At 65.8% G+C, this 101003-nt stretch overlaps 1 protein-coding gene across 4 annotated transcripts; it reads left to right on the forward strand.

The window, feature by feature from the left end:
• Positions 1-14678: 14678 nt before the first annotated feature.
• Positions 14679-100017, forward strand: PARVB (parvin beta). 4 transcript variants are annotated; one of them, XM_051840923.2, is made up of 13 exons: positions 14679-14861; positions 53749-53835; positions 55200-55270; positions 64722-64824; positions 74267-74407; positions 75653-75768; positions 77857-77915; positions 79743-79762; positions 85025-85086; positions 86372-86440; positions 89619-89720; positions 95165-95237; positions 97585-100017. In XM_051840923.2, exons 1-13 carry the CDS (start codon positions 14750-14752, stop codon positions 97659-97661), a joined length of 1092 nt encoding a protein of 363 aa, XP_051696883.1. In that variant the 5' UTR covers positions 14679-14749; the 3' UTR covers positions 97662-100017. The 4 variants fall into 4 exon arrangements, with proteins under 4 accessions (XP_051696883.1, XP_051696885.1, XP_051696887.2 ...); XM_051840925.2 differs by lacking the exon at positions 14679-14861 and adding an exon at positions 15058-15176; XM_051840927.2 differs by lacking the exon at positions 14679-14861 and adding an exon at positions 36447-36536.
• The last annotated feature ends 986 nt before the right edge of the window (positions 100018-101003 follow it).

The following is a 101003-nucleotide window of genomic DNA, read 5'->3' on the forward strand; positions in this document are numbered from 1 at the left end:
TGGTCCTGCATGGATCTGACCTGCCCTCCCTGGTCCTGCGTGTGTCTGACCCGCCCTCCCCTCCCCGGTCCCGCGTGGGTCTGACCTGCCCTCCCCTCCCAGGTCCTGCGTGTGTCTGACCCGCTCTCCCCTCCCTGGTCCCACGTGGATCTGATCCACCCTCCCCTCCCTGGTCCCACGTGGGTCTGACCCACCCTCCCCTCCCCGGTCCTGCGTGGGTCTGACCTGCCCTCCCCTCCCCGGTCTTGGGTTTGTCTGACCCACCCTCCCCTCCCCGGTCCTGCGTGGGTCTGACCCGCCCTCCCCTCCCCGGTCCCGCGTGGGTCTGACCTGCTCTCCCCTCCCTGGTCCTGCGTGGGTCTGACCTGCTCTCCCCTCCCTGGTCCTGCGAGGGTCTGACCTGCTCTCCCCTCCCCGGTCCTGCGTGGGTCTGACCCGCCCTCCCCTCCCTGGTGCTGTGTGGATCTGACCCATTCTCCCCGGTCCTGCGAGGGTCTGACCCGCCCTCCCCGGTCCTGCGTGGGTCTGACCCGTTCTCCCTGGTCCTGCGTCGCACGCTGGCCTGCACGCTCCCCTGCCCAAGGCCCCACAATCTGACTCCTTCCCAGCCCCGACTGCCTGGCTCAGGGTTCGGTTCCCACGCTCCTGAGTATTGAGCAGGGCCAGAGAGCTGGAGGCCGCGGTACTGGGTGTGGGTGGGGGGAGAATCACGCCATGTGCCAGCCGTGACCCCGGGGAAGGGGCTGCCCCTGCGGACTGGTAGCAGGAGCCGGAGAGCAGTGTCCATTCCCGTGCTGGCTCTCACGCGTCTCCGCACGCCTAGGGCCCTGACCAGCACCTGGGGAATCATCCGAGGTCCAGAGTCCAGGGGAGGTCTGCTGCCGGCCCAGGTCAAGGTGCGGGCGGGGCTGAGCCCCCAAGGGCTCCGGGGGGTCCTCTTCCTGGCCGCCCCCTCCCTCCCCCCGCAGAGCCGCAGGTGCAGCTGCTCTCTGCCTCGCTCTGATGACCTCTAGGCTCCCTGGGGCGGCGTTCAGTGTAGCAGTGAAGTCGCTGCTTGGGGGCCTGCGTCCCGCGTCGGGGGCCTGGGTTCGAGTCCTCATCCCAGCTCCCTGCTAGCGCGCACCCTCGGGTGCCCGGGTCCCTGCCCCTCAGAGGAGACCTGGGTGGAGTTCCTGGCTCCTGGCGTCCACACAACGCCTCAGCCTGGGCTGCCAGACATCTGGGGAGTGAGCTACTGGACAGGAGCCGAGAGGAGCTCTCTCGCTCGCTCGTCTGCTTCTGTCTCTTTCTCTGTCTCTGCCTTACAAGGAAAATGAAAACAAATCAATTAAAATGTTTTTCCAAGAACGCTTGTGATCTTGGGGCCCAGGTGGTCAGAGCTGGCTCAGCTTGGTCTGCGGGGCAGCGGTCAGCGCCCCCTGCCGTGTCACGGCGCACCTGCAGCCCCGGGAGGCCTCTTCTCTGTGGGGCAGATGACTGGCATCTGTCCAAGTCGTATTTTGGAATCTTTTAGGGTCAGCCTCCTTTGGAGTCTTCCAGAAACAGTGCCACAGAGGAGCCCTGAGTGGGCAGTGCAGGCGGCCAGAGTGCAGCAGGGGACGGCAGAGAGGCCTGCGGAGCCAGACTCAAGCCAGCACCCCTCACCTAGGTATCTCGATAATGAATTTTTTTTAAGACTTATTTATTTGAAAGTTGGAGTTACACAGAGAGGAGAGGCAGAGTGAGAAAGAGAGAGAGAGGTCTTCCATCCGCTGGTTCACTCCCTAGATGGCCACAACAGCCGGAGCTGTGCCGATCAGAAGCCAGGAGCTTCCTCCAAGTCTCCCATGCGGGTGCAGGGGCCCAAGCACTTATGCCATCTTCTACTGCTTTCCCAGGCCATAGCAGAGAGCTGGATCAGAAGAGGAGCAGCTGGGACTAGAACCAGCACCCATATGGGATGCCAGCGCTTCAGGCCAGGGTGTTAACCTGCTGCGCCACAGCGCCAGCCCCTTGATAATGAATTTTTTTAAGGATTTATTTTTTCTAAGAGCGAAATGGCAGCAGAGGAGAGACCCCTTCCACCTGCTGGTTTGTTTCCTGCTGCCCGCCAGTGGCTGCAACAGCCGGGGCGGGGCCGGGCCAGAGCGAGGAGCCCGGAACACAGCGTCCAGGTCTCACGGTGGCAGAGGCCCCGGTACTTGGGCCATCTTTGGCTGCCTTCCCAGGTGCACTAGCAGGGAGCTGGATCGGACTCGGACCGAGGCTCCAGGAGGGGGTCTGGTGTCAGGATGGTGGCTGAGCCCCCTGCGCTGAGACGCCAGCCCCTTTGCAGTTTGTGCGGCTGTGGGCGTTGGCAGAGAGCTCGTGGGGTGGGGGGCGGCCTGGCAGGGGCGCGGGAGCCGAGCCGAGCAGCACACGGAGTATTCTCGGTGTTATTTCTGAGCACAGAACACAGTGCCGTAGGTCAAGGGTACCTTAGTTCCTCTGACCCAGTGTCGTGCCTGGAAAGTAGGAAAACTGAGATAATTTCTCAGATTCAACAAGGGGAAGTGCAGGGTCGCGAGGGTGCCCCGGGCGGGGTCAGTGCGGCTGCCTTCCTGGTTCTCCCTGTAGCTTGTGTTCTGCCTTTGACCTTGGTTTTTGGCAACAGCCTGCGTCCCGGGAGCCGCACCTTCCCCAGGCCCCCGGGACCGTCTCGCCCTCCCTGCCTGGCACAGGGATTTGGCAGAGTGTGTAAGAAGGAGCACAGCGCTGCCTTTTTTCGAGTTTCTAACGTACTTCAAAGGCAGACATCTGCTGATTCACTCCCCAAATGTCCACACGGGTGGCGCGCGACAGGGATAGGAACGCGGGGCTCCCAGGGGGCTGGCGGGAGCGCGAGAGCATGGCCGCAGGGGCTGCCTCCCGGGTCCGCGTCGGCGGGCAGCTGGAGCCGGCGCGTACCGAGCCCGGGTGCTCCGCGGGGCATGCCCGCGTCCTAACCGCGGGGCCAGAAACCCACCCCGCATCTGTCTTAGGAACGCGGGAAGAAACACTCCCCTCCCCCGTTGTCTACCACGTGTGCGCTCTGTGTGACCGCAGTGTCCTGGCCTCACGGTTGGTTCACAGCAGGAACGGCCAAGTGCCCAAACCCTGAGACGCCGGCCTCTGGGGACGGAGCTGTTGGGCAGGGCTGTGTGTGGTGGAGCGCAGCAGGGGCCAGCTGTGCCGGGCGGGGATGAGGCGGGTTTGGTTTGCAGGCCGACCCCCGGGGAGAGATGCGAATTCTGTTTGTGCGTAGGTGCTGCGAAGCCCCAAGCCGGAAGCCATTCAGGTGAAACGAGGCCAGTTGTCTCAAGGAGTTTCTGGTGTGGACGTTGGACTCGCACTCTCTGCTCGGAATCCCTCCGTGCCCTGGGTGGGAGCGGAGCTGGCCTAGGTGTCTCGCGTCTCGCTGCACGCTGCCAGGGCCCCGCCAGGAAGCCCGCTCCCGTGTTCTGATGGAGAGCGCCGTCTCTCCCTCGCTGGGACCCTGCAGGGCTGTGGCCTTGCCTTGCACCAGGGAGACTGGTTCCCCGAGCCCCTGAGCACCTGCCGTGGGCTCCGTCCTCCGTCACTGCCAGCCTGGTGCCCTCTGTACACACACTGTGACCTTTGCCGGCCACGCGCACCCCAGCAGCGCCACAGCCACCCGTGAGCCGTCTGTTCGCCACGTCAGAGGACAGCAGCCACCCGGCCCTCAGTTCCCCACTTAGGGCTGTGGTCATTCAGAATCAGACCCCACTGACCAACAGCCCTGGCTGCAGCAGGGAGAGCAGGGCTTCCGGGTGGGCCCAGTGTCCCCTTTCTGGCGCCTGAGGTCCTGCCAGTCACTGCTAGAGGCCCCGCCCACCGCCTTCGAGGAAATGGGTGCGGAGCCCGGAGTCCGAGTGACCGCAGCCTCCAGGCGAGGGTGGCGGTGCCCCCAGCTGTCATGGAACAGGGCTGGGCTGGGGCCAGGCGAAGGGCTGGCTTCGGTGGCCTTGTTCCTGCCGTCTGTGAAGGGAACCGGTGTCTCCGTGGCCTGGTGTGCCGGGGCACAGAGGCAGCTCGGTGCCTTCCCACTCACGGCTGCTCAGACGCCGCCCAGGGAACCGTGGGACCGGGCGGCGGGCGCAGCCTCGAGGTCTCAGGACCCCCGGGGGTCCCTGGGCCATACTTTGAGAACCCCACGCAGACAGGACTGTCACTCACGGCAGAGAGGGAGTGCCTGGCGATGCGGGTGGGCGGGGCCTGTATGAGGAGGGACCCCTGGTGTCACTGTCCCCTCCCCCCTCCTCTGTCACGTGGGCACAGCCACCCTGCCCACAGCAGAGGCCACACAGTGGATGGTGCTGGCACTCATGTGAGGGCTGGGTGCTGGCAGAGGGCAAAGGTCGGGGCCCAAGGGCAGCGGTGTTACCGGGGACAGCTGCATGCCGAGGGTGGGCGCCAGCTCAAGCCCAGCCTCTGACCCAGTTTCCTGCTAACGCGCCGGGGGAGTCCTTGAGGTGCTGTTACCCGTGTGGGAGACCCCGATGGAGTTCCTGGCCCAGCCCCAGCCGGGGCGGCCATTCGGGGTGTGCGTCCGCCGGTGGAAGATCCCCGTGTCTGTTTCTCTCCGGTGCTGTCTTTGAAATCAGTCTTTAGTAAAAACCGCAGACAGTTAGGGCCTGGCCGGTGCCCATGGTGTGGCGGGAGGCGGGCTCAGGGCCACCCAGCCTCTGCCGCGTGCGTGTGACCCTGACGGCCTGAAGACTGGCAACATTTGAAACTGTTATTTGAAAGAGAGACAGGTCTCCCATCTGCTGGTTCACTTCCCGGATGCCTGCAGCTGGTGGGGCCGGGCCAGGCTGGCACCAGGAGCTCCACCCAGGTCTCCCACAAGGGTGCAGGGGCCCAAGCACTCGGGCCATCATGGCTGCCTCGCGGGTGCTTAGCAGGGAGCTGCAATGGGTGCAGAGCCGGGATTCAGCCCAGGCCCTTGGGTATGGGATGTGGTGTCCCTGGGGGTGTCCTCACCCCGCGCCAGGCCCCGGCTGTGAGTTTTGAATTGGACGGACGGCACACGCGCTTACACGCACAGAATTCGGTTCCGAGGTGTGGATGAGGGAGGCCGTCCACCCCGCTCTGCGGGGTCAGAGCAGCCGTCTTGTGAAGAGGGGGCGCGCCAGCGAGCAGGGCCGACACCAGAGCCGGGGCCTGATGGAGGGTGCGCTGGGCGCTTACCCCTGCAGGCGCTGGTCAGTTAGCATCTCTCCACTGCACGGCCGCGGTGATGGTGGGTGGTTGCCATCCGTCACTGGGAGCGACTGCGCAGGCGCCGGGGCGGGGGCACCACACGGCACCGCCAGGAGCCTGGCCCAGCCCTTACTCTGCGTGGACACGGCCCAGCCCAGCCCTGTGCTTCCTGTGTGGGCGGGGCCAGGGGCCAGAGAGGGCTTTTGGTTCTTCCTCTGCGCATTGGTGCCGTGCACAGCCCGGCTCAGCGCTGTGAGGGTGCGTGGCTCCCTCGCCCGCCCTCCGAGTGACCTGCGGGCCGTGCCCTTGCTGCCCCCCACCCCCCAGCCCTGGTTCTGCCTGGAGACCTCGATGGGGCTTGTCACTGTCCACCTCCTGGGTGACGTGTGTTTGTCAGGCTTCTGAGAAGGGGGGGTTTAAAAAGCTTGATGCCGTGGGAAAGACGGGTTTACCCTGTCCGTTAGCAGCTACAGGTTGTGTCTTCTTTAAACAATTGTATTTACTTTTCTTTGGAAGGCAGCGGTACCTTCCATCCGCTGGGCTATCCCCCTGAGTGCCCTTGGAAGCCGGGCTGCAGTTGGGAGCTGGGAACTGATCCCAGGTCTCCCCTGTGCACGGCAGGGAGCCAAGCACTTGAGCCACGGTGCGCTAGCAGGGAGCTGGAAGTGGAGGTGTAGCCAGGGCTCGAACCCGGGCTCTCCGGTGTGCGTCTTCACGGCAGCCCGACAGCTGCCCGCCCGCCCGCGTTGTCCACGAGTGAGGGAACCGCAAGGGAGCCTGGGAGCAGTGCCCCTGTTGGAGCCGCAGGCAGAGCTGACATGGCCGCTGCTCCAGTCGAGGTGTCACTGTGATCTGACAGCTCCCCAACGGCGCTGCTGCGGTCTGCCGGAGCCGGGAAGATTCTGGAAGGCCGTGGTGACGGGAGCCGAGGGTAGGCATTCCCTTGCTAGTGTCTGGCAGCTTCCCGGGCCGTGGACAATGTGGCTCTGATGTCATAAGGTGCAGCTCGACACGCGGGGCGAACGCCTCTGGGTGAAGAAGCTGCCGAGTGACCTGCGCGTCCCCGAGCTGAACTCTGTGTGCCCCGTGCCGGCTCCACGTCCCCGAGGCCCTGCGGCACACGTGGTCTCAGACGGCCCGGCTCTGCGCTCCCGGCTGACCTGCAGCGGCACGAAGGGTCCAGCGTTGAGACGCGTTTCTCCAGCAAGGAGAGCGGCTGTTAGGCTCCGACCTGCGCGGTGGCAGGGGTCGGCTGGTGAGAGCAGCAGGTTCCGGGGAGGTTATCCCCGTGGAGTTGTTTAAGGGCGACTGAGAGGGAGGAAGACGAGCTGTCACTTGCTGGTTCGCTCCCCAGATGCTGCGACGGGGACGCCGGAACGGGGCTAGGGTGGAGCAGGCAGCTGGAACGCAACGCGGGTTCCCGTGGGGGTGACCAGTTCCTCGAGCCGTCACCGCTGCCTCCCTGTGCGTGTTGGCAGGAAGCTGGAAGTGGGAGCGGGGGCAGGATCCAAACCCGGGCGCCGTGTGGGGTGCAGGTGCCCGCGTCGCGCGCAGCAGCTGCCCGGCCAGCAGATGCAGTGTTGGGGGTGGGGGAGCTCAGCAGGGCCGCAGCTCGCGGTCAGTGCTCTGTCAGGATCCCTGCGAGAGAGGACTTTGTCCCCGCCGCGGGGCAGCGCCCTGCCATGTCCCCACACCCTGCTGCCCCGGTCATGACCTCGTGCACGCGGCAGTGAAGTCACACGTACGCACCTGTCGCCCACACCGGCGAGTGCCAGGCACACGCGTGACGTGAGGCTCCGGAAGTCCCCGTGGTCAGGGCCCGCAGGCCTCCGTTCACGGGGCTCCGTCTGCTAGAACCACACAGCTGGACAAGTTCTAAAGCGGCAAGCTGCGTCCTTGGCCGGCAGCGCTTTCCCAGAAGCCCACGGGGCGCTTTTGAACGGGGCCCTGTGGTGCGGTGGGTGAACCTGCTGCTTGGGACTCCGCATCCCACACGGGGGAGTCTAGGATGGAGTCCGGCTGCCCACCCCTTCCAGCTCCTGGGACAGCAGGGGAGGACGGCCCAAGCGCGTGGGCCCCTGCACCCACGTGGGAGACCCGGATGGGGCTCCTGGCTCCTGGCTTCAACCTGGCCCAGCCCGGGCTGCTGTGGGCATTTGGGGAGTGGCCAGAGATCGATCTACCTCCCTCCCTTGCTGCCACTCTATTTTTCAAGTAAATCTAAATAAATAGATGTGCCCCCCCGGCTGCTCCAGGGCACAGCCCACCCTCGTCACCAGCTGTGCCTGGACCGAGTGGGTGGCACCGCAGGTGAGCCGCACCAGTGAGCTTTTCTGAGGCCAATGGCAGCATCGTAATCCTGAGCGGCCTCCAACCCTGTGGTCTCACGCGGGAGCCCCGCCGGCCTGCTGCCACCCATCCCTTGCCACCCACCCACCCACCCATCTGTCCATCCCTCCATCCGTCCGTCCATCCATGCACCCATCTACCCGTCTGTCCACCTATCCATCCGTCTGTCCATCTGTCCATCCCTCCCCACCCATCCATCCATCCACCTATCCATCCATCCATCTGTCCTTCTGTCCATCCGTCCATCCATCCACCCCCCACCCATCCGTCCACCCATCCATCCACCCATCCCTCCATCCACCCGTCTGTCCATCTATCCACCCGTCTGTCCATCCATCCACCTATCCATCCGTCCGTCCGTCCATCCATGCACCCATCTACCTGTCTGTCCATCTATCCATCCGTCTGTACGTCCATCCCTCCCCACCCATCCATCCATCCACCTATCCATCCGTCCATCTATCTGTCCATCCCTCCCCACCCATCCGTCCATCCGTCCTTCTGTCCATCCGTCCATCCATCCATGCATTCAGCGAACACTGCCCTCCTGGACGTGCCAGGCTGTGTGGAGCACGAGGTGGAGATGCCATTGCCTGTTAGTGGGGAGCGCGGACAGTCAGCCGGGAGAGGAGTCGTGGTGGGGAGACGGGAGGGAGGATGCTGCACTGGGCCTAGGGGCGGGCGGGGAGCCAGGAGGGACCTGCAGTTTCCCACGCCCCGCCCTGTGCGCCGGCAGCGGCTGTGTGTGGCTCGAGGCTGCCTCTGGCTCCCCGTGGGTGCCCGGCTGGGGCCCGTGCCGCGGTGGACATCCTGCCCCCAAGAGCTGACGGCCCCCAGGGTCTCCCTTGTTTGCCCAGCGGCTCTTTCTGCATCTCCCGCCTGCTCCCGGCCCCTCCTCTGCGGGGTCTCCGGCACCCACGGGCAGAATGTCTGAGGTTGCCTTCAGTCTCAGGGCCCGATTTGTTCGTGGTCTTGGACACAGGCTGTGGTTGGATGTGGTGAGGGTGCCCCGACCTCCACCGTGACCAGAGGCTTGGTCCCGGCGTGCTGGTGTCGGGAGGTGGTGGGGCCTGGGTGAGGGTGTGAGGACGTCTCCTGAGCAAGCCAGACAGAGGGAGCAGAGAGAGACAGACAGAGCTCTGCCATCTGCCATCCCAAAATGCCAGCGCCCGCCAGGGGAGGGCCGCATCAAAGCCGGGAGCCAGAAACTCAGTGCCGGTCTCCCACGCGAGTGGCAGAGACCCGGCGACTCCAGCCGTCGCTGCCGCTTCCGGAGTGCACGTGAGCAGGAAGCTGGACTTGGCAGTGCAGCTGGGAGTCCACCTGCTCTGATAGGAGCTGCACAGACCCCACCCCCACTGGAAGAGTCCTACCCCCAAGCACCTACTGTGTGCAGCCAATCTGCGTCTAAGACTAAAGGCTCGCGCCTCGCATGTTCCCAGCAGAGGATGCGAGAGCCGAGGCCATCACAGCCTGGCCCGCGGGTGCTGGCGTCGCACGGCTCAGCCTGGCCACTGCCGGTGGTTCTTAAAGACAGAAAACGAGCCGCACGTTTTCCCAGCTCCCGGTCGCACGTGTCTGAGAGCGCTGGTATTTGAATCGCTCTTCAAGCCTTGCGTGTTACTGATTGCCTTGCAAACCTGAGATCACAGAGCGCTGGGCTCATTTCCGCGGAGAGCCGGGCTCCCTGCGGGGTCCTGATTGGAGAGCGCACCTCGCCGGCGGCTGCCCAGCCGTCTGACCTGTGAGGACGAGCGGCGGGCGTGCTCCGCGGGAGCCGTGGACCTGTTCTGTCACCTCCACACCAGCCTGGCCCTCCGCCGGCCGCCGTGCTGGTCCAGCGAGCATCGCTCTCTCTGTCAACCTGGATTCCAGTTAGTTTTGGAATCCGTTCTGTTTGCTCTGCATAAACATCGACTTGTTATTTATTTCTTGGTGCTGAGAGATAAAAAGGCGGAGTCCAAAGCCGCCATTTCCTCTGGTTCAGTCCCCGAATGCCTGCAAAAAACGGCCAGGGCTGGGCCAGGCTGAAGCCAGGAGCCAGGAGCTCCATCCAGGTCTCCCACGTGGGCGCCAGGGGCCGTCTTCCTCTGCCTTCCCAGGCGTCCTCGCAGGGAGCTGGATGGGGAGCGGAGGCGCCGGAGTGCAGCCAGCGCGCTGGTACAGTGTCGTCCCCAGAGGCAGCCTAACCCGCGGCTCCTGGACGTGCACCTGATGCAGCGTTGTGGTCGGCCTGCCTGTCAAGAACGCGTTGCTGACACCGCAAAGAGTCAGCGTAGCCCCTCAGCGTCCAGACGGCGGGTCCCGGGTCCTGGCGCTTTGCAAAGTCCGGTGTGGGTGGTGCCGGCTGGTGCTGCGCGGTGGAAGACGTCGGACGGAGGCGTGGGCGCCCAGGAGGCACAAGGAGCCGGCGCCCCCTTCTCTCCAAAGCCAGGCGGGGTGGCCTCTTTTGAGGGGGATGCAGTCTTTCGGGGCGTTCCCGACTGTTCCCCACAGATGACTGGGGGTGAACACTTGGCATCCAGTCGTCCACTGCCCCCTCGGTTAGGAAGAAAGGGGTGAAGGGCCCCTGCGGCTTTGCTTGCCTCCTGCGTAGGGAACACCCGGAGTGCTGCTGGCGGACGAGGGCCCACGTTCGCCGAGTCAAAGCCTCACGCGCAGGCTGGCGGGAAGCGTCACCGCCTCACTTCTGAAAGTCCAGGCGGGCTTGGTCAGCATTTCCGGCTCTTGGCTTCCTGCCTCGCCGCAGCGCGGAATGAGAGGACGGATCACACAGCACTGCTCGTGCAGGTGCCAGGACCCCCGGGGCAGTGAGAGAGACCGCGGGAGGCCCAGCACCCCCGCCCCTGGGGCGGTGGGGCGGCGGCTCCTCCTGGGAATCGGGTTCGTCCCCCCCAGCGTACACTTCTGACTCCTTGACTTGCTCGGAGGTTAGACAATGAGCCACACGGGGACACAGCTCACAGCCTGGGCCTTCCCTCCAGGGAGAGAGGGGCCAGGGTTGCCTCTTTGGAAGGCTGTGACCTTGTTTTCAGCTAAGGAAACGGAAGTCCGGAGCCGGGGCCGCCTCTAAGCTGACAGTGGTACATGACGAACCCGGCGGCAAGGCACAAACACGGCCACCAGGGGTCCCTCCTCGGCTTGCGCCCGCAGGGCTCTGTCCAGGTCTGATCCGTGTCCAGCGAATCGCACAGGTCTGCAGTGCCCGGTGTGCTGGCTTCTCAGGGGTGTGCACGCCTGTGTGGCTTCCCCCAAGAGCAGGACACCCACGTCCAGGCAGGGCCCTCTGTCCCCCGGGAGTCCACTCTCAACACACAGCCCAAGGGCCTGCTCTCGAACTTGCAATAAGTGGATGCCCACGGTCCATGCTCTGTGTCTGTAGCCGGCTTCTTTCCTCCACCCACACACCTTGATTTGAGTATTTTAGTTGCATGGTAGTGCATAGACCAACTGGTCGACCTGTTCTCCTGCCCCTCGACTTCTAAGGCTATTAGGTTGGCTTATGCGGAAGTTATTAGGACAAGTTGGTTCCATAAGGAGTCAGCGCTGGCATCCGAGGGCTGGTTTGAGTCCTGGCTGCCCCACTTCTGATCCAGCGTCCTGCAAATGCACCTGGGAAAGCAGTGAGGTGGGCCCCTGGCTTGGATGGAGTTTGTGGCCCCGGCTTTGGCTCCGTGTGGAGGCCCCAGGTCTTCCACTGGCTTTGCCCCGCGGCTCACCGTCCACGGATGCGATGACGGAGGGGGCCCAGCCCAGGCATGGCGCAGACGTTGGCTCCCTGGTGCTCGTGGGAACTGGGCCCTGCAAAGCCACGCGGATGGTTTCGGTGGTAGGTGTGGCTGCAGCGGCCTGGCTGTGATGCTCGTCCCCCGGGACGGTGCACGCCGCGGGCGCAGGGAGCGGAAGCCCCGGCACCCCATGCCCGCGTCTCATCTCGTCGAGTTCTCGCTCTTTCACTGGAAACGAGCCCTCCCGCCACTCCGCAGGGCGATGACGCCGGGTTTTGGCTGGGCTGCCCTGGGGGGAGCGCCAGCCTCGGGAATTCCTCGAGGCTCAGGCCAGCAGGGAGGGAGAAGCGGGGGCATTGGGTCCTTGCTTCTCTCCTCACTCAGAAAAAATGCAAATTAGCTCACAGCCCTGGGGTCAGCGCAGAGGGAGGCAGCTACAGGGCCCAGGGAGTGAGCAGTCGCCTGGGGCAAACATCCGGCCGAGCCCAGGCTGTCGACTCCCCCTGGGAGGAACCAGAAAAAAACCCCGATCCAGAGGCCGGCGCCTCGCCTGGGGGTCCTAGTAATAAACACCTTGCTTGCATTTGAAGATAATTCCATTTTTTAATAAAATACAGAGCAGGTCTACATGTTTCCTGCCAGGAATCCCTGGGGGTGGGGGGCAGGGACAGCGCTGTGGCGCAGCCTCTGCTCCTGATGCCAGCAAACCCAAGGAGCTGCGTCCCATCCGGGTCCCTGCTCAGGCACCCGGGAGAGTGGCGGAGACGGCCCAAGCGCTTGAGCCCCTGCACCCACGTGGGAGACCCGGATGGAGCTGCAGGCTCCTGGCTCGCCCTGGCCCAGTCCCAGCTGTTGCGGCCACCAGAGACCAGTGGATGGAAGACCCCTCGCGTGTGTCCCTCTCTGTCAGCCTGCCTTTCAGATACACACACGTGCATGTTTTAGAACGAGTCGGTGTCCGAGCTCTGCTTGAAATGAGCGGATAGACTTGGTCTGCTTTAGGGATGTTCTTGCGGGGAGGAAAGCTTAAAGCACGTTAACCGGCCGGCGCCGCGGCTCGCCGGGCTGATCCTCCACCTGCGGCGCCGGCACACCGGGTTCTAGTCCCGGTCGGGGTGCCGGATTCTGTCCCGGTTGCCCCTCTTCCAGGCCAGCTCTCTGCTGTGGCCCGGGAGTGCAGTGGAGGATGGCCCAGGTGCTTGGGCCCTGCACCCCATGGGAGACCAGGGGGCTGGGCCAACGGAAGGAAGACCTTTCTCTCTCTCTCTGTCTCTCTCTCTCACTGTCTAACTCTGCCTGTCAAAAACAAAACAACAACAACAACAAAAAACCATTAAACAATATTGGAGAGGCGGAGAAACAGAGGCAGAGAAAGGCACCCAGGGCGCTCCCCTCCTCGGCTCACTCCCCAAATGCCTGCCAAGGCCAGGGCTGGGCCTGGCTGACACCAGGAGCCAGAGCTCCAGCCGGGGTCCCAGGGGGAGGCAGAGCCCACCTGCCCGAGCCGCCATGCTGCCTCCCACTGCCTGCGGCCCCTCCCAGTGGGCCAGTGCGGACGCCACCCCGTGAGTGTGAGCGGACGTGGGGTCTTTGTGGACAGCCAAGGTGGGCCCCAGTCCCGGCCGACGACGTCTTCATAAAGAGGGGAACTCCGGACGCCGATGTGCACATGGCGGGGACGTCGGGACACCACGTGAGGACAGAGGCGGGGCTCGGGGTGGTGCCGCCACCAGCCACGGCTCGCAGGCCGGCACCGGCAGGACTCTGGATCTGAGCACGAGGCCTGCGAGGTTCTGCTGCCGCTGACCCCGAGGAGGAGCTTCTGTGCCCGGGGCTGCCCGCGTGTGCCGCCCTGCGTGTGCCGCCTGTGTGCATGGTTCCCACCCGTGTGTGCCGCCCTGCGTGTGCCGCCCGTGTGGTGGTTCCCACCCGCGTGTGCCGCCCTGCGTGTGCCGCCCTGCGTGTGCCGCCCGTGTGGTGGTTCCCACCCGCGTGTGCTGCCCTGTGTGTGCCGCCCTGCGTGTGCCGCCCGTGTGGTGGTTCCCACCCGCGTGTGCTGCCCTGCGTGTGCCTCCCGGCTGCCTGCGTGTGCTGCCCGTGTGGTGGTTCCCACCTGTGTGTGCCGCCCGGCCGCCCGTGTGGTGGTTCCCACCCGCGTGTGCTGTCCTGCGTGTGCTGCCCTGTGTGTGCCTCCCGGCTGCCTGCGTGTGCCGCCCTGCGTGTACCGCCCATGTGGTGATTCCCACTCGCGTGTGCTGTCCTGCGTGTGCCTCCCGGCTGCCCGCGTGTGCTGCCCTGTGTGTGCCACTCGGCTGCCTGTGTGTGCCGCCCTGCGTGTGCTGCCCTGCATGTGCCGCCCGTGTGGTGGTTCCCACCTGTGTGTGCTGTCCTGCATGTGCTGCCCGTGTGGTGGTTCCCACCTGTGTGTGCCGCCCTGCGTGTGCCGCCCTGCCGCCCGCGTGTGCTGCCCTGCGTGTGCTGCCCGGCTGCCCGTGTGGTGGTTCCCACCTGCGTGTGCTGCCCTGCGTGTGCTGCCCGGCCGCCCGCGTGTGGCCCCCGCACCCCTGCCCCAGGACCCCGGTACACCAGCGCTCTCCCGCACCCCTGCCTGGAGATTTCTCTTCCTCTGCCAAGGGAGGGAAGGGAAGCGGTCACTTCACCCTGAGCCAGGTCGGTGTCCTCAAGCCCCGCCCCCAGCTCTGTCCCCTTCCTTCCCCTCCGAAGGTCCCTGTGGCTCTGGCCCTCCCCACATGACCGCGCTGACACCTGGCCTCTGGCTCAAACTCCTGGAGGCAACGCTGAATCCTCGAGCCCCGCCCCCCAGGAGCCCCGACACCCACCTGCCAGTTCCCTGTGCGGAACTGGAGGCCCCGCCCCGCACAACCTCAGCCCACACCCTGGGCCTTCGTGGAGGGGCTTCGGACAGCGCCTGGGGTGGGGGCGGGGCCTCCACAGGCTCGAGTCCCGCTGTCGGCCTCCTGCTCCCTGCCTTGGCCCCCCTCCGCCCCACGGGACGCGCATCACCACCAGGGTCCGCCTGCGGAGCCCCCAGACCCCCTCGCGGCCATCAGGACAAGGCCCGGGCCCGGCCCCTGCCCCTGCGCCCACGCTCTGCTGGGGCCCCGGATTCGCCCACGGGGGCGGCCCCGCGGGAGTCCCAGTCCCCGAGGAGCCTCCTGGCCCACTCGGATCCTGCAGGGAGTTCGCGACGAGATCACACACCCACTCGGTTCCCGGCCGCCCCCCACCCCCCCGCGGAGGCACTGGGCGGGGCGGAGCCGGGCCGGGGGGGGGGCGGGGGTCCCAGCCCCACTCCGACTCCTCTCTGGCCGAGGGCGGCTCCGTGGCGCAGGGGGCGGGCGCGGGGCGGGCGGGGCGGCGCCCTCGGCCACTCCCCGGCGGGCGGCGACCTGTGACCGGCGACCGGCGACCGGGACCGGCGAGCGGGGCCCATGTCCGCCGCGCCGCCGCGCTCGCCCCCGACGCGGGCCCGCGGGATGAAGGCGGACGACTCGTTCCTGGGCCGGCTGGGCACGCTGGGGAGGAAGAGGAAGGCCAGGGCGGGTGAGTGCGGCCCGCGGGGCCTCCCCGGGGCCGTGACCTTGGGGACAGGCCCTGCCTCCTTGCGGGCCGAGACCGCGCGCGGAGCAGCCGCGTGCGCGCCGGCAGCTGGGCGGGGGAGGGGGGCAGGGGGCGGGACGTGGCGCAGGCCTGGGGCCCCGCACCCACCCTGCCAGAGTCGCCGCGCGGTGGGGCCGCCGGGCAGCCAGTGGACGGCCAAGCCGGCCGCTGCTGGTGACTCTGCGGTCGCCCGGAGCCGGCCGTGGCCCCGCGCAGGGTGTCGGCCCTCGGGGTACACTCCGATGCAGTGCAACCTGGGTAAGGCACCTGTGTGCGCCTGTGTCCGAAGCCAAGGAAGCCCCCCCCCCCCCCCGCCCCAGGTGGCTTTCTGTCCCCGGACCCACAGGCCCAGTACCCCTTGTGAGTGGGCAGTGATGCGGGCTCCAAGGCCCTGCCCCTCCGCCAGGGGCTGCCTCTTCCCCCTGCAATGCCGATGCCAGGACCCCTGCTCCCCCCCACCCCGCTTGGTGATGTGTGATTTCGCCTCTGAGCCCTGAGCGGCCCCAGGATGGGCGTCCTCACTGGCCTTGCCCTGCCCATCCGCCCGGGGCTCCCGTCTGTGGGCTGGGCAGTGAATCTCCCCCCAGGGGGCTTCTCCCTCGTGGGAGCGGCCCCTCCCTGAGGGCAGTGTCTCAGTATGTCCCAGCAGGCCGGCCACGCCCCGTGGCGTCCCCTGTGCCTTGTCATCCCGTCATCACCCTTAGCGGGAATCCTTTGCTTCCTCTCTCTGCCCTGGGGCAGCTAGAGAGCGGCTGACGTGCTGTCCTCTGGAGCCTGCCCTGGGAGCCCCGGGGGAGAAACGGACAGCCTGTGGCTTTCCTGGGACTGGGAGTGAGGGGCGCAGTGAGGCGCTAGGACCCTGCGTGCTGTGAGGAAGAGGGGGTGGCGGGCTGGGCGCCCAGGCGAGGCCTCAGAGGGGTCCAGGGAAGAAGCCCTTACTACTCACGATGGTGATGGCAGTAATAATAATAATAATATAAAGACTTATCTATTTGACAGGCAGAGAGACAGACAGACACACACACAGAAAGAACTCTCCCATCCTCTGCTACACGCCCCAAATGGCCACAATGCCCAGGGCTGGGCCAGGCTGAAGCCAGGAGCCAGGAGCTTCTTCCGGGTCTCCCACACGGGTGCAGGGGCCCAAGCACCTGGGCCGTCTTCTGTTGCCTTCCCAGGCGCGTTGGCAGGGAGCTGGATGGGAAGTGGAGCCGCCGGGACTCGAACCAGCTCTCTGCTACGGGATGTGGGTGTCCCCGGGGAGCATCTTACCTCCCGGTGCCACACGCCCACGCCCAGAGAAAGAAGTTTTGATGCCGTGAGAATGAGGCCCTGGCTGCCCGCCGCTGGCCCGCAGACAAGAGAGCAGGTTCTGTGCGGCGCTGGCAGTGATGGGGGAAGGGGCTGGAGCGCTTTCGCAGTTTGCAGCAGCAGAGGGCTTCCGAAGGGAGCCAGGGGCCGCCGGGGTTCCGTGGCCACTCCTCCTCCCGCACGCCCTGGTCCGGTGCTGCGGCCATGCCAGGTGGCGGCAGCTCCAGCCGCCTCTCTCTTCAGCTCTGGGGTCAGGTGGAGCCCCTGGGGAGTTGCCAGAGTGGCAGGTGGCTTTTGTGAAACCGGAGGTGAGAAGGGCAGGTGTTCAAGGCGGCTACAGAGCAGCGGGGGAGGGGACCCCGGGCACGGTGACAGCTTTGCACACGGGGCTTGCACGCCCTGGCGCACCTGACCGGGCCAAGTCCCAGAGCAAAGCACTTCCCTGCTGGTCTGGACAGATGCGAACCTGGAAGCTGGGCGTTCGGCCAGACGGCCAGGCTGCTCCTTGGGACGCCGCGTGCGCACGCGGATGCCTGGTTCCTATCCTGTCTTCCCCACAGTGCTCACCCCGGGAGGCAGCAGGCCATGGCGCCCGTGCTTGGCCCCCACCACCCTCGTGGGAGACCCACAGGGAGCTCCAGGCTCCTGGCTTTGGCCTGGCCCAGCCCTGGCTGTTTGTGGGGATTTGGGGAGTGAAGCAGTGGATGGAAGGTCTCTCTCTCTCTGGCTTTCAAATTAGATGAAGAGAACCAGATAACCAGAACTAAACAAGAGAAAACGAGGGCCAGTCTGGTTTAACCAGAATCACAAATGCCAGTGGGGAGTGCAGCGGGCCTGGAGCCGCCGCCGCCCTCCGGCAGGGTCTGCGCCTGGTCCTCGAGGCTGAGGGGCACGTGGGGGTCCCCCGCTCAGACGGCCACAGACCCTCCCTGGAGTCTGGCAGGAGACAAGCCAGGTGCTGGACTGGGAGGGGCCTGGGATTCAGGGAGGTAGGAGAGGCCTGTGGGGGAGACCCAGGGCTCGGAGGCTGGCCATCGAGGCCTTGAGTCACCGAGCCCCGCCCGGGTAACCCGGCAGCTCCTGGTCTTGACCTTGGCCATCAGCGTGCACACCCTGGCGCTTGTCGAGCAGGACAGGGCCCTGGGGGAGGGGGCTCCCCGGCCTTGGGGGGCTCAGTCTGCTTCGTCTGCTTCTTCCTTAGGGGGTGCAGGCTTGGGTGTGGGGGCACCTGTGCCTGGGGAGGAGGCAGGGGGCGCTGTCGGCGGGCAGGAAGTGTCCGGGAGGGCCTGGGCCCGGCTCTGACTCCAGCTTCCTGCTAACGAGGACTCTGGGAGGCAGCGGCCGGCAGCTGTGTCCAGGTTCCTGCAGTCCCTGCTTTGTCCTGGCCCAGCCCAGCCCCGTGGGCATCTGGACAGCGAATCAGTATTGGCAACTCAGCCTCTCTGTCTCTCCAACAATATTTTTTTAAACAACAACAAAAAAAATGAAATACACACCGAGACAGGTACTTCCGAAATTTTACGCAAAATGGAATTAAAAGACAAACTTGCTGTGGGGGCAGAACGTTTGAGAGCCACGCGTGTTTATTCCCCCGCACGCATCTTCCGGGACTCAGGAGGAACTCAGTGCCGCAGGAACAGAGCCGCCACCGCCTAACCCTAACCCTAACCCTAACCCTAACCCTAACCCTAACCCTAACCCTAACCCTGTTCTGGCCAGTGGCCGCTGATGTCCACGTGTGGGCGTGGCCACGGGGCAGGACGGGGCTCTGGTGGAGCTGACTCTGTTGGCCCCTCTGGCCCAGCCCCCGCCCCCGGACCCCCTCGCCTGTAGGGAGCCTGCTCTCCCCACCTGCTCCCCTGCCCTGAGCTGGGGCCCCTGAAGCCTCCAGACCTCCCGCGGCGACCCCGGAGCTTCCCAGGGACCTTTCCGCCCCGGTCAGTGCCCACAGTCAGCCACGGGTCCCCTTCCAGAGCGGGGCCACCACCTGCCCCGCCCTCACACGACAGCCTGTTCTTTCCTTCCTGCCCCCTCCCCGGCTCACCTCGGAGCCCCGGCCTCACCCGGCTGCCGCTTTGCCCCTGGGGGCTTAGGTCTGCAGTAGCTGTGGTGGCTCCCAGCCGGCTGTGCTAGGAATTCCGGGACAGGGGTGAGTGAGTGGCAGGGAAGGGGTGCCAGGGTCTGGGCATGCCCCCAGAGCCCACCCTGATGTGCCCGCCCTGGGGGTCTCAGTTCAGGCCCCGAGAGGGAGACTGTGTGTGGCCCCCCAGGCCAGGCAGGCAGGCAGGGCCAGGCCAGCCGGTGTGGTTCAAACCCGGGAGCCAGCTGTGAGGGGCCCCGGGGGGCAGGTCCCAGAGGTGGGAGGCCTTGCCCCCATCCCCCACTCCCTGGATGGGCAGAGCTGCCGTGGGAGGGGACGGGGCGAACCGGGGGATTCCGTGTTTGTGAAGCTAAAAGGAAATGCAGTCAGATTCTCCATCCCGCCTGGTGGGGAGGGGAAGGGAGGGGAGGGGAGGGGAGGGGACGAGGAAGGCTAGCTCCTCCCCTTCGTCCTGGGATGCCACAGAGCCCAGGGACAGGGCGTGTGGCTGTGACAGCCGGCTTTGCACCCAGCAGGTCTGGTGTGGCCGGACGGGGTGGCCCCTGGAGGGGGTGAGGCTTGCTGGAAACTCCCCAGGGGCTGGGGCAGGGGCAGGGACAGGGGCTGGGGCAGGGGCTGGGGCAGGGGCAGGGGCAGGGGCAGGGGCAGGGGCTGGGGCAGGGGCAGGGGCAGGGGCAGGGCTGGGGCAGGGGCTGGGGCTGGGGCAGGGCTGGGGCTGGGGCAGGGGCAGGGGCAGGGGCAGGGGCAGGGCTGGGGCTGGGGCTGGGGCTGGGGCAGGGGCTGGGGCTGGGGCTGGGGCTGGGGCAGGGCTGGGGCAGGGGCAGGGGCAGGGGCAGGGGCAGGGGCAGGGCTGGGGCTGGGGCTGGGGCTGGGGCAGGGGCTGGGGCAGGGGCAGGGCTGGGGCAGGGCTGGGGCAGGGGCTGGGGCTGGGGCTGGGGCTGGGGCAGGGCTGGGGCAGGGGCAGGGGCAGGGGCAGGGGCAGGGGCTGGGGCAGGGGCAGGGGCTGGGGCAGGGGCTGGGGCTGGGGCTGGGGCTGGGGCTGGGGCAGGGCTGGGGCAGGGGCAGGGGCAGGGGCAGGGGCTGGGGCAGGTGCTGGGGCAGGGGCAGGGGCAGGGGCAGGGGCAGGGGCAGGGCTGGGGCTGGAGCAGGGCCAGGGGCAGGGCCAGGGGCAGGGCCAGGGGCAGGGGCTGGGCCTGGGTGGGGAAGTGGCTGGGCTGTGGTGGGGCCCGCGGGCCGCGGTCAGCTGCAGCGGGAGGCTGGCGAGGACAGGGTCAGGCAAGATGACCCTGCTTGGTGACATGAATGTTCTAGAATGTTCTGGAGCTCGCTGTGGAGTGGACCTACGGGGAAGTGGGCACAGATGCCGTGCAGGCTGAGTTTGCTTAACGGAGGCCGAGCTTGAGGGGCCAGGAAGCAGCGCAGGAAGGAAGCAGCGGCAGGAGCAGGCCGCTCTCGCTTCGGTGTCCAGAATGTTCTGTGGGAAGGCGCCGCCGGCAGAGGCCCTGCTCGGGGAGCAGCAGTGCTATGGCCCGTTCTTCTCCAACCCCCCCCCCCCCCAGAAGAGGCCTGGGAGAGAGGGGGAGGTCCCGTTAGGGGACGGGGGGCGTGGCCCTGCTCTGTGTCATGGGCGCTCCTGGAAGTCACCGGCAGACAGGAAGTGAGCGGCTTTCGAGGGTGGCCTGGTGTGGCTTAGCGAGAGTCCCTGTGCTCCTGTTCTGGTTACAACCTGTGAGTCCAGCGTCTCTCCCGCATGTGGCCACGCCGCCTTCTCCCGTCCACGGGCAGCGTGGCCAGCTTGGGCTTGTTTTTGCCTTCTCAGAAGACACGACAGGCCGTTCTGGGCCCCGAGAGTGGCCCCCACCCCCGCCATGCCACTCACCTCCCTGGGGCGGCCGTGACCCTCTGGAGTCTGGGGGAGCCCACCGCCGCGCCAGCCGCGCCCACACGGGCTCTCCGTTCACACTCCTGCCTGGCCTCGTGCAGTGGGTATTCACCGCTTTGCCTGTCCGGTCGTCAGAGCGATGAGGGGCTGGTTCTCTGACGTCAGCCGTGTGCACCTGCCAAGAGTGGTTTGAAAGCCCTCCTCTGATGGCTGCCTTCCTGCCGTGGCTGGCGAAGGGCCGCCTCTGCTCACGTTCCATGTGCCCCTTGGAAAAGCTGGACTTGTCTCTCTCTGCATTAGCTGTGTGCATTCCTGTTTAGGTCTCAGATGAGCAATCGGTTTATCTCCTAATGAGCATCGTTGCTGGAAAACCTGCCAGTCAGCGCGGGCGCGCGCCGGCGGCAGGAGCCAGCCCAGCGGCGTTAATTGGTTTATCCGCATTCATTGCTGCGGGAGTGAGGGATCGCAGGCGCCGTGCAGTCACGGGGGAGATTCTCTCTGGTCGCAGGACAGAGTGGGACGAGCCGGGTTCTGGAGTGGCCTGGGGCCCCGAGGGCGCGGTTTGACTCTACTGTGACAGGCAGAGGGAGCCCCATATCCTGGCTCACTCCCCAGATGCCTGCAAGGGACGGAGCCAGAAGCCTGGAGCTCACGCCCAGTCCCCGGTGTGGGTGGCAGGGGCCCAACCCCGGGAGCCCTCGCCACTGCCTCCCAGGTGCCCGGCGGCAGGGAGCCGGGGGCCAAGTGCCCGCCCCGCCCGTCCTGGGTTGGGAAGGGGGTCCTGAGCTGGCAGAGCCCAGGTGTTTCTGAGCCGCCTGCCGTGCGCTGCGGGGCTGGGGCGGCGAGGCGGGCGTCGGGGGCCGTCTCTCCTGCCGTGGTCTCTGTGGACCCTGCCCACGGAATCGGGAGCACTGGGCGGACTGAGCTGCTTCTAACGCTTGTGTGTTAGTGGTGGCGGGATGCTCCTCTATGCTGGGACTTTAAAACAAAAAGATTTATTTTATTTATTTGAAAGAGTTACAGAAAGACGGACATCGAGATCTTCTATCCGCTGGCTCACTTCCCAGGTGACCGCACGAATTAGGGCAGAGCCAGGCTGAAGCCAGGAGCTTCCTCTGGGTCTCCCACGTGGGTGCAGGGGCCCAAGACTTGGGTTTCCTTCCCAGGTGCGTTAACAGAGAGCTGGATCGGAAGTCCTGGAGGCCACGCCCACCCTGGGAGTGGGGGCAAGCGTGGCCCTGCAACCAGGCTGCGGCCGTGCTGAGGTGTGGACTGCGAGTGTTTGCTCGCAGGTTAGCCCAGTGGTTAGGGCACTGTCTAAGGCCGCACCGTGCAGCTTTGAGCTGGCCCTGCTGGACGCTGGGGCTTCGGGTGTGGGGAAGGTGCCTCGGTTTCCTCTTCTGTAGAGGTCTTAGCTCATGAGGTGATTGGAGAGCAGGTGGGAGGCTGAACACGCCCTCCTCCCCGAGCGAGAATCGCACGGCCCAGACACCTGGAGCAGGACTCGCTTCAACGGTGCAACACACAGGAGAAGCCCGGAGACACCCGCCAGGGCCGCGGGAGAGGAGGGGGAGAGGGGGGGCCTGGGGCACTGCCAGGGCCGCGGGAGAGGAGGGGGAGAGGGGGGCCGGGGGCACTGCCAGGGCCGCAGGAGAGGAGGGGGCCGGGGGCACTGCCAGGGCCGTGGGAGAGGAGGGGGAGAGGGGGACCCAGGGCACTGCCAGGGCCGCGGGAGAGGAGGGGGGGGCACTGCCAGGGCTGCGGGAGAGGGGGGTGGGGGGGGCCTGGGGCACTGCCAGGGCTGGGGGAGAGGAGGGGCCGGGGGCACTGCCAGGGCTGTGGGAGAGGAGGGGGAGAGGGGGGCCGGGGGCACTGCCAGGGCTGTGGGAGAGGAGGGGGAGGGGGGGCCCAGGGGCACTGCCAGGGCTGTGGGAGAGGAGGGGGAGAGGGGGGCCCAGGGGCACTCGCAGGGCTGTGGGAGAGGAGGGGGAGAGGGGGGCCGGGGCACTGCCAGGGCTGTGGGAGAGGGGGGGGCCCGGGCACACCAAGGCTCGGCCGGGCCGCAGAGGCAGGGCCGCAGCCAGCGAGGGTGTCAGTTCGGTAGATTCTTTTTCATTTTTTTCTAAGAGATTTCTTTATGTGTTTGAAAGGCAGGTGTCAGAGAGAGAGAGAGAGAGAGAGAGAGAGAGAAGGAGCACTCCATCTCCCACCTGCTGGTTCACTTCCCAAATGCCTGCACAGCCAGGAGCCAGGAGCTCCATCCCCGTCTCCCGTGGGCGTGGCAGGGCCCACGCACGCGGGCTGTCCCCTGCTGCTTCCCAGGTGCGGCAGTGGGCACGGACTCTGAACTCCGAACAGCATGAACGTGGGTGTGGACTGCGCGGTGTCTGCGTCCCGATCCCTGGTGCCTGGGAGCAGAGGTGGGGACGTTGACCAGGGTTATCCGGGGCCGGGGCGGGTACAGGGATGGAGGTGAGTGGCGGCCCCCGGGCGGGGGGCGGGCAGCTGTGCACTTGCCTGTCCTCGTGTGGAATGCTGGGGAAGCGGCTGGCCCTGCGTGTGAGCTCTCCTGCCCCCACCCTCCCTCCATCCAGTGGCTCTGGGAGAGGAGACCAGGCTTGGCCAGTGCTCAGTGGGCAGAGTTGGTTCCTTTAGGAAGAGCGGAGGGAGGGGGTGGGGAGGGGTGGGAGGCGCAGGCAGAGGTGCCCCCAGCCCGCCCCACGTCCCGGAACGCCGCCGGCTGCGGCCAGCACCTGCTCTGGGCGGTGGTGGGAGTTTCCGGTGCGTCTAGCGGCCGCCTGATCAGGGAGAGACTCGCGGTTCGGAGTTCAGCTGGAGCCGCTCCCGGCGTGTTTCCGTCTGGCTGCTCGCGGCCGGGGGTGGTTTTCATTACTTGGTTTCTTGGCTTGGGTCTCATCACCAGGACATGTTTCCACACAGTTGCTTGATTTTTCCTCCTCAGAGGGCTGCTTGCATGTGCTCTTAATTCTCCTGTTAAGATGATCCCGCGGGGGTGAGGGGGGTGAGCGCGGTGCCCCCCATGAGGGTGGAGGGGGGTGAGCGCGGTGCCCCCCATGAGGGTGGAGGGGGGTGAGCGTGGTGCCCCCCATGAGGGTGGAGGGGGGTGAGCGCGGTGCGCCCCCCGTGGGGGTGGAGGGGTGAGCCCTGTGCCCCCCATGAGGGTGGAGGGGTGAGCCCTGTGCCCCCCATGAGGGTGAAGGGGTGAGCCCTGTGCCCCCCGTGGAGAGTGGAGGCGGGTGAACGTGGTGCCCCCCATGAGGGGTGAGCCCTGTGCCCCCCATGAGGGTGGAGGGGTGAGCCCTGTGCCCCCCATGAGGGTGGAGGCGGTGAGCCCTGTGCCCCCCATGAGGGTGGAGGCGGTGAGCCCTGTGCCCCCCATGAGGGTGGAGGGGTGAGCCCTGTGCCCCCATGAGGGGTGAGCGCCGTGCCTGCGGCCCTGTGTGCAAGGTTTGCGGCGGCTGCAGCCCATCGGTGCTGAGGCCCTCACTGGTGGTGGGGAGCAGGGTGTGGTCCGCCTTGCGGGAGAGGAGCCGCAGGTGCGCGGAGCAGAGGCTCAGGGTCGAGGCCGGGTGGTGTGAAGTTTCTGGAATATGCAAATCCTGGAGGCCGAAGCAGACGATGGCTGGGGCGGAGGATGGTGGCAAACGGTGCAGGGTTTCTTTTCGGGTGGTGACGATGGTAAAGCTCTTAGTGCGGAGTCGCACTGCGCACTTTCAGTTCTGCTTACTTATTTACTGCCGTCCTCCGGCGCCCTCCCCAGGTGCCCGCAGCGTCAGGACTGGGCTGGCCGAAGCTGGGAGCCAGGAACTGCACAAGGTCTCCCGCGTGGGAGCCAGGAGCCTGTGTACTTGTGCCGTGAGCAGGAAGCTGGAGGCCGGCCGGAGCCAGGTGGGCCCCAGGCACGCGGTGTGGCAGCGGTGTCCTAACTGCTTGGGGCGCCCCCCCCCCCGCCCCGTCCTGTGAGCGGGCCTGGGCTGGCGTCTCCGCTCCTCTTCTGCTTCCAGTTTCCTGCCAAAGCACCCCTGGGAGGCGGCAGGTGCCGGCTCGGGGCTCGTGGGATATGCGCCAGCCACGTGGGTGCCTGGGTTGAGCCCTGCGTTCCGGCTAAATGCCCACCCTGGAACTGCACGCTTTAGAAGGGCGGGTTGTATGCAGTGTGAACTTTGTCTCACTAAAGCTGGGAAAACAGAAACGAGTGGCCGGCGCCGTGGCTCACTTGGCTAATCCTCGCCTGCGGCGCCGGCATCCCATATGGGCGCCGGGTTCTAGTTCCGGTTGCCCCTCTTCCAGGCCAGCTCTCTGCTGTGGCCCGGGAGGGCAGTGGAGGATGGCCCAAGTGCTTGGGCTCCTGCACCCCATGGGAGACCAGGAGGAGGCACCTGGCTCTTGGCTTTGGATCGGCGCAGCACCAGCCGTGGCGGCCATTTGGGGAGTGAACCAACGGAAGGAAGACCTTTCTCTCTGTCTCTCTCTCACTGTCTATAACTCCACGTGTCAAAACAAACAAACAAACAAACAAAACACAACAGAAACAGGAAACTAGGAGCCCGAGCTGCAGCCACTTCTCCCCCTGTGCGTCGGCTCCCTGCGTGTCTGCAGGGTGGGGTCCCTAACCGAGACCGGCAGAGCTGGGCCTGTGCAGCCTCCCTCCTGTCCTCGGCCTGCACGGTGGCTCCTGCTGGCCCAGGCTGGGCACGTGGCTGTGGGCCCTGTCTCCTCCGACCAGCGCTGGCTCTGAGGCCGCTCTGGTCTTGTCCTCGTGGGCACACGCGGATGGCCAGTGCTGTCTTGCTCATCTTCTGGTCTCTGGGAGGAGGTCTGCTTCATTTCCATGGACCCAACACGTGGTCTGGAGCCACGGAGCTGGCGGCTGTTAAACTGACCGCGGTAAGAAGGACGTTTTCCTGAACAGCCTGGCTCACGGGGGCCTTTCCCCGCTTCCCCGCAGGTGCCCACAACACGTGCGTGTGTGGCCCAATCCCGGGCAGCGCCTGGGAACTGCGTGTGGGCGTTTCTGTCGCGCCAGCCCTGCGGAGGGTGGGACACAGACCTGGAGCCAGGGGTCAGCCACTCAGCATGGCTGCTTCTGCAAAGCAGGCTAGTTTTGAATTATCTGAAAAGCAGAGGAAAAGAGGGAGCTTCCGTCTGCTGGTTCACTCCACGGACTGAATCCAGGAACCGGGAGCTCCGTCCAGGGCTCCTAACTGGGTGCAGGGCCCCAAGTCCTTGAGCCCTCACCTGCTGCCTCCCAGGGTGCGCATGAGCAGGAAGCTGGGATCGGAAGCGGAGCTGGGACTCGAACCCAGGCTCCGTCCGGGGTGTGGACGGCGGGCGGCCGCGCAGCCGAGTGCCTGCTCCCGCCTGTGGTCTCTCGATGCTGTCAAGATGTGCATCAAGGGGACCAGTGCCGTGGCACAGCGGGTAAAGCCAGCGCCTGCAGGGCCGGCATCCCTTGTGGGCGCCGGTTCGAGTCCCGGCTGCTCCACTTCCCATCCAGCTCCCTGCCAGCGTCCCTGGGAAAGCGTCGGACGATGGCCCAAGTCCTCGGGAGACTTGGGCACCCACCTGGGAGATCTGGAAGGAGCTCCTGGCTCCTGACTTGGCTTGGCCCAGCCCTGGCTATCGCGGCCATTTGGGGAGTGAGCCGGCAGATGGAAGACCTCTCTCTCTCTTTCCCTCCCCTCTCTCTAACTCTGCCTTTCAAATAAATGAGGAACCTTGGGAAAAAAAGACACGGGCCGGCGCCGTGGCTCAATAGGCTAATCCTCCACGTTGCGGCGCCGGCACACCGGGTTCTAGTCCCGGTCGGGGCGCCGGATTCTATCCCGGTTGCCCCTCTTCCAGGCCAGCCCTCTGCTGTGGCCAGGGAGTGCAGTGGAGGATGCCCAAGTGCTTGGGCCCTGCACCCCATGGGAGACCAGGAAAAGCACCTGGCTCCTGGCTCCCGCCATCGGATCAGTGCGGTGCGCCGGCTGCAGCGGCGGCCATTGGAGGGTGAACCAACGGCAAAGGAAGACCTTTCTCTCTCTGTCTCTCTCTCTCACTGTCCACTCTGCCTGTCAAAAAAAAAAAAAAAAAAAAAAAAGACACGGCAAGCACGAGCAGGTGGTTTTGCAAAAAAAAAAAAAAAATCTTTAAAAAAATGTAAGCAGGAGCAGCAATGACCCAGTCTCGGGACATCACACAGGAGCGCACAGTCAGAACCTCACCCTCTCACAGGAGCACAGTCAGCCCTCACCCTCTCACAGGAGCACAGTCAGCCCTCATCTCATAGGAGCGCACAGTCAGCCCTCACCCTCACAGGAGCGCACAGTCAACCCTCACCCTCACAGGAGCACAGTCAGCCCTCACCTCACAGGAGCACACAGTCAGCCCTTATCTCCTCTCACAGGAGCACACAGTCAGCCCTCACCTCACAGGAGCACAGTCAGCCCTCATCTCCTCTCACAGGAGTGCACAGTCAGCCCTCACCCTCACAGGAGCGCATAGTCAGCCCTCACCCTCACAGGAGCACACAGTCAGCCCTCGCCCTCACAGGAGCACAGTCAGCCCTCACCTCACAGGAGCACAGTCAGCCCTCATCTCCTCTCACAGGAGCACAGTCAGCCCTCACCCTCACAGGAGCACAGTCAGCCCTCACCCTCTCACAGGAGCACAGTCAGCCCTCACCTCACAGGACCACAGTCAGCCCTCACCTCACAGGAGCACAGTCAGCCCTCATATCCTCTCACAGGAGTGCACAGTCAGCCCTCACCCTCACAGGAGCACACAGTCAGCCCTCACCTCACAGGAGCACAGTCAGCCCTCACCCTCACAGGAGCACACAGTCAGCCCTCACCTCACAGGAGCACACAGTCAGCCCTCACCCTCTCACAGGAGCACAGTCAGCCCTCACTCTCACAGGAGCACAGTCAGCCCTCACCCTCACAGGAGCACACAGTCAGCCCTCACCTCACAGGAGCACAGTCAGCCCTCACCTCACAGGAGCACACAGTCAGCCCTCACCCTCACAGGAGCACAGTCAGCCCTCACTTCTCAGGAGCGCACAGTCAGCCCTCACCTCTCAGGAGCACACAGTCAGCCCTCCTCTCACAGGAGCACAGTCAGCCCTCATCTCCTCTCACTGGAGCACACAGTCAGCCCTCATCTCCTCTCACTGGAGCACACAGTCAGCCCTCACTCTCACAGGAGCACAGTCAGCCCTCACCTCTCAGGAGCGCACAGTCAGCCCTCACCTCTCAGGAGCACACAGTCAGCCCTCACCTCACAGGAGCACAGTCAGCCCTCATCTCCTCTCACTGGAGCATACAGTCAGCCCTCATCTCCTCTCACAGGAGCACAGTCAGCCCTCACCTCACAGGAGCACACAGTCAGCCCTCATCTCCTCTCACAGGAGCACAGTCAGCCCTCACCTCACAGGAGCACACAGTCAGCCCTCATCTCCTCTCACAGGAGCACAGTCAGCCCTCACCCTCACAGGAGCACAGTCAGCCCTCACCTCATAGGAGTGCACAGTCAGCCCTCACCTCACAGGAGCACAGTCAGCCCTCACCCTCACAGGAGCACACAGTCAGCCCTCACCTCACAGGAGCACACAGTCAGCCCTTATCTCCTCTCACAGGAGCACACAGTCAGCCCTCACCTCACAGGAGCACAGTCAGCCCTCACCCTCACAGGAGCACACAGTCAGCCCTCACCTCACAGGAGCACACAGTCAGCCCTCACCCTCTCACAGGAGCACAGTCAGCCCTCATCTCTGTGGGGAGCAGCTCGGACTAGACTGTTACTGGAATTAAGACTTATTCTATGCATCTGCTCTCCCACAATATGGCGCTGGGAGAGGAGGAAACAGCTTCTACACAGCTGCCTCCAGTTCAACCAATAAACAGCAGGACCTGCTCCTGATTGGAGGAGAGCAGCGTACTCGGCGTGTGGGCAGCCGAGTTGGGATTGGCGGAGGAGGACTATAAAGGAGGAGAGAGACGGCATGCACCAGGAACATCTAAGGGGAACATCTAAGGGAACCCGTGCAGCCCCCGAGAGAGCCGGCCGGCGGTGTGCCGCTCCCCTGCGGAAGTGGGGAATGCGGCCAGGGGGAACTGCCCTTCCACGGAGGTGGAAGGGATAGTAGCCAACCCGGGAAGAACCAGCAGCAAACCCGGGGAGGGCCGAGCAGACGAAGGAACAGCGCAGGGTCCTGTGTCGTTCCTCCACGAAGAGGGGGAGCGACATAATGGTGCCGTGACTCGGATACGAAGCCTAGGCAGGGTTTAGTGTCGTTCCTCCACGAAGAGGGGGAGCGACATAATGGTGCCGTGACTCGGATAGGAAACCTAGGACGGATAGAAAACTTAGGAGGGAAGAAACGTGACTCGGATAGGAAACCTAGGACGGATAAAAAACTTAGGAGGGAAGAAACGGGAAGAACTAGGGAAAATATCGGAGAGAGAGACTAGCAAACAGCCTAGGGAAAAGCCGGACGAAAAAGGAGCCGGAAGAAGCTATTGAAAGCCTAGGCATAGACTCGGATACGGACTACGGGGGGAAGCTGGGAGAAATCTCTAAGGTCGAAAGCGAAAGTGAAAGCTAGAACAAACAGACTCGGACGCGGACTGTGGGGAGAGGCCAGGAGAAATGAGGGAGGAGTATTGTTGGAAGAAAACTTAAGGAAACATACCGGGTAGAGAAAAGTGTTAGGGAAATTGAAGCCGCGGGGGGCAGGCCGAGGCGGAAACGGAAGCCACTTTGGGGTTCTCAAGTTAGCCCGGGAATAGGGGGCGAAAAGTTGAAACCAGAAGCTGAGACGCAAGCCAGGTTGGGATCCGTCTGATTAGCCCGGGGAGCAAAGGACGGGAAGCCAAACCGTGGGGCGGAGACGTACGCTGGGTTGAATTCGCCAGGCTAGCCCGGGGAACTTAGATTGAATCCTAGTGGCGGAGACGCAAGCTACGCTGTGTTACTCGCGGAAGCCGCCGCGTGCAGAGAGAGCACAGGGCGTGAATAGATAGGGAACGCTGGCGTAGGCCGTGGTTCAGACGCAAAAGGGTTAAGCGTGGAGACCGCGGAGCGCGCGAAGCCGGGAAGCCGCGCAAAGCCGGGAAGCTGCGCAGATGAGAGAGGCGCGCGGGCTGAAGCGGCGCAGAGCCGGGAACCCGCCGGCGGGGCGAGGTGCCGGGAAGCTGCGGGGATAAGAGAAACAGAAGTTTTAGAAGTAAAGTGAGAGAAATAGGAATGCTGGAAGATAGAAGTAAAATGGGAGAAATAGGAATGCCCGGAGATAGAGAAATAGAGAGAAATAAGGCCTCCCCTCAACATGCCAATTAGAAGGCTTGGATTCGGTCTGCCCGATTAGTGAGGCGATGAGCACCTGGGCGGCTAGCCGCAGGTCACCGAAGACAGGCACGAATTAACATCAGTAAAGCTTCCCCACATTGCAACAATTAGGAGGCTTGGATTCGGTCTGCCTGATTTAAGGCGGTAAGCGCCAGCAAAGCTCGACCAGAGTATGAGCTGCAGGTCACCGAAGATAGGCACGAACCAACACTAATAAGTCTCCCCCACAATAAGGCAATGAGAAGGCTTGGATTCGGTTTGCCTGATAGGTCTTGTAAGTCCCCTGCAGGCAGAGCAGAGCATGCGCTGCAGGGCACCGAACACAGGCACGCATCAGCGCCTAAAAACCTCCTCACAACATGGCGAAGAGAGGACCCGGATTCGGTTTGCCTGATAGGACTTGTAAGAGCCTGTGGCAACTCTAGCAAGTAGAGCAGAGTATGTGCCGCGGGACACCGAAGACAGGCGCGTATCAACGCCAAAAAAATAAAAAGAAAGGGGGATCTGTGGGGAGCAGCTCGGACTAGACTGTTACTGGAATTAAGACTTATTCTATGCATCTGCTCTCCCACAATATGGCACTGGGAGAGAAGTAAACAGCTTCCGCACAGCTGCCTCCAGTTCAACCAATTAACTGTAGGACTTGCTCCTGATTGGAGGAGAGCAGCGTACTCGGCGTGTGGGCAGCCGAGTTGGGATTGGCGGAGGAGGACTATAAAGGAGGAGAGAGACGGCATGCACCAGGAACATCTATGGGGAACATCTAAGGGAACCCGTGCAGCCCCCGAAAGAGCCGGCCGGCGGTGTGCCGCTCCCCTGCGGAAGTGGGGAATGCGGCCAGGGGGAACTGCCCTTCCACGGAGGTGGAAGGGATAGTAGCCAACCCGGGAAGAACCAGCAGCAAACCCGGGGAGGGCCGAGCAGACGAAGGAACAGCGCAGGGTCCTGTGTCGTTCCTCCACGAAGAGGGGGAGCGACAATCTCCTCTCATAGGAGCACAGTCAGCCCTCACCCTCACAGGAGCACACAGTCAGCCCTCACCCTCTCACAGGAGCACAGTCAGCCCTCACCTCACAGGAGCACACAGTCAGCCCTCACCCTCACAGGAGCACACAGTCAGCCCTCACTTCTCAGTAGCGCACAGTCAGCCCTCACCTCTCAGGAGCACACAGTCAGCCCTCACCTCACAGGAGCACAGTCAGCCCTCACCTCTCACAGGAGCACAGTCAGCCCTCATCTCCTCTCATAGGAGCACAGTCAGCCCTCACCTCACAGGAGCACAGTCAGCCCTCATCTCCTCTCACAGGAGCACAGTCAGCCCTCATCTCACAGGAGCACAGTCAGCCCTCACCTCTCAGGAGCACACAGTCAGCCCTCACCTCACAGGAGCACAGTCAGCCCTCACCTCTCACAGGAGCACAGTCAGCCCTCATCTCCTCTCACAGGAGCACAGTCAGCCCTCATCTCACAGGAGCACAGTCAGCCCTCACTCTCTCAGGAGCACACAGTCAGCCCTCACCTCACAGGAGCACAGTCAGCCCTCACCTCTCAGGAGCACACAGTCAGCCCTCACCTCACAGGAGCACAGTCAGCCGTGGAGGGCCGGGTGCTTCGCTCTCTGTTTTCCTGAGCCGCGCTGTGACCCTGCGGTCGCTGGTGCGTGGCTGGTCGTGGTCCAGCTCCAGGAGCGAGGCCCCGCCTACAGCCTTCTGACCCCGCCCACTTCACCGGAGACTGTGCCGGTTAGTGAGCCGTGGGTGCACGGGTGTGGCTGGGAAGTTTGGTTTGGAGCAGCGTTGGGAGGACGCGTGAGCCGATGCTAGGGGCTGCGCGCTTCGGGGACTCTTCTCGCTGGGCCTGGGGTCTGACGTCACCGCTCGTCACCGCCGGTGTTTACTGGGCTCTCCTACACAGGTGTTGGCTGGAGGCTGGCACCTGTGGGGTGCTGTGTCCCTCGCACTAACGGGCTGCGATCCCCCCTTTTAAGTAAGATTTAAGATTTTTTCTTTATTTGAGAGGTAGAGTTATAGACAGAGAGAGGTCTTCCAACCACTGGTTCACTCCCCAGATGGCTGCAATGGCCGGAGCTGCACCAATCCAAAGCCAGGAGCCATGAGCTTCCTCTGGGTCTCCCACGTGGGTGCAGGGGCCCAAGCACTTGGGCATCTTCCCAGGCCACAGCAGAGAGCTGGATCAGAAGTGGAGCAGCCGGGACTTGAACTGGTGCCCATGTGGGATGCCGGCCCTGCAGGTGGTAGCTTTACCTGCTACGCCACAGCTGGCCCCTGTTAATCTGATAGGGATCGCGTGGACTTTCAGATGCTTGGGTGTGGTGCAGTGGGTAAGCCCGGGCTTGCAACACCGGCACCACATATTGGAGCCCTGGCTGCTCCGCTTCCGATCCGCCCCCTGCTAGTGCACCCGGGAAAGCAGCAGAAGGTGGGCCCTGCACCCGCCTGGGAGACCTGGAAGACGCTCCCGGCTCCTGGCTTTGGCCCGTCCCAACCCCTGCTGGTGTGGCCATTTGGGGAGTGAACCAGCAGATGGAAGACCTCTCTGGCGACTCTGCCTTTCAAATAAACAGGTAGAGGAACACATCTTGGGGCAGTGCCGTGGTCCTCGCAGTATCCGCTCTTCCAGTCCTGAGCCCCGGCCGCCTGGCTGCTGGCTCAAGTCTCCCTTAGTTTCCTTTAGCAGAGCCCTGGAGCTTGCGGTGGAGACCAGCGTGGCCTCCGTGGCTGCTGCCGTCCGTGGTCGTTCCCTGGGCCGATTCCTGCAGCGCGGGCCCGGCGTCGCCCTCCTGCTGCGGTTAGGCCGCTGTTCCTCGTAGGAAGTCAGGGTCACGCTGAAATGGGACAGGACCGGCCCGGCTTCCCGGGAACGGTCTTGGCGCCAGGAGCGCTGTCCTGAGGCCGTGCCACACCTCGTGTTCTCCTCGGGGGGGGGGGGGGCGGCCCTGCCCTCCCTGGGCCCGGCTGGAGCTCTGGTGCGGGCACAGGGACGGTGCTGTTGACAGTGACCGTGGCTCCATGAGCTCCAAGGCTGAGAGGCGGCAGGGCCCGCTCACTGCCCCCGGCAACGTCAGGTACCGTGTAGGGAAGCCTCGCGTGGGCCCCGCCCCCCCCCCCCCGGTAGCGCATGTGCAGGTTTGGGGCAGAACTGGGGGAGCGGTGCTGGGGACCTGGGCCTGCCGCCTGCGGGCTCCAGGGGCTGGGCGAGGGCGAGAGGAGTGAGACCCCGGCGCTCCTCCCAGAGCTGTCTCTGCCGTCTGACCGGATGCGGGGAGCACTCAGGACCACGTGGACGGATCTAGTTTTTTGGGGAGGGGTCACAAGCCCCTGGAGGTGGTGCTTCTACCCCCGCGTGTGACAGGAGCTGGGGACACCCTGCTGGGCAGCAGTGGGGCTGGGCCACGGGCTGAGCTGTGCTCCAGGCACCAGGCTGCCTCCCTCCAAAGATGAGAGGGAGTCCCATTCTACAGATGGGGAGAGTGAGGCTGCAGGAGCCGGGAGCAGCCCGGCCTTCACCCCTGTGCACGACAGCCCCAGGCGCAGGCGTGGACGTGAGCGACCCCAGCGGTGAACGTGGGAGCGAGGGGTAAAGTGGGGGGCTGTGGTTCTCCCTGCTTCCTCGGTCCGGGCTCGAGACAAGGACCCAGGGTCCGCCGCTCCCCTCCGGCCAGTCCAGGTGCTGGCCGCGAGGTGAGAGTGTGCGCCAGTGCAGGGCGGCCTGGGGCTGCAGCGCCGGGGTGGTGCGAGTGCCCTGGGTGGTGCTGATCTGCCGTGGGTGGTGCGAGTGCCCTGGGTGGTGCCGATCCCGGTCTGAGCCCCAACTCTGAGCCCCGTGCAAGGAACTCCAGGGCCCCGCAGCCCTCGGCGACGTGGGCCGGAAACCGAGTGGGCTTCGTCCTGTTAAAGCGGGAGACCCCTGCTGGGTGTGGACTGGCTCGGGGGTCTGGCCTTTCGTACCCGCAGAATGGAGAGATGGAAGGAGACGGAGACCGACCTCAGCAGAGACAGGCCGCTTTACTGGAAGCGAGGAGGTTGGCGACAGCCTGCCCTTGTGATGGGTGCCTCTGGGACTCGGGGTTTTATCCGGGTTAGGAGGAGGGAATTTGCCAATATGGTGGGGGGCAGGGGTGTGGAAGGGCAGCTGGCGGGAGAGCAGGGGGCTCGGTGAAGTCTTCCCCGCCCCCGTCTGTTTCCTAGCTGCTGTTTGCATTGCAAGGCATTGAGGAGGGTCTGGTTAGGGAGGAAAGGGGGGGGGGGGTTTGACCTTTAACCCCTGCCTGGGAGAGGCCGGCTGGGGACACTGGGACACCGGGACACCGGGACACCGGGACGCCAGTGAGCGGGTTTTACTGCAAAGCTGCCGGCGGCACAGCCATGGGATCCGGGCCTGTCCCTGGGCTCATGGTAGCGCAGTGCGTGGGGTCCCAGGCACACCTAGGGCAGCCGTCAGGGGAGGCCCGGCCTGTCTTCCTCTGCTGCCCGTGTCCTGCTGGGGGGCCGTTTTGCTTTTCCGGACACAAGTCCCTGTCCTCCCTGGTGTCTCCCAGGGGTCCTCGGCCCGGGGGCCGGCACTCGCTCAGCCCAGGGGACAGAGAGTAAACCTCTCGGCCTCTGCCCGGGAGACCTGTGAGGCAGCCACGCGAGCTGTGCCATCGGCCCCGCCACTCCCCGACCCCGCAGCCCGGGGCCCCAGGTGTTTCAGACGATAAAACCGTCTGGCGGAGCAGGTGCGGGCCTCACCTCAGTGCTCCCCGGGCAGTGTGGCCTCACCGCCATCGACGTGGGCCTGCGTGGGCCCTCTGTGCCGTCCAGGGCTGATGTCCAGGGCGCGGGTCCCGTGCGGATGCTGTGCCCTGTCCCATCAGGGGACTGAGCAGCGTGGATCTGGGTGCCCCACTGTGTTGACGGACACTGTGACCCGGTGCCTGTGGAGGGGAGGCCCCGCCCTGGGTCTGAGCGTGTTTGGGGTCCTCTTTCTGCCTTCCCAAACTGTCAGTTCAAAGGAGACCCCGGAAGCTGAGCCCGTCTGCTGCATTCTGCACACTCTCGGATCCCGCGTGTGGCAGGCGTGGGGCAGCCGTGCGGCTTGGAGGCGGGACCTGGGGCCCCGTCCCCAGTCTGCTCTGTGACCCTGAGTTAGGGTCGTGCAAAGTGCTGTGCCGTCCCGGGTTGTTGCTGGCAGCTGACCGGGGGCGCGAGTCGAGTGTCTGGGTGGTGGGTTGGGGACGTGAGAGGTGGGCGGTCTGAACGGAGTGGGCTGCTGGCTGCCGGGGGCCGGGAGCTCGGGGAAGAGGGGTTCCAGGTTTGCAAGGCGAGAGCTGGGCCCGGGCAGTGGTGGCGGTGATGGCCGCACAGCCGGGTGGACACGCGTGTATCCCACAACAGCTTACGAAAGGAACACCGCTGTGAGATTTCACACACACGAGAGTGCACGTGTATGGTGCGGAAATTAGCTGTGAAGAGGCCCCGTGCTCCCGTAATCGCCTGTCCCCTCCTCGTGCCCTCCAGGTGGCCAGCGCCGTCTTGAGTGACGTGTTCAGCCTTGTGTCACTCGGAAGAAGCCCAGCCAGGTGTGGGTGGGTGATAGGTAATCTATTAGCTCTGTCTGCAGCGCCAATAGAGTATCACTCAGCTGTCGTCTAACTAATCTGTCTATAACGTGTCTGCCGTCTCTCATCCATCCATCCAGCATGCGTCCTCTCGCCTGTCATCCACCCGTGTAGCTATCAATCATCTGTCATCGCCTACCCATCTGTCTCATCTGTCAATCATCCAACTGTCTAGTCATCTGTCTATCCACCTGACAACCTGTCAGTCATCTGTCTGTCAATTGTGCCGTCCATCCGTCATCTATTTACCTCACCCCGTGTCAGTCATCCGTCTGTCTATCCATCAGTCATGTATCTTGACACCCACCGGTTCTGTGCCTCTCCCTCCCCCACCTCGGGTTATTGCAAGGCATTTGCTGTCCAAGTTAGGGCGGCCAAATCCCAGCGTGTGCAGCTGGAGACCCAGGCCAGCCGACGGTCCGTGTCTGCCCCCGGGCAGGAGAGCACCAGGCTCCCGGCGGCTTCTCCCTCAGCCTTTCTGTCTGTCCGGACCCCCGAGGGATCGGACGAGGCCGCCCAGGCCAGGGAGGGTTAATTTCCCCTAGAAACATCCTCGCAGACACACCCAGAAAAATGTTTCACCAAACGAGGCTGGGGTAGGGGTGGCATAGGGCCGCCCTCCCTCGCAGGGTCACACACCTGCCCGCCCTGCACTCCGTGGGCTGCCCTGGCCTTGACCGGGGCCACGCTGTGTTTTCCCGTGAAAACATTGTGACATTGATGTGACTTTCTTATCCACAGCCCTGCGGTGCAGGCTGAGCCGGGATGGCCTGTGGGCACCGCCTGCCCGCTGGCTGTCCTCGGTCAAGGCCGTGGCTCTCTGTGCCCCCATGTCCCTGGCCAGGTCCCGGGGTCGGCTGCCCGTGGGGAGCGTGATTGCTCCCCTCACTTTTCTCCTGCTTGTCCCAGCTTGGCGAAAGCGCCTGGCTCAGAAACGGCTAGTTGCCTCTCTGGGAAAGTTAAACACATTTAGGGGTAAATTAAATTAGCAGATCTGTGATCATTAGAGCTTCCCAGGCAGGCGCACTGCGGCGGGTGCCGAGAGGCGCTGTCAGCGGGAGCGGCGATCGCCGGAGCCGATGGAGGCGGCGTAACTTGATTACTTGCTCCTGAAACTAATGAACCGACTCGAGAGCCGTGCCAGCTGCTAGAAATAGCCCTGTGCTTTCAAAATATCCCCCGGCACGGGCCGAGGCTCCTGCGGGGTCAGCCAAGGGTGAGCGCCGAGCGCCGGGCCTGACCTCCACGCTCCCCGGCTGGAGTTTGCCGACCTGAGTGCGCCGGGGTCAGGGCTCGGGGGACTGGGGCTGGGACCGCGTGCCCGCTGTGGTCTGTGGCTTTCGGCGCCCGGTGAGTGCAGCGGGGTCTCGGCCCTCGGTGCGGGGTGGGGGCAGGGCTGGCCCAGCGCCAGACACCTGCCAGGTGCGGTAGGCGGGCTGCCAGGCAGGAGAGGCTCAGGTCAGGGCAGCCGCTAGGGGGCCTGGCTCACGCCCTGGGCAGACTGGACGAGGGCAGGATCGGAGTGGGCACCGGGAGCCTCCAGACCCCACCTCGCTGTCCTGTGAGGTCCCCTGGGCCGGGGCCACGAGCTGCCTGAGCCGTGGCTCCGTCTCCACGCTCTCGGAGGTGGTAAACGAGAGATCGCAGATCCGGCAGCCGGGCCCCGGGGCTGCGTTGACCGAGCCCGCCCGGCTTCCAGGGCGGAACTCCGTTCCTTCACGGCTCTGCAGCCAGGGGTCAAGACCAAGTGTGGGACGGACCCTGCCCCCCCCCACTCCAGTCCTTCCTGCCTCTCCCACAGCCGTGGTCCTCGGCTCTCTGGGCTCACGGCCACGTCCCCTGTCTCTGTCTCTGCCGTCACCTGACCTCTGTCTCCTTGTCCACTGCGTGTGAGCCTGTGTCCGCGTGTCCTTCTAATGACAGTGGCTGGGCCCCACCTGCGCCGGTGTGGTCTCGTGTGAGCTTGGGTGCGGCTGCAGAGCCCCTGATGATCCGTTGAGGCGCTCGGATTCCAGGTGGACCCGAGGGGATGCCACGGAACCTGCACTTGGCTGCTGTCTGAAAGCCACCGGTTCCCATCGTCCCGGTATCTGCTGGGCTGGGGAAGCTGCGGGGCTCACCAGTCTCCCTTCTCTCCCCGAAGCCACGGAGGCCCCGCCCTGGTTTGGTGAGAGAAAGAGCCAGGTCGAGGACCCTCGGGGTCACCTCTGCCGCTTTGGGCAGCTGTGGGATACGGCAGCTTTTCCGACCTGTCCCCCTTTGAGTTAAATGCCACGCACGGTCAGCCCTGGGAAATCCGGGAGCTGGCGCCGCAGCCCAGCCCCGTGCTCAGGGCAGACGAGGGGCCCGCCCCGGCGCTCCCTGCCACCGTCTGGGCTGAGAGAAGCGACGTCGCTCATTTTGCCTTGGGAAAGCGGCGCGTCGCTTGACAGGCACAGAAGCCGTGTTGTTAAACAGATGCGAAGTCTGCCGTGGCGAGGTTTTAAATAGCGCTCGTCACTCTCTGTGCGGGGCGTGGGGGCGGCTGTGACACGAGGAACTACCTTGCTGTGATCCAGGAAGGGGGAGGGCTGCAGAGGCGGGGCTTTGTGGCACACGCCGGGCAGCCGTGCCGTGCACCTGGCCAGCAGCCCCGTGAGAGGCCGGCCACAGCACCCATTGCGACCCAGGCTTCTCCGACCGGCCAGGAGCCAGGGCTGCCGGCATTCCCGGGGCTTAGCAGTTTGCTAGGACTGCTCAGAGGACTCGGGACAACCCCTGCCTTGCTCTTGGGGGCTGGGCCAGGCTGCATGCAAGAGCAGGAGCTTCCTCTGGGTCTCCCACGTGGGTGCAGGGGCCCAGGCACTTGGGCTGTCTCCCGCTGCTTTCCCAAGTGCGTTAGCTGGGAGCTGGGGCAGAAGTGGCGCGGCTGGGATGGGAACCCGCGCCATAGGGGATGCCGGCGCTGCACGTGGCTGCTGTGCCACAGCGCGGCCCCTTTTCTTACTTTTCTCAGCTCATAAAGGGAACGGTGAGATGCAGTTGGTGGCGTTGTGGTGCCGCGGGCTGGGCCGCTGCCTGGGACCCCACATCCCGTATCGCGGCTCTGCCACTTCCAGTCCAGCTTCCTGCTGAGGCACCTGGGGGGCAGCAGGTGTCAGCTCCAGGACCTGCCACTCGTGGGCGACCCGGATGGAGTTCCTGGCTCCTGGCTGCAGCCTGGCCCAGCCACGGCTGGTGCAGGCAACTGAGGGGTGGACCAGCGGGTGGAAGAGCCCTCTCTGTCACTCTTTCAAATACATAACCGCATCTTACCAAAAAGAAGATCCAGATGAACAGGCAGGTGCAGAAAAGCGAAGGGGGAGGTGTGGCAGGGTCCCGGGTGTGGGAGCTTCTGTCCCGGGTGTGGGAGCTTCTGTCCGGTGGAGCTGGGGACAGCTGTCCTGGCCCGCGGCTGTGTTTGCCAGCCTGGAATGCCTGGGACCCCACGGTTCAGGGGTTTGACGGAGGTGGCCCTACATGGGTGGGATCCGGGGTTGGCGCCCCTCTCTAGATGGTAGGGTATGGGCCGAGAGGGCCAAGCTTCCTGGCCTGGCTTGGTCTTCCTGGCCACCGGCCACAGCCAGGAGCCCACCCAGAGTGGCCTCACAAAGGGGACAGACAGCGCTGCTGTGGCCCAGGAGATCCCCAGGCATCTGGGAGCCGCTCCCAGCAGCACCTGCTGCTCAGGGAGCCACAGGGCCAGAGGCCCGTGTGCGGAGTCCTTGCTGTGTGGCCAGGCCCAGGGGTGGTGGCCGGGGCTTGCTGTGTGGCCAGGCCCAGGGGTGGTGGCCGGGGCTGGGGCGGGCCTGTGGGGAGCAAGGCTCCCGGGGCCGGGGGCCTTGGCCGCTGCCCTGGTGGAGAGGAGTCGGGAGGCCACTGGCTCAGCCTCGCTGGAGGAGCCGCGCCCCCCCCCGCCCCCCCCCCCCCCAGTCCCAGGGTCTCCAGTGCTCCTGGTTACCACTTCCTTATCAGCCCCCAGACCTCTTCCTGCTTCCTGGCCAGGGGCTGCCCTTGCTGGGGAGGGGACGGCCTGCGGTCTCCTAGGGGAGTGGCCTGGGCTTGAGCAGGGTCCCCCCTCCTGCCCTGCTGGGGAGGGGCTGGGGCTGGCTCCGGGAAGGGCTGGAGTCGGGCAGTGGGTGGGGGTGGAGTGGGTGACACAGGTGGGTGTTGGTGGGGTGGGGGTGGAGTGGGTGACACGGGTGGGTGTTGGTGGGGTGGGGTGGAGTGGGTGACACGGGTGGGTGTTGGTGGGGTGGGGTGGAGTGGGTGACACGGGTGGGTGTCAGTGGGGTGGGGTGGAGTGGGTGACACGGGTGGGTGTTGGTGGGGTGGGGTGGAGTGGGTGACACGGTGGGTGTCGGCACAGCCCTTCTCTTCCCCGTGGCGTGCCCGGCTGTGTGTCTGGGACGTGGCGCCCACGTGGCCACGTCTTCCCTTCCGCTTGCTGTGGGGAGGGGAAGAGTGAGCACAGGACAGGGACAGGAGGGGCTGGGCGGGGCAGAGTTGGTGACCAGAAGCTGCCCAGTTGCAGACGGCGGGAGGGGTCGATATTTCTGCCTGCTTGCTTTTCTTTCTCTCTCTCTCTTTTTTTTTTAAGACTTATTTATTTGAAAGATTTACAGAGAAGGAGAGATGGGGGGGTCTTCCATCCACTGGTTCACTACCCAAGTGGCCACAACGGCCAGAGCTGTGCCGATCCGAAGCCAGGAGCCAGGAGCTTCTTCCAGGTCTCCCACATGGGTGCAGGGGCCCACGGGCTTGGGCCATCTTCCACTGCTTTCCCAGGCCACAGCAGAGAGCTGGATTGGAAGTGGAGCAATCAGGACTCGAACCGGTGCTTATATGGGATGCCAGCACTGCAGGTGGCAGTTTTACCTGCTATGCCACAGCGCCGGCCCCTGTTTTTATTTATTTAAAAATTCTTATTTATTGTGTTCATCTACTTGAAAGGCAGGGCTATGGGGAAGGGAGGCGGGGGTGGGGAGGGGAGGGAGAGGGAGGGAGAGTCCAGCCCAGGGTATGGCCCGGGCTCCTTTCCTGCCGTTTTTTTTCTTCCTGCGGTTTTTGGCGTGCCTGGGGAGTGGCTCCCAGGCCCGTGCGGCCCCAGAGGAGCAGGGTGGGTGGCTGCTATCAGCGAGCACCAGCCCCATCCTCCCTTCCTCTCTCTCCCTCACGGGGCCGCACCCCTGCCGGTGCATATAGGAGCCCGCCGCGTGCCTGCGTGCCCACCGCCCTGCCCGCGCCCGCGCCGCCTGCAGCCGCACCTGCGCACGAGTGAGTTGCTTGGTTTCCCTCCCTGTCCAGCCAGCTCTGCTCTATGCTGGAGGTGTTTGTTTTGTTTCTTTTCTTCTTTCTTTCTTTCTTTTTTCTTTTTTTTTAAGATTTAGTTAGTTGAAAGGCAGAGTTACAGGGAGTAGGGGATAGGGATCTTCCAACTGTTGGCTCCCTCCCCGGATGGCCACAACAGCTGGGGCTGGACCAGGCTGATGCCGGGAGCCAAGAGCTCCATCCGGGTCTCCCACGCGGGTGCAGGGGCCCAAGCACTCGGGCCATCTTCTGCTGCTTTCCCAGGTACACTAGCAGGGAGCTGGATGGGAAGTGGAGCAGCTGGGACTTGAACCCGTGTCCTTATGGGATGCCGGCACTGCAGGAGGTGGCTTTGCCCGCTTCGCCACAGCACTAGCCCCGAGATCTTTTTGTTTTTTGTCCAGGACAGACCCTGAGCGACTGCCTGGGTTTTGTTAGGGAGGCTGCTAGACGCTGGGCGGAGTGGGGGAGGGGTCTGGGTGTGGCTGCAGGAGTTTCGGTGGCAGCGTGGTGGTGTGTGACGCATGGACCTCGGTCCTGTCTTGTCCTGTTGCTGGCTGTGCTCCACATCGGGAGGCCACAGCGAGGGACAGTGCTTGGCGCCGGGTGGGCCTGGGCGGGGCTCGGTGCTGAGTGACAGGTGCCAATCGCGACTGCTGGCCCTGCCCTTCTGTTTTCCCCCAGGAGATGGGGGCGGCGGTGCGGCCACTGGGCACGGCTGAGGAGCCCGAGGCCCAGAGAGGTTAAGCAGAGCGAGGGTCAGGAGTCAGGGGTGTCCCCAGCGGCCTGGCTGTCCGCTCAGACGGCCTCCGGGCAGGTGGTGGCTGTTTAAGCTCCAGGCAGGAAGAGGAACAAGAGCCGGCCCTCGTGGACGCCGGCTGCTTTGTGCCTTGGATCTTCTGGGCCGACTTTGGGAGTGGAAGGAGGGCTCAGACACACAGACCTTGCGACAATTGGCGGGAGAGTGCAGGTGCCGGACAGGACGGTGCCGGTGTGGGACAGGGACGGCAGTCACCGGGCTCCGCTGAATTCCCGACTCAGCCTGGGGGGGGGGGCGGTCAGGAGTCAGCAGGGGTCCCGGAGCCTCGCTCCCCTCGGCATCCTGGGATCAGCGCCGGTGGCAGGGGCGGAGACGCTGAGCAGCCGCCCAGTCCCTCGAAGGCCGCCCGGAAGCCCTGCCCGGCTTTGGCTTTGCGTGGTGAGCCTGCGCGTGCGCGCCCGTCCTCGGAGGCCTGCTGGCAGCCCCTGTGGGCCGTGGCCCCGCCCCCTGCGCCCAGGGAGGGAGCGTGGAGGCCGTGGCCCAGGGCTCACTCTGTTATTTATTTACTTGTTCACTTACTTGCACTTCGGAGCGAGTGCTGGTCAGTTTGCTGTTGGAGAAGGACCCGGGTTTCCCGACGCCGCCCCCGGATGGTTCCAGGCGAGGCGGCGGCCGCCTGTCCTGCGTTTACCGTCATCCTGGACCACACCAGGCAGGACACACGTGGTCTCTGTGGACGGGTCCCCTATCTGCTGGGGCCGTGAGGCAAGGAGGCCTGGCGCCCCCCCTTGCAGGAAAACGCCTTTAAGACTCGCCTGCAAGTGTGTCACCTCCAGGGAGCCCCCCAGGACTGCCACTCGAGCCCTTGCGGCCCTGTCTCCTGGACGTGTGCGGGGACGCATTTTGCGTTCAGAGTGCATGAGCACCTGCTTGCCTGCTCGTCCCAGCTCCTGACCCGTGAGGCTCTCACCGTCAGCTACAGACGGAGGCAGACGGGCTGGAGTCGCAGCTGCTGTCCCCGCGGGCAGCTGGCGTGGACCAGCCCCAGGGACGGAGCAGGGTCCCCGGGCATCCCCCTGTGGGGGGTGTGGCAGCGGACCAGGGCCTGCTCCCAGGTGCTCCTGCCAAGCTGCAGGTGGCATAGAGAATAAGAGGGGGACAGGCTTGGGTCAGGGACGCACAGGTGCTGGCAGGGCCACCAGGGGACACCTGGCAGGGAGGCCCAAGAGGGAACTGGCCACCGGAAGCAGGTGGGCTCCAGCAGAGGGTGGGGGGATATCCTGAGCCCACGGTCCACGTCGCCTGCACGGCCCACCCCACGCGTGTGGCCTCTGTGTCCCCTGGCTCCAGGCAGTGGCCGTCCGGGCTGCACACTTGGCTGGTCTGGCCGTCCCTGCCCGGCCCCAGCTGTCACCCGTGTCCCGAGCGAGCACCTTGCTAGATTTCTGCGGGGGAGGGGGCCCTTCCCGGTTGCCCTGGCAACCAGAGGTGGGCGGCCAAGGCCTTGGGCAACCAGCCAAGCTTCTCCCAGCCCTGGAAGGGAGCCCGGGGCCGGCTGACTCTGGGCTGCTGGGCGGAAGCGTGCAGGCCCCCTCCCCACCCCCAGGGTGGGGGAGCACTAGGCATCATGGTCCTTGCCCCTCCCCCACCTGCCGTGGCTGCAGGGTGTGTGTGTGGCCAGTGAGTGTGGCCGTGCAGACGGCTGAGAGTCCAGGATGTGTCTGCACCAAGGAGCCCCACCTGGGGGTCCCGCCCCTGACCCCGGCTGTCCTTGGGGCTGGGCTTGAACCTGGCGGGCCGGGACCTGTGCCAGGTGCTCCCGGGGTGAAGAAGGGCACAGCTGTGGCCAGAAAGGTCCGACCATTCGGAGGCTCCCGGCTGCTCCCGGCTGCTGCAGCCGTGTCCCTGCCCTGCGCCGGGCCGGGCTGCTGTGCGCAGGCGTCCCGGAGGCCACCCTGGGGAGGTGGTCTCGGGTCTGGCTCACCGAGCCTGCTCTGCTGTTTCCACGTGAACGCTTCACATTCGTGCGAGTTTGCTGCCGGGACCCGAAACTCCCGGGGCCTCGGTGTGGCGGGGGTGGGGTGGGGTGGGCACCTGGGCAGCCTAGGGGACGGTGTGGTTTCATCCACAGCGTTTGCCGCCCACCCTTCAGTGTTTGTTCTGCTGTGTGGCGCAGGCTGCCTGTTTCGGTAACGGGAGCTGTCACCCGGCACGGCGTCTGGCAGAGAGCAGGGGCCGCCGAAGAATGTGCCCGGGGGAGCCTGGGGTTCAGACAACCCCGTCTCACACCCAACAGCTCCCGACTCCAGCTGCCTGTGAACACAGGCAGCCAGGAGCCAGGAGCTGCTTCCGGGTCTCCCATGTGGGTGCAGGGGCCCAAGCACTTGGGCCATCCTCCACTGCTTTCCCAGGCCACAGCAGAGAGCTGGATCAGGAAAGGAGCAGCCGGGACTTGAACTGGTGCCCATAAGGGAGACCTGCGTTGCAGGTGGCGACTTAGCCTTCCGCGCCACAGTGCCGGCCCCCAGGGTCTCCTTTGCCTTTCCCTGTTGCAGAGCGCGGCTGTCCCGGGCGAGCAGCCCCTTCGTGCACCTGGGCAACCCCGAGGGTGGCGTCAGCCGCTCTCCCCTGCTTCCCTCGTCACCTGTCCTCTCTGGGCTGCAGGGGCCACACTGCAGAACCCCGGCGGCTCTCCTGTCTCGAGACACTGACCCACGTCGGCACAGCCCCCTTGGCCGTGTCTTCTGTGGCCGTGGGCGTGCCTGGCCACCCTGGCAGAGACGGGAGCTGTAGAGGATGGAGCAGAGGGTCGGTCCTGTGGCTCCCAAGAGACACCGAGGGGGACTCTGCCATGGGGGCCGCCAGGCTGTTCCGAGCACCCGCCGCCCAGAGCCGGGGGGACAGAGCGGGTGTGGGATCTGGTAACGTGCTCTGTTCCCAGCTGGATGGGGCCTTGAGAGGAACGGGTGCCGTGGACAAGTGGGGGTGGGGAGGGACTCCCACCAGGCCTTCAGCCCCTGGTCCCTCACAGCCTGGTCTCGGGGTTGGCAGTGGGGGCACCTGTGGGGTGCGTATTCAGCTACATGGAGCCTGTGCCTGGGAAGAGCCAGGTCTTTGAGTATCCCAGGTGTGGACCGAGATGTGAGGACCAGGGGCCAGTGGCTTCCGGAACCCCCAACCACCCACAGCTGGAAGGGGCCTGGGTCTCTTAGTGGACGCCGCCTTGGAAGCCAGCGCCTCCTTTCACTGCTGCAGGCGAAGACCGGCCACTAGAGGGCGCCGTCCTCCCGACTCTCCTGCGCCCTCCCCGGTGGCGCATCTCTGGCAGGTGCACAGTGGAGTCCATTTTTTTTAATGACTTAATAATTTAATCTTCTTATTTTCTCAGCAGAGCGTGCTTTGGACTTCCCTAGATACGTTGGGACATTACTGATCAGATTAATTAATACGAGTTTCCCAGCTCCGAGAACCAGCTGCGTGCGCTTCTGCCGGCTGATTTTTTCCGCGGCTGTTTCTGTGTTCTTTATTAAGCGCATCTCTCTAACAACGTGAGAGCCTCGCGGGCTCTTCCCGCTGCCGGAAGCCGCCGTGGGTTCCCTCACCTCCCCGCCTCTGTGGCACACGTGCAGCTTGTCGGCAAGTGGCTTGGTGTTGGAGGGGCTGTGGCTGTCCCAGGGGAGATGGAGCCGTCGCTATTTTGCTGATTCGGGGTCCGTGCCAACCCCCCCCCACCTTCTGCTGCTTCTAGATTCTTTTTGTCCCTTGTCATTAATGAGTGACGCGTCTCGTGACTGGTGTCACCCAGTGTGGTTGATTGATGGACAGGTGACAGGTGCACCCTCCGGAAACCCAGCAAGCGCTGGCTGTGGGTCGGGATGGAGGTGGCGGGGGGTCGGTGGGCTTGCACTGAGGGGGTGCTGGGAAAGTGGGAGGGGAGTGGGAGCCTTTGGGGCCTCGGGAAGCTGGCGCCCGGGATGTGTGTCCAGCTGCCCACCTGAGGGGTGGGGGTTGGGCAAGTGCGGAAGTGCTGGCGCTTTCCCGTCCCCAGGCCAGCCCCGCGGTCTGCACCGGGCCCCTGCCACCCTCCTTCCCCGGCCCGAGGGACTCGCTTCCTGCAGCCTTGGGCGTCCCCGTGGACCTTCAGACCTCAGCTCGCCGTGGGGACTCTGGGTGGCCTTGGCCCTTCCCAGGGCGGGCAGTGTCCTGCTGTCTCCCCTGAGAGCTGGAGTTAGGTTCCCATGTGGGCTGATCCATGCCAGTGAGCACCGCTCAGGACACACGTGGGTGACCGTGGGAGATGCCGGGGCGCGGGCGCGGGTCTCACGGACGAGCAGAGTCCCCGGGAGGTCTGGACAGTTCCCTGACGAGCCCCCTCCTCGTCCGGCACCTGCAGGTGGCTGAGGCCGTTGGTGCACGCCGCCCTGGCCGACGGATCCCCGGGCGTACACTGTGCTGCGCCCTGGTCCCCGTGCGGGTGCCGACGACGGGAGGGGAGCGGGGCTCGCTGCTGGCGCGGTGTGCACTGCCGTGCTCCGGCAGCTGGCGCCACAGCCCTGTGATCGGGGCAGCGGGACACGGGCTGCAGCGTGGGCCGTGGCCACATGGCCATTCTCGGAGGCACTTCAGGAACTGCCGCTCTCTGCCACCTTCTCCCTGGCTGGTCGTGGCCCGGGCTGTGGGGGCTGGGAGGAGAGGAGGGTGGCTCCTGAACAGGGACAGGACCTGGCACTCTGTGGCCCCGAGCGGGGGCCTGGCCAGGAGGGGTGGAGGCGGGACTCCAGGCCTAAGCGGAGAGCGAGGCTCTGCTGCCCCGGCCTTGCGCTGAGGATGGCCCCCGGGCCCCTGCAGGCGTCGGGTGGAGCGGTTGCTCTGCGTGGCTTTGTCTGCAAGGCCGAGCCGCTGCCCGTCCTCCCCACCGGCTCGGCGGCCTTTGTGTGAGCAGCGGCGGCCCCGCGGTGCCAGCTCCCGCCTGCCCACGGCGGCTTTGTGCGGCGAGCGCGGCCCTGACCCTGCAGGTGCTGCTGGGAGCCTCCTGTTCCGATCACCTGGGGACAGAGGGGAGGGAGAGGCTGGCTGTGGGCGGAGGGAGTGAGCCGCGTCTCGCTGGCTGCTAGCATCAGGCACACACACACATGTGCTGTATGTGTGTACACACACATGCACACACACACACACACACACGTCTGCTGATGGGACTTTGGTGCCGGCCGGGCGTGCGGCTGGTCCCCAGCGGGAAGCGCCGGGCTGGCCCAGTGGCCCGGGCACCGTGAGCCCCTCACTGCGGAGCGCGGCCCTCCTGCCGCGGTCTCGGGGTGCCTCGTCGTGACTGGGGTCTCGGTGGCCTGTGCCAGGCAGGCTCGTGTCCGCCGTGATGGGAGCCCCCCTTTTCCTCTGTCGGTGGGAGGTCCCCCCCTCGATTCTGTGCCGAGCTCCGTTTGGCTTCTGTATGTGCGGCTGTGTTCGCTCGCTCATTCGTGGCACAGGTGTTCGCTGAGTGCTGGTCCCGGGCCGGGTCCATGTGGGCTGCCAGGCTGTGGTCAGGAGCGGGTCCCAGCCACGCCTCCGGCCTCGGGGCTGGGGTGGGGTGGGGTCTGCAGCTGCCTGGGATGGGTGGGTGTGCAGAGGACGGGTTTCTGGCAGGTCTGGGGAAGGGGGCAGCTGTCTAGACTGGCCTCCTCGGGAGTTGTGTGTGGCCGTGGGGCAGCTGCAGCCGGTGCGTGAGCGGAGGGGCCGCCCCTGGGGTCTCTGGGTGCCACCTGGAGCTGGCAGAGCCCCCGGGACCCCCCACCGGGGACTGGCGTGGCTCACCCTGTGTGTCGCCAGCATTGCTCCGCCCTCCTCGGTTTCAGTGACAGAAAACCCAACTCAGGGGCTTGGGGGCGAAGCAGAGGTCACTGGTGCATTTGCCAAGCGGTCTGGGGGCGGCGGGTGGTGGGGAAGGCCGGATCCGGCACGGAGGCGGCCACTCGCTCTGTGCTCTGCTCTCTGCTCTCCCGACCCGGTGCTGTCATAACCAGGTGTGGGGGGCGCTGACGGGCAGCTCCAGGGTCAAGGCCAGAGGGGACAAGCATGGCCTTGGTGCTGTCCACTGCCTCTTAACTGCCCGGCTTTGGCCTGCGGAGCCTGCTCCACTTGGACTGGGATCTGTGGCTGGGAGTGGTAGTGGGCGGGGCTGGTTCTCCCCAGGGAGGGCTGAGGGGGTGCTGCAGGGGACAGCATAGCGGCCAGGGCGGGGCGCTCGGTGCAGCCGGGAGAGGCCGGGCCAGTGGGAAGGGGCCCTGGTGGCCGTCCCGGGGCCAGCGTCTTGGACCCCTGCCCTGCGTGCCTGGCATTGGGCTGGCCGGGGGCTCCAACACAGGGTCCCAAGCGGCACCGTAGTGGCTGTCCGCCCGCCTGCCCCGGGGGCCCCCTCTCCGTCCTCGGGGGGCGGGGGGACCGCTGCCCTCATGCTGGAAGCCTGCCCTTGCGTGTCTTTTTCTGTGGCTCCACGTGGTGCAGAGGTCCCTGCCTCTGCTGCCGGCCCGCGCCCTGCGGTCGGCCACCGGCAGGTGACAAGAAGCACACGGGGCGGGTGTGAGTCTCATGCAAGCACCGCAACATCTTTTTTTAAAAAAGATTTACTTATTTTTATTTGAAGTCAGAACACAGAGAGAGAAGGAAAGGCAGAGAGAGAGAGAGAGAGAGAGAGAGAGAGAGAGGTCTTCCATCCGCTGGTTCACTGCCCCGTTGGCCGCAATGGCCAGAGCTGTGCTGATCTGAAGCCAGGAGCCAGGAGCTTCTTCCTGGTCTCCCATGTGGGTGCAGGGGCCCAAGCACCTGGGCCATCCTCCACTGCTCTCCCAGGCCACAGCAGAGAGCTGGATTGGAAGCGGAGCTGTCGGGACTCGAACCTGCACCCATATGGGATGCTGGCGCCGCAGGTGGCGGCTTTACCCACTATGCCACAGCACCGCCCCCTTTTTTGTTTTTTAAAAACTTTATTTATGTGGGGCAGGCGCTGTGGCGTAGCCAGTTGAGCTCCTGCCTGCAGAGCCGGCATCCCATATGGGTGCAGGTTCAAGTCCCAACAGCTCCGCCTCCAATCCAGCTCCCTGCTGTGGCCTGGGAGAGCAGCAGAGGACAGGCCAAGTCCTTGGGCCCCTGTATCTGTGTGGGAGACCCGGAAGAAGCTCCTGGCTCCTGGCTTCGGATCAGCTCAGCTCCGGCCGTTGCAGCCATCTGGGGAGTGAACCAGTGGCTGGAAGTCCTCTCTCTCTGTCTCTCCCTCTCTCTCTCTCTCTGTAACTCTGCCTCTCAAATAAATAAATAAAATCTTACAAAGTAAAAACCAAGACTTTATTTATTTGCTTGAAGGGGTGGAGTTACGGGGCGGGGTGCGGATGGCGTCTCACAGACGGGGACTTGAGCACCTGTGGAATCCGGGGTCCGTGGGGAGCCCGTCCCCCACGTTACTGGGAGCTGCCCGTCGCCGGCTGCACTGCTCCGAAACCTGCTAAGAGCTCCGCCCCACGGCACGCGGTGTCCGAGCCTGGGTTTTGTGAGCGCCTTCTCTGTGCCCGGTGCTCGGAGGAGTGGGGCGAGGCGGCCCGGTGCCTCCTGCCCTCGCCGGCTGCCCGTGGGCCTGGCTATGCCAGGCTCTTCCACGGGGCTGTGTCACACGGGCAGCTCCCGCGGCGGAGCTCACGGCCCTGAACCAGACGCCGGGGGTCAGGGTGCTGTTGCCTTCCCTCCGGGTCTCCCGCGTGCGTCTGAGTGGTGGGGCGGGACCTCGTGCCCAGCAGAACGTGGGCGTGACCGGGGCACCAGGAGCGGTGCCTTCTGGCTCCAGTGGTCTCTCCAGCATGGCACAGCCCCTCCGCCCCCTGATTCCCACGGCTGGGGCCCCACGTCCAGGTCGGGAGGGTCACTGCCGTCTCCAGGGTGCGTCTCGCCGGGGGCAGGACGCGCGCCTCCGTCCGGCTGGCGGCCGAGTGAGTGACAGGTGCCTCCCGCCTCCGCCGTCGGATCTGACAGCCACTCCAGTCTGACGAGGACTTCGTCTGGGCCTCACTCGAACCCCGCGGCCGGGCTGCCGCTCTTCCTTGAAGTACACTCGGGTTTATTTTTAGCGCCGCGCTGTTAAGACCTTCGTGGCGGGGAATTTAATTATCCTGATAAATGGCAGCTTCCGCGCTCAGCTGGCCTCCGGGTGCGGGGAAACCGGGAAATTCATGGAGAGTTCTCTCCAGGGCGGGGACGCCGAGGGCCTGGGGTCTTAATGGGGGCGTCTGGGGGCTCCCCCCTCCCACGCTGGCCCAGGCACTGGTCCTCTTCCTTATCCCTTCCCTGGCCGCCCCGAGGACCCCAGGGCTTGTCTGGGTGGGCTCGGTGGGAACTGCACGTGGCCGGGGAATGTGTGTGGTGTGGGCTGGGTGGGCGCCACCCTGGGAACTGAGCCCCCACCCCACCCCATGCCCCGAACTGCCAGTGCCCGTCTGCCAGGGTCCACCCTGGTCCCCGGCCTGGCCCCCGCCTGCCCTGTGCTCCCTGCGCCTTTCCGGGCTGCGGTGTCCGGATGGCGGCTGAAGGAGGAGAAGAGCCGCCCGCAGCCCCTTTCAGTGGCGCCCAGACACAGAGAACCAGGCGAGGCCCCACGGAGAGGACGCCGTCGGGGACGCCAGGGCCCCACATCCACTGCGATTCCGGGCGGGAGCGGGCACTTTTGTCTCTGTTTTGAGACTCCGCTCCGTCTGTGGGTGGCGTGACAGCGAGGCCGAGCCCTGGCAACCCGTGCGGAACCGGCTGTCCCCCCGACCCCAACTCCAACACCTGCCAGTCACCCAGGGCTTCCTGCTTGCTGCAGGTTTGAGTCCTGCTCTGTCTTCGTCATCTCTCCCGTGTGCACGCCCATTTCATAGATGAAAACCGAGGCACAGAGAGATGATGGAGCTTGGCCAAGATCACGCCCCCTGTCCATAGACGAACTGGGGTCTGACACTTGGCTCTGGGGCCTCCAGTATATTCACAGACCTACTGTGTGCGGGGGTGGAGTTAGCACTGGTGGAGAGGTAGCTACAAGGCTGTGTGACATGATGCAGGCAGACTGAGCTGGCGGTGAGAGGGATGTACCTGGGAGGGCTTCCTGGAGGAGGTGTGGGCGCCGGGAAGCGCAGGCCCCTGGGAGGGTGGAGTTCTGTCCTGGGGCAACAGCTCCACGGGCTTCACGTCCCACCAGCCCTGCCACTCCTGATAGCCCGACTCAGAGACGGAGAGGATGACAGCAAGGAAGGTGCCCTTCCCGTGGCAGGTGCCCAGGTCGGGGTCAGCAGGGGGCTGGGCGCAGCCTGGTGACCCTGTCTGCGCCCAGCATTGCGATCATGGCCTCACAAAGCCGCCTTTCCAGCTTCTCTGGCCGTGGCCGTGGTCGCCTGTAGCAGTGAGGAGTGGCCGTGCGCAGGGACCCCGCCGTGGTCGCCTGTAGCAGTGAGGAGTGGCCGTGCGCAGGGACGCCGCCGTGGTCGCCTGTAGCAGTGAGGAGTGGCCGTGCGCAGGGACGCCGCCGTGGTCGCCTGTAGCAGTGAGGAGTGGCCGTGCGCAGGGACGCCGCCGTGCTCGCCTATAGCAGTGAGGAGTGGCTGTGTGCAGGGACGCTGCCGTGGTCGCCTTTAACAGTGAGGAGTGGCCGTGCGCAGGGACCCCGCCGTGGTCGCCTGTAGCAGTGAGGAGTGGCTGTGTGCAGGGACCCCGCCGTGGTCGCCTGTAGCAGTGAGGAGTGGCCGTGCGCAGGGACCCCGCCGTGCTCGCCTATAGCAGTGAGGAGTGGCTGTGTGCAGGGACCCCGCCGTGGTCGCCTGTAGCAGTGAGGAGTGGCTGTGCGCAGGGACACCGCCGTGGTCGCCTGTAGCAGTGAGGAGTGGCTGTGCGCAGGGACACCGCCGTGGTCGCCTGTAGCAGTGAGGAGTGGCTGTGCGCAGGGACCCCGCCGTGGCACGGGGGCCGTCCCACTGGACACCGCCCTGGCCTCCCTCTCTCCTCTCCCAGCCCCTCCTGCCTCTGCCGCCCCCCACCCGTCTCCAGCCCCGGTGCTGCACGGTGAGCGGTGACACAGCGGGAACGCCGGGCGTCGGTTCCCTTCCCCTCGTGGCTGGTGTGGGCAGAGGTGGACACTTGGGGCGGTGCGAGCTGGCCGCTGTCCTTTGCCCCGCCCCCCTCGCCCCCGCCCGCGGGCACCCAGTCCTCTGGGACTCCAGGCTGAGCGTCTCCCTGGTGTTTTCAAACCAAACGTCCCTGGGGGTCACAGAGGCCCCTGAACTGGTGGGCTGAGGTCCTCGGGGGGCCCTGGGGACACGGGGCCTCCGTGCCGGGGCTGCGTCCCGCGGCACCCTGTGTGGCTCTGCCCCGACAGGGCCTCATTGAGGTCGCCCAGGACCTGGCCCGTTAGGTGTTATTTTTGATGTTCAAGGCCGTGTGGAAATTTCTGTTTTGACGTGACCCAGTTTGCAGGCTTTGAAAATGCTCTCTCCTCCGCCCCCTCGGTGATCTGCAGCCGGGCGGGCTCGGCTGCCCCGCCCCGGCCGCACGGCTGCCGGTCCGATGGCCAGGTTAAGGGGGTCGGCTCTGGGCTTTCTTTGAAACCCTTAAACATCATTTATGTTTTGGGAAGGGAGAGACGGACGGGGAGCCAGGCTGCCGGGTTCAGATCCCAGTCCGGCCGCCGGCAGCCTGTGGGGTCCCAGGCGGTGCCTCCGATTGCATCTGTGAAATGGGCAGACGCCTGGGAGACGTCCTGTAGGCCACATGAGAGGTGCCCGTGCGGGTCGCGTGCAGGGTGAGCTCTGGGGGCCAGGAGTGCACCCAGGCCCCATGTGTGGCGGGGACCCAGCACCTGGAGCCGCCACGGCTGCCTCCCAGGGTCCTGTCCCCAGGAAGCTGGAGCCGGGGCAGAGCTGGGGCTCCAGCCCAGGCACCCGGATGTCCACGTGGCGTGGCAGCTGCCGCGGGATCCGCCCCCTGGGGTTTCTGGCCGGAGTTACTTGCTTGGCTTGCCTGTGCCGGGAAGTCCACCTGGGCACCTGGGTCTGTTCTTCCTGGGTGTCTGCACGGCTCCCCCGTGAGAGCCGGCCCTGGAGAGGAGGCCCAGGAGCCCCCAGACCCCCGGCCTCAGGGCTGCCGTGTGCGTGACGGCTTCTGGGAAGTCCGTGTTGCGTCCTCGGCTTGGCCGCCTTTGGGGACTGCGTGCTGCCAGACACGCACCGCGGCCCCGAGTCGGTGACCCTCGGACACTTGGTCTCTGCTTCCCCCGCCTGGGCGCCCCGTGGGGGTCTTTGCAATGCTTTGAGGGCGCTGGGCAGAGCGGCTCCCTGTGTGCGGGTTGGCCGCCGCCTCCCCGCCGCAGTGTTGAACTTCGCTGGCCCAGGGCTCAGGGTGCACAGGCGACTCGGGGCCCCCCGCAGTGTGAGCTCCAGACTGCCCTGCCGGGGAGGGACTCCGTATTTCATTGTCTTTCCCTCCCTGTGGTAAGGTGCACATCACCCGCCAGCCATTTGCCGTCTCGGCCGCTTTTCCTCTCCCAGCTCGGGGCCCCGGCCACCGCCCTCTCCTAGCCACGCACCCTGCAGGCGGAAACGCGGTCCCCACCCCGGCACCTGCTGCCCCGCCTCCCGGTTAGTCGTGCCCGCCTGGCTCACTTCCAGTGCTTCGTGGAACGTGGGGTTCGGTGATGAGCTCTTTGGGTGCAGAGGGTTTGAGGTGGTGGTGGGCCACGCCCGTTGGCCGTTCGTCTGTCCGTGGGCGCTGTGACAGGCGCTGCTCTGACCGCGCGAGGGTCGGGGCTCCACTTTCACAGGAGCTGAGCGTCCGCGCCTTTGCTGATGTGCTGGGGCCGCTGCTGCGTCCTTGTGACGGATGGGGGGCGGGCGGTGGGGGGCCGGTCGTCCGCAGAGAGCCAACTCCACAACCCAGGCCCGCAAGCCCATCGTGTGCTTGGGGCCAGACTGGGCACCTGGCTTTCATCAGTTCTCTCGCCCCGCTGGGGGCCCTGCCATCCTCCACTCATGCCGCGCGGGGAGACAGGCACCGAGAGGGGGCTGGGGTCCCCCAGGCAGCACTGGGCGGGGTCCTCCCCGGCCGGTCTGCTCCAGGTCGTCCACGTGTCAGGAGGGGTCTTAGTGCCGCGGGTCCCCGGGAGGGCGGCAGCCCTGCCTTCACGGTTTCCGTTGCTGTCATCTAAGCCGTCTGCCGTGGCAGCTTTGGGTAGATCCGGAGGCTTCTGGAAGCTTCCGTGTCTAAGTCATGTATTCCACGGAGCAGTGAGAGTCGACGGGCAGGGAATTGGGACTGAGACTGTGGAATAAATTTTCGGTTTGCAGCATTTCCCCTGCACCCTTGCCGGGCGCCGAGCTGTTTAGGAAATGTTTGTTAAATGCCCAGAGCAGGAGCTCGTCTGTCTCGGCTCCCACCCGCCCTCCCCTGATCTCTCTCTCCTTTTCTCAACAGTGAGTGACCTGCAGGAAGAAGGAAAAAATGCCATCAACTCGCCCATGTCCGCCGCCCTGGACGTCCACCCCGAGGACACCCAGCTAGGTACTGTGGGCTCCCTGCGTCCCCTGGCCTCCCTCCAAGAGGCCTCCGGGTCGTGCCCGTGGCAGATGGCGATTGACGGCCGGGCTTCTTAGCTCACGGTCATGTTCAGAAACACGCGCAGGAGAAAGCGCGTGCCCGCCTGCAGGTGTGGGGGAGCCGACGGCTGAGGGCTGACGCCGTGGGACTCGCAGCTCGTGGAGGGGCCGCGTGGGGCAGCGCCGGTGCCCGGCAGGAGGCACGGGCGAGGTGGACCAAGGGCGGGTGGACAAAGCCTTCTGCGTGGTTTTGGCAAGAAGGACCGAGCAGGGAGGGTCAGCGGGTGTAGGCCCAGCTGGTCTGTGGTGTTGCTGGGGCCATGGGGCCCAGGGGCTGTCCTGAGCTGCCTGGACCTGCTCCTGGGGGAGGGGAGGGCTGGGGATGGTGGCCTGTGGGGTGGGAGCCGAGGGAGAAAGGTGTGCCCTCGGGGGAGAGCCGTGGCCGTCCCCGAGAGAGAGCCGGCCCTGGAGGGGCAGCCTCCCGCAGGCAGTGAGGCCCCCATGGTCAGCGCATCAGAGGACCTGGAGCCAGAGGCTCGTGCTTGACCCCACGCAGCCCCCACGTGTCCCCGCAAGTGTGTTTTGGGGCCCAGTTGACGTGCTCAGGGAGTGTGGACTCTCGGGCTCCGAGCGAGGCCCCGGCCCATCCCTCTGGGTTCCCAGGCAGGCCTGGGCCAGCAGGAGCTTGTGGGGAGGAGACGAACCCCAAGTGCAGCTGCCAACCACGCCGGGGCCCAGGGCTGCCCGGGCTCCCCAGGGTCCTGCCGCCCACGCCCCCTCTGCTTTCCCTGTCATATTTCACAGGGCTCTTGTTTACAAAGTCTGTATTTATCTGAGACAGACACACACACACACACACACACACACACACGAGAGCTTCCGTCCATCCGCAGGTTCACTCCCCAAATGCCAGGCGGAAGCCAGGGAGCCAGGAACTCCTTCTGGGTCTCCCCCGTGGGTGGCAGGGGCCCGAGCCTGAGCCAGCACCGCTGACGCCCAGGGCGTGCGTTACAGGGAGCTGGAGCCGGGCGCTGGGCCCAGGCCCCGTGACTTGCCTGCTCCCCACAGTAGATCTTGTCACCTGTGTCCAGGCTGCGGTCCGCCCAGGGCTGCTGGTGACTGTCACGCGGGAGTGCCCTGGGCAGCGGGGACGAGGGTCGGTGGCAGCCCCGCACAGCTGGGGCGTCCACCCCGATGAGGGCGGCCCCCCGAGCCAGGCTCTCTGCTTCTCCGTATCCACCTGTTAGCAAGGTGGGGGGGGGGTCGGCCGCCCCCAGCGTCCCCGCCACACCCCCGCAAACGCCGCCCCTGCCTCTCTCGTCCCTGCAGAGGAGAATGAGGAGCGCACCATGATCGACCCCACGTCCAGAGAAGACCCCAGGTTCAAGGAGCTGATCAAGGTAGGGTCTGTGGGGGTCCAGGGCCCTGTGGGCCAGGCCTGGCGCCGGAAAGGGGCTGAGTGCTGATGGGGAGCCTTGGTGTGGGCCCAGCCCTGCCCAGCACCCCTCAGACGCCTCTCTGCAGCTGTGCCCGCACGGTGTGGGGGTGTGCAGTGAGCCCCGGGGGCGGACCCTCACGACACTGCGCAGCCGGCCGTCTGCAGCTGCTTCCCCAGGTCATCAGCAGGGGGCTGGATTGGAAGTGGAGCAGCCGGGGCCAGAACTGGCGTCCATATGGGATGGCAGCACTGCGAGTGGCAGCCCTGTGACCTTGACCTCAACAACGTAGATCACTGGTCTGCTTGACGGATGGGTAGAGACCGCGTCCCCGTATGGTTCACTCCCTGAATCCCCAGGGTGCCAGGGGCTGGGCAGGCTGCAGCCGGGAGCCAGGAGCGCAGTCCAGGCTTCCCACACGGCGCCCGCACCTGCTGCCCCCGGGGGTGCCCTGGGCAGAGCTGGAAGTGGGAATCCGAGCTGGGGCTGGAGGCCGGGCCCCGACAGGGACGCGTGCGTCAGCTGGCGGCTGACCCCTCCTCGCTTCTCCAAAGAGGCTTTTTGGTTTGTTATTTTCTCCTTACCACCCACTTCGTTATCTTACACAGAATCGAGTTCCTTTAAAAAAAAAAAAAAAGATTTCTTTATTTACGGAGGAGAGGCAGAGAGAGAGAGGTCTTCCCTCGGCTGGTTCACTCCCCAAATGGCCACCACAGTCAGGCTGGGCCAGGCTGAAGCCAGGAGCCAGAGTTTCTCCCAGGTCTCCCAGACCAGAGCAGAGAGCTGGATGGGAAGCGGAGCAGCCGGGACTCGAACCGGGACTCCTATGGGATGCCTGAGCTGCAGGCAGTGGCTTTACCCGCTACCCCACCGCGCCGGACCCTTGAACAGAATTTCCGTGAGGAAACTAGCTCTGCGTCTTGGCCACCAAAATGTTTCTCACGCTGGGTGGGTAAGGGAGGGAAGCATGAGAATCGTCGGGGGTCCCCAGTGAAACAGACCCAGTGCACACACACACACACGTGTCAACACACACACACACACGTGTGAACACATACAAGGGTACTTTAAAAAGTTGGTGGAGGGGCTGGCGCTGTGGCGTAGCAGGTCAAGCTGCTGCCTGCGGTGCTGGCATCCCGTGTGGTTCGATTCCCGGCTGCTCCACGTTGATCCCGCTCCCTGCTGAAGTATCTGGGAAGGCAGTGGAGGACGGACCAAGTCCTGGGCGGGGGGCAGAGTGGGACCAAGCGCAGGGAGCTGGATTGGAAGTGGAGCAGCCGGGACTTGAACTGGTGCCCCTATGGGATGCCCGTGTTGCAGGCGGTGGTTTTGCCCATAGAGCCACACGCCAGCCCCCGACTGCTGCTCCCATCCCCAGTGGCCGCCAGCCTGGTCCTGCACCTGCCCATCCCTCCCTGGTCTGCTCTGGGGCGCGGCTCCCCAGGAAAGCCTCAGGGGTCAGCTGTGGGGCCCAGCTTTGCTGGGGACCTGGGCGGTCTGGGCCACGTCACGTGCTGGCCCTGAAGCTGGCATGGTGCAGCCCCTGGAGCCTGTGAGTGCCACCTTCCATGGCAGCGATTAGGGATCACCCAGGTGGGTCCGGCAGGACCACCGAGGGGGCCGAGGGAGCCCTGATGCCGCTGAGGTAGGCAGACGCGGGGGGCGGGAGGGGGAGGGGGAGGCGGGCGCCTCTGCTGGCGGAGGAGACGGAGCGGGCTCGCCCCCAGAGGGGCCCCCACGCCTTGCCAGTGTCCCAGTGGGGTTGTCTGGCCTTCCTGACCGTGGGAAGATCTGTGGCATCGTTGGGAGCCCTGAGGTTTGTGGTCCTTTCTTTCGGCAGCCACAGGAAATGGACACAGCCCACCGTGTGGCTGCCCCTCCCCAAAAGATTCGGGGGGGGTCTTGTTCCCCTGCACACCTGTTTCTTGGTGGGCAGGAGCTGGGGGTTCCTGGAGGAGGGGTGAGGGGCAGGTGCAGAGGGCCAGCCTGGGAGGCTCAGGGAGAAACCCCGTCCGCGTTCCCCGTGTGGCTCCTGACGCTGTTCAAACCGTCCTCTGTGGACACGGATGGGGTGGACGCTTCTGCTGGGTGAAGCCTGCGGCCGCCTCCTAGTGACCACCTCCCAGGGGCCCTCGCGGTCCTCAGCTCAGAAGCAGGTGCCTTGGGGCGGTGTGGACAGTGCGCCAGCCTGAGCCGGGCAGGTGGGGAGGGGCCACCGGCCGCCTGACCTCTCGACCTGCTGGACACGGTGGGGACGGCCGTGCCTCAGGACCCACCTCCCAGTCCTGGGACCTGGCACCGCGGGTCTGGTGCTGTTGAGGAAATCCCAGCTGCCCTCGGCTCCCGGTGGGTCCCTGGTGACGTCCCTGGCACTGAGCGTGTGGTGGGGGTTCAGAACCCGCTGAGCAGTGAGGCGGGCTCTGGGGCTGGGGGCAGCTCTGTGTTCGGGTCCCGGCTCCCCTGGGGGCTGTGAGGACACAGCGAGGCCCTGTGGGGAGCACCTGTTAGCTTGGGGCGGGGGCTGATGGTGGCTCCTGGAGTCTCAGTGGAGCGTCCCGAAGCCGTCCGCCGTGCGTTTCTTCCCGAACCCTCCAGACGCGGGCTGAACTCCTCCCGCTGGGCCGGCAGGGAGGGCGGCCGCTCCCGGCTTACAGGGGGGACCCCGCGTGTGTCATTAATGACCATTCAGCAGGAGCCACGGTTCTTATGCTTTCCGGAGCGGAGGCCGGAGAGAGCGTGCCCGCCCAGGCCCGTGCCGAGTCCTGGTCCCCGGCCGCCGGCCCAGGCTCTGGAAACCCTGAGGGTTTGTGGAGCAGCAGGGGCGCCCTTGCTGACTTCTGACCACTTCCACCGCCCGCTTCCCCGCGGCCCCCACGGGGAGGGGGCGGGGCCGAGGACGTCCTCACTGGCATGGAGACTCACACTCCAGGGCTGCGGAGGCGAGGGGGTGCTGGGGGCACCAGGGAGGGCTGGACGCTCGACCCCTCCCCACCTTGCCCTGGGCCCTTCCGGGGTCCTTGGTAACAAACCCGTAATGGCCCCGCTGTAGCTGTGGCTACGTCAGGCACCCAGGCGGCCTCTGAGAAGCCGGCGCCGGGGCACCGCGCCTGCTGCCGGAATAGAGCACCGGACCCAGCTCAGCCCCGCAGGGCGCGCCCTCCGCCCGGGCGGGGCCCCCTCGCAGACTCACCCCGTGTGTTGGCTGAGACTCTTCCCCGGGCTTTGAATTCCTCCCGCCCGCCCGCCCGGGAGAGGCGCCCTCGTCCTGTTTGCAGCTGCCATCGCTCGGGGGCAGACAGACTGCAGGCCTGACGGGCAGTGTCAGTGTTTTATTCCGCGAGAGGCTCGTAAAACGCGGTGATGGATGCGCCGCGGGGACGCCATCAATATTGGCCCGGACACTGCCGGGCACTCGGGGTTGAGGCTGAGGCTGTCTCTATGAGTGACGACTGGCCGCCGTCTTTAACATGTCCAGTGCAGTGACAGGTGGAGACGGATGGCCCGGGAAGGTGCGGGCGGGGTGGTCTGGGGGCCCAGAATGAGCTGCACCTGCTGGGGGCGGGGTGCAGCTGTGGGGCTGGGGGGAGCCGGCCGTGTGGCCTGGGCAGGGAGCTCGATTGCTGTCTCTCTCTGCTGTGTTTGGGCTGCAGCCGACTCAGGGACTCCAATGAGCTGGTTTATTTTTATTTTTTTTTTTTCCTTCTAAGATATTCTAGTCTCTTCAACTCTTCAACATTAACTTTCTTTTTGATGATATGTTTATTTACTTGAAAGGCAGAGTTACAGAGAGAGAGGGAGAGACACAGAGAGCGTCCACCCGCTGGGTCACTTCTCAAATGGCCACAACGGCCAGGGCTGGGCTGGGCCAAAGCCAGGAGCTTCATCCGGGTCTCCCACGTGGGTGCAGGGGCTCAAACACTTGGCCCATTTTCGGCTGCTTTCCCAGGGCGTTAGCAGAGAGCTGCACTGGAAGTGGAGCAGCCGGGACTTGAACCGGTGCCCACATGGGAGGCCGACGTCTCAGGCAGTGGCTTCGCCTGCTGCACCACGACGCCAGCTCCAGTTTTCTTTCAAGTCTGAGTTTGTACAAAGCAGAGATGTGGCCTCCCTGAGTTTCCTGACTGGACTGTGCTGGGGGCAAGGCAGCCCCTGGAACCCACAGCGTCCCGGCCTGGGAGAACTTTCCAGAAAGTTTCTTGGCCGTCCTGCGGTTTGCTTGGACCTCTTCCCTGGACGTGTGCACGTTCTAGCTGCTGGGGGTGGGGCACTGCGCAAAGCAAAGAGCCCGCCCACGTGATGGGGCGGCCCGCTGGGAGACGGACGTGGCCAGGGACAGCCGTTCTGCTGGCCACAGGTGCCTCGGCGAAAGCCACAGCAGGAAGCAGGGCCGTCCCACCCTGACTGTTCTAGGCAGGGTGGTCAGGGAGGTGGCGTTTGGGCAGACTCCTGTGTGTGGGTCCCTGGGGGGAGCAGCAGCAGGTGCTAGGGTCCCATGGCGTCTCACATGGGGCTGGGTTCCTGCGAGAGGGATGCAGACCTCAGTGTGGTGGGACCTGCTGTCTGCAGCGGCTGTGGGAAGACCAGGGCGCTCTGCCCTCCAGTGTCCTCTCGCGGGCACCCTCCCCACCTGCGCCCTCCCCAGCACGTCTGTGACGCCTTCACCACCCGCCTGGGGCACAATCCGGGTTTCCCTGCATCTTGGTGCCCAGGGCCCTGCCTGGCGGACGCCGCCACCAGCCCCGACCTGCCGGGATGCGCTCCTAGATGCCTGGGCCCGCAGGTGGAGCGGGCAGGCGCTTTCTCTGCTCGGTACCTCGGGGGCTCCCTTCCCCTTTGCCCACGGAGGGAACGCGTTCTGTGATCTGCAGGGCTGACCGAGGGCGCCCAGGAGACCGGGTGAGTCCTCGGGCCGTGGCTTAGGCAAGGACCTCCAGGATGTGACGCTCACAGCACAGGCATTTACAGAAGAATGTTAGTACTTGTGTGCTTCGAAAGATACGCTCACGAGAGCGAGGGGACGCCCACGGGTGGGCGGACGCCTGGGAAACGCGCCCCGAGGTTCTCCGTGTCCAGACCCGTGGAGCACACTCACACGGCTAAGAGTGCCCAGCAAGTGACCCAACCAGAAGTGGGCCCAGGGGCTGAGCAGACGTCGCTCCGGGGAAGCCTGACGTGTGGCCCATACGTGGACGCCCAGCGCCGTGGCAAAGCCTGGCTTCCCTGGGGCGCGTGGCTGTGCTGCCGTCCCAGAGCCGGCGCTGTGGTGCCGCCTGCGATGCCCGCATCCCACATCAGAGCGCGGGGTCCAGCGCTGGCTGCTCTGGTTCCGATGCAGCTCCCTGCTCAAGTGCTGCGGCCCCTGCACCCACGTGGGAGGCCCGGATGGAGCTCCTGGCTCCCGGCCCAGCCCCGGCTGTTGCAGCCATCTGGGGAGTGAGAAGATCTCTGTCTCTCTCTCTGTCGTTCTGTCTTTCAAATACAATAAATAAATGAATCTTCAGAGAGAGGCTGAGTCTCCCCTTGGCACCCTTCTTGCTGCCGGCTGACTGGTCGAGTCTATTTCTGGCTCCGGCTCTGTGGCACCCAGGCCCCGTGTCTGCTTCTTGTCAGTGCGGAGCTGTGTTGGTTCCTGCGGCTTTGCGGGAGATAGGACACAGGAAGCGCGAGCCCTCCGCCTTTGTACTTCTCTCCTGGGGGGGGGGGCCCTAGGGTTTCCGTGTGTGTGGAGGAGCTCCTGTCCCTTCGTAGTGATGGATGTGGGGGGGGGGGCGCTGCTGCTCGCCAGCGGGCGGCGGGCCGGGCGTGGAGTGGGAGGCAGCCGGCGCGGGCCCTGCCGCCTTGCTCTCTGCCCGAGGGCTGGGACCACACTGGGAACTGGAGCCGCCGGCTCACAGCGCCACTAAGGACAGCTCTGAACTCCAGAGAGGTTGAGGAGTGGCTCAGGGCCACACAGCAGACCCCTGGGGAAGCTGGGTCCAAACACGGCGCTCGATCCTGCGTTTGTGTGTGTGTGTGTACATGTGTGTATGTGTGTATACATGTGTGTATACACGTGTGTGTGTGTGTGGTTTACCTGCTGGTACCGGCTCCTGTGCTCCGTACCCCAGGCTGCCTGTGCTGGCCGAGCACGGTGCCGTCGCTGTGTAGCTGGCCGCCGGCTCGGCCGCCGAGACCACAGCTGCCTCTGACCTCGTTCTCTGGCCGGGTCGCGTGCTGGGGCGAGCCCTGCTCAGCGTCTCCAACCTGAAACCCGGCTGCAGGCCCAGCCAGGGCTCCTGGGGGACGGGAGGGACCGCCCCGCCCCCGCCCCCCCCAGCTTCTGGGGTACCCACGCGCAGCTCACGGCAGCTGTGGACGACCCCGGCTCTGAGGCCCTCTCACTGCACCCCCGCGGCTCCCCAGGGTCTGACCTCCAGACCCAGTCCCCAGGGGCCCCTGGGCCTCTCCTTGGGGGCAGTGGTGGGCTCCTGCCATCCCTCCCAGCTCCCTGCCCGCACTCTGCTTTCTGCCCCCCCCCTTCCTGTGCCAGCCCCCGGGGCCCCAGGGCCGCGGGTCCCTCTCGCTGTCGTCCCTGCTCTGTGTCCTTGGCCCCGCAGCCCAGCTCGGAGGCGCCTGGTGGGGCGTTGGTCGGGTACTGTGTCTTCACTCAGCCCAGACAGCGAACCCCGGAGCTCTGTTTGGTGAAGGCATCCGAGGAGGTGGGAGGGGGTGAGGTATGGGCGTGTCCCCCAAATCATCACTGGCTGCTGCGTAACAGGGTGGGTCCGCCCCGTGGGCATCGGCCAGCTGTTCTCCCAGCTCCTGGGTGCTGCCCCCGCCTGCAGTCTGCTGACCCCTGAGCCCCTCTGTCCCAGCAGCCCTGACTGGGGTCACGGTCGGGGACACCTGCAGCGCCTGTCCCCCGTTCCTGTCTTTGGGCTGCCCCCGCCCCTGTCCCCTCTCCCGGTCCCTGCGCCTGTCTGCCCAGCGGTGCCCCTCGCGTCTCGGTGTCCAGCCTCCCCCTCCCGCATGCCTGCGGCCCCCGCCTGGGCGAGAGCACCGTCACTTCCCCTCCTTACCCTGTCACTCCCGGTACCCGGCCCCCTGGCTGCTGTCCCCTCAGGGGCCCCCAGGACTCAGCCCCCACCTGCTCCCTGTCTGCCCTCAGGCCCCCGACTCGCCCCGCGTCACCTCCTCCCTGTATCCCCGGACCCTGCCCTGCCCTGTAGTTTCTGGTTTTGGGGACTGTTTGGTGTACGTGGCGAGCTCCAGCCCTGCTCCGTGCGTCCTGTCCCCAGCGCCAGCTGTCGCGGTGGCTCCAGTCCCTGAACCCACGTCCACACGTGGCTGCATCACGCTGCTGCGTGTCCGCTCCTCCAGCCTGGCTGCCTTCCCGTCGCCAGGGTCGCCCCGGGGACCCACGTGGTGTCCAGCCTGCGTGTTTCCAGACGTCCCTCGTGGTGGCCGAGCTGGGCAGCTCACGGGGCGTGGTCTGATGTCCTGGGATGCCGTCGGGGCCCTGGGTTTCGGAGGAAGCTGGCGGAGGAGCGGGGCTGCCTTCCTCACGGCTGGCCGCGGTCACCTGGCTGAGGTGTGGGTCAGCTTCTGCTGCCATAGTTTTCCCGTGGGCCGATCCCAGCCCGGGCGTGTGTGGCTGTTGGTCGTTTAACGTCTGATCAGGCTGTGCAGGCCTCCAGGCCAAGCCCTTATCTGTTTCCTTGGGTCCCAGAGCTTGGCGACAGCTGGTGCTCATTAAACGCACGCATTGCGTTCTCAGAGTGGCCGTGCCGTGCAGCGAGCCCCGAGGGCCGGGGACAGCCACGGGCCAGATGCCCATGGTCCCGGCCCTGGGGAGGTCGTTGCAGGGATCCGTTCCAGGCATCTGGTGCAGTGAGAGCCGCGGTGGGGGAGGCGCCTGGCCGGGGTGCGGGGGCGGGGCAGTGATGGGAGCTGAGCCCCTCGGGACGGGCCCAGGATGTCCTGGCCGTGAGGGCAGGGGTGTGCTCAGGTGGCCGGAGCAGCGTGTGTGAGAGCCCTGAGGCCAGGGGAGTTTGCAGCGTTGGAAGAAAACCCATGAGGAGGCGGGGTGCCCGGTGGGGCCGGGGCCGGGCCCGGGGAGAGGTGGCGGTTCGGCACAGGACGGTGCTGGGAAGGGGGCAGAAGTGGGGGAGGAGGGGAGTCCAGGAGCGGGGGCTGGGCAGGGGTCCTGTTTGCTTCCCAGAGCAGGAGCCGGCTCGGGGAGGGGAGGGTTTGGTGAGGGACGCCCACGGGAGCCCACGCCGAGGGGGGGCTGGCTGCCGAGGTTCCTGGGTCAGCGCTGGCTCTGGACTTGATGGGAGGAGGGCGCGCGCTGGCCTGGGAAGAGAGCACAGGGCGGGGGTGGGGGACTGCAGGTGGCCGGGTCGGACGCGTGCTCAGCTGGGACTCCCAGGATTGTCAGGGCGAGCCCGGCGCCGGCTCTGGGCTTTGACCTTGTGGCGCTGGCTCTGGCACAGCCTGCACGCCTCCCCGCCTCCCCGCCTCCCCGAGCCCCTCCAGGGGATTTGCCCTGCCGTCTTGGTGCGCTGGTGTCTGATGGAGTGCTTCTCCATTAGCGGGAATAGCATCGCTCCGCCAGCTCAGCTCTGAGCCGCTCTGCAGGCGTTTGGCGAGCGACAGAGAGCGACGCGTCCGGGATCTGTGCCCTTTGGCTTGTCTCCCAGAGGGGCCGTAGCTGCCGATTCCGAAAGGTTGCCGCGACCAGTTAGGGAGTTTATCAGCTTTGCTTGCGCAAGAGAATCCTGGCACCCTGCTGTCGGCCAGGTCTGCGCGGCCGGCCGTCTTGTGTGCAGTGCAAGTGAGTGCCATCAGCCACTCGGAGTTCTGCTCCGGGGGCACCCGGATTCTCCAAAGGTGCTTTTGCGACCGGCACAAAACAGCCCCAAAGCCGCAGAGAAGGGGCCGGCGCTGTGGCGTAGCGGGTAGAGCTGCCACCTGTGGTGCCGGCATCCCACACGGGCATCGGTTCCAGTCCCAGCTGCTCCACTTCCAATCCAGCTCTCTGCTGGGCCTGGGAAAGCAGCCAAGGATGGCCCACGTCTTGGGCCCCTGGACCCACGTGGAAGACGTGGAGGGAGCTCCTGGCTCCTGGCTTTGACCTGGCCCAGCCCTGGCTGTTTCAGCCATGAACCAGCAGATGAAAGATCTGTCTCTCCTTCTCACTCTGAAACTCTGACGCCTTCATGCTCCAGGCTGAGGCGGGGGGCTGGGGTGGGGGTGTTGTGTGGCTCCCATGGGAGTAGGGGGCAGGGCCGCGGGGGCCGGCACTGTCAGCAGGAACTCCCTGTGGAGCTGGGAGCCAGCCCAGAGGCGCCGGCATGACCTCCCCCGCCCCTGCCCGGGCTCCCCGGGGCGCGTGGTGCGGGTGGCGCGAGGCCCTGACGCCGCCTCTCCCCAGGTCCTCCTGGACTGGATCAACGACGTGCTGGTGGAGGAGCGGATCATCGTGAAGCAGCTGGAGGAGGACCTGTACGACGGGCAGGTGCTGCAGAAGCTGCTGGGTGAGCCCGCGCCCGGCCACTCCCCCCCCCCCGTCCACAGACCCCCGGCCACTCCCCACCCTGGTCCAAGACCCCAGGATACTCCCCGCCCTGGTCCACAGACCCCAGGACACTCCCCACCCTGGTCCAAGACCCCAGGACACTCCCCGCCCTGGTCCAAGACCCCAGGACACTCCCCACCCCCATCCACAGACCCAGGACACTCCCCACCCCCATCCACAGACCCCAGGACACTCCTCACCCGCCCCTGGTCCACAGACCCCGGACACTCCCCACCCCCCGTCCACAGACCCCAGGACACTCCCCCCCGCCCTGGTCCACAGACCCCAGGACACTCCCCGCCCTGGTCCAAGACCCCAGGATACTCCCCGCCCTGGTCCAAGACCCCAGGACACTCCCCACCCCCCGTCCACAGACCCCAGGACACTCCCCACCCCCCGTCCACAGACCCCAGGACACTCCCCGCCCCTGGTCCACAGACTCCAAGACACTCCCCGCCCCTGGTCCACAGACCCCAGGACACTCCCCACCCCCCGTCCACAGACCCCAGGACACTCCCCGCCCCTGGTCCACAGACCCCAGGACACTCCCCACCCCCGTCCACAGACCCCAGGACACTCCCCACCCGCCCCTGGTCCACAGACCCCAGGACACTCCCCGCCCTGGTCCAAGACCCCAGGACACTCCCCGCCCTGGTCCAAGACCCCAGGACACTCCCCGCCCTGGTCCACAGACCCCAGGACACTCCCCGCCCTGGTCCAAGACCCCAGGACACTCCCCACCCTGGTCCAAGACCCCAGGATACTCCCCGCCCTGGTCCAAGACCCCAGGACACTCCCCACCCCCCGTCCACAGACCCCAGGACACTCCCCACCTCCCGTCCACAGACCCCAGGACACTCCCCGCCCCTGGTCCACAGACTCCAAGACACTCCCCGCCCCTGGTCCACAGACCCCAGGACACTCCCCACCCCCCGTCCACAGACCCCAGGACACTCCCCGCCCCTGGTCCACAGACCCCAGGACACTCCCCACCCCCCGTCCACAGACCCCAGGACACTCCCCGCCCCTGGTCCACAGACCCCAGGACACTCCCCACCCGTCCCTGGTCCACAGACCCCAGGACACTCCCCCTGGTCGGCTGTGTGACAGACAGGCAGGTGCTGCAGAGGCTGTTGGGTGAGCCCCGCGCCCTGACCACAGACCCCAGCAGCAGTGCCCCGCCCCCCAGGTTGGGTTCCCGGGCCCTGGGCTGTGCCCCCAGTGTGTGTGTCGAGGGAGGAGCAGGGGGCCGGCTCAGCTCACCCCCAGCCTCCGGAGCGTCCTGAGCCTCTGTCCGTGCCCACGGGGATGGGTCAGAACGGGGCCGCCTCCCTCCCCGCTGGCCTTGCCTCTCCCTGTTCCACGGGCACCTTTGTCTCAGGATCGGAGGCGCCGGCGGGAGGGCAGTGGCCACGCAGACTTTGGGGTGAGCTGAGCACGTGGCCAGGTGAGCCCTGACTGTGCCCCGGAGGGGCGGCTCCCATCGCCCACCCTCCTCGCTGACCCTTGGGTGGATAAGCTGGCCATCCATCCGTCCGTGTCCAAGTGCCCCTGCGCGCTGGGCGCGGGGATGCGGTGGCTGTGAGCAGACCCCGCGCTGTCCCTGGGGAACTTACGGTCGGCCTGAGCGGGCAGGCATGGGTCGGGTCACCTCCGTGACGACTGGGCCTTGGTGGGCGCTCCTGGTTCTGAGACAAGGCCCCCTCCGTGAGTGTACAGAGGGTTTCTACCTGGAGATGTGCGGACCCCTCTGCCCACACCCCAGGGGGCTGTCGTCAGTGGATTCGGATTACCGTTCTTGGGTTTGTGGGTGAAGAAAAGCATGTGTTCACACACTCGCACCAGTGTGCACACATGCACGTACACACATGAACACACAAGCATGCACACGTGTCATGCATGCACACAAATGTGCACACACGCACACACAGGCATGCATATGCATGCAATGCACACGCGATATGCGGTATGCATGTACACACATGCGCACACATACACATGACACACAAGCACATGATGCATGTGCACGTATGTACACACGTGCACAACAAACACACATGCACACACAAGCACACGATAAGCACACACACGCATGCATATACACACACGCACACACACGCTTCCCTTCCTCCCTCCCTGCACCGTGCGTTCTCTCACACGCTTCCTTTGTCCTGAGTGGTGCTCCTGGCCTGGAGCTGTGTCCGTGTCGGGCCCCCTCCATCCTGCCCCATGGCTGTGTGTCCCGGGTCGATGGTCCCGGGAGGGTCTCCCCGTCACTCCATGTGGTGCTCTCCCGGGCGGCAGGGGATAACCGTGCACTTGGCTCTGGGTCTGCCCTGGTGCCTGCCGCGCTCCCGCTTCTCTGTGTCGCTCAGCTGTGTGACTGCCAGGTTGGTGGCCGGGACGAGAGAGGTTCTGGGGCCATGGCAGGGGTGACATCCTGACTGGGGAGGGTCCCGAGACCGTGAGTGCGTGCGTGGGGTGTGTGACATGGGAGGAGGAGGTGGGAGTGGCGGCCATGGCTGCCGACGGCCCGTCTGCCGTCCCTGGGCTGCTGGCCGAGGTGGTGTCTGCACGGTGCCCACACATGCATGTTCTGTGTGGCTAAGAGGGAGACACGGGCGCGGGGAGCGAGAGCTGCGGCGTCGACCTTGCTGCTGGCCCCCTGCACGGCCGTGGGCCCCTTGGCAGGAAGAGAAAGAGGAGCAGACGGGACGTGTGTCCGACGGCTGCCGGCGTGTGTCCAGGCTCCTGCTAGGTGGCTCCGGGGGTTTGGCGTCCCCGTGTGCATGGGGATAACACAGCTCTTACAGGTCACGGGAGACCCCTGCCCTGGCATCGGGGAGCGAGCGGATCTGCTGCCTGGGGCTGTTGTTCTTACCCAAGGCCCCGCCCTCTGATGCCACCCCCCCGCCAGGCTGGAGAAAGGGTCCCCGAGCAGATGGCCCCCCCGCCCCGTGGCAGAGCAGCAGCCGGGGGAAGGCAGGACCGTGTTCCCCCGCACAGCTGTGGCCTGGGCACCCGGGCGGTGGCTAAGCTGGGGGGGGCTGCCTGGCATGGAGATATTGCACAGGACACAGAGATACTGAGGGGGCGCAGCCAGGGCGTGCTCCCTGGAGGGGGTGCCCCGGGGGTGCGGGGGGGCCAGCATCCCCCCCCCCTCCAGACCCGAGACCCTCTGGGCAGGGTTTGCAGCCTCAGCGGAAGCGTGTCTTACAGACTCTGCCATCCTGGAGGGAAACCCGCCGAGGCGGCACCGGGGACCAGGTCGCGACACCCAGCCCGGAGGCCGCAGGGCTCGCCGGACCGTGTGTTATTCTGTCCTCACAGTGCACTAAGCACAGCACTCACTCGTTCCCTCGCCTGCCCCACGTGTTGGGCGCACGTTCACCGTCTCCAGTGCGCCGCTGTGGCTCTCGCTGTGGCGTGGCTGTGGTGGAAGCGACAGGGGCGAGGGTACACAGGGCTGTGTGGCACAGCGCGGTTGGGCTGGGCGAGGGCCATGCGGTCAGGTCGGGGGCAGCCCCTCTGGGAGTTGACACCTGCACAGTGAGCATGTGGAGAATGTTCCAGAACAAGAAGCGAGGGGGTGCCTGTGTATCGAGGAGCAGTGGGGGAGGCTGGAGCGGGGGGGGGGGTGGTGGTGACGGCAGGCAGGGTCAGGCCACGTCCAGCCCTGGTGGAGCGGGGTGGGGCGGTGACGGCAGGCAGGGTCAGGCCACGTCCAGCCCTGGTGGAGGGGGGGGGGTGGTGACGGCAGGCAGGGTCAGGCCACATCCAGCCCTGGTGGAGCGGGTTGGGGGGGAGGTGATGGCAGGCAGGGTCAGGCCACGTCCAGCCCTGGAGTGGGGGGGCGGTGATGGCAGGCAGGGTCAGGCCACGTCCAGCCCTGGAGTGGGGGGGGGTGACAGCAGGCAAGGTCAGGCCACGTCCAGCCCTGCTGGAGCAGGGCGGGACGGTGACGGCAGACAGGGTCAGGCCACGTCCAGCCCTGGTGGAGGCTGGGGGGGGTGGTGACGGCAGGTAGGGTCAGGCCACGTCCAGCCCTGGAGTGGGGGGGGGTGACAGCAGGCAAGGTCAGGCCACGTCCAGCCCTGCTGGAGCAGGGGGGGGGGACGGTGACAACAGGCAGGGTCAGGCCACGTCCGGCACTGGTGGAGCGGGGTGGGGTGGTGGTGATGGCAGGTAGGGTCAGGCTACATCCAGCCCTGGTGGAGCAGGGGTGGACGGTGACGGCAGGCAGGGTCAGGCCACGTCCAGCCCTGGAGTGTGTGTGGGGGGGTGACAGCAGGCAAGGTCAGGCCACGTCCAGCCCTGGTGGAGCAGGGCGGGGATGGTGACAACAGGCAGGGTCAGGCCACGTCCGGCACTGGTGGACAGGCCTTGACTGCAGGTGACAGGCAGCCGCTGGGGGTTTGGGCAGGGCCGTGAGTGGGGGCTCTCTCTGGCTCCTGGGAGGGTCAGGGTCGGGAGGCCTCAGGGGCAGCCCGGTGTCAGGTGAAGAAGCAAACCTGAGTGCCGCACTCACTCGCGTCCTTTGAAAAGCCGTGGCCCTAAGCCTCACCTCCGGCAGGCCGAGCTCCGCCCGGCGTCTCCGGTGCGGATGCGGCCCGGGAGGAGGGGGCGGGGCGTCTTCCGGATGGGGTCCCGCCCTCTCAGGGCGCGTCTCGGTTCCCTCTTCAGTCGGCTGCCGGCTGCCGTGCAGTCCGTGAGCCCCGCCCCGCCGCTCTCCGTGTCTGTGAAGCCCCGCGTGACCCTGCGATGGCTCAGGCAGCCTCGCGATCGCGGGTGGCCGCCGTGTCGTCTCCCCTGAGAATCTCCAGACAGCGCGTGGGAGGCGGTTCCGCAGTCTCCCGTGTGTCAGGTGGGCTGACATCGGCTCAGATATGAGCAGAGCAGCACGGGGTCCTGCCTGGCTGTGTGGATGAGGCCGATGTGTGCTGGGGTACCCTCTGTGAGCACCGTGCTGGGGTACCCTCTGTGAGCACCGTGTTGGGGTACCCTCTGTGAGCACCGTGCTGGGGTACCCTCTGTGAGCACCGTGTTGGGGTACTCTCTGTGAGCACCGTGTTGGGGTACCCTCTGTGAGCACCGTGTTGGGGAACCCTCTGTGGGCACCGTGCTGGGGTACCCTCTGTGAGCACCGTGTTGGGGAACCCTCTGTGAGCACCGTGCTGGGGAACCCTCTGTGAGCACCGTGCTGGGGTACCCTCTGTGAGCACCGTGTTGGGGTACCCTCTGTGAGCACCGTGCTGGGGAACCCTCTGTGAGCACTGTGCTGGGGAACCCTCTGTGAGCACCGTGCTGGGGTACCTCTGTGAGCACCGTGCTGGGGTACCCTCTGTGAGCACCATGTTGGGGAACCCTCTGTGAGCACCATGTTGGGGAACCCTCTGTGAGCACCGTGCTGGGGAACCCTCTGTGAGCACCGTGCTGGGGTACCCTCTGTGAGCACCGTGCTGGGGAACCCTCTGTGAGCACCGTGTTGGGGTACCCTCTGTGAGCACCGTGTTGGGGAACCCTCTGTGAGCACCGTGCTGGGGAACCCTCTGTGAGCACCGTGTTGGGGTACCCTCTGTGAGCACCGTGCTGGGGTACCTCTGTGAGCACCGTGCTGGGGAACCCTCTGTGAGCACCGTGCTGGGGTACCCTCTGTGAGCACCGTGCTGGGGTACCTCTGTGAGCACCGTGTTGGGGTACCCTCTGTGAGCACCGTGCTGGGGAACCCTCTGTGAGCACCGTGTTGGGGAACCCTCTGTGAGCACGTGACTCTGAGCCCAGGGATTCCGGCTGTGACGTTCACGCGGGCATCCGAGTCACCGGCTTCCCAAAGGCGGAAGCTGAGACCAGGCAGACTCTGGCCGGACGCCACGGCTGGTTTCCGCGTGGGTAACGGAACAGCACAGAGGTCTAAGGACCGCACCTGGGCTCTCCCAGCCTAGAGTGGCCAGGAAGAGGAAGAACCAGCCACCCCCACCCCTCCCCACCCCCCACCCCCATACTCACACACCCTACCCCCCACATCCCCCCACCCCTCCCCACCCCCCACCCCCATACTCACACACCCTACCCCCCACATCCCCCCACCCCCACCCCACACCCCCACACCCTATACTCACACACCCTACCCCCCACATCCCTCCACCCCCACCCCCATACTCACACACCCTACCCCCCACATCCCCCCACCCCCACCCCGCACCCCCCACCCCCATACTCACACACCCTACCCCCCACATCCCCCACCCCCACACCCCACCCCACCCCCTATACTCACACACCCTACCCCCACATCCCACATCCCCCCACCCCCCACCCCCACCCCCCATACTCACACACCCTACCCCCCACATACCCCCACCCCACATCCCCATACTCACACACCCTACCCCCCACATCCCCCACCCCCACCCCACACCCCCCACCCCCATACTCACACACCCTACCCCCCACATCCCCCCACCCCCACCCCACACCCCCCCATACTCACACACCCTACCCCCACATCCCACATCCCCCCACCCCCCACCCCCACCCCCCATACTCACACACCCTACCCCCCACATACCCCCACCCCCACCCCACATCCCCATACTCACACACCCTACCCCCCACATCCCCCACCCCCACACCCCACACCCCCACACCCCATACTCACACACCCTACCCCCCACATCCCCCCACCCCCACCCCACACCCCCCACCCCATACTCACACACCCTACCCCCCACACCTCCCCCACATCCCCCCACCCCCACCCCCCATACTCACACACCCTACCCCCCACACCTCCCATACCTACACACATACTCATACCCCCAAGCCACCTCCACATACCCACACCCTCCCACATACCCACCCCCACACCCCCCATACACAACATACCCATAGCCCCACACACACCCACACCCCCACACAGCCCCTACACACACACCCCCTAGTCCCCTCCCCAACCCCCACACCCTCCCCCCACACACTCTCACTCCCCCCACACCCCCTACACACACCCACACATACCCCCTACACAGCCACACCCCCTAATCCCCCTCCCAACCCCCCACACCCTCCCCACATACCCACTTCCCCCACCCACACCTCCCCATACCCACACTCCCTCACACTCCCCCCACACCCACACACACCCACACATACCCCCTACACACCCGCACCCCCTAATCCCCCTCCCAACCCCCCACACCTCCCCATACCCACACTCCCCCCACACCCACACATACCCACACATACCCACACCCCCATGTATACCCACACACATAGCTGTACCCCCAACCCACCTCCACCCACCCACACCCTCCCCACACCCCCCATCCACACACATCCCCCATGCCCCCACACCCTCCCAACACCCCCACACCCCCAACCCCCCAACACCCCCGCCCTGCATACAGACACCCGCCCACAGCCACACATCAGTCTCAGGCTCCCGGTCCCCAGACCCTGGGGACAAAGGTTGGTGGTGTGACTGCCAGGCGGGAGCCCTCTGTGTGCCAGCCTGAGCCGACCCCCCTTCCTGTCACCTGCTCCTCCTGCACCCCAGGTGCCGTGGCCACACGCAGCTGCAGGTTGGCTGCCAGCAGGGGACGGGAGGGGACGGGGCGGGGGGGCCTGGGCTTCCCTGAGCCTCTCCCACCCCACCCCATCCCCACGGCTGCCCGGCGCTGTTCCTGTCCCGTGCTGAGTGCCCGTGGGACCGGCTCGCTGGCTGTTTTCAGGAGCAGACAGACAGCTGGGGGATTCAGCCAGGACGGGCGGCCGGGGGGTGTCACCAGAGCTCGGGGTTCCCTGACTTGACACTTGGGGTCCGTCTCTTCACAACCCCGCCTCTGGCCATCTCCAGCTGGTCAGACTCCCCACTTGGGGTCCTTTTCCCGCTTGGGTTCCTTTTCCCCACTTAGGGTCCTTCCCCCACTTTAGGGTCCGTCTCCCACGTGGGGTCCGTCTGGTCTGTGTGCAGCGCGGTGGCGCACGGTGGGTGCTCGGCCGCCCTTCGTGAGTGAAGGAACCAAGTCGCGAACGCCTGTGGGGTACCCGCACGGCAGGCCTCACAGCCAACAGTCGTCCCTGGGCGCTGGGTCCAGGAGCCCCTGGCTGCCCACCCCTGCGCCGGCTCAGGCCCTCCTGCGCTCAGGCCGTCTCTGGGTCACGGTACCCGTGTGACGCGTGCTTTGTTATCGTGAGGGGGCAACGATGAAACAAAGCCTGTGGGTGTTTAAGCAGATGCAGCTTTGGGGGGAGCCCGGTCAGCCCAGACTGTGTGAGCCTGGAACGCTAGTGGGGGGTAGCAGGGACGTGGGGCCTCCAGCCACGCGGCTGTCAGCAGAGCCGAGCTGGGGGTCGGAACCGAAGCCCCGTCGTTGGCAGCCGGGACTCGCTTGGTTTCCTGATTTGCCGCCGGGGCCGCGTCGCCTCCAGCAGCTGTGTGTGGAAGGCTGGCGGCGTGTCGGGCGCCGGGTGGGGTGCTGTCCTGAGACGCTCCAAGGTGGCACCGTGGCTGTTCTTTTTTTTTTTTTTTTTTTTGACAGGCAGAGTGGACAGTGAGAGAGAGAGAGAGAGAGAGAGAGAAAGATCTTCCTTTGCCGTTGGTTCACCCTCCAAGCCTGGCGCGCTGCGGCCGGCGCACCGCGCTGATCCGATGGCAGGAGCCAGGAGCCAGGTGCTTTTCCTGGTCTCCCATGGGGTGCAGGGCCCAAGCACCTGGGCCATCCTCCACTGCACTCCCTGGCCACAGCAGAGAGCTGGCCTGGAAGAGGGGCAACTGGGACAGAATCCGGTGCCCCGACCGGGACTAGAACCCGGTGTGCTGGCACCGCTAGGCGGAGGATTAGCCTAGTGAGCCGCGGCGCCGGCCGGCACCGTGGCTGTTCTGCAGACAGAACAGAAGGCCGGAGGGGAGCCCGCAGGTGGGTGTGGGGCCGAGCGCCGGGCCGCCGGAGCCTGCAGGTGTGGGGCCCTCGGCCCTGCTCCCGAGGGAGATCGAAGGCGTGTGGACAGGACCGGCGTCTCTGTTTGTGACTGAATCCTGAGCGAGCGTGACGCTTCCTGTCTGGCCGTGAGTTCTGTGAGCATCCCAGAACTCCTCCCGTGGCATCGAACTGTTAGAGGAACAAGCGTGGGGGCTGGGCGTGCAGGGAGGGACCACCGCCTGTGGACAGCCCCGCCCCCCGTGGACAGCCCCGCCCCACTAGGGCCCTCCCCCCGCCTCCACAGTGCATCACAGTTCGGTGTGCGTGGCAGGTTCCCACGTGGCCGCCATGGCTTTATCCCTCCCTCCCCTCCTGAGGAACGTGGAAGCGCCGGCTGGCCCCTGGCCGGGGACCCCCGTCCGGCCCCGGGTGCCCAGCCGTCCTGACGCTCTGCCTCTCACGCCCGTTCCATCGCTCCAGAGAAACTGGCCGACTGCAAGCTGAACGTGGCCGAGGTGACCCAGTCCGAAACGGGCCAGAAGCAGAAGCTGCGGACGGTTCTGGAAGCCGTGCAGGACCTGCTGCGGCCGCACGGCTGGGCGCTGCGCTGGAACGTGGACTGTGAGTGGCCGCGGCGGGGCGGGGGCGGGGCCCCCTCCATCCTTTCCTCTCTGCCGCTGTCACTCACCATCACCTTCCTCCCCCACCCCCGCTGCCGCCCGGGAGACTGTAGGCCAGGGGTCAGAGCAGAGGGCGGCTTGGGGAGGCGGAAGTCCCCACGGGTTCTGGGCAGGGCTGGGGGAGGTGAGGCGGGGTGGGCTGGCCTGAGACACACGGCAAAGGTCTGCTCTGCCCTGGCCACCCCCTCTCCCAGTGCAGGGCAGGAGGAGGGGGCTTCCGCGCTCTCTGTGGGGGCCAGGCCTTCGGGGGCTGGAGAGCCAAGCCTGAGGCTGTGGGCTGAGACCTGGTGCCCTGGTTTCTTGGCAGTGGAGACCTGGGCCGGAGCCAGCCTGCCTTGCCAGTTACAGGGTGGTGGGGAGAAGAGCAGGTGGGACCCGCCCAGAAGTGGTGATCGTCCACCTGCTGAGGGGGCGGCCAGGGGCTGATGTGCGCAGGGTGGGAGCTGGTGTCCTCCTTCTCCTGAAGTAGCCCCCACCCGTGACAGCCCATCCCCACCTGGGACAGCCACCCCCACCTGGGACAGCCCACCCCTCCCCTGGGACAGCCCACCCCCACCCGGGACAGCCCATCCCTCCTCGGGACAGCCACTCCCACCCGTGATGGCCCACCCCCACCCGGGACAGCCCACCCCTCCCCTGGGACAGCCCACCCCCACCTGGGACAGCCCACCCCTCCCTGGGACAGCCCACCCCTCTCCTGGGACAGCCCAACCCCACCTGGGACAGCCCACCCCTCCCTGGGACAGCCACCCCTCCCTGGGACAGCCACCCCTCTCCTGGGATAACCCAACCCCACCTGGGACAGCCACCCCTCCCTGGGACAGCCGCCCCTTGCTGGGGCTGCTGACCACAGAGCAGGAGTTGCTCGGCGCCTGGAGTCACGACGTTGCCGTGAGGGACACGTGGCTGTGACCCCTCTCCTGCTCCTTCCCCGCCTGCGTGCTGATTCTGCTACTCTGCGCCTTCCGCCTCCGGAGTGCTCCCCCAATTTACTGCTTTTAAAAGTGGCGGCCCGGGTCACCAGAGGCCGGCAGGAAAGCGGCCCCGGCCGCAGGCGTCCATACCCCCAGGGTGCCCCGGCCGCGCTCGGCTTCACCCCGTCCGCCCCGCCCTTGTCTCTGAGCGCTCGCTGGCACGCAGGCCCTGGGGTCTGCTCCGAGCCGTCTCCCTTCTCGCCCGCCCACAGCAATCCACGGGAAGAACCTGGTGGCCATCCTGCACCTGCTCGTGGCGCTGGCCATGCACTTCCGGGCCCCCATCCGCCTGCCCGAGCACGTCTCCGTGCAGGTGGTGGTCGTGCGGGTGAGTTCGGCCCGGGGCCCACACGCTCGCTTGTCCCCCGTCTGTTTCCCGTCCCCGGGAGGCGGCCTTGCCTTCCTTCCACTTGACGAAACGCCCGCCTCGCCCTGACGTCCACGTGAGCCCTGGCGTGGCCCGCGTGGCGCTGGTTTGGAGAGAGGCAGAGGCGGGAGGGCGTGGCTTTCATTTTCCTCATTTCTGAAAAGGCAGATCCGTCTCGGCAGCCAGCTCTGCGGATTCAGTCCGTCGCTTGCTGATGACCCGCCGCGGGAGGGCAGGCCCAGCGGATGAAACCGAGCCCCAAATTAGGGCTTCTGCGTGCTGGCTCCCCGGGCTGCCCGTCATGCCCCACGGGCTCCTGCTAAGGGCTTATCTCCCCCGACTCACTCGGAGACAGGGGCCGGGGACCCAGGGTCAGCTCAGCCGCCGGCCTCCTGGCTTGCGTAGGTGCCTGAAGCACCTACTACGCACCAACACCTGTGTGGGTCACGGCAGACGCCCCATGCCGAGAACCCCCCCGCCCACCCACCCGGGGCCGGGCACACACAGTCAGCGCGTGTGCCGGCAGCGGGGGCTGCCCTTGGAACCCGGATGTCTTGGTATTTGTGCCGGCTCCGTTCCGTTTGGTTTTTAAACCTATCATCAGTCGGTCCCGCGGCTGCCGGGATCCCAGGGGAACTTGGCCAGACTTGTGATTTCCAGAGTGGTCCTGACCCCTCTGTTAGCCCTCGAACCCTTCCTGGACCTCACCTGCCACGACCCCGCGTCCTTCCCAAGGCGGGCGCTTGTGGTCAGCCCCCTCGTCTCGGATGCCGGCCCGCAGGCAGCTGGCCGGGGGAGGCGTGCCAAGGACACAGGAGAAGCCGTCCCCCGCCCGCCGACGTCAGCTCGTGGATGTCTCCTTTCGGGCTTGTGCTGGGGCCAAGGCGCTCTGTGGGTCTGCGGTGAGCTCGGCTGCCCCGGGCAAGCACTCGCTGGCACCGGCTGCCTTGGCCGGGGCCGCGCCTGGAGCAGGAGGGAAGGAGCTGGGGTCGGCCTCCACAGTGCTCAGAGCTGCCCCCGGGGCGTGCCCGGCCCGTGGCCTCGGGCAGATCACTTGAACTCCCCCGTAACGGGGCTCCGATCCCCTGATGGGTCGTTCTGCGTGTTCTGCGTCACGGCTCCCACCCGGCGGGCGCTCGGCGTGTGCCTGCGTGACCGCAGGTGTCTGTGCCCTCCTGAGGGGTGGGCCCCAGCCCTCGGAGGCCTCCCCGGAGGAAGCTCGGCCCCCAGGCGAGCCCACCTCGGCTGCCTCAACAGGCAGGGAGCCCCCGTCCCTAGAGGCGTCCAAGTAGTGGTTTAGCTGCCGGGCTCCACTGGACCTCGTGTGACATGTGGGCAGCCCCCCTACTGCCCCCACGCCCCCACGTGGCCTCATTGACCCTGGAAGGAGTGTTCCAGGGCTGTGCTAACGGGTGCCACGGACTGGGGGCTTTTAGTCCCTCGCCATTCTGCTGGCCAGGTGTGGGCAGGGCCAGGCCCCCTCCGAGGCCCCCGGCCCCCGTCTCTCTGCACCTCTGGTAGTCTCTGCTGGCCGCCGAAGTCCTTGGCTTGTGGCCACGCCCCTCCAGCCTCTGCCTCTGCCATCACAGGGCCTCTTCCCTCTGACCTGGGTCTCTTGTCTTCTCATAAGGACACCAGTCCCGTTGGAATTAGGACCCAGTGTAGTCCGAACCCACAATGCCTGCAAAGGCTCTCTCCAAATGAGCTGGCATTCTGAGGTGGTGTGAGCCGGGGGCAGCATGTCCCGCCCGGCGCGTGCACACGCACACACGTGCACATGCACACACACGCGTCGTTTTGGGGGTGCCTCCTCTCCACTTGCTCCTCCCCACTGGGCCTCACCTCTGCCGGCTGTGGGACACGAGCAGCCCCTGGGGGGTCTGAGCTGGGTGGGGCCTTTCTCCTGAGACCCACATAGGTGGCAGCGCTCGGGTGGGGAGGGGGCCTGGGTGCGACTGGGCCGCCCCCAGCGTGTCCTTCCTCTCACCTCTCCGCCTGCCTGCCCGCCCGTCCGTCTGTGTGTGTGTTTGTGTGTTTTGGCATTTCCAGAAGCGGGAAGGCCTGCTGCATTCCAGCCACGTCACGGAGGAGCTGACCACGACCACAGAGTAAGCGGCCCACGTGAGCCCAGCCTGGGCCGCGGCCCGGCTCCGGCAGGCTTCCCTCCCCAACGCGCGCTGCGGCCCTTCTAATGCTAGAACCCAGCGGTTCTCCCAAGCCTTGGGATTTCTCACTGCTCATTTCGGGTGGTGAGCTTTTTTGCTTTTTTAAAAAGATTTGTTTATTTAATTGAAAGGCAGAGTTACAGAGAGAGACGGAGAGACAGAGACTTCCATCTGCTGGCTCACGCCCCAGATGGCTCAATGGCCTGGGCTACACCAGGCTGAAGCCAGGAGCCAGGAGTTCCATCCGGGTCTCCCACGTGGCTGCAGGGGCCCAAACACTTGGGCCGCCTTCCATTGCCTTCCCAGGTGCCTCAGCAGGGAGCTGGGTTGGAAGCGGAGCAGCCAGGACTTGAACCGGTGCCTGTATGGGATGCCGGCATTGTAGGGACTTAACCCTCTGTGCCTCAATGCTGGCCCCTGGATGGTGAATTTTAAGAATGAGGAGTATGGAGGGGCTGGCGCTGTGGCATAGCGGGTAAAGCCACTGCCTGCGACTCCGGTGCCCCATATGGGCACTGGTTCAAGTCCTGGCTGCTCCACTTCTGACCCAGCTCCCTGCTAATGTGCCTGGGAAAGCAGCAGAGGATGGGCCAGATATTGGGGCCTCTGCACCCACGTGGAAGACCCGAAGAAGCTCCTGGCTCCTGGCTTTGCCTGGCCCAGCCCTGGCTGTTGAAGCCATCTGGGGAGTGAACCAGCAGATGGAAGCTCGCTCTCTCTCTCTCTCTCTCTGTGTGTCTTTTCCTCTTTTTCTGTAACTCTGACTTCCAAAGTATTTAAGTAAATCTTAAAAAAAAAAAAAAGAAGAAGAACAGGGAGTGTGGGGACAGAGCCAGGCTTAGTTCAGGTGGTCCGAGACCCCCGGGGCGCACGCGAGCCCCACCTCGGTCCGGGGCAGGGCGCCATCTGCTGAGCCTTGCTGTGATGGCCATGGCTGAGCCCGCGCCCCGGGACAACGCCGGGGGCATTTTTAGAGACATCTAAGTCTCCAGCCCCACTGAACGGGCCAAGCCAGCAGCGCGCTGTGTGGTTCCTGGGGGCCCTCGTGACACCCCCGGAAGGAGCTTTGCAGTCCGCAGCCTTTGTGCCCCCGCTCGCCTCACCTGCTTCTAATGAAATGGGACGTCCTTGTCCCCCGTGCAGTGACCAGCCCCTGAGTCACCAGCCCCTGGGGTCTGTCAAAGGTTGGGGCCACCCCAGAAGCCCCTCCCACAGGCGAAGATGAGGAAGGTGGCTCTGGGCCCGGCCGGTGGCCTGGGGCTCCTTGCAAGGAGCTGGGTTTGGGTGGTGTCTTGGTCATGATGTTGGGGACCAGCGGGCCCCAAACCAGGTGGTAATGACAGCCATTGCCTTTGCTTCCGGTTCCGGCTCGGTGACTGCGGCTGGGCTCGGCCGGGCGGTTCCTGCCAGAGGGCTGCGCTGGGGCTTCCCCCATGCGTGGGGCACCTGGCGTGGCCTCCCCCTTGCTGCCCCGCATGCGCTGGGGGCCAGCCTCTTCCCCGGGTGCCCTCTGCGTCTCTGGGGGTCATCCAGGGTCCAGGGTGGGAGACACACCCCCCCATACATCACAGCCGTGGGAGGAACTGTGGCCTCCGAGCCAGGGTGGGAAGGCAGCAGAGCCTGGGCCCCTCCTCTGCCTGGGCCACTCCCCCGCCTGGGCTCCACCCCACCTGGGCCCCTCCCCCGCCTGGGCCCCTCCCCACCTGGGCCCCTCCCCCACCTGGGCCCCTCCCCATCCCGCCTGACAGTGCCCTGTGCTCTTGTTTGCAGGATGATGATGGGGCGCTTCGGTGAGTAACCCGGAGGACGGGGTCCTGGGGTGCACATGGCCATGCAGGGTTGGGGGGCTCCTGGGCAGGCTTGCTGTTCCCAGTGACTCGGAGTCCTGGAGAAAGCTCACAGGACCCCTCCCCTACCCCCCTCTGTGAGGGGCCGGGTGGTGCCCAGAGAGGGGGAGGGGTGGGCTGCGGGACCGTCCCACTGCCAGGGGCAGGAGCCGAGCAGGATGGGGCTGAGGTGGGAGGGGCGGCACTGGCCTAGGGCTCAGCGCTGTCCCTCCCCGTGAGGGCCGAGGCTGCCCCTGGACAGAGCTGTGGGGGGGTTCCGTGGATAGGAAGGGTGTGCCCTGCACCTGGGGCAGCTGGGAGGACCCCCCGCCCTGTTCCCAAAGCCCACGAGCCGTCTTGGCCACATCACTGCTGGCAGCCTTGTAAGCCCCAGAGGCAAGACCTCCCCCCCACAGCCCAGTTAGCCGGCTGCCTCCAAACAGGGCCTGTGGCTCCCCAACACTGTGCCCCCAACACTGCACTCCCCAATACCATGCCCCATAACACTGTGCCCCCAACACTGTGCCCCCAACACTGTGCTCCCCAGTATCATGCCCCCAACACCACACTCCCAACACTGCACCCCCAACACTGTGCACCCCAACATGATACCCCCAACACCATGCCCCATAACACTGTGCCCCCAACACTGTGCCCCCAACACTGTGCTCCCCAGTATCATGCCCCCAACACCACACTCCCAACACTGTGCACCCCAACACTGTGTCCCCAACATGACACCACTGAACACCACGCCCAACAACACTGCGCTCCCCAATGCCACACCCCCAACACTGTGCCCCCAACACCACAGCCCCCAACACCATGTCCCCAGCACCACACTCCTCCACACTGTGCCCCCCAATACTGTGCCCCAATACCACGTACCCAGCACCATGCCCCCAACACTGCACCCCCAGCACTATGCCCCCTGACACTGCAACCCCAATACCACACCCCAACACCATGCCCCCAACACCGCACCCCCAACATCGTGCCCCCCCAACACCGTGCTTCCCAAACCACACTCCCCATTACCACCCCCAATGCTACGCTCCCCAACACCGTGACGCCCAACACCATCCCCCAGTACTGAGTTCCCCGGTACCTGGGGGGCAGCCCAGGGCTGTCAGGGTAAAACTGGGACCACCTGCCCCCATGCCTGCCACCCCCATCCCTGCAGGGTTCCTGGTGTGGGCGTGTCACCCCCATCCCACCCAGCGGGGCCACAGGCCCTGAAAGCCCGAGGCGACCCTGCTGCCGCTGACCTGTGGACTCTCGGGTTTGGAAAGTCCTTATCTGGCAAAGCTGGGACTCGGTCCCTGGAACTCACTGGCGGCCATGGGACTGGGCCGGCCGTAGAGCAGCTGAGCTCTGCCTGATGTCTTCATTATCACGAGGTCCAGCGGGAGTGGGGCGCGCGCGTGTCCGTGTGGTCTTCGGGTTTCTGTGGCATTGTCCCATGTGTCACCCGTTGTCACGCGTGTCATCTGTGAGTCAGGGGGAGGGGCCCTGTTGAGGTGCAGGGGGATCCTTTGGGTGGGGAAGCCCAGCTGGGGAGACCCCTGGGGCTGAGCGAGTGTCAGGGCCAGGCAGGGGTCCCGAGGTTAGAACCCGGTGCCGGGTGGCTGTGCCCTGGGCCACTGCGCAGCTGCTGGCATCCTTGGCGGCGGGGGGCGGGCACCGTGGAGCCAGGGCGAGGTGGTGTCCCTGCCTCTGGATAGGAGGGGCCGGTGGCTGTTAGTGTAATGGGCTAGTGGGCCATCAGTCCCACCCCCGGCGGCGCAGCCTCTGCCGACGCCAGCTCCCCAGTCTCCCAGGGGCAGCCGCATGTCTGCGTGGTGGCCGCACCACAGCACTCAACTCCGACATCCCCCTGCGGCCACACTGCCACGCCAGGTCCCGCGGCGCCACCTCTGCCGGGGCCCAGCTTCCTCCTGGGGACGCCGGTCTCTGCTGCCCCTTCTGGAAGGTTCTCCTGTTGGGGTGGGTCCCGACGCCCCGGTTATCACGCCCCTCCTGCTCAGGACCCCCTTCTTGGCTCGCTGCGGAGTGGCCAGGCCCAGCTCTGGGGCTCCCTTGCTGCCTCACAGCTGCCCAGGGCGCCCGCTTCCAGCACCCCGTGTCCGTCCGGGCTGCTGGCTCCCGCGGCTCCTCCAGCTCCTGGCTTCGAGGTCGGGTGCTGGGGAGGTGGTCCTGGCATTGCCGCCCCTCCCTGGTCATACTGATTTCTAACCACCGCACACGCATGGGGCCCTCGCTGGCCTGCCTGGCGTCACCATCACACGCAGAGCCCCCTCCCCCCCGCCGTGTGCTGGCAGATGATGGAGCCCTTCCCCCCCGGCCTCCCTCCTCCTGGGGGCCGGAGCCGGCTCCTCTGCTTCCCCCACAGCAGCCGCCGGACATTCCAGGAGCTGCCCAAAGTCAGCCAGGCCCTGCTTGGCCAAGGGCTGCCTGCTGGGCTCGGCCGGGAGCTGGGCTTTACCCGTGAGCGTGCTGAGCCCTTGAGGGGCTCGGCTGTGCCCCTGGCTCCTAACCCTCCCTGCCTGGCAGAGGCGGGAGCGCCTTCCTCTCCTCCCACCGCCCACCCGGGGAGCCAGGAGCAGCCTGGTCTCCATGGCGACGGACCAGCGGCTGCCTCTTCTCGCCTCCTGCTCCCAGGCTTCCGAGAGCCCCTTCCCAGGACCCTGTGGGGGAGGGGGAGGGCACACTGCCTCCTCACCCTTGGCCTGTCCCCTTCACACTGCTCCCCAAGTCTCCCACTCAGCTGGGCCACCCCCAGACTCCCTCAAGGCCACCAACCCTGGGCTTTCTGTTCCCTGTGCTAGAATGCCCTCCCCCTCGTCTGGCCCCTAAAGCTTTCTTCCTGTGCCCACCCCCATCCCGTCCTTGCCCATGGGCCCCCAAATTCTAGTGTCTGTGGGGAGCAGGCCCTCAGCCCACCGGAGGGTCGCTTGACCATATACTGGTGAGCGCTGGCCTCCCCTCAGCCTGGGCGCGGCAGGGGTGGGGCAGCCCCAAAGCCACTGCTTGATGAGCCAGGTGTGGGCGCAGGTACAAGCCCACCCTTGCCACCGCCCCTCAGAGAGGGAGAGACCCAGAACTTTGGGCAAAGTCTTCCGATTTCAGAAACATCGACTGCAGCAACAGCAGGTGCACTTGGACTTGGGTGGACTTGGGTGGACTCTGGGCCCCTCTCTGGCCCCTGCAGCTTGTCTCTCCTCCTGGCCCGGCCCCTCCCAAGCGCAGGCCTGTGTCTTGTGGCTCTCCCAGGTGTGCCGTGGTCGGCAGGCGGGCGCAGGGCAGCAGGGACTTCCAGGTGCTGGGGCCCAGGCTGCGGGCTTGGCCTGTTTAATTCTTACTCCAGGGGTGCGGTGGGCTCTCAGGACCGCCTGAGGGGCAGAGGTGGGTTTGGAGAAGGAAGCTGTCTGCGCAAAGTCTAAGAGCTTCAGGTCGGGCTCCCAGGATTTGAACCCGGGTGTGTTTCTGTCCCCCCCGCCGGGTGCTCCCCGGGGGCGCTTCAAAGCCGGCCTGGTGCCCGCAGCCCCTCACAGGTGAGCGGTGGCCGGCGTGGGAGACGCGTGTGCCGCCTCCCGCCTGGCTTGACTCTGCCCGCCCAGCGGTGGCCCAGCTAAATATACCCCGCTGACGTCAGGCGCTCTCCCCGGGCTCTTGCTAAGCTGCATCTGAAGTTGCGTGCGGCTTTGTCAGGATTTAGCTTTCTTCCCGGGCCCTGCGCTGAGTGTCATCGGGCCGAGATGCAGCTGCTGTGGTGGAAAAGCCAGCGGCCTCAGGAGGTGGGGCCTTCGGGGAGCCCCCCCCGCACGTGTGCATCCGTGTGCGCCCATGTATGCACGCACACATGCTTTCCTGTTTCCCTTCCTCTTTGCCGCTCGCCTGCCCCCCACCCCCACCCCGTGGGCCAAGGAAGAGCCCCCAGGCTGGGCTGAGCATGCAAGCCGCCTCCCTGGGTGCCGACCAACTGTCTTTGGGGGCTGCAGGGTGGGGGGAAGGGGTGCGGCTGCTGCCTCCCCAGGGCCTGGCCGGCTTCTCTGTTGGGGCTTCTGCCCGGGCCGTGGGCCTTCTCTGTCTCTCCCCTCCTCTCCCTCGGGCCGGCCAGGGTCCCTGAGGCAGGTTCCTGCTCCTCCAACCTGCTACCCCGCCGCCACCCCCCCACCCCGGGCTGGGCTCCCCAGCCCCCTCCCGGGCTTGTGCCCGAGCCTGCTTCCTGGAACCTTGAGGACAGAAGTCAGGGTGCCCTGGCGCCCTTCCAGCTGTCCTCTCCCCCTCCCCAGGGACCCAGCCCCCTGCCGTGAGTCCTGGCTGCAGCCGTCCGTGCTGCAGTTCTCCAGGTGGCCTCCTGCCCGGCTGGAGAGGGAAGGGGCTGAGTGGCCGCGAGCATGACTGGGGCTCACCCGGGAGGAGGAGGATGGCCGTGACCCATGGGCAGACGTGAGCTGCCCGTCCCGGGTGATGTCCCACGGAGGAGGCCCCCCCCCCCAGCCCACTGGAGAGCGATTCTGGGGCGGGGTCTCCGGTCCCGACCCTCACTGTTCTGGGAGCCAGAGCAGCGCAGGGAGCTGGGCTCAGTCCCTAATGCCCGGTGACAAGCAGAAACGAGATGTGATGGACACCAAGGGGGTGCACCTGGCTAAGGGGTCAGAGAGCGGGGGTTGGGGCGGCACAGGGACAGCAGTGCAGAGGCCCCGGGCCGGGTGGGCGAGGTGGAGTCGTTGGGGGTGCTGGGCGTGACGCTGAGCCCCCGGGAGAGGCGTTGGCTTTTATCCTGAGTGACCAGGAGCTGTGGGGGTGGGGAGGAGGGGTGACCCAGTTTGTACTTTCAGGGGCAGGGGTGCACAGGGGAGAAGCGGGAGGAGGCAGTGTGGTGAGGGCGGAGTCCCGGACACCTGCTGGAGCGGAGTGTGGGGGAGGGGAGGACTGAGGACCCTTGCGAGTCCTAGGGTGGGAGCGGGGCGAGCGGGCCGGGGTCCGAGCGCTGCCCACGGTTTTCATTGAAAGAGCTGGCGGCTGAGTTACCCACAGCCCCGTGGCGTGCAGCCCAGCCTCTCTCTGCTCGGCTTGGCCAGGAGGCCACGGCAGCGGCAGCTCCGGCGCTGGCAGGAGTCCCGAGGATGCTGGGCGGGGGGCGTGAGTGCCGAGGCTGAGCAGCCCCCGGATCCGGGCTGGTGCCAGGTGCTGGCACCCACCCTTCTCCTGTCCCCGCAGAACGCGACGCCTTCGACACGCTCTTCGACCACGCCCCGGACAAGCTCAGCGTGGTGAAGAAGGTAAGCCGCGCGTGCTCCCGCTCCGGCTTTCTCGGCGGCGCTGGCACCTGCGGGGAGGAAGGTGGGACGCTGTTTGGAATCTCTGAGATGTTTGCCACGTGGACTGAAATGTAATTACAGCCAGAAACGCGACTACAGTGCATAAAATTAGCACCTTTTAACTCAGCTTCCCGGCTCCCCCGTGTCTTCCTGCCCACCCGCCCGCTTCTGCTAACCGAGTTAGGAGCCAGCTCCGGCAGCTCCTTCCACCGCGTCCAGGCCTTTCCCCAGTGTGGAAGTCTCTCCGCGGCCAACCTGCCGGCTGGCGCCACCGCCGAGACCCCGAGGCGCGTGCGCCCACCCCGAGTGCAGGGTGCATTTGCAGCCCGGGGCCCGGCGGGCGTCACCAGGCTGCCCGCTGCTCCGGGCCGCCGTGCACCTGAGCCCCGGGAGGCTGCGGCAGCTGGGGGCGCGGGCTCCCCTCACTGCACGCCGAGCCGCCAGGACTGCAGAGGGGAGGCGGCCGTAGATGGCTCTGCCTCCTCCCTCCCCCCCCACCCCCGACCCCGGCATCGTGCTGCTCTGTCTCGGGCCGTGTCCCCCGGATGGGTGCGCAGTGCAGGCCTTGTCAGAGCCTGTACGGGATGACCTGTGGCTCGGATCTCTGTGGGAGGCTCGGGAGGGAGTGTATCCCACGCTCGCGTGTCTGTAGTGAGGTACAGGTGACATTCCTGGACTCCACTGTTGGAAGTCTTGGTCCAGGCTCGCACATCACCGGAGGGCTCTCCGGAGGCTGCTGGAGCCGCCCTGGCGGCTCTCCTGGGACAGAGCCCTCCTGGCATCCTGGGGTCACGGTGAGCCCCCGGATGTCCCCTGCCCGCCCCTCGGCCATGCCTGGCCCCAGGAGCCCTGACAGACCCGGCGCGGTGGGTGCGTCTAGTCCAGGTCCCCCGACTCCTCAGCCTGTGACCAGTCGTCTCTCCGTCTTCCCATCTCTGCGGCGCTGTGGCGACCAAGCGGCGCTGAGGTTTGCTTCCGGCTTCGGCTTCGGCGGAGCTGGTCTCCACCGGCTGCTTTGAAAAGCTCTGGTTTGGGCCCCTGGGCCACCGACAGTGAGGACGAAACCCCTTGATGAGCCTGACGCTTTGCTGTCCTACACGGTGCCCCAGGGGAAGGCAGGAGAGCCTGGGCGCCTCCCAGGGTTTGAAACGGGCATATTTGCTGTTGCCAGCGGGGGCGGGGGGCTCAGGGAAGCGTGTCCCGGGTCAGCTCACTGATGGGTCCCCGCCCCCCTGTGCCCTCGCAGTCTCTCATCACCTTCGTGAACAAGCACCTGAACAAATTGAACCTGGAGGTGACAGAACTGGAGACCCAGGTAGGCGGAGCCGGGGCCAGCGGGGGGCGTGGGCACTCACTGTCCCGGGGGGCGTGGGCACTCACTGTCCTGGGGGCGTGGGCACTCGGCAGAGCCGTCTCATCCGGCTCGCGGGGAGTCCCCGGCACACAGCAGCCCGGTCTCCAGGTAGGCGGAGCTGGGGGCCGCCGGGGCCTCTGGCCTGCGCCGTCCCGGGGGGCGTGGGCACTCAGCGGCACGGCCTTGTCCATCTTGCGGGGAGTCCCCGGCACACAGCCGCCCGGAGAACGCTGTCTGCTGAGAGCCTCTTTCCGGGCCGGGTCCCACAGGGGTCAGGACTCCTCCACTCTGGGGCCGCCTGGGGCCTCCGCCTGTGCGGGGCTCTTGTTCTAGAATGTTCTGTTCTCTCTGCAATGGAGCAGCGCCGTGACCGGCAGCTAGGAAATCTCCGTAAATATCCCTCGGGGAGTACGGTACCCACTATTTCTCCTGTTAGAAGTCTATCAGCTGTTCCCCTCCAGAGCTTAGAGAACATCACCGACATAGTTTTCAGGTTAAAGACAAAAGGTAATCTCGCCGGGATTAGCTGGGTGCCGAGCTGTGGGTGCAGGCGGCCCCGAGGCGCCCGATCCGGCTCAAACCCGGCGATTGCCTTGTGTGCCTTTACCTTTCCTCATTTGCTTTTCTAATTAAAAAAGTAATTCAGGTTCAATCAGAGCGGCTGAAAACGCAGATAAGCAAAGCAAATGAAGAACGGCCTGGAATCTGGCCCAGAGGGAGCGGCGCCCGGGACTGGGGGGCTGGGGGGCTGGGGGGCAGCCCCTCCCCACGCGGCTCCGTTTCTGACGCAGTCGTCCGTCCGCGCCTTGTTCACAAACATCTGTGACTCCAGCAGTCCACGCGTGCTGCCCACGTAGCCTCCGAATGGGTGCTGTTTGGCGAATTACCGATGCAGGAGTAAACTCGGCGAAAAACGAAAGCCCTCCCTTGTCACCCCCCTCCCCCCGCCCGCCTCTCGGGGGAGCCGAGCCCGGCTGATGGCCAGAGCTGCCTCCCGGACACTGGGTGGCCTCACGCGTGTTTTCCCCCTGCCACTCCCCTGGTCTGTTCTCTGTGGCTACGGCAGAGGGCTGCAGGCTGATGTTTGTTTTATGAATCTGTAAAGAGGAGGGGTGGGCCCTTGGAGGCTGTGTTGCCCAAGGCGGGGGGGGCACACCCCCTCTACAGCCATGGCAATGGCCCCAATCCACCCATGAGGGACTGCCCAGGGCCTGGCTGCCTCTTGGAGGACCGCCCTCCTACCCCGTGGTCCCAAGCCATCCCCATAGCCGTGACCATGCCTCTTTGTGGCTTTGACCTCCATGGCCAAGTTGGGGCTGGGGCAGGAGCCTGGACCAGCATGGCGGAGGGGGCTTTGGTCTCTTCTTAGTGAGACGCTCTCCCCTCCTCCAGGTCCTCTTTCCCCCTTGCCTGTGGCCCATGTCAGGGCACTGACGGCCTCTTGGGCATCCCTGCCCCCTTGTCTGTCCGTGTGTCCTGCCTGGAAGTCCCCCCGCCCCCAGGCCGGCAGTGACCAAGAGAACTCCCAGTACTGAGGGGCCTGCCCAAGGCGGCGCAGCCCCGTGCAGCAGCCGCTGGCCACGTGTGGCCGGGGAAACTGAGCACACATGCGTTGTGCTTAACTTAGTTGTTAAGGTGTTCACCTTTAAAAAAAAATTAGTTATTTTTATTTGAGAGAGTTACAGAGAGAGAGAGAGAGAGAGAGAGAGAGAGAGAGAGAGAGAGAGGTCTTCCATCCACTGGTCACTCCCCAGATGGCCACAGCAGCCAAAGCTGTGCCGATCCAAAGCCAGGAGCCAGGAGCTTCCTCCAGGTCTCCCACGTGGGTACAGGGGCCCAGGGACCTGGGCCATCCTCCACTGCTTTCCCAGGCCACAGCAGAGAGCTGGGTCGGAAGAGGAGCAGCCGGGCTGAGTCCCGGCACCACAGGCAGAGCCTTAGCCTCGTGCGCCACAGCACCGGCCCCCGAGGTTCACCTTCGGTAGTTGCGGAGGTCGGTCGTACCGGTCGTACCGCGTGCCTGTTCTTAGCATGTGGTAAGCCGGTAAACTTCACCTTGGACGTGTGTTTCGCCAGCATCGGTTGGTTAGCGAGTTCAGGAGAAAAGTCAGCCCGAGCCGGACACAGGACAAATGCCGTGTGTGACTCCACCGCTGTGAGCCCATAGAAAGCGACACTGGGACTGCCAGGGCCTTGGGTGGGGGAGGCGTGGGGAGGGAGCAGAGCTGCAGCCTGGGGAGACCAAGTTCCGGAGCCGACGCTGGTGGCGGCCGCACGGCAGGGCGGGTGCCACTCAAACGCGGTTCACATGGACAATTTCATGAGGTGTGTGTTTTACGAGCAAAAGTCGGTGCTGTTCGAACACAAGCACGTGGGCGGGGCCGCGGTGCGGGCCAGCAGGTGCAGGCGTCCGAGGCCGGGAGATCCCTGGCCCTGGGTCTCCTTCTGCCTCCTGCCGCGCTGCCGTCAGAGGTCCCCGCGCCCGCGCTGTCCCCTCCTGGGGGGGCTGGGGACTCGGCCCTGCTGCTTGGAATTCTGTCCTGAGTTCAGAGGTCCAGGCAGTGTGGCAGTGTGGGCAGAGGGGCTGGAGGATGGGGGGAGGGTGGGTGTCGCAGCCTGGGGGCCATTCCATGCCCCTGCCCAGTGCTGACCGCGCCTCGGGCGGGCCCTGCTGTGTGGGTGCACACAAAGAAAGGCTCTTGGTGCAGGGCCTGGGAATGGGAGAGTGCTGTGTGGTTAGGGGGCAGCTCGCAGGGCGGCGACACCCACCCCTCCCCCGGCACCCGCATCCCGCCAGCCGCACGCGGTCACCCCAGCAGCCCACACTCGCTCTGCTGAGCTGGAAGCCCCCTGCCCACCTCCCCCTGCAGCCTGGCCACCGGAGAGACAGGAGCTGGTGTCCCCGGGCCAGAGGTGGGGGCTGGTTCCAGGGGCGCGGTGCTCGGCCCAGGCGCTCGCCTCGTCCCGCCCGCCCTCCAGCGCCCTGGGCGGGGGGCCTGGCACCCTGTGCTGTCGGTGCAGGGAGCTGGGTTCCAGAGACTCCGCGGGGAGAGGAGGGAGGGGTCGTTTCTCTCCAGGTGGCGCAGAGCGGGCGCCTCCCGCGGGCGGCTGACCCGGCACCGCCGGTGTCCCTGTGCAGTTTGCAGATGGCGTGTACCTGGTCCTGCTCATGGGGCTCCTCGAGGGCTACTTTGTCCCTCTCCACAACTTCCACCTGACGCCGGACAGCTTCGACCAGAAGGTAGGTGCGCGGCCCCGTGCTCCCCGGGTAGGTGCGTGGCCCGTGCTCCCCGGGTAGGTGCGCGGCCCGCGCTCCCCGGGTAGGTGCGCGGCCCGTGCTCCCCGGGTAGGTGCGCGGCCCGTGCTCCCCGGGTAGGTGCGCGGCCCCGTGCTCCCTGGGTAGGTGCGCGGCCCCGTGCTCCCTGGGCCCGGAATGCAGGCAGGTGCTCAGGGCGTGCGGTGCCCCACCGCGCCCCAGCGCCTCCCCCACTGTGCTCGTGCCCACCGGCCCTGCCACGTCACTGTTGTCTGCGGTCCCACGCGGTGGCCCTGGTGCCCGTTTCCCTGTCCCCCGTCGTGGGTGATTCGTTCTATCCTTTCCTCTGGACCGAGTGCGCGGTCCCGGGACCCGGGGGGCTGGCTTCAGGGTCCCCGAACGCCGAGCCCCTTCCGTGAGGGGACGGCGCGTGCACAGATCCTCCTGTCCACGTCAGTGCTTTGGTGGGGGGTCCTCAGCGCTGTCTTCTGTGAAGTCGGCGCGTAGACGTGTCGCGTGTTTGCGGGGCGCCGTGTGGTGCTTCTGCCGCGCACGCTGAATCGTCCTGGAAGACCCGCGACGCCCAGCGCTGCACCTGCCGTGTTCGCGGCTGCTGCGCGGGCGTCGGGGGACGGTGGCAGAGACGGCTGCGCACGTTCAGTCCGGAGGCCGGATTCTCCCCGAAGCAGTTCCCGTGCTTGCGTGTCTGAGCCCACAGGTGGGAGGGCTGACTGGGTACACGCCTCCCTTACCACTCACAACACCCCGTGTACTCACACACCCACACACAGCACCCACGTGTGCACTCACACACACACACGCATGCACTCACACACACACAGCACCCTATGCACTCGCACACACACACATAGCACCCTATACATTCACATACACACACACATGCACTCACACACCCACACACAACACCCACGTGTACTCACACACACGCATGCACTCACACACACACAGCACCCACGTATGCACTCACACACACAGCACCCCATACATTCACATACACACACATGCATGCACTCACACACACACAGCACCCACGTGTACTCACACACCCACACACAGCACCCCCGTGTACTCACGCACACACACAGCACCCACGTGTGCACTCATACATACACACATGCACTCACACACCCACACACAGCACCCACGTGTGCACTCACACACACACATGCATGCACTCCCTTGCCCACTCACAACACCCCATGTACTCACACACCCACACATAGCACCCACGTGTGCACTCACATACATACACGCATGCACTCACACACACAGCACCCATACATTCACATACACACACATGCACTCACACACACAGTACCCCCCCCACACACAGCACCCATACATTCACATACACACACATGCACTCACACACACAGTACCCCCCCACACACAGCACCCATGCATTCACATACACACACACATGCACTCACACACCCACACACACAACACCCCGTGTACTCACACACCCACATATAGCACCCACGTGTGCACTCACGCACACACACAGCACCCTACACACACATACATACACAGTACCCCATACATTCACATACACACACGTGTGCACTCACACACCCACATACAGCACCATGTATGTGCACACACACATGCACTCACACACACAACACCCACGTGTGTGCACACACATACACACGCATGCACTCACACACAGCACCTACGTGTGCACTCACACACATGCATGCACTCACACACCCACACACAGCACCCACATGTGCACTCACACACACACAGCACCCTACACACATACACACACAGCACTCACGTGTGCACTCACACACACATGCACTCACACACACGCGCATGCACTCACACACACAGCACCCACGTGTGCACTCACACACAGCACCCTATACACACACACAGCACCCTATACACACATACACACACAGTACCCCATACATTCACATACACACACACATGCACTCACACACCCACGTGTGCACTCACACACACAGCACCCCATACACACATACACACACACAGCACCCTATACACACACAGCACCCCATACATTCACATACACACACACACGCACTCACACACCCACACACAGCACCCATGTATGTGCACACACATGCACTCACACACACACAGCACCCTGCGCACACACACATAGCACCCCATACATTCACACACACACATGTACTCACACACAGCACCCACGTGTGCACTCACACACACATGTGCACTCACACACCCACACACAGCACCCATATATGTGCACACACATGCACTCACACACACAGCACCCTGCGCACACACACATGCACTGGTACGTGCACCCCACACTGTCACACCTCACACACAGCACGCTCACACACTCACACGCTCACACGCTCACACACTCACACGCTCACACACTCACTCATCCGAGGAGGCTCCGAAGGACCTTGGGGAATGCAACCAGAGCTGATCTGTGGATTTCCCAGGGAAGACAGAGCCGACTTGGGCCGGCGGCTTGGGTGGGGTGGCCCCCCCAGCGCCCGCCCCCCCCGGGGGCTCCCCGCCCGCGAGCCCGGCGCAGCGGCCGCCGAGGGCCCCTTTCCAAAGCGTGGCGCTGGCGGCCTGTGTTGCTTCGGACTCGCGGGCGTCTGTCGTTCATTTCCCCAGAGTGCCAGACCCGTGAGTCAGGGAGGCAGACAGCCGCGTCCATCTGGCCGCTCCTGGCACCGGCGGCCGCTGTCGTGGCCAAGTGGCGCTCCCGTCCTGCCTGCTGGGGTGGGTCAGACGCATTGGAGAGGCCTTGGCACGCGCAGTCCGTGTTGGACGGAGGCGGGGCCGGGGGGCCTGAGCAGCCCTGAGCAGGCCCCGAGGGAAGCGGGGTCCCCACACAGCCAGGCCCCTGCGTGCCTGGGGGCCCGCCGTGCCAGGGCTCCCTTCCTGGTCCAGACCGGAAGCGGTGTTTAGCATCATTGGGGGCTGGGTTCCTTCCCAGACAGGCCTCCCCCCGGGTAGCCTGGCCCCGCGGGCTGGGACGCTGTCCTGGGGACAGTCCAGGATCCTGGCCAGGATCCCGCGCGGCCCCCAGGCCTGCGTCCCCTTTTCTCTCCCTGTGGGGCGACGGCCGCAGTGACAGCCATAGAATGTTCCCTGGGAGCCCGTGAAGGGAGGCTGTACTCTGTCTCGGGGCAGCTGGCTGGGTCCCCCGCTGTCTGGGACTGAGCCTGGGCTGGGGCCTCCGCTCTGGCCCTGGGGTCCGTGTGGCAGACCCAGGGCCGGTGGGAGGACCGAGCAGCCCCACAAGCTGCCCGCTCGAGTGTAGTGATTGATGAGTTTGGTTTTTAAACAATTGCATTGGATTAAAAAAAAAACGAGGGACGGCACTGTGGCATAGTGGTAAAGCCATATGGGCACCAGGTCAAGTCCCAGCTGCTCCACTTCCCACCCAGCTCTCTGCTGTGGCCTGGGAAAGCAGCAGAAGATGGCCCAAGTCCTTGGGCCCCTGCACCCACATGGGAGACCTGGAGGAAGCGCCTGGCTCCTGGCTGCGGATCGGCACAGCTCTGGCCATTGCGGCCGATTGAGGAGTGAACCAGCACATGGAAGACTGCTCCCTCTCCCTCTCCATTCCTCCCCACCCCCAACTTTGCCTTTAAAATAAAAATGAATCTTAGGAAAGCGTGAGAGCAGACGTCCGGGCCCTGCAGGTTCCCGTCTCCACATGAACGAGCGGGCGCTTGGGTGCAGATGTGGCTTTTGTGTGAAAGCCGCTGGTCGTGGCTCTCTGGGCCGGCCCACAGGGCCCCTCTCGGTGCAGGCAGAGCTCCCGAGACACGAGATTCCTCTGGAGGAAGATTCCAGAAAGAGCTGTGCGGCTGGCAGGGGCCTCCCGTGGTCAGCTCAGCCGATCCCTGGCCTTTGTTAGGTGATTCCTGCACTGAGGCTGCCGGGGTCTCCAAGCCTGTGCTGTGGGGCAGATTGACGGGTGGGGGGCGTGGCCCCAGAGGTGCCGGGCAGAGCCAGCCACCATTGCGGGAGGGGCTGCGGGGGCGGGGTCTCCATGGGGCGTAGTGGCCGCTCAGCACCCCGGGCAGCTGGCAGGAGCTGTCTCTCCCCGAGCGCCCTCGTCTAACCCGGCCCCCTGCTCGTCGCCCCCTGGCTGGGCAAAAGGCTCCTCCAGTCTCCGGAGACAGGTGGAGGAGTGGGCCGGTCTGTTCCCTCCCTTCCTCCCTCCTCCCTCCCCCCTTCCTCTCTCTGTCTCTCTGTCTCTCTCTTTAAGATTTATTTATTTGAAAGAGGAGGGTGGGAGAGAAATCGATCGATCGATCTTCGTCTGCTGGTTCACTCCCCCACGTGGCCCCAGTGGCCAGTGCCCGGCCGGGCTGAGCCAACCCGAAGCCAGGAGCCTCCTGCAGGTCTCCCACGTGGGTGCAGGGGCCCAAGCCCTTGGGTCATCTTCCACTGCTTTCCCAGGCGCATGAGCAGGGTGCTGGATCGGAGGGCGGAAGTGGGACAGGCACTCCAGGACGGGACGTGGGCATCAGCCCATGGGGCCTCGGGAGGGTCTGTGCCACTTTACAGATGGGGTTGGAGCATTTGGGTGTCGGCAGGGGGCAGGGGAGCCAGGGCGTGGTCCCCCGGTGGGGCCCGGCATCCCTGGTGGGGAAGAGACGGGGGTCCTACGGAACAGACCCAGACCCCGCGTGCAGACTCCCGTGTGCTCCAGTGCTGTCCCCTCCCTCCCTGCATGTCTGGATGCTGGTGCCCTCTGTCCTATCAGCGCAGCGCGGAGCTGGGATGCTGTACCTGCCCCGGGCAGGGCGGGGGCGGGGAGTAGGCTCAGGCTGAGTGGAGTCACACGGGGCCCCCAGCAGCTACCAGGCTGCATCGGCTCCCTGGGCAGGGAACTATGCTCCGCCCTCCCCCAGTGCAGCCCCCCCACCTGGCAGCCGCCATCGGCCTGACTTCAGTGTCCACAGCACCTGCCCAGACCCAAGAGCCCCGGGTCCTGCAGAGACAGCCTGGCCGCTGGCCTTGTCCCCTGTTCCCTCCACACCCGGCTCCCAACAGCACTTCCTGCAGCTGTCAGGGCACTCTGTGTAGGGCTGGACGCCTTTGCAAGGGGCTCGGTGAGCCTCAGTTTCCCCATCTGTAAAGGGGTCGCTGTCACTCAGCATCGTGTGGCCAAGGTCTGGGCAGAGCAGGTGCTCGGGGCCGTGAGCCCTCGAGGGTGGACCACGCACCTCGCACCTGTCAATCCCAGATCCGTGTGGGGGTGGGAACTGTGATTATGTCACCCTCCAACTCTGAGCCCAGCCCTGGGCTCCCATGGTCCTGGCTGTCCCAAAGGCTCAGGCCTCTGTGCACCCACCCTCGTCCTGGAAGTGGAGCAGGGCCTGGCGTGGGGGAGCCGCCCGACCCTGACGCTCCCCCTTCCTCCGTGGCAGGTGCACAACGTGGCGTTCGCCTTCGAGCTGATGCTGGACGCAGGGCTCAAGAAACCCAAGGCCCGTCCCGAAGGTAACGCCCCGACCAGGCCCCAGGAGGGACACAGGGCCTGGAGGGCCGAACGTGGTGCCTCCCACATGGGCCCCGCATCCCCGGGCTCTGCTGGCCCCGTGTCCCGGGTCTCTGCTGGCCCCACGTCCCAGGTCTCTGCTGGCCCCACGTCCCGGGTCTCTGCTGGCCCCAGCGCGTCTTTGTCCTTGTCCTGGGGAGTGGGAGGCCTCGCTGGCAGCGGTGGCTCTGAGGCGGCCGCTGGACTCGGAAGGGCGTGGCCTCTGCCCAGAGCGTTGGGTGTCTCTCCAGGTGTCACTGGGACTGGAAAAGCTTTCTGTGCCTTGAGAGGGCGTCAGAGCTGCGGGATGAGGGCCTGGGGGCGGGGAGCCCGCCCTCCTCTCCATGTGGGTCTGGGTGGCGGGGGCCAGAGGTGGCCCTCCCTCCCTCCACGGCTCGTGACCCGGGTCTGTGCCTCGGGGCCACATCAGAATCCCAGGAGGGCTCCTGAGAGCCCAGGTCCGTCTGGGGCTGTGGGGTGCGCCCGGAACTCGGTTCCCGGTGTCCCTGGGGGTGCTCGTCTGGGAATAGCGCTTTGAGAGTCTCTGCGCGTGGTGGCCGCGTCTGCCAGCCGTGCCCTGGGTCTCTGCAGCGTGGACGGCACCGCCCGCGAGCCCGTCTAGAAAGCTCATGGCAGAGGCAAATGGTAAAGGCACTGATAAGTCCTGTGTGCAGCCGTCTGTGTCCATGTGATCTGGGCAACACAGACCACCCCGCAGGACCCCCACGCACGCTTCAGTGCCCGTGGGCCCGTGGGTGGGATTGAGTGGGTGGAGCCTGCGAAGCTTCTACCCACCCCTCCCCCACATCCACTCAGCAGCACGGTCTGTCCAGTTTTGGAGATCCCTGGAAGGGGTCCCCTCCCTTCTGCCCACCCGCTGTAGCCCCTCCCCGTCCACCCACTGCTCCTAGCTGGTCCCACCCCCCACCCCCCTCTCGGGGTTCCTGGGGGATTCCGTGCCCGCCCGTCTCAGCATGTGTGTGGCTGTTCGTGGATTCTGTTCCCGCCTCCCCCAAGAACGGAAGCCGCGGGGGAGCCAGGGTTCTGTCCACTGCCTGCCTGGCCCGGACACTGCCCATCAGTGTGGGGTCAAAGGGCGCAAGCGTCAGTCAGGGCGTGGGGGAGGGGCTGTGAGCGCAGGCTCCACTCTTCTCTCCTTGGCTGTGTTTCCTTGGGCAGGCTCCTTTACCTCTCTGTGCCCAGGACACCTCACTGGGGGATGGGGGATTGGGGGACGATGCACCTGCCTCACAGGGTCACGGGAGGCTCAGGTCTAGCTGCCCCGTCAGTGTCCCGTCTGTGTGTTGGGGGGAGCAGGCTCACGCCTCTGCAGGAGGTGGGTCCAAGGTGGGGGCCCTCGAGGGCTGAGCCAGGCCTGCTCCTGGCTCCCGTGGGTCACCCTGGTCCCCTGGGAGGGGGCCTGCAGGAGGCCAGGGGCCAGGGCCAGGCCCTTCCCACGCTGCCCTCGGAGGGCCTTTGCTGGAAAGAACCTTGTTCACGGTCCCAGGGCCGAGCGGGCGAGCGTTCAGGACGCACAGGGGAGGGGTGTGGCCCCCAGGTCACCGGATGGGACTCCCGGGCTGGCTGTGGTCACCGGTACCATGGGATTCTCGAGTGTCCCGCTTTGTTCCCCAGGCGACGAGGGCAGAGGGCAGCACGGTGGCCTCCAGGGTGTTTGCCTGCTCCCGCCCCTGCCGCTGGCTCCGTGGCCACCGCCCACCGTCTCCTATCGCCTGCCTGGGCTGTCAGGGAGCTGGCGTGGATCCTGCAAGCTGGGGAGGCCTGGGTTTGCTGACGCAGCCCCTGGGTACCCTGAGCTTGGTTCTGGTTTGCTGTAGGGGTTCACTCATGGGCGGGGGCCTGGTCGTTGCCCATGGGGGTCTTAGTCTCCTTCCATCAGCTCCCCCAGTTCTGCCAGCTGGGGTCCTAGAGTCGCTGTGGCTTGGCCATGAGAAGGGCCGCACCCGGCAGCCTCCCTTGGTGGTTACCTGCAGGGGTGCAGCCAGGGGTGGCTCTCGGTGGAGGCACCGACCTGAGGTCACAGCCCAGGGAAGGACCGGGTGTCTGACCCCCCCCCCCCGAGGCTCACAGGGGAGCTGCGGGTCCCTGACGCCCCTCCCCCGTCACACACGCAGAGGCGCTGGGGCCCGTCCTGTGGCAGGTCCCAGGACCGCTGGCTGCAGCCCGTGTGTCTGAGGGTGGCGCTGTCCGGGGCGTCCTGGACGTGGTGGCCAGCGGTCATTCGTGACTCGGACTGGGCGGCCGGCTCCTGAAATCACATCACACCGACCGTGCCTGTTTCCTCGGCAGATGTGGTGAACTTGGACCTGAAGTCCACCCTGAGGGTCCTGTACAACCTCTTCACCAAGTACAAGAACGTGGAGTGAGGGGCGCCGGCGGCCGCCCCCACCCAGCCCCGTCCCGCCCAGGCTCCTCAGCCCCTTCGCCTGAATTACATCAGCGCTGTGTTAGAGGCCCTGCTGAGATCCGAGGACGAGCAAGCCCCCTGCGTCCCACCCTGCCACCCTGCGTCCCACCCTGCCGCCCTGCGTCCCACCCCGCGGCCCTGCGTCCCACCCCGCGGCCCTGCGTCCCACCCCGCCGCCCTGCGTCCCACCCCGCGGCCCTGCGTCCCACCCTGCCACCCTGCGTCCCACCCCGCGGCCCTGCGTCCCACCCCGCCGCCCTGCGTCCCACTCCGCGGCCCTGCGTCCCACCCCGCGGCCCTGCGTCCCACCCTGCCACCCTGCGTCCCACCCCGCCGCCCTGCGTCCCACCCCGCCGCCCTGCGTCTCCCGGGCTGGGCTCCCCTGGGGGGCAAGGCCGTTCCAGTGCAGTCACGCTGTGCACCTGCAGCCCCACAGGTGACGTGTGTGTCCGCCCGTGGCCCTGGCCCCTCCTGGCACCTCGCTGCTGTATCACGTGGGGCCTCTGCACACGCACCGGGGGCCCAGCCGCCGGCTCCCTCCCTGTGCGCGGTGCGCTGGGGCGGCCTTGGGCTGCTTCTCTGGACCTGGCTCTGAAGTGCACCTGCCGACAGAACCTTCCCGGCTCCTGACTGGGACTGGGTGCGGCGGGGTCGTGTGGGTTCCCCGAGGGCTGTGGGTGGCCACGTCTACCAGGAAGTCCGAGGTGGAGGAGTGGGTGCCGCTCCTCCCCGCGTGCTGTGCCGGGGCCTGGTCTCTCCTGAGAACCCCGGGCGTGCCCGGTGTGACTCCCCTGCCTGACCTCATCCTGGTCCTCAGGGCCAGGACCGCAGCCTGGGGAATTGGGGGGGACCCACGAGGCGGGTGGGCAGCCGGACACGAAGCGTTCGCATCATTCTCCCTAGACCCCCAGCAGCATCTCTGTCAAAGACGCTGGGGCTCGTTTGCCCTGGCTGCCCTGGCTCTGAGGAGGATCAAGGATTGCATCGGCTGCGTGTGCTGGGCCGGCCCCTGGGGCCCCCTTGGCCTTGCTCACCGCCGGCCCCTCCCCCCGCCACAGCCCGGTGCTGGCTAACGTTACGTCGGATGCCAACACGGAGTTGCAGAGAACACTTGAATATGCTCCTTCAGCCCTGTGCTGTTGCCAGGCTGGGGATGGGTTCAAAATAGCCTTTTTGACGGAGGTGGCTTTGCCAGCAGGGGCGAGAAATAATTAAAACGGTATTACGGCGGCTCCCGCGGGACGCTGTGACATTAAAGAGCCACGGTGACAAAATATCCGCGGCTCAAACTGCCTGTGCCGTCTGTGCCGCACACGCACAGACACAGCAACCTGGAGCCGGGCCAGCTCAAGGCCCTGCCTTGCTCACCCCAAGGGTGTGGGGACAGGGACGGGCCTTGGTGTCCGGCTGCGGCGGGCAGCTCCAGCCCGTCCTGTGCCCGCCCGCTCCTGGGTGGGGGGTGTAGGCTTCCTGGCAGCCCCGGCCTCTCGCCCGCATCCTGCCCATCTGTGCTTCGAGGGCTGAGGCGGTGGGGAAGGGAGACTGGCACGGATGTGATCTCTCATCCAAGTGGCTCCCAGGAGGGCCCCCTCGGGGCTCCCTCACCTCGGAGCTCTGCCTGCACCTCCAGTTCCAGCCGGAGCCCATGGTGTGGCCAGGGCCAGGCGGAGGCGAGACTCAGGGCCAGCTCTGCTTTGCCCACCCTGAGCAGTGCCAGGGTTCCTACTGGCTCACTCCCCAGATGGCTGCAACAGCCAGAGCTGAGCCGGGCCGAAGCCAGGGTCTCCCACGTGGGTGGCAGGGCCCCAGGCACTTGGACCGTCTTCTACCACCTTCCCGTGCACATAAGCAGGGAGCTGGAACGGGGCAGGGCAGCCGGGGCTTGAACCTGCGCTGTGACTGGGGGGCCAGCATCGCGGGCGGCGGCTTAGCCCTCCCGTGGTTCCTGATTCGCGGAGGTCCTGGTCCCCTGGCGCCACGTTCTCGGGGGGCTGTTTTTCTCTGACCTGAGGCTGGCTGAAAGCCTCGGGGGTCGGGCAGTGGCGGGGTTCCGCTCGGTCCCTGAGCCAGGGCGCCCACTGGCGTGGAGCTGCCTGCAGCCCTGGAGCCCCCGTGACAACTGGCCAGCGTTATGCAAGTGCCGAGCGGGGCCCCGCTGTGCCCTCCTTGGCTGCAGCACAGAGCTGTTTTATTTTTAAGCAACCGAATCCTCCCCCCAACACCCCCGAGGGCCAGTGTTTTATTGTCTTTTTAATTGTTTAAAGCCACGCTCACTTTGGATTTCTGGATATTAAATAAAAGCCTCTGAAACCTTGGCTGCGCTTTGATGAGGCCGCCTGGCTGACAGGAGGAAACGCGTGTTCCCAGGGTTCCGTGCCGGGGCACCGTGCGCTGCCGTTTGCGCCAATAAAGCTCTCCCGGCTCGGGGCCGCCTCCGTCTTTTCCGGCTGCCGTCTGCGTCTCACACGCAGTGGTCGTTGCTTGCGCCAGCCCGGTGCTCGGCGCCGGGGCCAGAGCTCACCTGGAGCTGCCCGTCGGAAGAGCTGGCTCACAGCCCTTGCTGTGGGGGAGGGGGCGCTCTGGGGCCCTGGAGCCTCGCCCGGGGCTGGGGGAGCCGAGGGGGGAGCCGCAGCTGCAGACGGTGACTAATAAGGAACAGACCAGGGCAAATCCAAACCAGAACCGGACGCGGCTGCTGTCCCGGAGAGGCTGGATCAGAGCGGTCGTCGGGGACGGGATGGGGTGGGGTCTCCCTGCCCTCTGGGAGGGGCGTGGAGAGCCAGAAAGTGACCCCTCTGGGCTCTGCTGGGCAAGGGGCCCTGGGTGACCCGCGACGGTGGCCTGACCCCGGGCCCCACTCGGGCCCTGGCAGAGGTCGGAGGTGGGGGGTGTTTCGGGGGGTTCTAACTTTCCTCTACAAAACGGTGTTAAAACCGGGGCTTCGGGGGCTGGTTGCAAAGGGGACAGTGCTGCTTTAGAAAGACCTAGACATGACAAACCACGGCTGGAAAGAACCTGGGCTTTAGAGACCCCCAGTTCCAAGCTGACTTTGTCCCCGTGCGACCCACCCCCAGGGGTTCACGAACCCCAACCTCCGGCTCCACCGGGGCTCCCTCGGGCAGCCGTTCGCCGCTGCGGGAGGTGCTGCCCTTGGCAGGTGGTTGGCAGTGGCTGGAGACTGAGCTGTCACAGCTCAGGGAGGGGTGGCCGCTGGCATGGGGTGGCAGGTGCAGGCCCGGGCTGTGTGCCGGGTGGCCAGGACAGCTCCGCTCCCAAGGCAGACTCCCCTGCTCCAAACCTC

This window comes from Oryctolagus cuniculus, chromosome 11 (genome assembly GCF_964237555.1).
Source record: "Oryctolagus cuniculus chromosome 11, mOryCun1.1, whole genome shotgun sequence".
Taxonomy (NCBI): Eukaryota; Metazoa; Chordata; class Mammalia; order Lagomorpha; family Leporidae; genus Oryctolagus; species Oryctolagus cuniculus.

Coding starts and splice junctions, on each gene's coding strand:
- PARVB (XM_051840923.2), top strand. CDS start 14,750: ATGTCCGCCGCGCCGCCGCGCTCGCCCCCGACGCGGGCCCGCGGGATG. Junction 55,271..64,721: donor GGTTCAAGGAGCTGATCAAG/GTAGGGTCTGTG, acceptor GCCTCTCCCCAG/GTCCTCCTGGACTGGATCAA. Junction 74,408..75,652: donor GCTGCGCTGGAACGTGGACT/GTGAGTGGCCGC, acceptor GCCCGCCCACAG/CAATCCACGGGAAGAACCTG.